A 115,000-nucleotide genomic window follows, 5' to 3' on the forward strand; every position below is an offset into this window, starting at 1 on the left:
CTCCAGGCTCTGACGGCCTGCTGCCTTATTCCTCTGGAAAAGAAACCAGGATGTAGACCTATAGGGGTGGGGGAAGTGCTGAGGCGGATCATCGGAAAGTGTATAATGGAGGTGGTAAAGGATGATGTCAGGGCAGCAGCAGGGAACCTACAAGTGTGTGCTGGCCACCAGGCTGGTGGGGAGGCGGCCATTCACGCCATGAGATTGATATTTGAGCAGCGTGATTGTGAGGCCGTTCTCCTGGTGGATGCTTCAAACGCATTCAACATACTTAACCGCAAGGCGGCACTGCACAACATCAAGATCAAGTGTCCTAGCTTTGCGATGTATGTTGAAAATTCGTATAGGAATCCTTCAGACCTCTACGTAGTAAACAACAAGGCTCTACGAGGTGATACCATCCTACAGTCGACCGAGGGAACAACACAGGGGGACCCCGTTGCAATGGCAATGTATGCAATAGGCCTATCAGTGCTCCAACAAGAAATAAAGTATGAAACAACTGGGGTCAAACAAGTGGCATATGCTGATGACCTTACAGGAGCAGGAAAAGTGGAGGACATCAAAAAGTGGTGGGACCTGGTAACATCGCGAGGTCCACAAATAGGGTACCACCCAAACGCCAGCAAATCCTTCCTCATCGTGAAGCCAGATCATTATGATCGGGCTTGGAGGTTTTCGGCGAAAGTGAGGTCAAAATAACTAAGGACGGCCAAAGACATCTAGGCGCAGTAATTGGCACTACGGACTTCAAGACCCAGTACGTAGGGGGAAAGGTGAACGAGTGGGTTAGCGAAATCCATGCTCTATCGGAGATTGCTAACACAGAGCCACATGCGGCCTTTGCAGCATTCACACATGGAGTCAAGCATCGTTGGAACTACCTGATGCGTACCATCCCTGAGATCCGGCCCCTCCTCCACCCTTTGGAAGAAGCAATCAGTGTCAAGCTCATTCCCAAACTAGTGAAACACCACGACTTAACCCCAGTAGAAAGAACACTTCTTGCACTTCCACCAAGACTGGGAGGGATGGGACTAACTAATCCAGAGGAGATTGCTGACTCTGAACATCAAAATTCACTTAAGCTCACGGCAGCCCTCACTGACCACATAATAGCCCAGAATGCAACAGGGGAAGTGGACACCAGCGAAGTTAATAAGATCCGTAGATCCATTACAACAGATCGGCAGCACTGCCAAAATGACATGTTGCAGCATCTATTGCTGCAGGTTCCAGAAAATTTGACAAAAAAAGTAGCTATAGCGCAGGAGGTGGGCGCCTCGAACTGGTTAACAACGTTACCGATAAGGGCAAATGGTTTCAGCCTTAACAAACAAGAATTTACAGATGCCATTGCTCTAAGGTACGGTTGGCCAGTAGATGGTTTGCCCTCCCAATGCGTGTGTGGCTATTCCTATGATGGCGATCACGCCATGGTTTGCAAGAAGGGGGCTTCATATGCATGAGGCATGACGAGGTAAGGGATCTCACAGCAAATATGTTGAAGGAAACCTGCCGGGACGTCATGGTAGAACCGACCCTCCTTCCACTGGATGGCGAGATCCTCCAACACAGGACTTCAAACATATCTAACGAAGCCCGTGTGGACGTCAGTGCTCGAGGATTCTGGACGCGGGGACAGCGAGCCTTCTTCGACATCAGGATTTTTGATCCCATGGCCGTTTGTCACCGTAACCTAGCTCTCGATGCTGCACATAGGAGGAACGAGAACGACAAGAGAAGGGCATATGGGGAGAGAATTCAAAATGTCGATCAAGGCAGCTTCACTCCGCTAGTGTTCACAACCTCTGGTGGGATGGGCCCAAGCGCAAGATGTTTCTACGCCAGACTCGCGGAGCTGATCTCCGAACAGAAGCAGCAACCCAGAAGTTATGTCACAGCCTGGATGAGATGTCGACTGTCCTTCTCTCTCCTTCGGTCGGCTTTGCTCTGCCTCAGGGGAACGAGAGCTTCTGCCCCTACTCCGTCAACTGCTGCAGATATCGACTATGAGGCTACAGTCACCGAATGCCGCATCGATCTGCGGCTCAACTAATTTAACACAGATAGGATAGTTGCTTATGTATTAGGATATTTAATATTAAGGTAAATAAATGGTGGCGAAGGTGTGGCTATTGGGGGAGGCTGGAGGCCACGGTAAAAAAAGTAGTAGTGGTAGTAGTGGGTAGTAGTGGTGGTAGTGGTGGTGGTGGTAGTAGTAGTATTAGTGGTAGTAGTAGTATTAGTAGTGGTGGTAGTAGTGGTGGTAGTAGTGGTGGTGGTGGTGGTGGGTGGGAGGTGTGTAGTGGTGGTAGTAGTGGTGGTGATGGTGGTGGTGGTGGTGGTGGTAGTAGTAGTGTTAGTACAGTCCTTCACCATCCGACCACTTACTCTCTGCACACAGTCACTACCGTCACACCAGACAGCCACTACCGTCACAACACAGCCACTACCGTCACAACAGACAGCCACTACCGTCACAACAGAGAGACAGACAGACACTCTTCATTTAGCCAGCTCGAGAACACAACAAAGGAGGATGATGGGAGTAAGTCACACCCATTGATGGGACACCCGCGGCCCTTCAACACCCATTCATGGGCACTTCACGGTGTTACGTCATGATTAAGAGGAGCTCCGGTGAGATGGGGTGAGGGGAGGGGGTGGGGGCGGGACTGGTGGTGAGGGGGGCGGGGCTGGTGGGGGGGGTGGGGCTGGTGGGGAGGAGGGAGGAGGAGTTGGTGGAGAGGGAGGGACAGTGTGGAGGGGAGGGAAGGGAAGGGAGGGGAAATGGAGGAGATGAGAGTGAAGATAAAAGGAACCAGCGCCTACCATTCCCCCACTCTACCTATCATTCCCTCACCTCTACCAATCATTCCCTCACCTCTACCTATCATTCTCACCTCTACCTATCATTCCCCCACTCTACCTATCATTCCCCACTCCACCTATCATTCCTCACCTCTACCAATCATTCTCTCACCCCACTCAATATTCTCACACTCCACCTACCATCTCACACCCTACCCATCTCCCCACTCACCATTCCACTCTACCTATCATTCCCTCACCCCTACCTACCATTCCCCCACTCTACCTATCATTCCCTCACCCCTACCTACCATTCCCCCACTCTACCTATCATTCCCGCCCTTCACACCTTCCTAAGTTTAATCACATCTATAACTCTCTAAGGCAATAATCCAAACTGTAATAATCAACTAAGTCTTCCAGTCACACATTAAACTTACACAAGGATTAAAAAAAATAAACCGATTAAATAAAAAGTTCTCAAGCGTTGGGTAGTTGAAGCTTTATACTGAGAATCCCACTTGGGGAGAGATTCTTTAACTGGTGGCACCTTTGAGTGAGGATTAACTCATTAAATACACCTCATGTGCTATAGGGTGAGTGAGGATTAACTCATTAAATACACCTCATGTGCTATAGGGTGAGTGAGGATTAACTCATTAAATACACCTCATGTGCTATAGGGTGAGTGAGGATTAACTCATTAAATACACCTCATGTGCTATAGGGTGAGTGAGGATTAACTCATTAAATACACCTCATGTGCTATAGGGTGAGTGAGGATTAACTCATTAAATACACCTCATGTGCTAAAGGGTGAGCGAGGATTAACTCATTAAATACACCTCATGTGCTATAGGGTGAGTGAGGATTAACTCATTAAATACACCTCATGTGGTATAGGGTGAGTGAGGATTAACTCATTAAATACACCTCATGTGCTATAGGGTGAGTGAGGATTAACTCATTAAATACACCTCATGTGCTATAGGGTGAGTGAGGATTAACTCATTAAATACACCTCATGTGCTCCAAGGTGTGTGAAAACCACCTGACAATAATACACCTCATGAGCTTATTACACCTGGTTAAGTGAGAATCATTTAAGCTACAAAACTTACCTGGATGCCACGTGGTCTGCCTCGTACACCTGTCCTGCGAGAGAAGAATGACTGTGTTAGAAAAGGTTTTGGTTGTATTTCTGAGATCACCTGTAGATTATAGCCCCACCCAGCTTATTTCACCTGAAGATTAACTACCCTAATGATACCTAGGGTGGTTAGGTTAGGTTAGGTTGAGTTAGCGTTAGGATAGGTTAGGTTAGGTTAGGGTGGTTAATCTTTAATTGAAATAAGCTAGAGGTTTAAATCATTCTCTCTCTCTCTCTCTCTCTCTCTCTCTCTCTCTCTCAGAACATCACTAATGATTTGGAGTTTAAAGGGAGGGGGGCTACCTGTAATAAGACCTTAAGACAAGATGGTTGAGTCATTAACGCGTGGTAGTTAAGAGACGGCAACAGTAGTAATAGGTTTTATTGATGTCAGAGGTGATGACTACGGTGGTGTGGGAGTAGTGGGTCACTCTATCAAATTGTGTGTTTGGGTGGCGACTGAGTCTCCTCCTCCTCCTAATGAACAGCCTCACGCGAGAATCCCTCCCTCTCTACATCTCATGCCCTCTCCACCTTGATACTCATCTACCCGTACTTGTTCCTACTCCACCACTCTGCCACTAATGCCATCACCATTACTACCACCACCAGTACCACCACCAGTACCACCACCACCAGTACCAACACCACCAGTACCACCACCACCACCACCAGTACCACCACCACCACCACTACTACTACTACTAACGACCAATCTATGTTCTGTAATGCGATACCAAGGATGGTATTTCGTCACTGCTGCCGTTACTACCTGCACCGTAATACCACAACACCTCCCCCAGGACACACACACGTACAACATCCTCTGACTTTCTTAAAGGTCTTCACTGGCCTAAATCCATTATTTATATCGAGTCGTGTTGAGGAAACTTGAGATATTACTTACGGGTGACTTCAAGGAACCTTAGTATCGCCTCCCCAAGTTATTTTAAGATCGCGTATAATAAGTTAACATCCCGTATAATGAATTTAGATCGCATATAATGATTTAAAATTGCGTATAACGAGTTAAGATCGCTCATAACGAGTAGTTTAACGTTCATGCACAACGAACTGGTTAACGAAGTACAATTGGATGAGAGAGATTTTTTGGGGGATAGTGTGTGTACTTTTTTTTTACTGATTTCTTTGCATAAGTGAAGAGGAAGAGAGAGGAATGAGGCACTTTCTCGAGTGATGGACAATATTGCTTACATTTTGCTTTCTAACGAGAAGCGAAAGGAAGGTGAGGGAAGATGAGGTACTTTCTTGAGTGGTTTAGAGAAAGTGACGACCACAACGATGCGTCACTGTTAAGAAACCCTCAGAGGAAGTGTCAGTACTTACCTATATATTTGTTTTTACGACGCCAGTGACAATATGGCTGGGCTGACCGCGTGACCAGATTGCATCATCAAGTATATTACCACAACACGCTACCAACACCCAACCAGGTCCTGACACCATTCCTTCTACCACTACCACCATTCAGACGCTGACACCACAACACGCTACCAACACCCAACCAGGTCCTGACATCATTTCTTCTACCACTACCACCATTCAGACACTGACACCACAACACGCTACCAACACCCAACCAGGTCCTGACACCATTCCTTCTACCACTACCACCATTCAGACGCTGACACCACAACACGCTACCAACACCCAACAGGTCCTGACACCATTCCTTCTACCACTACCACCATTTCAGACGCTGACACCACAACACGCTACCAACACCCAATCCATGTTCTGACACCATTCCTTCTACCACTACCACCATTCAGACGCTGACACACCACGCTACCAACACCCAACCAGGTCTGACACCATTTCTTCTACCACTACCACCATTCAGACGCTGACACCACAACACGCTACTACTCTCAATCCATGTTCTGACACCATTCCTTCTACCACCATTCAGACGCTAATACACAACACGCTACCAACATCCAACCAGGTCCTGACACCATTCCTTCTACCACTACCACCATTCAGACGCTGACACCACAACACGCTACCAACTCAATCCATGTTCTGACACCATTTCTTGTCTACCACTACCACTCTTTTACCATCCAGGAGCTGACACCATCCCTACCACCACTGAGATCGTCGCGTCGTGGTGGCAGTAAACTCTCATTGCCACCACCACTATCCCAGCATACACCAGTTGTCAATACCATGTTGTACAGTGTGGCATTACAGAGAGGTAATTAGTATACATATTCAAATACCACACCTGTCTAATGGTATTTAGCATAATATACTGTCTCTCTTACGTCAACGCTTTAGTTATACATGCGCCGATAGTTAATGACATCGGCAGGTGGTCTTAACGACTTCGCTAAGGCCTTTTGACCGAGACACAAGGCAAGAGGTTGTTTACATGTGTCTACCTATAAAGAGATGCTACGACTAGGAACATATAATTAGTTATAGGAGTTATAGTTAGTGTTGTGGTTATGGAAATGAGTATAATCGTTCTGTAGTTTGATTATATAATGTCTTTCTTGTCCTGGGGGTATATTAATTACTTAGTTTATGGTAGTAACTGTGTTTTATTATATATTATTTATAAGATATATAAATAAATACCTAAACATTTATAAGCGTCATGAATTATATATCATGATTATATATGACGACAGTTAATATAGGTAATTATATATCGGACTACAGTATATCAAGTGGCTACAGTATATCAAGTGGCTACAGTATATCAAGTGGCTAAGTCATGGATTAGATAATATAAAGATATGATTTCCTTATGTAAACTCCTATAAGAAAGTGAGCTATATTATATCATCTATTGGTGAAGTGGGCTATATTATATCATCTATTGGTGAAAGTGAGTCATATTATATCATCTATTGAGTGAAAGTGAGTCATATTATATCATCTATTGAGTGAAAGTGAGTCATATTATATCATCTATTGAGTGAAAGTGATGAGCTCAATTATATCATCTATTGAGTGAAAGTGAGTCATATTATATCATCTATTGATTGAAAGTGGGCTATATTATATCATCTATTGAGTGAAAGTGAGTCATATTATATCATCTATTGAGTGAAAGTGAGCTATATTATATCATCTATTGAGTGAAAGTGAGCTCCATTATATCATCTATTGAGTGAAAGTAGGCTATATTATATCGTCTATTTAATCCAACTGTTTGTTTAGGTTAAGTTAGTGTTATATTAGTCTTAGGTTGAGTTAGTGTTATGATAATGTTAGATTAGTTTAGGTTAGATTAGGTTAGATTAGGTTAGCACAAGGTTTAATTATCAGGTGAAATTAAACAAAAAGGTGTGTTAATCGTCAGGTCAGGTCAGGTTAGGTTAGGTTAGGTTAGGTTAGCACAAGGTTTAATCATCAGGTGAAATAAACCAAAAAGGTGTGTTAATCGTCAGGTGATCTTAAACAATTTCCTGAGTGTTGTGTACGGGTGTTGTTCTGGCCCCCACACTGGTCCGTCCCTGTGTGTGTGTAAGCAGCGGTCCTCAGGCAGTAGTGATTAATATGCGAAGGGAGACACCAACGGGGGCAGTAATCTCCTCTGAGCGGCCTTTGTCCTCATGTCGCAACAATTATTACCCACACCGTCTAAACCCACCCAAAACGCTTCGGTCCTTAAAGCCGATCCTCTCAACCTTATTCCCTACTAATGACGACCGTGTGTCTCTAAGTGGTGTAAATCTGTCTTGCCCCGGGATCAATCAGTTTAGAGAGATAGGTCGAGCTGCCCACCAGGCGTTGGGTGATACCGGCCGCGTTAGGGGGGAGGAGCTAAGACACGCCCCCCCCCCCCTACCTCCCCTACCTGCCTCCTTCCCCTACTCTTTCCTCCACATCTTACCTCCTACCTCTCCCCCTAGCTCCTCCTCTCTCTCTCTCTCCTTCAGGTTTATGAGGTAAGATGAGATTTGCTGACAACGAGAAGCTGAGGAGAATTGTATGATGAGGTGGTGGTAGTAATGGTGGTGGTGACAGTGTTTAAGATCACCTGAAGATTAGACACCCTAGATTATTTCACCTGATGATAGGCTAGGGGTGGCAGGCTATGGGTGGCAGGCTATGGGTGGCAGGCTAGGGGTGGCAGACAAGGGGTGGCAGAGATAAGCAGGTAATAATGCCTGGTAGTAATAGGGATGTCCACGGGCGTCGCTTTAAACCGCAGGAAATGCCGATAATGTCAAGCGTTAAGAGATCTGTTTTTGTCATGTGGCGTGGATGTGTGTTGAGGAGGTGGTTGTGATCTGAGGGATGTGCTAAGGAATCTAAGGACTGATAAGGAAGATTTAGGAAGGCTTACCTGATTTCTGGTTACTTAGAGAAGGAGAAGTTACGGGGGGAGGAGAAGGATGTGTTATAGGATATGCTAAAGGTCTACACTGTTAAGGATCTGCTGGATGGTCGTGTTAGGTGGGAGTGATGGTGATGTGCTGGTAGGGTGGTGGAGGATGGTGATAGGGTGGTGGAGGATGGTGTAGGGTGATGGAGGATGGTGATAGGGTGGTGTAGGATGGTGTAGGGTGATGGAGGATGGTGATAGGGTGGTGTAGGATGGTGTAGGGTGGTGGAGGATGGTGATAGGGTGGTGTAGGATGGTGGAGGATGGTGGAGGATGGTGATAGGGTGGTGTAGGATGGTGGAGGATGTAAGATAAGGAGTATTTATTGTATCCTTAGGAATCTGCAGGATGTTTCGAATCTCAGGATGCTTGAGGATTTACAGATAATTGGAGTCTGTAGGATGCTTGGGATGTACGCAGGATACCGGGAATGATTATAGGATACTGGAGATGTACATAGGATGATGCAGGATGTACACCTCGAGGTCCGTAGGAGGCTGAAGGATGTACACTCTGCTCTTTAACTTGCAGAACGCGTTGGTACACGACTTGTATAAATAAATCCTTAAACAGGTAAGCGATCCACTCTTCCTGAGCTTTTAAAGTCAACTAATTTAATAAACACAAACAATTACCTCAAGTCTCTAGTTTGTTTGTATGTATGTATGTATGTATGTATGTATATATGTATGTATGTATGTATGTACTCGTATGCACGTGTATGTGTACAATATGTTTGGTCTGTACCGTATGTATGTATATATTTGAATGTGTGTGTATGTATTTATGTTAAAAGCAACTCCTGTAGTGGTTAGAGGAGATAGTCTATGATGGGTATAGCCCGGTCGGCAACCTTTTGAACACAGTGTACCAGTTTAACCTTTTTACTACCCTGCTGCAGCCAACTATAATCCCCAATATGCAAATTATCGTCATGTGTATATTTATAAATAATGCTTTCATACATATTTGAAATACACACAATTACATATGAATGGTAAGATATATAATAAAATACTATACAATGTTCTCACCATTTTAGTGTGACCCCCTGTCCCTGGTTCACCTTGATCAGTATTGCTATATCGGGACTATAATCTGGACACCTTAAGTTGCACACACACACACCCCTCGGAGTGATCAGTTTAAGTCGGCTGTGGTGAGGATTGAGGATATTCTTCATGTGTGAAAATATCTGCTCACACAGGTATGTCGATCTAAAGGTTGAAAGCAGTGTGAAGAGAACCTTGTTTATGCCCAGCAGCTTAGGATGGAGGCCTCAGGATCACTCACAGTTGTTTCAAGTGATTTACGTAGTTCCAACACTTCCTCACCTCCTCCAATACTCCCTCACCTCCACCATCACTCCCTCACCTCCTCCAATACTCCCTCACCTCCACCAACACTCCCTCACCTCACCTCCTCCAACACTCCCTCACCTCCTCCAATACTCCCTCACCTCCTCCAACACTCCCCCATCTGTAATGTTATTTATTCTGTGGTTTTAAAGACTTAATGAGACATTTTTGTAATGGAGGTCGATTATTATTATTATTATTATTATTATTATTATTATTATTATTATTGTTGTTATTATTGCTGTAGTTATTTTTGTTTGTGCTGTTGTTGGTGTCGTCTTTGTTGTTATTGTTGTTTGTGTTGTTGTTGTTGTTGTTGTTGCTGTATGTCTCTATGACCATACAGCCAGACTCCTTCCCTTCAGTGTTAGGAGGCGAAGCTATACGTCAGGGCGCGTCAGGTCCTGAAACACTTACTATATCAACAACAACAACAACACCAGACCCAAGACCATCTGTAGTAATTGTGAGACACTGTAACACTCTACCATAAGACTATACCATCCTACATGAGACTACACCATCCCACCAAGACTACCATCCTACTATAACCATCTTACCATAATAATAAATAATGGTTGCCCCTCGTGTAAACAAGGATGGCCGGCCCAAGGGCCACCTAGGCGTGAATTTGTTTAAGGTGTAGAAGCTGTCGCCAACACAACAACCACACCCTAAGTTGACGAGCTGCATGACCCAGTGTCAAGGAATAGTCCGAGAAGACCGGACAACTCGCCAACTGCACTGGCTAACCATTAACCCGGAACACGATCCGCAAATCGATTAACATCCAGATTCCCAATTACTGCTGGGTAGACAGAGGCAAATGGCGTAAAGCAACTTGCCCATAGTTTCACCCTGCCCGGGGATCGAACCCGGTTCAACTGGCTTGCGAGGCGAGCATGCTGACTATTACACCACAGGTCGCCATCTTACCATAAAACTACACCATCCCACCAAGACTACCATCATACCATAACCATCGTACCAAAAAAGAACCTACCATAACTCATTGTTTAACTGTGGCGGTTCAAAACAGAGTCATAAACAACGCTTGGAAGTCATCATGGAAGTGAACGTGGATCACATCAAGTGGTTACCTTGTGGGTCCTCTACGTAACTCTCCGCTCCCCATCCTAATGTTACCAAATGACTACTCACTATTCCTGCCTGCTCACTGCTGCCACATGGTCCCGTCAGCGTGGGCAGCATCACCAAGAAGGTATAGTGTGTGGGGTGGGGTGTGGGTAAGGTGGGGTGTGGGTAAGGTGGGTGTGGGTAAGGTGGGGTTGGGTGTGGTGGCAGGGGTGGAGGTGGGCAAGGTGGGGTGATCAGGGTAAGGTGGGGTGGAGGTGGGGTAAGGTGGGGTGGAGGGGTGGGTGAGGGGGCGGGTGTGTGTGGGTGTGTGCTCTTGGCTTACAGTGTTATTCTCCGTAAAGGAGTTGCAGACGGCTATTTCATAAAGCACTGTCACTAATTTCCTCCCCCCACACAGAGGTATGCTGCTGCCTTTGGTGACGTGTACTGATAAAGACAGAATTGTACACATTCCCACACATCGTCTTAACAGTTGGGAGCGTCACTACCGACTCCCTCAGGACACACCAGCGGCGCCCACAACACGTTAAGCATCTCCATATTGACGCTGCTGTACACTGTGTTGGCCCGCGTCTATAACTGCCAAGATATAACTACACAGATAAAAATCAAACAGCCATTGTATTAGAAGATCTGAAACTACAATTTGTTGAGCAGAGGGTGAGTGACTGCTAGACAACGCTGGGAGAGGCGGCGTTGCATCTTAACTAAACCCTTCGACTTGATTAAAATGGATGCCAGCTAGACAATAATTACATCTACACTCAGGATGGAGGCAAGACTTACTCTAGGTATTGTTGTTGTGTATTTTGTAACATCCATGGCGGGTCTACTCCTCTGTCTTTTAAGGGAATAGCCTCGACCCGGATAACCACCACACCACCATGTTCATCTTTTCTCACACATTACTTTTACCTGTTAACGATGCTACCTGCACTCTCACCTGCCATTTTCCCTAACCTAACCTAACCTGTCCAAACTTAACTTAATCCTATACCTGACTTAACTTAATTCTTACCTAAACTTAAAAAAAAAAAACTTAACCTCACCGAATCAAACTTAACTTTATCTAACTTTGCGTGAATTAACCATAAGACAACCTTACTTAACTTAAAGTTAACCTACCCCAACTCAACTCCGTGTATCATCAAAAACAACAACACAAAGTCAACGGCCGAATAATTGTGTTGTACTCTTAATAAAAACAAAAACAAGAAAACAGTTTAAACTCACAGGAGCAAATACTTTACATCGTGACGACCCGCACATACTATCATCATCACCCCCAATCTTCGCCTCCGTCGTCATGTTGTGTGGCGGCTATACGGGGCCTCCTGCAGGTGGTGCCAGCGAGTCAGTACTGTACTAACGCCTTGGTTTATGATGACAGCAGCCCGTACAGGTAGCCATGACTCTGACGGCTATGGTGATTGACATTCTTCTAAAGGTAATCAGGGAAGGAACTTGGAGTCAGTCAGTCTGTCTGTCTGTCTGCTTCAACCAGGTTACTTGTGGATGTTCAGAGGAGGAGGTAAAGGAGGATTGAGGTATTGTTTGGGGAGGTGAGGGAATGTTGGAGGAAGGTAGGAGGGGAAGGGGTGGTGAGGAAGGGACGGAAAGGTGTTGAGGGAGGGTTGGAGTGAGGGAGAGAGAGAGACGTATCCTTATTTTTCTTTTGTTTATTTTCTTATTTCGTTAAAGTGTGTTCTATCTATCTCATTATCTTCACGTGTTTCTACATTTTTATCTTCTTTTCCGGTTTCCACTTTTTTCATTATTCTTATCTATACAGTTTACCGACTTTCCGGGTTTTTTCTATCCTTTTTTTTTAAGATTAATTTTAGTTCTCTTATCTGTGTCTTTCCTTTAATTAATCCTTACGTTATCATCTCCTACCGTTTACACCGTTCTTCTTCTTCTCCTCCTTAGTTTATTCATTATCTTCACATTTCCTCTACGTTGCCTTTTTCTCAGTTAATGGCGACATATGACGTCAGTAACACTTTTCCGGCGACGCTACATAATACTTGGAAATTTGGTTTGAAGGAAAAGCCTTTATTATTTCGAAAGGTAAGTTTATCTTGGTGCCCATTAGAACTGTGATCCATTAGAAGTGGGACCCATTAGAAGTGGGGACCATTAGCGCCATACAGTACCTGACCTAACCTAACTCCCACAGGTAACGTTAGGGTGTCTAATTTTCAGGTGATCTCTTTCTTCATGTTTAGGCTACCAATATGCAGTTAGCTTACGTTAGGTCAGGTTAGGATAGGTCAGGTCAGGTTATGTTAGGTTTACAGTACAGTGTAACTATAATGGAATAAAATCATCGAGTAAGTTGGCAACGAAATGGGTGCTGCATGTCAGCGGCGTCAGCAGGAGGTATGCTGACTTCAGTAGAAACAATCTCACTACTGCATGTGTCAAAATAACATTTGGTTGTTTGTGTGTCTCTCTCTCTCTCTTTGCCTCTGTGTGTGTCTGCATCTGTTTCTCTGTCTGTCTGTCTGTCTCTCTTTCACTGTCTGTCTGTCTGTCGGTCTGCCTCGGCCTCAGAGCTTGGACGGTAGACCTGACCCTGGAATTTTTGACCTGGTTGTGGGTGGGATGACCCAAGTTAGTGACGGGCAGCTGGAAGGGAAGGTGGGAGGGGGGGGGTAGGGAGAGGTGGATAGGTTGAAAGGGAGGCCTGTGGCTGTTAGGGGCTCATTCCATTGGCCCAGATGTGCTTGACCTCCCTCCCTCTGGTCAACCCACCACAGCTTACGTTCTTGCTGACCTCTCGTGGGGTTATTTTGACAGAACGGGCACAAGCGCCGGAGTTTAATATCCGCTAACTGCTAGATGAAGTGGACGTGGGGGATGGAGGAGGAGGCGGGTGGGTGGGTTATCTGCGGTCATAAGCTAACCATTCTTGCGGTTAACCTGACGAAACACCAAACACGAGGTATTTAAAACCGCAAGTTGTGACATGAGACACCCTTGAGTTTACGTGAGTGTGTGAATGACCCTCCGAGGCTGACATACTATCTTCTTCACCTCTCATGAACGTGTGCTTTGAGAGGAGGAGGAGGAGGAGGACCTGAGAGGGAGTGGTGAGAGAACCCGAAGCGACGTGACCTTCTTTTGCATCACTTTAGAAGACGATGGGGGTTGAGGACCTTACTGACGAAGACCTGATCGATGAGGAGTATATACCCCCTTGACGTGTGACTACAACACCACTACGATCATCACTCCTCCGTCACCGACCCCTCCACTGTCAAGAGGGTGTTGGGGGGGGGGGAGGGGGTTGAGAGAGTGTCGGAGGGTGTAGGGGGTGGCTGACGGACAGGAGGAGGAGGAGGAGGGGGGTGTTGGCTGACGTTGACTGACATCCACTTCCTGATGTCCTCTCCTCGTCCATCGACTCACCTGCTGCGCTGCGGGTCACTGCTACTGTAAACCCGAGAGCTGGTGAGAGGGAAGGAGGAGGAGAGTGAGTGGCAGTGAAAGGGAGGGGAGGAGGAGGATGAGAGGGAAAGAGGAAGAGAGGCAGTGAAAGGAAGGAGAGAAAAGAAAGGGAAAAGGAAAGAAAGTAAAAGGGAGAGGAGATGAAATGAGAGAACCTTCTAACAGAATCTGAGTTAAGGGATGAATGATGATGATGAAACACACACACACACACACACACACACACACACACACACACACACACACACACACACACACACTCATCACCTACACCAAGAAACTGACAGCAGCTTTGTAGCACAGTACTCTCAAGTTTACAACACCTCAGATCAAGCAGCATGCAGGCCAGTAAAAATAAACGGAGTCATGATGTTGTTACCTGAGAAAGTTGTGTGGTAAGGGTGGGGTGGAGGGGGGGGGATGCTTGAGGGTGGTAATGCGAGGCGTGTAAGAGCAAAACAACAAACATGGAAGCAGTTAAGAGGATGACTTACTGGCTGACAGACAACTTGACATGAATGGTAAAAAGCCTGAACTCACGGTGGGGGGAATTGATGATCTGGTTGTCGGAGATGGCTAGCAAGTGGAGTTTAAGTGGATATAACGAGAGTGTTTACTACCACCTTCTCCTTCAAGTACCACCTCCACAACCACTACCTAAACCTTCAAGTCTCAGCTTAAAAGATGTGGCCATGTATAGACTCTCTCTCTCTCTCTCTCTCACTCACTCGACCTGTATACTCCAACACACACACACACACACACACACACACACACACACACACACACACACACACACACACACACACACGAGTGGTTTATTGAAGAAGTATTGAGAGCTGATAAGGGTGTAGTTTATTTTGGCCACAAAGACGAGGCCATATATGGACTGGCCATCACCGCACTATAACACGGGTTTATTGTTGTTTAGTTACTGTATACGTTTCGAGGTTTAGTGAGTTTGTATATTATACCCACACTGTCTAGGTATACATTTTTGAGTATACCTGTGTTATCTATACGAATGCTGAACTAATTGTAAACTTATATGATGATTTTAACTCAATATCTTATCTATCTATTGATCTAATAACGAGACCTGTCATCACCATCATTACTATAATCCTGTTTTAAAAAATACACTGAAGACCACTTGATCCAGGTGATGATCCGTGTGTGTGTGTGTGTGTGTGTGTGTGTTGTTTCATGCTGGGATACAGTTAGAGAGAGAGAGAGAGAGAGAGAGAGAGAGAGAGAGAGAGAGAGAGAGAGAGAGAGAGAGAGAGAGGGGGGACTCAGGAGTATGATACACTGCAAAATCTGACGAGGTGAAGCCCCAGAGTGTCCAGGAAGCATGGTATACCCCTGGGCAGAGCCCCGGGGTGGCATGTTCCTCTCACTCCCATCCATTCTGACCTACTCCAGCTCATCCTCCCTCAACTCACACCTGGCGGGCGAGGCAGGAGCACAGCTGGGAGGGAAGCCGGGCATGCAAGGGAGGTGGGGAGAAAGAGGGAAGGGAGGGGACAATAGGGCAGCTGGGAGGCAGGGCAGGAGGTTAGGGAAGGTGAGGGAATGGGAAGAGATAGAGATTGATGGGGGGGAAGGAGGGATTGATGGGGACAGTTGAGGGAGATTGATGGGGGGATGGAAGGAGGGAGATTGATGGAGTGGGGGGAGGAAGGAGGGAGATTGATGAGGGGGATGGAAGGAGGGGAGATTGATGAGGGGGATGGAAGGAGGGAGATTGATGGAGGGGGGGGATGGAAGGAGGGATTGATGAGGGGGATGGAAGGAGTAAGAGAAGGTAGAGTTAACGAAGGAAAATGTAGCTGGGTTTGTCACTCTTTATTTTTTTTTTCATGATAAAGAGGCTACCTGTACACACACACACACACACACATACACACACATACACACACACACACACACACACACAGAGGAAGCCTGGGGTATAATATTTGCTGAATTTATTTGGTGATGTTGATAGTGATGAGGATGGTGGTAGTGGTGTTGATGGTGACAGGTGTGGTGGTGGGCAAGTGATGAAGATGGTGTTGATGGTGACGATGATGATGATAGTGACAGTGATGGTGGCAGTGGTGGTGGTAAGGGTGAAGGTGATGAAGATGGTGGTAGTGGTGGTGTTGATGGTGACGATGATGGTGGCGATGGTGATAGTGATGGTGGCAGTGGTGGTGGGTTGGGAGAGGAGACAGCTGACCCGAGATGTGGTCACTGATAATCTGCGACACGTGACGTAGGCAAGAGGGGTGTGAGGGGTGGGGGGGGTGCTAGGAGGGTGGGGGAGAGATGGGGGGGAGGTGTGAGAGAGGGGAGGAGAGGGAAGTAAGCCAGATAGGGGAGTATAGGGAGGTGGTGGTGAGAGAGAGAGAGAGAGAGAGAGAGAGAGAGAGAGAGAGAGAGAGAGAGAGAGAGGTAATTGGATCTTATTTCACGATCAATCTCATCCACGACTTAAATTTTGACAACTCACAAAAACACAAGAAAGTATTAATAAGTGTTAATTAAGTCAGCTTTGTGGACGGTATTGCAGACACTCAGGACATAACTACGACCACGAAACACTCTCAGGTAAACAGCTGCTTGGTACATTTACCTTCTGTAGTGTACACCTTGTTTACACATGTTGAAGTTTTAGCTTTTAACCGAGGAAACAAAAGAGTGAGGATAGCTTTAGAGTGTTTCAGCTAAAGTTATGTTTCCAGATTAGTTTTATTTTTAATGACGCAGGAATGGTTTTAAAGTGTTAACTGGTTTTTTTTAGTGAGGTGCGGTGGACGAGTGGAAAATATACTCATCTCACCTTTATGGCAGTTGGTCCGAGTCTTCTGCTCTGATAGCGAGAGCCTAGCCCCACTCTCCTCCCCTTCTTCCCTCTTCTTTTCCTTCCCTCCTCTTCCTCCCCCCTCCTCTTTGCCTCACCTTCCTCCCCTTTCTACCTTACCCTCCTCCTCCTCCTCTCCCCCCCCCTCTCCCAGGCTCCATACACGGTCATAAATATTCCCAATTACCAGGAACTCTTGACGTGGTTGAGGTCCCTCGAGACCCCAGGACCCGCCTGCTGGGGGAGTCCTGGCGCCCACACTCCTAGGAACAGTGCCCAGGAGCAGTGCCTCAACCCACAATAACTACATTGACAGTGACGGTATACGGCAGGGTGTCTCAGTCACCACTAGTTATATATATATATACTACGTGTACTTATTATGGCGTTGACAGCGCTTCATACACTGCCTCCAATCACTAACAGTAACTAGGGCAGTGCCAATCATAGTGCCTCCCACCCTACAACATATACACCAACAGTGGCTCTACCAGCAGTGCCTCTCATCTTCAAGTCACATTAATGAGAGAGGTTTTTCTTAAGCTTCCATTCATAATATATATTCAGGTTTATTTTATTATAGGAGAATTCTCTGTATTTCACCCCCTCGCATTGTTGCTGTCTTCTCTTCTCACACCTCAGATGAATATAAATTTTCTCTCAAAAGTAAGAAAACTTATAACTTGGCAGGAAGGAAGAGAGAGAGGAGGAGGAGGAGTCTGGGAGGGAAGTAGGAGAGGGGGGGAGAACGAAGGAGGAGGAGGAGGATGGGAGGGATGAAGGAGAGCGAGACAACGAGAGAGGGAAGGAAAGGAGTGACGGGAGTGAGTGACAGTACCTCAGTGTTAGAGAACAATACTTGAGTGACACGCGGAACAAGATCATTCAAAAATAATATTATAAGGTGATCGAAAAGTTCCTGTGCACCTGTAATAATAAAACACTAATAGGTGTTCCTTGTTATTCCTTCATTGTTATACACCTTGTTATTCCTTCATTGTTATACACCTTGTTATACCTTCATTGTTATACACCTTGTTATACCTTCATTGTTGTACACCTTGTTATACCTTCATTGTTATACACCTTGTTATACCTTCATTGTTATACACCTTGTTATACCTTCATTGTTATACACCTTGTTATACCTTCATTGTTATACACCTTGTTATCCTTCATTGTTATACACCTTGTTATACCTTCATTGTTATACACCTTGTTATACCTTCATTGTTATACACCTTGTTATACCTTCATTGTTATACACCTTGTTATACCTTCATTGTTATACACCTTGTTATTCCTTCATTGTTATACACCTTGTTATACCTTCATTGTTATACACCTTGTTATACCTTCATTGTTATACACCTTGTTATACCTTCATTGTTATACACCTTGTTATACCTTCATTGTTATACACCTTGTTATTCCTTCATTGTTATACACCTTGTTATTCCTTCATTGTTATACACCTTGTTATACCTTCATTGTTATACACCTTGTTATTCCTTCATTGTTATACACCTTGTTATACCTTCATTGTTATACCTTCATTGTTATACACCTTGTTATTCCTTCATTGTTATACACCTTGTTATACCTTCATTGTTATACACCTTGTTATTCCTTCATTGTTATACACCTTGTTATACCTTCATTGTTATACACCTTGTTATACCTTCATTGTTATACACCTTGTTATACCTTCATTGTTATACACCTTGTTATACCTTCATTGTTATACACCTTGTTATACCTTCATTGTTATACACCTTGTTATACCTTCATTGTTATACACCTTGTTATACCTTCATTGTTATACACCTTGTTATACCTTCATTGTTATACACCTTGTTATACCTTCATTGTTATACACCTTGTTATACCTTCATTGTTATACACCTTGTTATACCTTCATTGTCATACACCTTGTTATACCTTCATTGTTATAAACCTTGTTATTCCTTCATTGTTATACACCTTGTTATACCTACAGTAACAATGAAGGTATAACAAGGAACATCTATTCGTGTTTTATTACTACAGGTGCAGAGGAACTTTTCGATCACCTTGTATCATAACTCGTTTCAGGACTACAGGTATATACTGGTACCTTGTTGATGAACTTCAGGGTCAAAACTAGGGTGAGAGTGGTGGTGGTGGGGTGGTGTGGTGGTAGTAGTGGTGGGGTGGTGGTAGTAGTGGTGGTGGGGTGTGGTAGCGGTGGGGTGGGGTGTGGTAGCGGTGGGGTGGGGTGTAGTAATGTGAGGGGTAGTGGTGGTGGGGTGTGGTAGTGGGGGTGGAGTAGTAGCAGTGGGGGTGTGGTGTGGTGTGGTGGGGGTGACCTCGAGGCGACAAAGGGACCCTGTTAGTGGTGGTGGTGGTAGAGGATGGTGGGTGGTAGTGGTGGTATTTGGAGAGGATGGTGGGTGGCAGCGAGTGGGTGGTAGTGGGCGGGATTGGTGGTAGTGGGTGGTAGTGGGCGGCGGGTGGGTGGTAGTGGGCTGTGGGTGGGTGGTATTGTTGTGGGCGGCAGGTGGGTGGTAGTGAGGCAGGGGTGGGTGGTAGTGAGCTGGGTGGGTAGTACTGGGCGGTGATTGGGTGGTAGTGGGTGGTGGGTGGGTGGTGGGTGGCAGTGGGCGGGTCATCATAAACACCCTCACACAACCACCACAGCATAAGGCATCGCTTCACAAGGCTTAAGGACTTGGTTGACCGTTCTCTTACTGGTGTTCCTCCGCCTGGCGCAAGGGGAGGGGGGAGGAGTTGGTTTAAGAACACCTCTATCAAATATTTTCCTGTTTGTTTGTTTGTTTGTTTGTTCTTGTTTATGCCTGAAATCTTTGGTGTTTATATTATTGGGTAAAATATATTTATACGTGTTGACAGTAACCTCCACACACACACACACACACACACACACACACACACACACTGCAGGAAGGCCAGCCACAAGCTGCAGAGGTTGTAACGTGTGACAAGGGTGGCCAATAACTCAGGCTAGTTACTCGCCTTCTCGCCCTGTTTGTATACCATGTGACGAATGCGCCAACTTGGTCGTGTGACAAGCATCCCGACCCGTGAGCCGCCTTTATAAATTATCTCCCAGTTCACCAAGCAGGCAGCCGTGAAATCTCTCTCTCGTCACGTCACTAAGCGTCTGTTGAGCGCCTGGTGACGGGAGATTAAATCAATTACCCGTGAGTACAGTCCAAGAGCTGTGAGGACCCATAATGCTCCGAGTTAGGTGGAGGAAGTCATCGTGGAGGCAATCGGACGAAGGAAGGTTGGCGCGAAACTCAAACTAGCGCGCCATTCCCGGGTAATTTGGGAAAACAGTTGACATACGATATGCGTCCCTCAAGTAGATGCTCAGATTTCGTCCCATTGAAGCTAAGACTATCGTTCACTCCCATAAATTCTCACTCTATGCCCTCTCGTACCAAGTCCTTGTGGGAGACGACGAAGAAAACTGAGACGGGAGGAGATGAAGGTAGGGCGATGATGGCTGAGGGGCGCGTATGAGGAAGAGGGGCGACACAGTGTATTTGGTGATGCTACATGCCACTTACGCCAGGATCAATGTAAACACACTTCACTCTCAGTGGCTCCACCGCACAACACTAACACGCACTCGGCCGCCAACCACCACCACCACCACCACACCTACAACAACAACCCCAACATACACAGGGTATTTTTACACCCATACGAAAGAAGACGATTTGGATCACCTGAAGATTACCCCCCCCTCCGCCCCCTCACATTTAGTTTACTCACCTGACGATTAAACACCTTAACGCTACCTGATGGAGGTTGGGTTAAGTTAGATTAGGTTTATGATACATTATATTAGGTAAGATTCGTAAGTTAAATTAAGTTAGATTGTTAGGTTAAATTAGGTTAGCTTAGATTAAGTTAGGTCATGTTTGAATGGATTAGGTTAGGTTAGGACATGATTTCTGGCGGGGTTGAGAGAAAACTCGTGAAGTATTTTGAGAGAGAGAGAGAGAGAGAGAGAGAGAGAGAGAGAGAGAGAGAGAGAGAGAGAACACCTGGACATCCTGACTACAGAGAGAAAAAAAAAAGTCTTGTGACAAATTGTGAAGCGACGAAAACACTTTTGATGTTTGAACAAAAAACAAAACAAAATAATAAACAAAGTAAATAAATAATAATAAACAAAGTGATATTAGACGTTGAAGCAGGAGGAGAGGGAGGAGTTTATGACACTTTACACACAAGAGTTAAGGATATAATGTTTGTGTAGCTCATAAAGATATATGTTACGACTAAAAGAGGCCTCTCTCCACCAGCAGTACAGGGGAGCAATGGCCGCCACACACACACAACCACAGTAAATCATTTCGTCTGTTTATGAGCAGTTTTGAAATGGCATTGAGGCTGAGTTGCCGTGTGGGTGGTTGACCTCACGTCTCTCCCTCACCTGGAGGCCAGTGAGAGATCCTTACCTCACTCACCTGGAGGGTAGAATAAGAGGTCCTAACTGGAAATAAGGATTGTTCATTCATCTTACTGTTCACCATTGTATGTACAGGTGTATTATTATCTGTATACCTGCATCGTCTATATGCAACCTGACTCAATTTATCTATCTGTCTATCCTTCTATCGGGACACATTACCATAATTTTGCGGAATAATACCGAGACGTAAAAATTGCTACTATGCATCACCTGAAGATCAGCACCCCAGCTTATTTTTAACCGTAAGATTAACCTCCTTAACGCTAACCTAACCTAACCACATGAACACCTAACCGCCGCTCGTCCCTGTCAGTGTGTGTGTAAGTCTTCAACATCTCTCAACCTCAGTCATTATCCTGGTCTTGAAGTCAGCAGGAGATAAAAAAAAATAATACAGGATATCTAAGAAAAAAAATATATATATACCTCCCAACTCTACTGATTGTCGCTGAGATTAACCTGAATATTTACATAACCCGCAGCAACATTGTATATGGACTTGTTGACATGTGAGGTATCCTACACGTGTGAGGTATCCTACACGTGTGAGGTATCCTACACGTGTGAGGTATCCTACAGGTAAGGACACTGGTGCCATCTTTAACTACTGTACGTACGCAAATCAGTAAAGTTGTGTGTATTTAATTGTTTCCTTCTGTGACAGCCTGTATATATATAGTGTGTACCTGTTATCACCTGTAATCATCTCTTGATAACACAGACACGCACCTGATGATAAAGGTTAATCTACCGTGATGTTGAGTTATGGTCGATCAACTCAAGATTTTCCACACCTGAGGAGGTTAGCTTGGTTAGGTTAGGTTAGTTCAAGAAGTTAGGTTAAGTTAGGGTTAGGTTTTATCACTATACAAAACAACAGCAACTCTTCCTCCTCCTCCTCCCCCCTTTCTGCCCCCCATCCTCGCCTCTCTGCCTCCCTATTCCTCCGCCCCTCATCCTCTTCCTTCTTCATCCTCGTCCTCCTCTCTTTCCTCCTCTTCCCTCATCCCTCCCCCTCATCCTCATCCTCCCCCACCCTCTTCCCGGACTCTACGTATATAAAAACCAAAAACACAACTTATCTCAATAATGAAATTCGTCAAAAAACGGTTTCGTTATTTCCGGGTTCTTTCTCGTTTTTAGTATCTATTTTTATGCTGCTATTGTTGGAAGACACAAAAGGTGGACCGCTAGAACGCATCCTTCTTCGTGGCGCTAGAACGCATATCCCTCCTACTGCTGCTAGAATGCACTCCCCTTCCCCCTATGGGTTTTAGAGCAGTGATAAGTACGGGTCGCAGGGTTGTAGTAAATATGGGTTATGAAGTAGTGATGGATGTCTGAATAAATGAGTAAAAAAACATCTTATTTTCTTATTTGAATTTATTATTATGAAAAAAGTCAAAATACACACAAACACACACAAAACTTTCAACACACACACACACACACACACACACACCACCTGATGTGTGTGTTCCGACCGCACACGACAACCAAGTTAAAAAAAAAAATACCTAGAAAAATAATTTGGACGACCCTAACAACCTCCATATGGCTTTTTGATTCGCTTCATTTACTGCACCACGATTACCACTGTATATATAGACCTTCGTGCAGGCCTATATAAGGTTAAAACTCCCCTACCAACACACAAGTACACTTTCCGTTTATGCACACGTTTCACCAATTCTACCGTGAAAGACAACTTGGAGGACGGTAATATTAACTTTTACGAGAGGTATTATTTACACGTCAATATTTTATGGTTTCCTTCGTAGTTTTTTGGTTCAGCTCTTAAAAAAAATATATATATTTATAAATATTCCCCGCATCGTTTTCCTTATGCATATTATTATCGGTGGTGGTGAGTGGGTGGTGGTGGTGTGTGACGTGGTGGTGGTGATGGTGGTGGTGGTGGTGTGTGACGTGATGGTGGTGGTGGTGAGTGTGGTGGTGGTGGTGTGATGGTGGTGTGTGTGACGTGGTGGGGTGGTGTGTGATGATGGTGGTGGTGGTGAGTGTGGTGGTGGTGGTGGTGTGTGACGTGGTGGTGGTGGTGTGTGACGTGGTGGTGGTGGTGTGTGAGTGGTGGTGGTGGAGTGTGGTGGTGGAGTGTGGTGGTGGTGTGTGACGGTGATGGTGTGTGACGTGGTGATGGTGGTGGTGTGTGACGTGGTGGTGGTGGTGTGACGTGGTGGTGGTGGTGTGTGACGTGATGGTGGGTGGTGGTGAGGGGGTGTGTGACGTGGTGGTGGTGGTGACGATGGTGGTGGTGGGTGTGGTGGTGGGTGTGGGGTGGTGTGTGACGTGGTGGTGGTGGTGTGTGACGGATGGTGGTGGTGGTGTGTGGTGAGTGTGGTGGTGGTGTGACGTGGTGATGGTGGTGGTGGTGTGTGGACGTGATGGTGGTGGTGGTGAGTGTGGTGGTGGTGTGTGGTGGTGGTGTGTGACGTGGTGATGGTGGTGTGTGACGTGTGATGGTGGTGGTGGGGGTGTGGTGGTGGTGGGTGGGTGGGGTGTGATGGGTTGTGGTGGTGGTGGTGTGTGTGACGTGGTGATGGTGGTGGTGGGGTGGTGGTGGTGAGTGTGGTGGTGGTGGTGGGTGTGGTGGTGATGGTGGTGGTGGTGGGTGGTGGTGGTGGTGTGGTGGTGGTGGGTGTGGTGGTGATGGTGGTGGTGGGAGTGTGGTGGTGGTGAGTGTGGTGGTGGTGGTGACGTGTGATGGTGGTGGTGGTGATGCCATATTGGTTAGTGTGACATTTTTTTTTTTACTGTTTCGTTGTTGTCATTGTTACGGGGGAGTTTAACGAGGATCTCATCATTATAATCTTCTTCTCTATGGTAACTGTTCATGTTTATTTTAATGTTATTTGTTGTTGTTGTTGTTGTTATTGTTCATGTTATTAGTGGCATTCTTTTTCTTCTCCTGTACCAGTAAACTGAACAACGACTTTAGTATTCAGAACAAAATTTTTTCTTCTTCCTTCTGTTGTTACGTCGCCAAAACTTTATGTATAATAATTGATTGTTTGTGTATACGTTGTGTGTGTGTGTGTGTGTGTGTGGGTAAGTAACAACACCACCTGGACGTATCTTCTCCAGGACCTTTGGAGATGTCTTGGTGTCTTAAAACTCTCATCTGGAGACTTCAATTCTCCCCATCTTTAGGGTGAGATTACAATACTCTTTCACACCTACAAACAATAAATTCCTCTTCTACACCTACAAGCAATAAATTCCTTCTACACCTACAAGCAATAAATTCCTTCCTTCTACACTTCAACACAATAAATTCCTTCCTCCTACACCTACCAAGCAATAAATTCCTTCCTTCTCTAACTACAAGCAATAAATTCCTTCCTTCTACACCCAACAAGCAATAAATTCCTTCCTCCTACACCTACAAGCACAAATTCCTTCCTTTCTACACCAACAAGCAATAAATTCCTTCCTCACACCTACAAGCAATAAATTCTTCCTCCTACACCTACAAGCAATAAATTCTTCCTCCTTCTACAAGCAATGCTTCCCTTCCCCACACCCACAATAAATTCCTTCTCCCACACCCAACAAATTTTCCTCCTACACCCAAGCAATAAATTCTTCCTTCTACACCTACAAGCAATAAATTCCTTCCTTCTACACACTAACAAGCAATAAATTCTTCCTACACTCCCAAAGCAATAAATTCTTCCTCCCACACCACAAGCAAAATTCTCTTCACACCCACAAGCAATAATTTTCCTTCTACACCCACAAGCAATAATTCCTTCCTTCTACACCTACAAGCAATAACTTCCTTCCTTCTACACCTACAAGCAATAAATTCCTTCCTTCTACACCTACAAGCAATAAATTCCTTCCTGCTACACCTACAAGCAATAACTTCCTTCCTTCTACACCTACAAGCAATAACTTCCTTCCTTCTACACCTACAAGCAATAACTTCCTTCTACACCTACAAGCAATAAATTCCTTCCTCCTACACCTACAAGCAATAAATTCCTTCCTCCTACACCTACAAGCAATAAATTCCTTCCTCCTACACCTACAAGCAATAAATTCCTTCCTTCTACACCTACAAGCAATAAATTCCTTCCTTCTACACCTACAAGTAATAAATTCCTTCCTTCTACACCTACAAGCAATAAATTCCTTCCTTCTACACCTACAAGCAATAAATTCAGTTGCTTTGACCATAAAAGTTTGGTGTGATGACGGAAGACAGAGGTGGGTGGTTAGTGTGCGGTATTATAGCGGCGTGTAATAAAACTTGTGGAAATGATGTCGGAACACGCGAGTCAAACCCACATGCGAATAGGAATGACCATTATCTTAAAGTGTGTGTGTGCGTGTGTGTGTGTGTGTGTGTGTGTGTTGGTATGCAAATTGACGTGATTGTAATGAGATGAATTTGGTTTATAAACTTATATTATGTCAATCTCCTTCAGGTAGAGTTAGTTAGTTGTTGTGTTTACCTGAAAGAGAAAATAATATTGTTGTGACTTTTATTTACATTTGATTATATTCATTTGACTTTTTTTTGGGGTGTGTGTGTGAATTACCTGAATATTAGCCCCCCCCCGCCCGCCGCCCACACAAATTATAGTTCACACACACACACACACACACACACACACACACACACAGTCTGGCTCCTGTCACGGTATCTTTTATGTGTGTTTTGATTTGTTTTAAAGAGAGATTCGAACCCTGTTTAGTTAGCTCATAGACACAGTGACCATAACTCCTCAAGGCATAAAGGAAAGGATGTGTATTTACTCTTAAGTTGATTTTTTTATGAATATTTCAGCTATTGTCTCTCTCTCCACCCCATCCGGAAGTTTGCCGGATAAATAGCTTTTGGTGAATTGAGGTTGATCGTCCCCTGAAGCCAGAGGTCAGAGGTGTAGTGAGTAACCAGACACTCCTCCGTCCCTCACTGCCGCCCCTCACCAGCCCTTCCTACCCCCTCCCCCCCTTCCCTAACCCCTCTCTCTCCTCCCCCACCCACCCTCTACCTCTCCCGGGCCCTGTTCTAACCTTTGGGTACTGTCCCTCTCCTGGGTACTGTCCCTCTCCTGGGTACTGTCCCTCTCCTGGGTACTGTCCCTCTCCTGGGTACTGTCCCTCTACTGTCCCTCTGCTCCTTCTAGGTACTATTCTATCCTAATCTTACACTCACAGCGTTACTCCTCTTCTCCTCCTCCGCCCTCCTTCACCCTTCCTCCAACCCCTCCTTCCCCATCCTCTCCTTCCTTCGCCCTCCTCCGCCCTTCCTCCATCCGTCCTCCGCCCTCCTTCCATCCATCCTTCGCCCTCCTTCCACCCCTCCTTCGCCCTCTGCCTCTGGCCCATTATGCAGAGAGTGACGTGAAATAAAATCATGTTTATTGGTCGTGAAAAAAGATTTCCGTATTTCCCGTTGCCTCTCTCTCTCTCTCTCTCTCTCTCTCTCTCTCTCTCTCTCTCTCTCGTGTTCCTCACCTCACTATCTCTCACATCTATAAACACTGCGATTATTACTCACGTTGACGGATCGCGTGAGAAGGGCGTCGGTGCTGTCTGTGTGTCTGTTTATGTGTTGTGTTTGTATCAGTGTCGTGTGTGTGTGTGTGTGTGTGTGTGTGTGTGTGTTTGTATCAGTGTCGTGTGTGTGTGTGTGTTTGTATCAGTGTCGTGTGTGTGTGTTTATGAATGAATGTATGTATGTATGTATGTATGTATGTAAGTGTCAGTATTATATCTGTATTGTGTGTGTGTGTGTGTGTGTGTGTGTGTGTGTGTGTGTGTGTGTGTGTGTGTGTGTGTGTGTGTGTGATGGTAGGAAGATATAACCCAGCTGATAAATTATGTGTGTTGTGGCGGTCCGGGTTGCCCCCCCACCTCCCCTTCCTGATTATCTCTCTGATAATGTTCTCTCGCTGTCTCTTCCTGTCATGTGTTGCCTCTCGCTGTCTCTTCATAAACTAACCTAACCTAATTTCACTTATTCTCATCTTATCTAACTTGAACATAACGTAACCAAACCAAACCTAACCTAACTAAACAAAGCTAAACCTACCTTGAAACAAACCAAACCTAACCTAACTTATAACTAACCAAAATCTAACCTAACCAAAATCTAACCTAACCTAACCTAACCTAACCTAAACCTAACCTAAACACAATACGGTGATTCAAGTACAGATGTCTGAATGAACCTTTGACTGAGGAGTCGAGTTTCTCAACCACATGAGGATCCGAAATTCTTTCCGGACTGGACGAATTATGTAGAGGGGGAGGAGAAGGGGGGAGAGAAGGGAGGGAGGAGAAGGAAGAGGAGGGAGTATGGAGAGAGAGAGAGAGAGAGAGAGAGAGAGAGAGAGAGAGAGAGAGAGAGAGAGAGAGAGAGAGAGAGGGAGAGAGAGAGAGAGAGAGAGAGAGAGAGAAATGAAGGAAGAAGAGGACGGAAGGAAAAGGGGGGTGAAGTGCATTCTGGGCACCTCAACATAACCAGGGTGTGTGTAGTTCACTCGTTAATGCTTCGATAATTGGCCAGACCAAACCCCTGCATAAAGCTGGAGTAGGTCGTTAGGAGAACCACTCAATGGTTGTCTTGGTACGCGGCCCAGGGGGGGAGAGGCAGGAGAGGTCATTCAAGGGAGAGAGGAAGGGAGGGAGGGGAAGCAGAGGAGGGGGGAAGGAGGAGGAGGGGGGGGAAGGAGAGGAGGGGGAAGAGGGAGGGAAGGTGCAAGAGGTTGGTCTAGGGGAGCTGAGGGGAAAGAGGGGGAAGGAAGAGAAAGGAAGATAAGATGAGGAAGAAGAGAGAGAAAGGGAAGGGCAGGGAAGGATAAAGAGGGGAAGGAACAGGAGAAGAGTAGTGAACCAAAGTGATAGAATAGTGAAAGAGGGGAAATGGTTGAGAGGAGGGGAGGAGGAGGGCAGAAGGAGGGGGGGTAGGGGGGAGGAGGGGGAGGAGGGCAGGATAGTAAGCAGGTTGGTGGGTGCAAAGGAGGGAAGTGTTGCTGTGGGCGTGAAGGAGGTGATTGCTGTGGGCGTGACAGGTCGGGCGGCTGGGTGGTGGGGTGGCTACTGCCCTTTCTGTCGTAATAAAAACATTCTTGGTGGGTAAGGCGGTGAGGTGGTGGTGGAGGGGTGCTGGGCGGTGAAGGGGTGGGTGGGTGGGTATGGGTGGGTGGTGAGGTGGGTAGGGGATGGGGGTGTTGAAGGGTAGGGGAGAGGGGGAAAGTATAGTGAGGGGTGTTGGGAGGGGTTGGAGATTGGTACCAATTGATGGTGAGAAAGTATAATGAAATAGGATATAGTGAGAGGTAATGGTGAGGAAGGATGGTGAGGTGATGGTGAGGTGACACTGTCTTTCTTCCCCACTAAAGGTAATAACGTCAACAGGTGTAACATCGGTACAGGTGTGATTTACATACACAGGTGTCAGGTACATTATATAAACAGGTGTTTTATATATATATATATATATATATATATATATATATATATATATATATATATATATATATATATATATATATATATATATATATATATATATATATGTATATATATATATATAGGCGTAATATACATATACATACACAGGTATTAAATGTAGGCGTAATATACATATACAGGTATGATATTCATGCTCAGGTGTAATATACATATACAGTACAGGTGTTATATATAGGCGTATTATACATATCCATATACAGGTGTAATATCCATATACAGGTGTAATATCCATATACAGGTGTGGTATACATCGATACATCTCTCATATAAAGAATCGTTATGCATCACTGTCGTTATTCATTATTTATTTGTAATTAAAAGTTGATGGTTGAGTTCATTATGCATGAAGTTATTATTTTGACAGAGTTGCGTCATTAACATAAATTAATTACTGTTAATTGTTATCAGTCTGGTGTATTATTATTTGTCAGTAATGTTGTATAGGGTATGGCGGTGGTGCTGAGAGAGAGAGAGAGAGAGAGAGAGAGAGAGAGAGAGAGAGAGAGAGAGAGAGAGAGAGAGAGAGAGAGAGCAGCCACCCAGGTAACAGACACAGGTGCGTGACTTATCACCATAATTACACAGGTTCACCTTGATGTCAGTGCTTGTACCTGTGATAGTAAATGTACTACGCCCGTGTACACGCACTCACCTCCGCATGTGCGTGTCGCGTTGTGAGGGGATGGGTGTACCGCAGGTGGCCACGACACCGCCTGCGGTCAGCGTGCGTGAGTTATGCCACAGCCGCTAGCAATAACTGATAGCGGAGTTTAAGACCCGCAACCGCACCGGAGCTTCAACTTTCTGAACACGGGTGCTGGGGGAGGGGTGCTGGGGGAGGGGTGCTGGGAAGGGGTGCTGGGGAGGGGTGCTGGAGAAAGGGCGCTAGAGAAAGGGCGCTAGGATAAGGGGTGCTGGGGGAAAGGGCGCTAGGGTAAGGGGTGCTGGGGGAAAGGGCGCTAGGGTAAGGGGTGCTGGGGGAAGAGGCCTGAAACCTCATCTCTAACAAAACTAAATTGGACTTTTATCCCATAAAAAAATAAAAAATCCAATCAATAAACCTTAACTGTTAGACTCCACCATACTGCCCTATTTAAATGTTTAGGTTAGCTTAGTGTTAGGTTAGGTTAGGTTAGGTTAGGTTAGCTTAGTGTTAGTGTTAGGTTAGGTTAGATTAGATAAGCTTAGGTCAAAGTGGTTTAATCAACAAGTGAAATCAACCCAGGTGCCTCTAATAATCTCCAGGTGATCCACTCTCTCGAAGACAAACAGAAGGCACTAAATTTTACCAGGTTCTCAGCAGCGGACCACCCAGGCAGACACGGCGGGGAGTCATCACACACAACTAAACACTGCCAAACACAACACCGGCCTTAATTTGATTTTTACGGACGTTTGGTCTCGTTTGTTTTAATTAGACCGTCAACGCTATACTTGCACCTGATTTATACCTGCACTTTTCTCTGATTTATTAACTGTTCAAAATTCATCGCTGGAGATACAGTAGCGAGGATATTAATGTTCCTCCAGTGAAGAGAGAGAGAGAGAGAGAGAGAGAGAGAGAGAGAGAGAGAGAGAGAGAGAGGAGAGAGAGATATGCAATACAAACAGAGAGAGAGAGAGAGAGAGAGAGGAGAGAGAGAGAGAGAGAGAGAGAGAGAGAGAGAGATATGCAATACAAAACAGAGAGAGAGAGAGAGAGAGAGAGAGAGAGAGAGTCGACAAAAAGAGATTACCACACACACACACACCCCCTAAAAAATTATTTAATACACCCATGTGGAGGAGTAAACACTGGGGCGTAAAATGGACCTTAAAAACAGACGCGACAGTAAAAGAGAATTAAAACCCTCGTGAAAATCGACTAAATTATAGTGTTTATCGGTTATTATTTTCGGCTATAAATTTTGTCCTTTTATATTCCTTCACCTCCTACCTTGTGTATCTTCCACCTGGCTATTGTGTGTGGTGTGGGTGAGGATGGCTGGGTGGTTGATAGAATAACACTGACCTATTTTCTCACCCTCTCTACTGCTACTCCTTTCCTCTCCTTCTGCCCTCCTTCCCTGGCTGCCCTCTCCTCCCCTCCTTCTCTGCTCCCTTCTTCCCTTCTCTCCTTCCCTCTCTGTCCTCCCACTCCCCTCCTCTCTCTGCCCCCTCCCTCCCTCCCCCTGCCCCCCTCCCCCTCCCCTCCTCTCTGCCCTCCTCCCTCCTCTGCCCTCCCCCCTCCCTCCCTCTGCCCTCTCTCCCTCCCTCCCTCCCCCTCCCTCTCTGCACACCCTCCCTCCCTCTCCACCTCCTTCTGCCCTCTCCTCCTCCTTCGTTCTCCTCTCTGTCCTCTCCCTCCCTCCAGCAATATACATTGTTCGCATTATTCACAAGTGTTCAAATTTGTCCGATGTTTTATGTATGCCTCAAAGTGTCGACACCCTGGCTACCACGTATATGGAGGCTAATCATCTCCAGGTTGCCACCTGCCTGCAGCCGCACCCGCCGCCATTTCTTGCCCAGAGAGAAAAGTTGAAGTTGTGAAAAATTGCGGTTGAGTTGGTAAGGGGTTATGACGAGGGGGGAGGAATGGTGGGGGTGGAAGGATGGGGGGTGGAGGAAGGGGAGATGAGGGTGAGAGGGAGAATGATGAGGAGGGGAGGGAGAGGGAGTGAGGGAGGAAGAATGGGTGGGTGAGGAAGGAAGAATGAGTGAGGGAGGAAGGGAAGGAGGGAGGCGTGACCACAGGTAGCCCACAATGGCGACAGGTAACATAAACTCGGCCAACGCGGTAATAAACACGCCCATAACCTTCTGCAAGCCGCCCGCCCACACCACGCCCGCCCCACATAACGACTGCTTCACGCCCACACAACGACCGCCTCACGCCCACACAACGACTGCTTCACGGCCACACAACGACCGCTTCACGCCCATTTAACGACCGCTTCACGCCCACACAACGATCGACTCACGCCCACACAACGACCGCTTCACGCCCACATAACGACCACTTCACGCCCACACAACGACCGCCTCACTCCCATGTAATGACCGCTTCACACACACATAACGACCGCTTCATGCCGATATAACAACTGCTTCACGCCCACACAACGACCGCCTCACGCCCACATAATGACCACCTCACACACGCCCACACACTAATGCTCACTCATACACACTAAAGGCGGCGGCAGACTGGGCATTTTTCCTCCTAACATGTCTGGCAAACACGGTCCGGCCAGCGAAACGAGAGACGTTTGGCATCACACTGAGATGTTTTGTTGACGCGTCTGCCCAACTCAACGAAAACAACAACTAAGTGTCAAGACGAGGTTCACCATGGATCCCGTTACTACAGTTGAGGTCTTTTGTAGGATTGTGCTATAGTTCTTCAATTGCTGAAGGAAAGAGCCCAGTGTGCCGCCACCCCAAAATAATAACTTTCTGCCACACACATTCACCTACTCACTCACATTCATTCCTCATACACTCAAACATTCATACTCATTTTCACATATTCACTCCCATTACTCCACACTCACACATTACTCATTGTCACAACATACTCATTCATACAGACCAGTTATACTCATACATACCCATCACCCCTACTCACCCATCAATCACTCTAACACCCATTCACGTTATATTACCCATTAGTTCCCCCATTCACGTAGCCTTGTGGTAATGGGTGATGGAACAATGATGCTGTTTTGTGTTACTCAGGCGTACTGATGAGCGACAGGTGAGGGCCGTCTACCTGGGCAAGTAAATTACTGGAATGTAAATTGTTATGGTGACAACAACACGTAGAGCAACAACAATGACAATAATAAAAACAATAGCAACAATAATAATAATAATAATAATAATAATAATAATAATAATAATAATAATAATAATAATAATAATAATAATAATAATAATAATAAAATAATAATAATAATAATAATAATAATAATAATAATAAAATAATAATAATAATAATAATAATAATAATAATAATAATAATAATAATAAAAATAAAAGACGTAATAAAAGAAAATTATAAAATCGTAAGAAAAAAAATCGTAAAAAAAAAAATGAATAATTCACAGCGAGATACAAGTGTGCAAATGAGAAGAGGAGGAGGAGGGAGAGAAAGGGAAGACTCGAGAAATTTATAATTAAATTTAAAATTATAATACCTACCAAAACCCCAGGTGTCACTTCCTCAACACAACTCGGTAAAAACTGGTACTAAGAGACTTACATAAACTTACAGTAGTTAAAAACCTGTATTAATTTTACGATAATATCAGAAAGAAAAAAGAAACCGGATCTCAGTGCACTTAAAAGCTTTAATGTAGTGGTGATAACAAGTTCTTAAGTCGGGGCTCGGTTTCGTTTTCTATAAAGTCTTTGTTTTGGTCGATCAGCTGATTACGGGACGCCGCGCTGCTGATGAGAACTGAGAGAGGGAATGTTTTTATGTCGCATTGTAAAGGAAATTTATGTAATTTGATTATTTAAGTGGTATTTTAAGTATAATGTACTTATGAGTGTGAAGTATTACGCGTACACACACACACACACACACACTTTTCCCTCACCTCCTGTCTCCCTTCTTCTCAAACCTTTACCCCTCATCCTTTCCCCTCATCCTCTCCTCCCTCTCACCCTCTCCTCCCCTCACTCTTTCCCTCTCCTTTCTTCCCCTCTCCATTTCCTCCCCTCTCCCCTCACCCTTGTTACTAGTGGCGGGGGTGTAAGAGGGCGGAACCTGTTAGTTTACCCTCACATTCCTGTGTGTGACCCCGTGACCTTGCCTTGCCCCGCCCCACCCCGTCCCGCCCTCCCCCGCCCCGTCCCGCCCCACCTTCCCCCGCCCTGCCTGGCTCCACCCCGGCCCAGGTCACAGGAGGTGGTAAAGTGTGGTGGCCAGAGACTATTTTAAGAACCTGTGATGTGTTGTACTGATTACTAGTAAAAAATAATAAAAAATAATTACAAGAAAATGAAGAGGAAAAATTATTATTATTATTATCAACAAGAACAACAACAACAACAATAATAACATTAATAACAATAACGATAATAACAATAACAATAATAACAATAACGATAATAACAATAACAATAATAACAATATCAATAACGATAATAATAATAACAACAATAACGATAATAACAATAACAACAATAACGATAATAATAATAACAACAATAACGATAATAACAATAACAACAATAACGATAATAATAATAACAATACTAATAGCAACAATAACGATAATAACAATAACAATAATAACAATAACGATAATAATAATAACGATAATAACAATACTAATAACAATAATAACGATAATAACAATAACAATAACGATAATAGTAATAACAATAATAACAATAATAATAACAATAAACGTGGACTAATCACCCAACAACTGGTGATGTTCGCAGATGAAAAAAAAAACCACTTATAACATATAACATTAAAAAATTACTTCATTATAACTTTTTGTTTATCAGACTTCGGCAAATAATTAACGTTTCTGAGTGAAGAGTTAAGGGTTGAGGCGGATCTCGTGTGGGTATGTGTGGATATGGTCACGCTTAGGGCTGATACTCTCTCTCTCTCTCTCTCTCTCTCTCTCTCTCTCTCTCACACACACATGAAGCATGGCCAGACGAAAGTGGTGAGGCCATGGTTAAGCCCAGCACACGGCCCACAGGTACGCCCCTTGCATGGAAATTACTCACTTCAGGACCTTGGACGGGATAACCAGAGAGGAGCTTCCATAAATAATCCCCCCGTGTCTCTTCTTGTTTTATGACGCAGCAACAAACTTAATTGATTACACTGGGAGCTGCTTCTCTCCTTCATATTGTTTTATATACGATGGTGACGACAGTTTGGTTTATTGGTGGAACTCCTGCTGTCTAAGGGGAGGGGTGTCTGGGGGAGGGAGAGGGGTGTGTCTGGGGGAGGTGTGGTTGGGGGGAGGGAGAGGGGGAAGTCTGGGGGAGGGAGAGGGGTGTGTCTGGGGAGGGAGAGGGTGTGTTTGGGGGAGGAGAGGGGTGTGTCCTGGGAGGGAGAGGGGTGTCTGGGGAGGGAGAGGGGGTGTCTGGGGGGGAGAGGGTGTCTGGGGAGAGAGAGGGTGTGTCTGGGGAGAGGGTGTATCTGGGGAGGGAGAGGGATGTGTCTGGGGAGAAGGAGGGGGTTATATCTGGGGAGAGATGGGGATATCAGTATCAGGAGAAGGGGTGTCTGGGGGAGGAAGGGAGAGAGGGTGTCTGAGCCCTCTTCCTCCCCCACTCCTCCCCCTGCCCTCCGTCACGAGCTTATGATGAAGGGTGACTGTCTTGGTCTTGCACCACCCTTATGCATATTTCACTCTATTCTTCCTCACCAAAGATAAATCGAGTTCCCACTATCAACCTCACCCCCCTTCACTCACCCCCCAAAAAAAAAAAACATGGTGGTGTGTGTTTGAGAGCTAGGGTCAAGGAGGAGGAGGAGGAGGAGGGGAGATGAAAGAAGGAGGAGTGAAAGGTGATGTTGCATGGTGAAGTAGCAAAGAGAAAGAGAGAGAGAGAGAGAGAGAGAGAGAGAGAGAGAGAGGAGAGAGAGAGAGAGAGAGAGAGAGAGAGAGAGAGAGAGAGAGAGAGAGAGAGAGAGAGAGAGAGAGAGAGAGGTGGTGGGTATATCTGGATGGACTCGGATTTAACCTCAAGGAAGCTGCGTCTAGAGATGAATCAAAAGGACGGAGTGCTGGTGACAATGGGCGGATGGGCGGTGACATGGGCGTCGGGAGGGGGGCGAGGGCGTGAAGGTGGTGTGAGAAGAGGGATGCTAGGCGCGATATTACTGCGTGGGCGAGTGTATGTGTAGGCGAGTGTGTGTGTGGGCGAGCGAATGTGTAAAAACGAGTGAGTGTGTGGGCGAGCGAGTGTGTGGGGGCGAGGAAGTGTGTGGGTACGTGGAGAGGAGCTTGAGAGAGAGAGAGAGAGAGAGAGAGAGAGAGAGAGAGAGGAGAGAGAGAGAGAGAGAGAGAGAGAGAGAGAGAGAGAGAGAGAGAGAGAGAGAGAGAGAGAGAGAGAGACTAATCACAGGTATCTCTGCAACAGGTGAAAGGTATAAACTAATTAAAATCACTCAGGTAATAAGACTAGTTCAGGTGAATCATGGTATCTGACGATGGTGACGAGTGATAGTGAAGCCGAAAATGGTGATTAATCCTTCACCATGTTAAGAGAGTGATGGTGATGTTATGGTGAAGAGAGATAGTGAAGGAGGGGTGTTTACATTGAATCGTGTTGATATAGTGACTAGTAAGACGTATAGTGATAATGATGGTAGGTGTGGATGGTGAAAAGGACGGAATTGTGGTTAGATATATAGTGGTTATACACACATTGATAGTGAGCTCATGAAAATGGTGATGGTGAGATGAAGACTAAGCAGTGATGGTGAAGCAATGATGGTGAGGTAATAATGGTGAGGCAATGATGGTGAGGTAGTGATGGTGAGGCAATAATGGTGAGGTGGTGATGGTGAGGTGGTGATGGTGAGGTGGTGATGGTGAGGTGGTGATGGTGAGGCAATAATGGTGAGGCAATGATGGTGAGGTGGTGATGGTGAGGCAATGATGGTGAGGCAATGATGGTGAGGTGGTGATGGTGAGGTGATGATATGCAAGAGGTGTAGCGTGGGAAAGAGAGAGAGAGAGACCCCTGACTTCGACAAAAACATCCAATATGGCATCGAAATCATATTGAGACTCTAGACGCCACGATATAGATAGATAGATAGATAGATAGATAGACAAAGCAGGTATACAGCAGGCATACATACACACTGCTGTCACAAAAAAATAAAACATCAGCAGTAGCAGCAGGAACAGCAGTCATCGAATTAGCGGCAACAGTAGTAACACCAACAATAGTAAAACCAGTCACAAAAGTAGCAGTAGGAACAGCAACAGCAGTCATATATCAGTAATAGGAGCAGCAGACAAATCCGTCCTAGAAGTAGCAGTAGCAGAAGCAGTAGCAGCAGCAGCACTACCACCACCACCACCACCAGCGGGACAGCGTCAGTCAGCGCCCCCGGACGGAACATAAACAAACTAGCGAGCGGTAAACAAGCTGAAGAATAACAGCACGTCCTGCACCTCTGGTTTTTTTACCCCGCCTACATTAATCTTTTGCCCAGCCACTTAGTGCGGGTCCTCTGGGGTCCTTTAGGGGTGTTGGTGGGTTCTCTAGGGGTGTTGGTGGGTTCTCTAGGGGTGTTGGTGGGTTCTCTAGGGGGTGTTGGTGGGTTCTCTAGGGGTGTTGGTGGGTTCTCTAGGGGTGCTGGTGGGTCTCCTGGGGGTGCTGGGTGGGTTCTCTAGGGGGTATTGGTGGGTTCTCTAGGGGTGTTGGTGGGTTCCTCTGGGTGTGTTGTGGCTCCCTTCTGGGGGTGTTGGTGCATTCTCTGAGGAGCTGGTGGGTTCTCTTGGGGGTGTTGGGTGGCTCTAGGGTGAGCCAGGGTTTTCTAGGGGTGTTGGTGGGTTTTCTAGGGGTCCTTTGGGGAAACTAGAGGTACTTATGGGTTCTTCTGGGGTCTTCTGAGTTGTTATGGGGTTCACTGGAATGTTGGGGGTCCTCCGGGGTACTTTGGGGTGTTGGGAGATCCTCTGGGGTGCTGTGGGGTTCCTCTGGGGGGGGTGTGGGTGTTGGTGGTCCTCAAAAAATCGGTTCATAAATAACACTTATATTAGCAGCACTCCGGGACGACCAAGGAGTGAATCACCCTGTTATAATGATGATGTTCTGTGGAGATGGTGGTGTAAGGTCTCAGGTCGTGCTGTGGATGTCGTACTGTGGGTGTGTGTGTGTGTGTGTCGTGCTGTGGTGGTCGTGTTGTGGGTGTCGTTCTGTGATGGTCGTGCTGTGGGTGTGTCGTGCTGTAGGTAGCGTATGTTGTAGTGAGTGTAGTCGTTCTGTGGGCGCCGTGTTGTGATGGTCGTGCTGTGATGGTCGTGTTTGTGTGTGTCGTCTGGGTGATGGTGTTCTTGTGACGGTCGTGCTGTGGTGGTCGTGTTAGGGGTGTCGTGCTGTGGTGGTCGTGTTGTGGGTGTCGTTCTGTGATGGTCGTGCTGTGGGTGTGTCGTGCTGTAGGTAGCGTATGTTGTAGTGAGTGTAGTCGTTCTGTGGGCGCCGTGTTGTGATGGTCGTGCTGTGATGGTCGTGTTGTGTGTGTCGTTCTGTGATGGTCGTGCTGTGGTCGCATTATGTATCACTACTGAGCCCTCCTGGACACAGTGGTTGGCCCTGGTTAGGTTGTATACAGCTGTGGAGTGGAGCTGTATACTTGACGTGAAACAACTTGCCTGACAATATAAATAACGAAGATGTTGCCTGCAGCTGTTGCCTCCTGTCTTGCTGCCTGTTAGTCTGCTTATTATACACCCCGGTTTATTTCACGTGAAGAATAGACACCCCAGTTTATTTCACCTGTAGATTAGTCATCCCAGTTTATTTTACCTGAAGATTAGACGAAAATTAGGCACCCCTCCTCATTTCACTTTAAGATTAACCTAACCTAACCTAACCATTATATATTATAAGGCAGTTATATATATATTAAAACAAATGTATAACCGTATAATAAAAAAAAAAACGTATATTATAGCTATATTTCCATGATTAAAAGAAGTATATTCCAGCAATACTCATAAGCATAAAAGAGGTATATTTCAGCTATACTCATCAGGTTAAAACAGGGATACTATATAGCTTGAGTGTGTGGGTATATCAGGGTATTTGTGTTATACCGTAAGGGAGAGTGGTCATGATTGCTCTGTGTGATCTCACGTCTGTTTGGGTGTGAGTTAGGAGGAGCCAATCTGTTGTAGCATCATCTTTATGCTGTGGTATACCTTGAGCTGTTCCCGCCTGCCTGCCTCCCTGCCTTTTTCGTCTTCGTCTTCTTCGTCTTGTTGTTTTTCTTCGTCTTTTTGTTGTTATTTGCTTTCTTCATCATCATCTTCTCACTCCCCCAACCCTCCGACTCCCCATCGTCTTCTCAACCCCAGCTTTAGCCTCCCCACCCCACCTAACCCTCTCCACCCCACCTATACCCCCTCCCCACCCCACCTATACCCCTACCCCACCCATACCCCACCCCACCTATACCCCCTCCCCACCCCACCTATCCCCACCCCACCTACCCCCTCTCCACCACCTCCCTGACCACCGACAGTGTTATCGGCCGTCATACAGAGTCGGGAATGCACAACAACGTGTAGATATGTTGACAAAACTTCTGTATGTGGCGTCGTTCTTATTGTCGTTCCCCCCGTGTCTGATTCTTCCTCCTCCGTCGTGGCCTACGTCAGGAGAGGGCCCAGGGTGCGACAGGCGGCACTTAGCACACATGTGTTGTGGTGAGGATAACATCTTGTGGACATGCAGGCCCGTCATACCTTCTCGTTGCGGACACATGTTCCTGCGCTCCTGCCCGACATTTGCATATCCTTCCTCGGTCGGCGGTACACGAGGCTCTCCTTCTATCTCTCTCTCTCTTGGCGGAGTCCTGGTGTGTGATGGTGGTGGTAGTGGTGGAGGTGGTGGTAGTAAGGTAGTGGTAGCGGTGGTAATAGTGATGCAGGTAGTGGTAGTAGTGGTGGCTCCTGGTAGTGTTAGTACTGATGCTCCGCCAGACTAACACACACACACACACACACACACACATACACACACACACACAGTTTTATTATGACAAACTATTATGATGTAATAAACTTGCCGCTGGCCCGCCCCCCCCTAACCTTGTTGTTGTTGTTACAGCAGTACGGGTCCTCCGAGGGAGCCTATGAGCCCGGCTGTGACCCCTCACCCACAATGCCTCAGCTCCACGACCACGCCCACGCCCATGAACACGCCGGCGCCCATGAACAAGCACCTTTGACACCATCATCATCGTCCTCGTCATCTAACTCGTCAGCTTCATCAGGAGGACCTGCTTCCTTCGTCAGTCCGTGTAGCGACCGTGTCAACAATTACGTGTCCCCGGGGTCAGACGCGGGGTCTACTGGTGAGTTCTCTCTCTCTCTCTCTCTCTCTCTCTCTCTCTCTCTCTCTCTCTCTCTCTGTAAAAATCACACCGTGGCAGACCGTAGGCATTATTACGTCACTGTGGCAGACCGTAGGCATTATTACGTCACTGTGGCAGACCGTAGGCATTATTACGTCACTGGCAGACCGTAGGCATTATTACGTCACTGTGGCAGACCGTAGGCATTATTACGTCACTGTGTCAGATCGTAGGCATTATTACGTCACCGTGGCAGACCGTAGGCATTATTACGTCACTGTGGCAGACCGTAGGCATTATTACGTCACTGTGGCAGACCGTAGGCATTATTACGTCACCGTGGCAGACCGTAGGCATTATTACGTCACCGTGGCAGACCGTAGGCATTATTACGTCACCGTGGCAGACCGTAGGCATTATTACGTCACTGTGGTCAGGTGAGCGGCGGCCCTCAGGTGTCCATGGTCGTGTTGAACCTTATAAAGTGTGACGTCACCGGTTGAAGCCCATCACCTGAACATTAGACACCCCCAACATATCCATCCCGATTAATTATTACTCTCTCTAACCTAACCTAACCTAACCTAACCTAACCTAACGTAACGTAACGTAACCTAACCTAACCTAGACTAACTTAACTCAAATCTGAACCCATTCTAACCTAACCAAATCTAATTACCGCCCCAGTAAGATGTTCGATTCTAATTCTCGGGGGATCGGGTAAAACTATATATTCCTCGAGCGAGTGTTGCAAGTGTATGGGGCTATAGAGAATGTAATGGTTCTCGCTTCTCCTAGTGTAAGATTGGTTTAATTATGGTGGTAGTGGTCGTAATAGTGGTGGTGGTGATGGTAGTAGTGGTGGTGGCCGTGGTGATGGTAGTAGTGGTGGTGGTTGTGGTGGTGGTAGTGGTTGTGGTAGTGGTAGTGGTGATGATGGCCGTGGTAGTGGTGATGATGGCCGTGGTGATGATGGCCGTGGTGGTGGTGTTATAGGATAGATACTTAACACACGTAGGAGGTCGGCGCCGAAAGTGAAGTATCCTGCCGTGAGGTCCTGTGTTGACACCCTGGACACGCCCACCTCCTCCCGCACCTTCATATTAACATTCAGACCACGCCCACCTACCCATACACCATCCTGACCATGTCATTTCCTGGACCATTATATTACCATTCAGGCCACGCCCCTCCCGGACCACCCTGGACACGCCCACCTCCCCCTGGATTACCCTGGCCACGCCCACGTCTTCCTGGACTTGGGGCGGGTATTGCATGGCCGACTGGGGTTAACTTGGCATCTTTCTTATTAACATATACCTAAGTTTACGTTTATATAAAGCACACACACACACACACACAGAGAGAGAGAGAGAGAGAGCAGTTGATCTTCTCTCTCCTTTCCATCCTCTCACCTACTCTCTATACTCTAGTTCCTCTCTCATCCAGCTTCACTCCTCCTCCCCCTCCCTCCTCCTCCTCCCTCCTCCTCCTCCCACCTCCTCACCCCCCCTCCTCCTCCCCCTCCTCCGCCATCAGTAGTAGTAGCAGCAGCATCACACAGGAGGCCTCAGGGCAGCGCCTAATGACCATCTCGTCCAAGCTCTGGGAGAAAGGGCTGGTGAGGAGGGGGCTGATGGTGGATGATGGAAGGTGAGGGCTGAAGGGAGAGCTGATGAGGGCAGGTGAGGGAGAATGGTGGTGGTGGATGGTGGAGAGTGAGGGCTGGTGAGGGACGGTGGAGGGTGAGGGCTGGATGGAGGGCTGGTGAGGGAAGGCGGTGGCGGGAGGGAGGGAGGGCTGGTAAGAGCTAGTAAGGACTATTAAAGGCGAGTGAAAGCTATTAAGGGCTGGTGGGGGCAGGTCCTAAGCGGCCATCAAAATGTTCGAATTGGTGTGCACGATTCATAAACATGGTGTCTTCTGTGGCTGTTGAGGGCTGGCGTAAGGGTCGGTAAGGGCTAGTGAGGGCTGTTAAGGGCTACTAAAGAAAGGCAGACTAGTAAGAGCTCTTAAGGACTACTAAAGAAAGACTAGTGAGGGTTGGTAAAGGCTAGTAAGGGCTGGTAAGGGCTGGTAAAGGCTAGTGAGAGTTGCTAAGGGCTAACAAAGACAAGCTAGTAAGGGCTAGTGAGGGCTAGTTAGTATTCAGGATTCATAAAACCAGTGGCTCCCGTGCCGGCTACAATATTCCCCATAAACCAATTTTATGCACCTGGCCTTCATGCAATTACCTGGCTCCTGATCCTCGCTTTTAAAACTACAATGTCGCTTTTTGGACGGTTTTTGTGTGCGAGTTTTGTGTTGAAGTCCATCCATTGTGATCCAGTAGTCAATCTCTTATGGTCTCTCTCTATCTCTCTCTATCAGGTCTCTCGGGGAATTTTGGGGGAAGATTTTTTTTTACGGGTGAATTCGTCTTTTTTTAATATATTTTTAAGAACTTTTTTTTTATTATCTCTCATGAACTATTTTTTTTAATCTCTGGAATCGTCTCTTCTTAATATCTCTATAATCTTTTTCTTTTTCTTCTTATCTCTCAAAACCTTTTTATCTCTCTACTCTCATCTCTCAAAACCTTCTTATCTCTACTCTCATCTCTCAAAACCTTCTTATCTCTCTACTCTCATCTCTCAAAACCTTCTTATCTCTCTACTCTCATCTCTCAAAACCTTTTTATCTCTCTACTCTCATCTCTCAAAACCTTCTTATCTCTACTCTCATCTCTCAAAAACCTTCTTATCTCTCTACTCTCATCTTCAAAACCTTCTTATCTCTACTCATCTCTCAAACCTTCTTTATCTCTCTACTCTCATCTCTCAAAACCTTCTTCTTATCTTCTCTACTCTCATCTCTCCATTTTTGTAAGAGATGAACGACTCGAGGGTAGAAATAAATCTCCCATCTCACAGTCACACAACATTGGGAGGGGGGGGTAGAGGAGGGGGGGTAGAGGGAGGGGGGAGGGGGGTAATTTGTCGAGGGAGACGTGAGCCAGTTCTTTAAGGTTCTCGACCTGACCTGACCTGTTGATAGCCTGGGGTGTCGAGAACCGAACACACACAATTCCTGTCAGGAATTTTAAAGAGTTTTACTGATTAATACCATTATAGTGTGTGTGTGTGTGTGTGTGTGTGTGTGTGTGTGTGTGTGTGTGTGTGTGGCGGGTCTGAGAGAGAGAGAGAGAGAGAGAGAGAGAGAGAGAGAGAGAGAGAGAGAGAGAGAGAGATATCGTTACACCAGACAAAACCAACACACACACACACACACACACACACACACCACACACACACACACACACACACACACACACACACACACACACACACACACACACACACACACACACACACACACACATCCCTCACTTGACAAGGACATCCATTAGCCGCAGGGAGAAAAATACACACTAAGCTGTGGGGTAAAAACACTCGAAAAATTTCGCCGTTAAGAACATTTTGGCGGGATTTTAAAAGCTTTGTTGGTTACCTGTGTTACGATCTGGCGAGACAGGTGAGTTACTAATGAAGTGAAACCATTGTCTTCTGCAGGTATTTAATTAATGTCTTTACCTGTGCTGTGTCTTCTACAGGTTGTTAATCGATGTCGGTGTCTCCTTCCCCACAGGTATCGGTTCCCCTGCGACGGGTTTGTCCTCCGGCGGGGTGTCCAACGTATCTGGAGGGGAGACTAGTGAGGTCTCCTTCTGCGCCGGGTGTTCCGGACGCATCATCGACAGGTTCTATCTCCGGGCGGTGGAGCTCAAGTGGCACGCGGGGTGTCTGAGGTGCGTCGCCTGTCACACCCCCCTCGACGACGCTGTTACCTGCTTCGCCAGAGACGGACACATCTTCTGCCGCGACGACTACCACAGGTGAGTCGTCTGGTGGTGGTGGTGATGTCTCTAACGCTGAGTCTCCCTCCTCCTCCACCACGTCCCCCACCTCCTCCACCACCAGCTCCACCTCCTCCTCCACCACCAGCTCCACCTCTTCCTCCACCACCAGCTCCACCCTTCCTCCACCCCCTCCTCCACCACCAGCTCCACCACCAGCTCCACCTCCTCCTCCACCACCACCTCCACCACCAGCTCCACCTCCTCCTCCACCACCAGCCCCACCACCAGCTCCACCACCAGCTCCACCTCCTCCTCCACCACCAGCTCCACCTCCTCCTCCACCACCAGCTCCACCTCCTGCTTATATAGTGTTTTGACAAATCTACCTCTACCTGTTGCTACTCTCTCTATATATCATCAGGTAGATACACACCTTTCCCTTGCCCCATCTACCGGACTGTAGATGTATTTACCATTCATATGTACGCTAATTTGTCTTCGTATCAACATAAACTTTCACCCGATAAGATACAGCGATTTGGATGTGATATTCAACCATACATCTATTGCATCTTTCTACCTTATTATCTACCACCTATCTACGTCTTGTATTACGTCATCTGGTAGACTCTTGGTCCGTCGCTGGTCGTTTACTCAGGCGACATACGTAATGACGTCACAACAGAGACGTCCAGCTGGGAGGGTCGTAAAGTTGTGATCCTCGGCAGATGTGAACGACGGCCGCCAAGGTGTAAACGAAGCCCTTAACGCTTATGTAAATATTCCTTTATTACAAAATATATAAAAAATTTCTTTCTTTTACTTACGAGAATTACTTTTATTAGACTGATAAATAATAAAATAAAACCCCTTTTATCTTATTCGTTTAAGAGAAAATTTTTATTGTTGTTACATTTACAAATAATTAATGAAAATATTCCCCCAAAAAATATTTATTGGAGTCGAAGAAAAAATATTGGTCGCATTACATTTAAAACATAATTAGAATAATGTTATGTAATTTTATAAGTAGGTATAACACACACACACACACACACACACACACACACACACACACACACACACACACACACGGTTTAGTACGTTATTCACTTACACACAACAATGTTTTATTAAAAGTGATAAAGACGCTTAATTACAGCCCAAATCAACTCACCTGTGTACCTGAACATCAATTAACTTCTTTATTTTTTTTTTTACACTGAAGGAGGAGACAACCCGACAATATAATGAACTAACAACAAAAACCCAAAGTTCCTGCAGCCAAAGTTTCTCGATTTACCTGCACCATCCATTACTCACAGACCACCCACCTTCATCCCCTCCCTCACCTACAGTATACCTGTCGTCACCTACCACCTGCCTTACCAACCTACCGTCTCCCACCTACCTACAACCTCCACCTACCTACCTACCTACCATCACCACCACATCTAAACAACAGAACTACACCTACCATCTACTGTTACTACTACTACTACTACAAGTACAATCTCACCCTTCTCTCAGAATCTCAAGTACATCTCTCTCTCTCTCTCTCTCTCTCTCTCTCTCTCTCTCTCTCTCTCACACGCCATTTTAAGAGAAGCCAGGGAAGGAGGGAGGGATGGAGGCAGGGAGGGAGGAACGGAGGGACGGACGGAGGGAGGGAGGGAGGGAGGGAAGGTGGGAGGGAGGGAGGGAAGGTGGGAGGTACACTTACAGGCCCTCACTATAAGAGCATCGTGAGAGACGTGGCAGCATCCCCAGATATGATTAATGAAGACGGTGATGCGATAGCCAGGGTATATGTCGCCGCCACTAGCATAAGACCCTGGCAAAAACATCTCTCTTCTCCTCACACCTCCTACCCTACCCTACCCTACCCTACCCTACCCTAACAGTGAAAGGGTCGAGAGGGTGTCAAGTAGCGTGAGAATTATTACATGCGTGAGTCTTCTTGAGTCTTTGTAGTACACAGTTTGATGAGTCTTAGTGATGCTTAGTGAATGTTTGTCCTGTTGACTTTTGTTTGGTCATTATTTATTACACATGATGATAAAAGTCGAGTTTGATGGTGGTTAGCTTGGGGGCTGGGCTGGGTTGGGCTGGGCTGGGCTGGGCTGGGTTGGGTGTTCAGGCTGGCTGGAGGCTGGGCTGGGCTGAGCTGGGCTGGGTTGGGCTGGGCTGGGCTGGGCTGGCTGGGCCTGGGCTGGGCTGGGCTGGAGCTGGAGGCTGGGCTGGAGGCTGGAGCTGGAGCTGGAAGCTGGAGCTGGGTTGGGTGCTTCTGGGTTAGGTTGGGTTAAGCTAGGCTGGAAGGCTGGGCTGGGTTGGGCTGGGCTGGGCTGGGCTGGGTTGGGTTGGGTTGGGTTGGGCTGGAGTTGGGTTGGGTTGGGTTGGGTTGGGTTAGCTGGGCTGGGCTGGGCTGGGCTGGGTTGGGCTGGGCTGGGCTGGGTTGGGCTGGGCTGGAGCTGGGCTGGGCTGGGCTGGGCTGGGCTGGAGTTGGGTTGGGTTGGGTTGGGTTGGGTTGGGCTGGAAGCTGGGTTGGGTTGGGTTGGGCTGGGCTGGGCTGGGCTGGGTTGAGCTGGGCTGGGCTGGGCTTGGCTGGGCCTGGGCTGGACTGGGGTTGGGTTGGGCTGGGCTGGGTTATGACAAGTACCTGGGTTATAAATCATGTTTATGTTGTAATTTTAAAGTTGTAATGCAGGTATTGTATCGAGGGTCCGTTAGAAGTGAAATGGACTCCTCTATCCATATACAGTAAGGATAGATGGAGGGTTTCATATATAATGGACTCGATGTACGGACTTTCATATCTATAAGTTCCGTTAAATAAAGGTTTCACATCGAACACATCCTCGATATAACGGAATTTTCTCTCCACGTAGTCCGCTAAATAGAGGGTTCATGGTATTTGTATTCTCGAAGACGTGTTGTTTGCTTACATCCGTCAGCTGATGTGGTGATGAACGACGCTTGGCTCACATCCGGTACAAGCTGATAACGTATTCTCATCCGATAACAATAATAGATAATTATAATATCTAGTTAATTTACAACAAGGAAATATTAATAACAAAAATAAAACTAAAATTATATACCCCCAATAAACACCAAATTATTACTAACACACACACACACACACACACACACACACACACACACACAGGGTCTTAGTAGGATAATGGGTAGAATTAGGAAGACCAGAGAGAGAGAGTACACACAACTCCTAGGGTGAGTGGGCCGTAGTCGCCAACCCTCAGAGATGATACCTTGATTGACCGAGTGACTAATTAGTTGATACACTAATTGAGTGACTAACTAATTGATTGATTGATTGACTGATTGGCTGAACTAACTGGTTGACAGATTGACTGACTGACTGACTGATAGACTAATTTACTGACTGAGTGACTAATTAACTGACTGTATCACTGACTGACTGACTGACTGACTGACTGACTGACTGACTGACTTATAGACTAATTTACTGAGTGACTAATTAACTGACTGTATCACTGACTGACTGACTGACTAACTGACTAACTAACTAACTAACTGACTAACTAACTAACTGACTAACTAACTAACTAACTGACTAACTAACTAACTGACTAACTAACTAACTGACTGACTGACTAACTGACTGGCTGATAGACTAATTTACTGAGTGACCAATTAACTGACTGTACACTGACTGAGTGAATAAACGAGCCACTGATCATTACATTTCATTCAGTGGCCTCCAAAAAATCACAAAGTTTCGTTCAATGTTTTAGTATTTTTTTTTTTCGATACCTGACACTAACAGACAGACAGACAGATAGATAGATAGATAGACACAGATAGATAGATAGATAGATAGATAGATAGATAGACGTAGCCCACTCGCCAACACTGAGACAGACCAATGCGCTTGAGGCTGACATACGCACATTCCTAACTCTCTCTAAACTACAGAACACCCCTATTAACTAGCTCTGTCTGTGCCCTGTGTTGGTGATTAAACCCACAGATTAAATATACCTGGAGTTAATTACCCTCTAAGAGATAATTAAATGTGGTTATCAATCTTATCGTGCCATTCAATACAGTACGATAATGAGTTAGGTAGAATTAATTGTTGTTTGAATTGTAACAGTTAAATGGATTAAATATAGTTAGTTAGGGTATGGAGTAATTAGATAGTTAGTTAGTTAAAAATCATCTACAGGTAATTACAGGTTAGAATAATTAAATGCGATTATTTATACAGCTCAATCGAAATTAAATACAGTCTGATAAGAAATTAAATATAATATTATTAATCTATAAATAATAATATACGGTTAGCTACTGTATATAATTAAATAGTCCCAATGAGACAATAAATTAGATACAGTTAATTACAGTCGAACTTGAAATTAGTTACAGTTCAATAAGAAATTTATAGGTTAGGTAGGTTGGTGTTAAATTAAGTCAGGTTACGTCAGGTTTGGTTGGGTTAGCGTTAGGTTATGTTTGGTCTGGTTTGGTTTGCATTAGGTTAGGTTAAGTCAGGTTACGTCAGGTTTGGTTGGGTTAGCGTTAGGTTATGTTTGGTTTGGTTTGGTTTGCATTAGGTTAGGTTAAATCAGGTTACATCAGGTTTGGTTGGGTTAGCGTTAGGTTATGTTTGGTCTGGTTTGGTTTGCATTAGGTTAGGTTAAGTCAGGTTACATCAGGTTTGGTTGGGTTAGCGTTGGGTTATGTTTGGTTTACATTAGGTTAGGTTAGGTTAGGTTAGGTTAGGTTAAGTTAAGTCAGGGAACATTTGTCTAATAATAAAGGTGCTATAGTATAAACCTCTCACAAGACATCAACGACGCCTCTATATGCCACCTGGGCCACAACACCTTCACTTGGCCCACAATGGACACGAGACAAAGGGCGCAGTTTAAAAAATAACACTTTAAATACGTGTTAAGAGGCAGAGGAGGACTGAGAGGTTGTAAAGATGACGGATAATATGGCAGTAGGGGGTGAGGGAGTGGTTGAGGGATGGGGAGTGAGGAGATGAGAGGGATGAAATATACTCGTACACAGTTAAACACCACTCCACCCTACACACACACTCACACCCACACCCCCATACACCTCACCCTACACCCAACTACACACCTCGTCTACGTTAAGAGGGTGACCAGAAGGACACCCAAACCACCATCGCCTGGAGGAGGATCTTGCCCTCTCAGAAAAAGTGGAAGATATTCTGCACCTCCTCTCTCGGCCTCTTCACTTATCGTAAAAGTGCACTAGCTACAAGAATGTAAAGTCCGTGGCGGGCAGTTATGGAGACACACGACCTCCTGGTGAGCTCCGACCAGCATTCCGGACATACTGAGGCTTCCAGAAGTTGTGCATGTGGACATTTACACATTTTCACCCGGGTGTAGTCGAGGGGGGGGTTGGGTAGTGATGAGGAGGGGGGTGATGGGGTGGTGGAGGGGGAGGTAGGGTTGGTGGAGAGAGTGGTAGGGAGGAGAAAGAGAGGGAGGTGTTCCTCAGGGGTGATGGATTGGACCGCCCCTGTTTTATGTGGTGCGTCGGCGTGTTGTGTTGCAGGTGTCCTCTTCACCCCCCTCAAGGCTTGTTCACACACACACACACACACACACACACACACATGCCACACATTATTACCCAGCAAACTTTTGATGATGACAAAAAAGTAATTAGCGATAATACTGAACCTCGAGATTGTTTTGAAATTCCGAGTCGGGAAAAAATATGAATACTTAGTATTTGAACTGTGTGATGCTGTAGAGAGAGAGAGAGAGAGAGAGAGAGAGAGAGAGAGAGAGAGAGAGAGAGATCTGATCACTCTCTCTCTGGTGACGGCCGCAGGAGTTTAGCTTCTTGTCTGGACATTTTCCCTCTTCCAACATTCTTGGGGTGGTGGCCTCTTATCTAAACCTCTTGTCGACCTCTTACCTCCCGCCGCCCTCTCCTATCTCCCGCACCACCACTACTACCTCCCACCCACCTTAAACCTCCCACCGACCTCTACCTCCCACCTTAACTCAACAGCCGACTGATGACTCTACTCCCAGTCCATTGTTGTCCCAAGATTCTTTCACACACACACACACACACACACACACACACACACACATTAACCAGATTCCTCCAACACTTGGCATCTCGAGCATAAAATACCCCAAACAATATCTCAAATAATTTATACTATTTTCCTTCATCTACTGTTGAGTATTATCTTAAACTATAATTTAGAGTGAAAATAAATACAGACATTTTATAAAGGAGGTATATATTAGTTGTCTTTGGGGGGGTGGGGGTGGGGGGTGAAATATAGATGAATAGGAGGTGGGGTCAAATTGTCGCCTCTCCAGGTGGTCTACATGGTTTCCAATATGACGGTCGCGTTTGTCACCTTGGTTCGAGCAAAAAAAAAACCTGTTTACATGTCTCTGTTGTGTGTGTGTGTGTGTGTGTGTGTATGTGCTTGTGTGTGTGTGTGTGTGTGTGTGTGTGTGTGTGTGTGTGTGTGTGTGTGTGTGTTTATTTCGTTCATTTCTATATAATCCCTGTTGTAGGATAATTGATTGTTATAAAAGGTTGTTGTTGTTTGAGTACAGGTTGAGGTGAATTTATATTGAGATGGAGTGAATGGTGTTCATGTTAGTAGAGGCGAGAAGGTTTGTTAAGGTAAGAATTCTTTATTAGCAAGATTCAGGTGGAAATTTTACAGGTGAGAAAATAATTGTTTACTCTCTCATTCTCTTTCTTTTCTTTATTCTCTTTTTTTTCTTCCCATTCTTTTTCGTCTTCCTCTTCCTCTACCTCTTCGTCCTCCCTCACGCCCCTGACAGGTCGTGACCCCATGAGGCACCACCACCTCCTCCTCGCCCCTCACCTTCAGTAAATCTTCCGACACCTCCGCCATCTTTGTGTTGGTATTGACACTGGTGGGTAAAAACAAAAGGACAAAAAGTGGTACAGGTAGTAACTTCTCCCCCGGTACCTCTTCCCCCGGTACCTCTTTCCCCAGCACCTCCCCCAGCAGCACCTTCCCAGCACCACCTTCCCCAGCAGCACCTCCCCAGCACCTCCTCCCCAGCACCTCCTCCCCAGCACCTCCCCAGCAGCACCTCCTCCCCAGCACACCTTTCCCCAGCACCTTCCCCAACACCTCCTCCCCAGCACCTCCTCCCCACCACCACCTTCCCCAGCACCTCCCCAGCAGCACCTCCCCCAGCAGCACCTCCCCCAGCAGCACCTCCCCCAACCAGCCTCCCCAGCAGCACCTCCTCCCAGCAGCACCTCCCCCAGCAGCACCTCCCCCAGCACCACCTTCCCCAGCACCTCCTCCCCACCACCTTCCCCAGCAGCACCTCCCCAGCACCTCCTCCCCAGCACCTCCTCCCCAGCAGCACCTCCCCAGCACCTCCCCCCAGCACCTCCCCCAGCAGCACCTCCCCCAGCAGCACCTCCCCAGCAGCACCTCCTCCCCCAGCAGCACCTCCCCCAGCACAGGTAAGCCAACAAAGGGTCGTCTCCAGGTCTGCTTTTGTCACATTGGCACCTTCAGGAGGCAGTAGGGACGCAAGCCGCCGCGGGTCCTGTACACCAATTCGGGGTTTATACACAAGGTTTACAAGGGTCAGTTTATGGGTCGAGGGTGGAGGGAGGCCGAGTACTGCAGGCGTCCTCCTGTCCTGTTTATGGCCCTTGTCACAGTGATCATCTTGGACACGGCCGAGGTGGAGCTTGTTGGCCAGGCCGAGGTGTGAATGTTGGCCTGGCCGAGGTGTGAATGTTGGCCTGGCCGAGGTGTGAATGTTGGCCAGGCCGAGGTGTGAATGTTGGCCTGGCCGAGGTGTGAATGTTGGCCAGGCCGAGGTGTGAATGTTGGCCTGGCCGAGGTGTGAATGTTGGCCTGGCCGAGGTGTGAATGTTGGCCAGGCCGAGGTGTGAATGTTGGCCAGGCCGAGGTGTGAATGTTGGCCTGGCCGAGGTGTGAATGTTGGCCTGGCCGAGGTGTGAATGTTGGCCTGGCCGAGGTGTGAATGTTGGCCAGGCCGAGGTGTGAATGTTGGCCTGGCCGAGGTGTGAATGTTGGCCTGGCCGAGGTGTGAATGTTGGCCTGGCCGAGGTGGAGCTTGTTGGCCAGGCCGAGGTGTGAATGTTGGCCTGGCCGAGGTGTGAATGTTGGCCAGGCCGAGGTGTGAATGTTGGCGCGCCGGTGTGGTGTTGGCCTGGCCGAGGTGTGAATGTTGGCCTGGCCGAGGTGTGAATGTTGGCCTGGCCGAGGTGGAGCTTGTTGGTCAGGCCGAGGTGTGGTGGCCTGGCCGAGGTGTGAATGTTGGCCAGGCCGAGGTGTGTGTTGGCCTGGCCGAGGTGTGACAGTTGGCCTGGCCGAGGTGGAGCTTCTTGGTCAGGCCGAGGTGGAGCTTGTTGACCAGGCCGAGGTGTGAATGTTGGCCTGGCCGAGGTGTGAATGTTGGCCAGGCCGAGGTGTGAATGTTGGCCTGGTCGAGGTGTGAATGTTGGCCTGGCCGAGGTGTGACTGTTGGCCTGGCCGAGGTGTGACTGTTGGCCTGGCCGAGGTGGAGCTTGTTGACCAGGCCGAGGTGTGAATGTTGGCCTGGCCGAGTTGTTTAGTTAATTACTAATATAGGCAGTTAATTAGTGTTATAGGCAGTTAATTATTATTATAGGCAGTTAATTCGTATTATAGGAAGTTAATTACTACTACAGGCAATTAATTAGTATTATAGGCAGTTAATTAGTATTATAGGCAGTTAATTAGTGGCATAGGCAGTTAATTAGTGGTATAGGCAGGTATGTAAGATTACACAGGTAGCAAGAGGCCAGGTAGCCCCCACACAAGACTACCTCAGCCACCCATACCTCCGACGGTGGCCAGGTGTTAATCACCGACCTAACCTAACCTGACCTAACCTAACCTGACCTAACCTAACCTAATCTAATCTAACCTAACCTAATCTAACCTAACCTAAATTAACCCAACCTTACCTAACTTTAGTGTAGATGAGAGACAGACAGACAGACAGACAGACAGACACCACGTTATAAGATCACCTGGTTAAGGAGCTTCCCATTGGCCTTTTGAACTCTAAATACCTGACCTCTCTCTCTCTGCGGGGCATCAATGAGCACCTGAAGCTTACAAATTATAGGAGCACAGGTGTACATCTATACGAAGAGAATGTTAAGAGGACCACGCCACAGAGAGGAGGGAGGTCATCTGCATGCTGGTCAACGTGTATCTTTTAACAGCGGCAGATTAATCACTTTTCGGGGCGCTGTGGTCGGCCAGCAAACAGGTTCTGGCGAAGAGAAACGTTAAGTCTCTCTCTCTCTCTCTCTCTCTCTCTCTCTGCAACACTCAGAAATGAAATACAAACAAAAGAATCATGTCAAAAATAAACAAATAATATCACGTCGACGAAATGTAAACCAGATCTATCATGTTACTTTCAAGATTCCAAAAATTAGGGCAAAAATCCATCATCTGGTGGAGGGGGTGGGGGGGGAGAGTCTACAGGGAATATATAATTTTATTCCTCAACAAAATGAAGGAACAACCAGTTTTTACACAAAGTCTAGCCATTGAAACAAACCCTCCTGTGTGTGTGTGTTCTATTCCTGTATTTTTGACTTCGACTATAAATATAACATCCATAATTATACGACACATCCAACCCCCACACCCCACTCATCCAACCCCCCCCACTCATCCAGCCCCCCCACTCATCCAGCCCACCTTGATGTTATCCAGCCGTGGGGGGGAGGGAGGGGTAGGAAGAAGAACTGGTGTATATGCATGTGTTTAGGACAGGTGTGAATGTTTATGAAGGCAGGTGTGAATGTTTATTAACCCGTGGACAGGTGAGGTACCCTGAGACAAAGCCCTGAGACGTATAAGGAGGAGTGGACGTCAGCCTTGCCTGCACACCAACCTACCTACCTCAGTGTTTGTTTTAGCGGGCGGTAGATGGCAGCACGATAAACGTTCTTTATTAGCGCCAATAAAACATTTTATTGGTCTTCACTATGGATGGTCCGTTGTGCCTCTCGTGTGTGTGTGTTTATTTATTTTTTATTATTATTATTTTATTGTGTATTCCAGGCTTGCAAGAATTCATTGGATGTGTGAATATTAATGGGACATGTGAAAGATTAGACAGCCGGGATTATTTCACCTTTAAGATTAACTATACCTAACCCAACCCAACCCAACCCAACCCAACCCTAACCTAACCTAACCTAACCAGACCCAACCCAACCCAACCCAACCCAACCCAACCTAACCTAACCTAACCTAACCTAACCTAACCTAACCAAACCAAACCTAACCTAACCTAACCTAACCAAACCTAACCTAACCTAACCTAACCTAATCCAACCTAACCCAAACTCAAGCTACACTTTGTATCTCGCTATCTCCCGTATTTACACTGTATTATACATCAGGGTAATACACAATACAGTATATTTCTTATAAGTATACAATATTACAGCGTATCCCTACACCACACACACCTCAGATGCCCCACACACGAATTTTTGTATGACCTATTGAAGTATACCAGGGCACTACAAGTATAACCCAGAGGCTACGAGTATACCTAGAAATTGATATACCCAGACACAAGTATACGCACGCACACGCACGCACACGCACACACGCAGTAAAAAGTTGGGCACATTAAACCAACTCGACACCACAAAAAAATTACTGTGGTAATTTCTTCATGCAAATCTCTCTGTTTTCACCAACATTTACGATACAACACGACAGAGAGAGAGAGAGAGAGAGAGAGAGAGAGAGAGAGAGAGAGAGAGAGAGAGAGAGAGAGAGAGAGAGAGAGAGAGAGATTTTAGCCTCATGAGTCTCGGTGATATTTTGACGCCATTATTGAGATCTTGGGTAAGGTGACGTAGCTTAAATATGAGTCTTGTTTGATACGTGTTCTGGACAGACAGACAGACAGGTATAGATAGATATTCTCACCATCACTATTTCTCTGTCACTATCACCACGCGCATCACCAAGACACCACCAATCACCGTCCATTAGTCACTATCACACTAGTCTATCACCATCAACGGCTTCCTCTCTTCACTACACTGTACACCTCACACACACTATTAGTCTTGATAGTGACACAATATCACCACCACTATTATTGCACCATCACATCACCACCACCACTACTACCACTAACACCATCACAACTACTAAACTTTTTTTTTTTAAATAATGGCCTCCAGCCTCCCCCAATAGCCACACCTTCGCCACCATTTATTTACCTTAATATTAAATATCCTAATACATAAGAAGCTATCCTATCTGTGTTAGATTAGTTGAGCCGCAGATCTATGCGGCATTCGGTGACTGTAGCCTCATAGTCAATATCTGCAGCAGTTGTCGGCGTAGGGGCAGAAGCTCTCGTTCCCCTGAGGCAGAGCAAAGCCGACCGAAGGAGAGAGAAGGACAGTCGACATCTCATCCAGGCTGTAACATAACTTCTGGGCTGCTGCTTCTGTTCGGAGATCAACTCCGCGAGTCTGGCGTAGAAACATCTTGCGCCACACCATCAGCAGTAGTAGCAGTAGTAATATAAGTAGTGGTGGTGGTAGTAGTAGTGGTAGTAATAGTACAAGTGGTGATGGTAGTAGTAGTGGTAGACAATTAACGTACAATACCTCAGGCGCTACAAGAACAAGTATCAAGTTCCTGAGCAAGTCTTTATTGCCTAAGCATTCCCTCTACAACTATTTAGCATGGTGGTGTCTGTCTGGTAGTTGTGGTGGTGGTGTGTGGTAGTGGTAATGTGGTAGAATTGGTTTTGGTGGTTGTTAGTTGCGGTGGTGGTGGTGGTGTGGTAGAATTGGTTTTGGTGGTTGTTAGTTGCGGTGGTGGTGGTGGTAATGTGGTAGAATTGGTTTTGGTGGGTGTTAGTTGTGGTGGTGTGTGGTAGGTGTGGTGGTAGTGGTTATGGTGTGTGGTAGGTGTAGTGGTGGTGGTGTGTGGTAGTGGTGGTGGTTTGTTGGTGGCGGTGGTGGTAGGCCCTGGGATTGGTTAGGTTAAGTCAGGTAAGTTCAGGTTAGATTAGTTTAGGAGGTTAGGTCAGGTTGCGTTACGTTATGATATGTTAGGTGTGTGTGTGTGTGTGTGTGTGTGTGTGTGTGTGTGTGTGCATGTGTGTGTGTTTGTGTGTTTTGTGTACAGGTGCATCTTTCATTAACAGGTGTAACAGGTGTATACTGTATGTTGTATCGAAGGTGTATGATATAAAACATACAAGCACGATATGTGTCATGTGTCACCTGTCTATACAAGTGTCATGTGTCACCTGTCTATACAAGTGTCATGTATCACTGTCTATACAAGTGTCATGTGTCACTGTCTATACAAGTGCCAGGTGTCGCCTTTGGTACACACGGAGGCAGTTAGATCAGCACTGCACTCAACCACCTTGACTTCTCACCACCCATTTACTAGGAGTGCCCCTCGATCGAACCAGGGAACACTTGGGACAGGACATGACTCTAATATCTACTCATCCACCGCACCACTATAAAACACGTATATAATTATAGCAAATTCCATGTAAACACAGAGAGAATATCCGACTAAATCCAGTATGTAAATAATAACAGAGCCGCCATTTTGAAGAATTAAAAAAAAAAATAAATAAAATAAATAAAAACTAGAGTTACATTTCTCAACAAAAACTAAAGGCATCATAAAATCTCCACCTCGTTCGCTAATGGATCCTGATCTTTTGATTATCCCGACTAATCACGCATTCCTAGACCTCATGCAGCCAACCACTTACCTGCAACACACACACATTTAGCCACCTCACTTAGCCGCCCGCCTCACTTAACCCCGCGGCTACCCCTTCCACCCCGCCATTGTCGCCGCCCAACCTATCATCATGATAATATGCAAATGGAGAGAGATTTGGTTTTATGCTTGATGGATATAGTCTGTATTGATACGCGCCCTCGTTCTCAGCTGATGATCCGGATTCAGACTCTCGTTCTCAGCTGATGATCTAGATTCAGTCTCTAGCGGCCCGAGATGTTTACATTTGGAGAGTCTAGAGAGAGGATTATTATCTTGGCGATGATTTTGGCGAGATGGCGTTCGTTGTGTTGGTGGTTTTGGCGAGGGGGCGTTGTGTTGTTGGTGGTTATGGCGAGGTGACGTTATTGTGTGAAGGACAGTATATAGTATTTGTAGTTCCACTTGTTAGTCCACTGGAGGGGGGGAGGGGGGGGGTGAGAGAGGGAGGGAGGGTATTGAGCCAACACAACAAAGGACTGTCGTCATTAGAGTTACAATTGAACCAAAACAACATGTTATTTGTCGTGATTTTACCGCCAATAAAAAAAGATAATTTGTTACTCAATAAAAGGAGCAATAGTTACTTAATAAAAGGGGTATTTGTCACTCAATAACAGGATGTTTGCTACTCAATAAAAAGGTATTTGTCAACTAATGAACGCTTATTGATAAAACAACATTAATTTGGACGTATTGTTGTGGAAGGGAAGCTTTTACACGGCTGTTATCAGTAACGTGACCCGGCTATTATCAGTAGTGTAGGACATAAGTGTGACGTTTATTACACAGGTATATACAGGTAATGTTGCAGGTTACGTTCATATGTGTACATACAGACACAATCGAGAGAGCATCTGTATGAATGGGGTCGATGAACACTGGGACTCCTGTTGTGTCGGTAGGGTTGTCAAAATCCTTCTTTTCTTGTGTTATATTGTCTTGCATACCCCTTGTGGCATTAACCTCCTAAAACAAATGTATAATAATCCACAAGGTTAATCCGGCCTCACAGAAGGTTAATCCGGCCTCACAGAAGGTTAATCCGGTCTCACACGAGGTTAATATGGCCTCTCAGAAGGTTAATCTGGCCTCTCACACGAGGTTAATCTGGCCTCTCACTCCCTCACTTCGTCTGGTCTTCATAACTTATCAAACTCAATGAGAAATTTCGATAAAGTAGGAATTCCTGGTCACTTAGTCCAGGAGCTGAGGACCGCGGGCTGGGGGACGTAGATCAGGAGATAAGAGCCGGCAGCTTGAACTAAGAGATGATAACTCAGGGTTTAGACTAGGAGGAGAGGGGGTGTCTTTTCTTCAGGTGATCCCATTTTTTTTTTACAGAACTATCCACTACTTCCCTGCAAAACACAATGACCCCCTCTCCCCTTCCCCCTCTTATCCCCTCCCTCTGTCCCCCCTGCCCCACCTACCCTCCCTTTGTCACCCCCTTCCCCTCGCCCCCCCCCCTCTCTACCATCGTCCCCTTAGGAAAAGAAAACCGGATATAGTTTTTCTATTAATATTTAACTTTCGCGGATTTTATGTAGACGTAACAGCTGTGTGATGGTTATCTTGGGTAACTGCAGCCGGATGTAGCCACTTGTGAACGAGACTCGAGCCGGATATAACGTCTACAAAAACAATGATACTCGAGCTGGATATAACGTCTACAAAAACAATGATACTCGAGCCGGATATAACGTCTACAAAAACAATGATACTCGAGCCGGATATAATGTCTACAATAACAATTATATTCGAGCCGGATATAACCACGACGATAACAACGAAACACACAAGCCGGATGATAAGGCCAGATGGAAGACGTAATTAAGATGAGATTATAACATGATTACAATTTTCATACCTGGAATTTTTCGTTACCAGGTAAATGGAATAGAGAAATAGTACCTCATTATTTTTGTCCAGTCCCTTATTTTTTTTAGTCCCAACGTAAAAAAAAACTCACTGATTAAAGAAAAAAAATTGCATATATTACCTGGAATTTTTCGTTACCAGGTAAATGGAATAGAGAAATAGTACCTCATTATTTTTTTCCCAGTCCCTTATTTTTTTTAGTCCCAACGTAAAAAAAAAAAAAACTGATTAAAGAAAAAAAATTGCATATATTACCTGGAATTTTTCGTTGTCAGGTAAATTGAATAAAAAAAATAATTTTAAAAATATTTACTAATTAGCATCTGAACACCTGGAGTTTATTGTCTTCAGGTAAATAATTAAAGGATGGTAAAATATTGTTGGTTCCCCTGTGTTGTTTATTTCACCGTAATGTTGGACAAGTTTGGTAAACATTTAAAGGAAAGAATATAAGAGTATAAGACGATCGTGGTGTGGTTAGGTTAGGTTCAGGAGGGGCAGGCCGGAAGGACGGGCAGGCCGACAGAAGGGACAAGCCGGCAGGAGAGGCAGACCGGCAGGAGAGGCAGGCCTGCAAGAGAGGCATGCCGGCAGGAGAGGCAGACCGGCAGGAGAGGCAGGCCTGCAAGAGAGGCATGCCGGCAGGAGAGGCAAGCCGGCAGGAGAGGCAGGCCGGCTGCAGTGGTGCCGGGGTTCAGGTTCTTCTAGCACCGATGTGGCCGAGTTACTGCCAGACACAAGACACCTCTAATGCATTAGTTGTGTCGTGACCCCGCCAGGAGGAGGAGGAGGGGGGGGGTACTAGTGGAGCAAGAGGAAGAGGAGGTGGAGCTGGGTACTAGTGGAGGAGGAGGAGGAAGGGGGGGGTACTAGTGGAGCAGGAGGTGGAGCTGGGTACTAGTGGAGGAGGAGGAAGAGGAAGAGGAGGTGGAGCTGGGTACTAGTGGAGGAGGAGGAGGAGGAGGAGGGGGTACTAGTGGAGCAAGAGGAAGAGGAGGTGGAGCTGGGTACTAGTGGAGGAGGAGGAGGAAGAGGAAGAGGAAAGAAGAGGAAGAGGAAAGAAGAGGAAGAAGATACTGGTAGGTTGGGCACTAGTACTGTCCGGACACACTTAACACCTTCTGCTTGATGTGTTAGGACTCAGCACTACATTCCTACAGGACTCGTGTTATCTCTATAGGACTTGTGTTATCTCCATAGGACTCGTGTTATCTCTACAGGACTCGTGTTGTCTCTATAGGACTCGTGTTATCTCTATAGGACTCGTGTTATCTCCATAGGACTCGTGATATCTCTATAGGACTCGTGATATCTCTATAGGACTCGTGTTATTCTCATAGGACTCGTGTTATCTCTACGGGACTCGTGTTATCTCTATAGGACTCGTGTTATCTCCATAGGACTCGTGATATCTCTATAGAACTCGTGTTATCTCCATAGGACTCGTGTTATCTCTACAGGACTTGTGTTATCTCTATAGGACTCGTGTTATCTCCATAGGACTCGTGTTATCTCTACAGGACTCGTGTTATCTCTATAGGACTCGTGTTATCTCTACAGGACTCGTGTTATCTCTACAGGACTCGTGTTATCTCTATAGGACTCGTGTTATCTCTATAGGACTCGTGTTATCTCTACAGGACTCGTTATCTCTATAGGACTCGTGTTATCTCTATAGGACTCTGTTATCTCTATGGGACTCGTGTTATCTCTACGGGACTCGTGTTATCTCTATAGGACTCGTGTTATCTCCATAGGACTCGTGATATCTCTATAGGACTCGTGTTGTCTCTACAGGACTCGTGTTATCTCTACGGGACTGTTATCTCTACGGGACTCGTGTATCTCTATAGGACTCGTGTTATCTCTATAGGACTCGTGTTGTCTCTACAGGACTCGTGTTATCTCTACGGGACTCGTGTTATCTCTACGGGACTCGTGTTATCTCTACAGGACTCGTGTTATCTCTACAGGACTCGTGTTATCTCTACAGGACTCGTGTTATCTCTACAGGACTCGTGATATCTCTATAGGACTCGTATTATCTCTATAGGACTCGTGTTATCTCTATAGGACTCGTGTTATCTCCATGGGACTCGTGTTATCTCCATAGTGTGTTATCTCTATAGGACTCGTATTATCTCTATAGGACTCGTGATATCTCCATAGGACTCGTGTTATCTCTATAGGACTCGTGTTATCTCCATAGGACTCGTGTTATCTCCATAGGACTCGTGTTATCTCTATAGGACTCGTGATATCTCTATAGGGCTCATGTTATCTCCATAGGACTCGTGTTATCTCCATAGGACTCGTGTTATCTCTATAGGACTCGTGTTATCTCTATAGGACTCGTGTTATCTCCATAGGACTCGTGTTATCTCCATAGGACTCGTGTTATCTCCATAGGACTCGTGTTATCTCCATAGGACTCGTGTTATCTCCATAGGACTCGTGTTATCTCTATAGGACTCGTGTTATCTATCTCTCTCTCTCTCTCTCTCGTCAGTCTATTTACATATTTTAACAATTCTGTCCTCCACAAATTATCACCTCCTCTATCTCTCTCATCCCCCTCATTTATTCTCGTTTATGGCTGTCTCCTCCCGTTCATAATACTTCCATTAGTCCTTATTAATCTTCTTTGTCGTTTTATTTATTACTTGTTACTTTAAAACTGGTATTGTAAGATTGTTTTTTGTCGAAGTTGTTTTTGTTTCGCTATATTTTTGTCTACGTCATTATTCTCCGGTTTGTTTCTTCTTATTCTTCTTCTTCTTCTTCCCCTTTTTATCGTATCTTATCTAGGTTTTATTCCTTCTTCTGTTACGTCTTTGGTCCATCCATTATCAGTGATTTATTTTACTGTTCTTCCATTTATTACATTTTACTTCCTGGTTCTTGTCCTTTATCTCCACATCTCTCATATCTCTTATCTTCGTTATTCTCTCTTTATCTCTATTACTCCTTCACTTATCTTTATTATTCTATCGTCTCTTGTTCTTCTTCGTCCCGCCTCTTATGACGTCACGGGAGGATTCAAGATGGCGGCGGTCGCGTTCACAGTCCCATGCACCAAAACTTTCTTAAAAAATTACCCCAATTTTAGTCACGTTAAGGGATTCTGAGAGGAGTTCAATGGTTATCTCTCCTCTTGTTGCTGTCGTGGGAGATATATCTCTTTTTTATCTCTCGGCTGACTTAGTGTATCTATGAACTTTTTAATCCGCGTTGAAATGAGAACTAGTTGATGAAGCGCAGTAAAATACATCTTCATAATATCAACACTGAGGGATCGCGAATATAAATCAAAACTACAACTTATGATAAATAACGAAATATATAAATAAATAATAAAATAAATAAATAAACTACACAACATAAATGAACGAATAAATAAATAAATAAACCGCATAAAAATGAATGAAACAGAAAAGATAAAATTGACTTAAAAATTATTAATTACTTTTTTGGAAGGTTTTTAAAATGCCATATCATTATTAGTATATATTTAGGTATGTGCTCTATAATTAAGGTAAATTAAGTCAGAGATCGTAATTATACGTTGCAATATAATCTTTACTGGGGAAAAAAGTCAAGACGAATAAATTGTATCGGAAATTTATAAATATTATAGGATATATAAAAGGTTGATATTGAGTTAGACGAATTATATAAGGAATGAAGTTTGAAGGTAATTTTGTGTGTAGTTAAGGGTCATTTGAAGGTAATTTGGACTGAAACGTTTTCCTTGATGTAGTCTGGAGCAACTGAATGACTCGCCACCCCTAGTTAATTTACCTGAAAACTAACCACTTTAACATTACCTGGGCGTTAAGTTAGGTTAGGTTAGCGTTAGCGTTAGGTTAGGTTAGGTTAAGTTAGGTCAAAGTTAGGTTAGGCTATTTTACGTTAGGTTAGTGTTTTAGATTAGCGTTAGATTAGGTTGGGGTGGTTAATCACCAGGTGAAATAAATTAATGGGAGGTGTATCTGCAGGTGATCTCTGGAACCTCGTCAGTTCACCTCCTCCACACAACTGGTTTTCTGACAGCACTTTTTTGGAATTTCCTCGTGTGTAAGGAAACGTGGAGGAGGGAAGGAGGGGGAGGGAGAGTGGGGGAGGAGGGATGGTGGAGGAGGGGGAAGAAGGGGTGGTGGAGGAGGGGGGGAAGGAGGGGTGGTGGAGGAGGGGAAAGGGATGAAGGGAGGGGGAGGAGGAGGGGAGGAGGGAAAGGGGAGAGGGAGGGAGGGAGGGGGATGAAGAAGGGGAGGGGGCACCTCACAACTTCACAGATACGAAGATAAAAGAGACAATAAGACCCAAGAAACACGAAGATAAATGAAAGATGATGGAGAGATAAAATAGCATCAACATTGCATTAACATTCTCCGCCAGCTCGATGTGTTCCATGGGATCACCTGAAGATTAGCGCCTTAACCTAACCTAACCTAACCTAACCTAACCTAACCTAACCTAACCTAACCTAACCTAACCTAACCCAACCTAAAATAACCTAAAGCTAACCAATCGCCCCAGGTATAGCGTTACGGGTATTTAATCACCAGGTGAAATATAAATTAAGGGAGCCAAATTCTCCAGGTGATTCATATTTCGCGCTAATAATCACCACACACACATCAAAGCAGCTACTCATGTGTTAGATTAAAGATTCATAGAGTCTGGTGGTCAAGCAACACGATAGCCATCTTTAAGTTCATAAAATATTAAAACTTCAGTTAATACTCAACACAAGTTCAAGGTATTCAATTAGAGACTCCGGTAGCGGTTTATTTTTCTATCTTTTAAGTTGACTAAAGATTAATGCACCACCCTAATGCTAACCTAACCTAACTTAACCTGACGAATCCCTAACCTAACCTAATGTATTACTAAAGTTGATATTCAGTTACTTATTCCAGCAACACTGTTTGTCATGTCCACCAACAACAACATCACCACCACCACCAACATCACCACCACCACCGACATCACCACCACCACCATCACCATCACCACCACACTAGTCTACATATTTACACCTACCCATTGTCTCTAATAATCCTGGATGGGTTCGGTTAGGTTAGGTTAGGTTAACGCGGTTAATGTTCAGGTGAAAAGTGTCTTTCTAATCTTCAGGTAAGGTTAGGTTAGGTTTGGTTAGGCTGATGTTAAATTAGATTAGATTAGGATTGGATAGGTTAGGTTAGGCTGATGTTAAATTAGGTTAGGTTAGGATAGGTTAGGTTAGGCTGATGTTAAATTAGGTTAGGTTAGGATAGGTTAGGTTAGGCTGATGTTAAATTAGGTTAGGTTAGGATATTTAATCTCCAGGTGAAATAAGCTAAGAGCGTCTAATCTGTCTAATCTCCAAGCGATACCCCCCTCCACCCCCCCCCTCCCCCCCGAGACTCTCACCACCATCCATTTCCCGGGCTGTGTCTCGTGTTATCAGTGACCAGACGAGTAAGATGGGGTGGCGCGGTGGGTCGAGGCGATGGTGGCAGGATGAATCGTAGTGGTAGTGGCGGGGGACAGCTGGTGGCCGGACCTAACCTGTTTTATCAGAGGGAGTTGATTATCTCCTGCTACTGGGCAGACCCTCCTTCACTCCCTCACTCCATCACTCCCACACCTTCTTCATACAGACACACACACAGACACACACACCTTCCTCCATCAATCCCTCCTACACACCTTATTCCATCTTCCCATACCTTCCTCCACCACACACACACCTCTCTCCCTCCATCCTCCCTCACTCCCTCCAACACACACCCCTTCCCCGTTTTTTGTCGTCCAAGTGATTCTGTTTTTGTTTCTCTGTCTACTTTTCGGGTAAACGGACGGGCGGGCGGGCGGACGGATGGGTGGACGGACGGACGGATGGAAGGAAGTCTGTTCTCTTAGCTATTGTTTAGACGCGTCGGGTCAGCTTAATTGTTCTTCTCTCTTTAGTTAGATTAGGTTAGGTTAGGTTAGGTTAGGTTGCTGTTAGGTAAAGATAGGTTAGGTTAAGTTACGTTTGGTTAGGTTGACGTTAAGTTTGGTTAGGTTAGCTGGGTGTTAGGTTAGGTTAGGTTAGCTGGGTGTTAGGTTAGGTTAGGTTAGCTGGGTGTTAGGTTAGGTTTGGTTAGCTGGGTGTTAGGTGAGGTTAGGTTTGGTTAGCTGGGTGTTAGATTAGGTTAGGTTAGCTGGGTGTTAGATTAGGTTAGGTTAGCTGGGTGTTAGATTAGGTTAGGTTAGCTGGGTGTTAGATTCGGTAAGGTTAGCTGGGTGTTAGGTTAAGTTAGCTGGGTGTTAGGTTAGGTTAGGTTACGCTTATCTCTCTCTATTTATCTACTTTACTCACTTTATCTCTCTGTCTCACACACAAGAACCTCACCGACACGCCTGGACGCTCGGCAGCTGTTGTTGTATCGCGATAAAACACAAAAATACACAAATATTTCAATAACAAAACTTCAATTTCTTTATTACACTTCCGCGGAAATTTTAATTCAGCCCTAATCGCTACATTATTCTCGGACGATTTTTTGGTAGGTTAATTACTATTTATCGCCACATTATGACCCGGAGCGATATTTCCGACCGGTTATTATTGTTTGTGAGGGAGATAGTTTAACATAACGATACTGAGAAATAGTAGAGCTGAGAGGAGTGTTTGATAGCGCTGAGAGAGTGGTGTGTGTGTGTGTGTGTGTGTGTGTGTGTGTTGGGGTTTTGGCTCTCTCTCTCTCTCTCTCTCTCTCTCTAATCATATCTGGTGTGTGTGTGTGTTTTTTGGGGTGTTGTTTTTTTTTAATCCATACTGTTTTTTGTCTACTGTGTGTACTATACAATTTACCTCCCAAATAAAACAGAAGAAAAACGAGAGACAATATGAAACACACGAACGGTTGGAGGGGAGGGGGAGGGAGGGGGAGGGGAGGAGGGAGGGAGGGGGAGGAACTGGTTTGTCGATATCACTTCGTCTGTTTCCCGTTTGGTGAGGAAATATGTTAGATCAGGGATGTTGGTGTGTGTGTGTGGAAAACTCTCAATGCTATACTTATACAGATAGCAGCATCATGGATCATAATTTACACTTTACACTTATAAAACAGACACAATACGCAGGTAAAGTGAGACTGAGTGTACTTACAGGGAGAAAATAACACACACACACACACACACACACACACACACACACTAAAAAAAACTCAAGAAAAATACTTCTCTTATCCAGACGAGGCGACAGACAACCTTGGATACAGTGTTGGACAAATAGCTCTCGTAAGCAGCTGAATCCTGTTGACACCCGCCAGACGAAACATCAAGACGCCCCCAGCCCCCTCCCCCACACACACCCTCTCCCCCACACACACCCCCTCCCCCACACACACCCTCTTCCCCCAGATAAGGTCAAAAGATTTCCCCCCAATGATGCGTAACTGGATTTGGAAGACACCCTCAGATTCCTTCCTCCCCTCCCCCCCCACCTAATGGTCCTCCCAGGTATCCCTCTTTCCCCCTCCGAGATATCCCTCCCTCCCTCCCCCTGATGTCCCCACAGATAAATTCAGATAAGGTAATATGCAGCTGTAATTTACTTTATCCCCAGAGAAACTTGATATTACCCCTGGTGTCCCCTAGATAAGGTTAGGGAAGTTTTTTGTTGCTTTTCGTAAGGGGATGAGTCGTTGAATCTATCCCCAAGAGATATTTCAGATATGTCCCCTGAGATCCATAGATAAGGTTAGAAAATATTATATCCAGCTGAATTTCCATATAACCCCAGACATCACCCAGAGAGAAAGGTCAAAAACACCCCTTAGACATGCCCTGACATCACTCATAGTAACCCCAGCCATGCCCATATCCCAGGTCCATTCTCAGACTTCCCCACCCCCAGAGAAAAAATTCTACGTGCCTTTTGATCACCCCCAGACAAGCACAGCTCTGCCCCAGAGAGTAACAGCGACGATAGCTGATAATAGAATGGATGATGGTGTGTTCTCTCTCTCTCTCTCTCTCTCTCTCTTGTTGCCTTCAGGTGAAATAAGCTAGGGTGTCTAATCTTCAGGTGACCCATAGTGTTACAATATGTTCGGACACTTCAACAAACTAATTTTCATTCAGAAACAACCGCCCTCAAAGTAGTCAACCGACCGTACCAGCCACTATGATGTTATCAGCCAATCACGTGATGGGAGGCGGGGTCACGTGACAGCTAGCCCCGCCCTGATTGGTTAAACCTCACCCTCCTCTTTTTTTGTACACGACTTAATATATTGACGAAGGTGATACTGCTGGTGGTGGAGGGAGGGAGGAAAGTGAGGTGCTGTGGGAAGGAAGGCAGGCAAGCAGGCAGGCAGGAGGGAGGGAGGGAGGGAGTGACTTCTAATATGTGAGGGAGGGAAAGAGAGGGAGAGGGAAGGAAGGAATGGGAAGTGAGTGAGGGAAGGAGGGAGTGAGAGAGGTATAAATGGAGGGAGGGAGTGAGTGAGGGAAAGATAGAGGAAGAGAGAGAGAATGGGGTGAAGAAGAGAGTTTAACGGATAACAAATTTACCGGCAAAGCTTGGAGTACAGTTTGCCTATTCTGAGTAATTCAATAAGGTCTTGACACTGAGGGTGGTATCACTTCTCACTGCCACACAGGACACAGGTTCATACACAAAGAAATAGATCATGTTCATTAATAGTATATATAGGTCAGAGTCATGTGGGTGATATCACTGTTAACTGCCACACAGGACAGAGGTTCATATACAGTAGAAGTCTTGTTGTTATTTGAGGACCAATCAGTGTGGACCAGCAGCAAATTTGGGATAAACAGCAAGAATGTCCTCAAACACTCCTGATTCAATGTAGTAATTACACAGTTCATGATACAATATGCCAGGTGGCCTGAAGTTTTTGGCAGTGTCACATTCAATAATATAATGTTCAAGTGTACATGCGGGAGGAATTGAAGGAGGTTAGGTTAGGTTTGGTTAAGGCAAAAAAGTACTCATCATTGTAACCCCCCCCCCCCGGGACAGGTGTATACAGACTGACAGACTCCTTCCATCTCACCTGAGTACGGAGACAAACTTCCTTCCCCCTTCCCCCCACACACTTATCCAGATGTCAGACTATAAAAATTTCGTTCTTTAAATAAAAACTTAATTATTATACTTATATTATAAAAACGTTTCCTGAGTGAGAGAGAGAGCAAATGCACTCTCTTTTTTTCTTAAGTTACGGCCAATTTACCTCTTCGTTTTCTCTCTCTTCCATTTTCTTTTTGAGGATTAACTCTTTTGTTTTTCTTCAAATGTATTTTATTATTATTATTATTATTTTTTTATCATATTCGCCACTTATCAGCTTGCTAGTCGTTTGGGCGGCCTATCCAATGTTAGTACAGGAGGAAACCAAGGACTGGGAAACCTGTGGTGTTTGGTAGTGAGGGTCACATTGGATAACAATAGCCATCTCACGTGTGTCTGGGCCGAGGCTCGAACCCTTGACATATTGGTGAGAGTTATGCGCGTTACCAGTGTACCACCATTATTATATTGTTCACGTCTATTCTTCGTTGTACACAAGTTGTTTACGATGCAATTAATACTCGTTTTCTTCCTGTGTTCACATGTTCTTCAACTAACTCCCATGTTCTCTCTATTGTACAGGTTGTTCAGCATGCGGCGATGTGCACGATGTTCACAGGCCATCAGCAGCTCGGAGTTAGTGATGCGGGCCAGAGAGTTTGTGTACCACGTTCAGTGCTTCACCTGCGCTCACTGTAATGTTCAGCTGACCAAGGGTGACCAGTTCGGTATGAGTGGTCCCTTGATCTACTGCAGGGACCATTACCAGGTGAGTCTGCAGGTACAGTGTTGAGTTACACACACGCACACAGGTCTTACAGTCAGGTGCAAAATAAATTACACGTATACACTGTTTACAAATGTTAACACCTGTTCATCAATTTACAATTGTTTACCTATGAAACACGTGTTTACCATTGTTTACAGTTGTTAACTTATGCAAAACCTGTTATCAAATTACAACTGCTTACCTATGCAACACGTGTTTATCAATTTATAGCTGTTTATCTATGCAACACGTGTATATCATATGTTGCAAATTAATATCAGGTGTATGCAAATGAGCCGAGGATCCAACAATGCAAATCACCAACAGTAATCGTTATTTACACAAGATACATATCATTTGGTTTATCTCATCTGTTATAGGGTGTTCCATAAAAAATAAATAAATAAATAAATATATATATATATATATATATATATATATATATATATATATATATATATATATATATATATATATATATATATATATATATATATATATATATATATATATATATAGTACATGTTATATCATTCGTTATAATATTTGTGTCGATACCTACTAAAGGTTATAGCTAGCATCAAATGTTATTATAGTTGTCTCTCAAATATCATACTTGTCTCTTTAAGTATTATACCCCTGTCCGCTATAGTATACCCCTGTCCGCTATAGTATACCCCTGTCCGCTATAGTATACCCCTGTCCGCTATAGTATACCCCTGTCCGCTAAAGTATACCCCTGTCCGCTATAGTATACCCCTGTCCGCTATAGTATACCCCAGTTTGTTGTATTATGCCCATATCTGTTAAATATTGTACCTCTGTCTATTAAATATTATATCTCTTTTACCCCAACAGATGTCAACATTACTCGAGAGTGGGTATGTCACCCCTATGGGCATGCCTCCTGGGGCGCTGCCGGGTGCCCCACTGCCCCCTGGTCCCCTGCCCCACCCTCACCATGGTGTGCACCCCCACCTGCCCCCAGAGATCCTCCAGGGGTTCCCTCCCCCAGATCACGGGGCCAAAATCCAGTATTACAACGGGGTCGGGACACACCACAAGGGGAGACCGAGAAAGCGAAAGCCAAAAGACGAACCGATGGACACTAATATGAGTAAGTGTTCATTATGCTCCTCCTCTTCTCGTTTTCTTTATGATTATGCTCCTCCTCTTCTCGTTTTCTTTATGATTATGCTCCTCCTCTTCTCGTTTTCTTTATGATTATGCTCCTCCTCTTCTCGTTTTCTTTATGATTATGCTCCTCCTCTTCTCGTTTTCTTTGTTATGAGCCTCTTCTCGTTTTCTTTATCATGCTCCTCTTTCTCGTTTTCTTTATCATGCTCCTCTTTCTCGTTTTCTTTATCATGCTCCTCTTCTCGTTTTCTTTGTTAGTTTTAATGTTTTTTTTGCCGTCTCTTCACGTTTGCTATTCATCTAGCTATCTCCAACTTGCTAGCCTCTAACCCTCTCCTACCTGTCTTATCTCACCTATCCTAACTAGCCTCTAACCCTCTCCCGGCCGTCTTAACCCATCTACCCCAGTTAACCTCTCTCTCCTAGCCTTTAACCCGCGCCTAGCCTCTTCAAACCATCCTATCCCAGGTAGTCTCTAACCCGCTCCTAGCCGTCCTATCTCACCTATCCCGGGATCTGAGGACCATCGGCGGTTAATTACTGGCGGGAGGAAGGAGCGTCTTGGTGTTGTGGGCCGCTGTAAATATACTCAGGACTTTTACGAACCTTTAAGAGGCAGGCGTGGTGCTGGTAGTGGTGGTGATAGTGGTGGTAGTAGTGGTGGTGGTAGTAGTGGTGGTGGTGGTGGTGCTGGTAGTAGTGGTGGTGGTAGTAGTGGTGGTGGTAGTAGTGGTGGTGGTAGTCGTAGTAGTGGTGGTGGTTGATGGTGGTGGTTGATGATGATGGTGGTGAAAGTAGTGATTAAAGTCTCTTCTTCCCCTTTCTACATTGTATTCTCCCCCTCTACTACTACTCCTCCTCTTCTCCACCTCTCCTAATCCTTCTCGCTTTTCCTTTTTCTCCTGTCCTTCTACAATATATCCCCTCCACTTCCTCCTCTTCATCTTCTTCTTCTTCCCTTTTTACACCTCTCTCCTCACCCCTCTCACCCCACCCCTCCCCTCCTCACCCCACACTCTCCTCACCCCTCCCCTCCTCACCCCAACAGAGCTCCCTAACAAGACACGATTGACGCCCCCAAGTGTATAATTCGGGCAACATATGCTGGTTTTCCGGGCGCGCACAATGATAACAACCCCGTCATCCCTCACATATTGATTGTTATTGTGTGTTCAGTACAAACAGTGGGTTGGCTGGCCGCGCCCCCCACCCTCACCAGAGCCGCCATTCACACAGCTTCTCTAGGGGGGAGGGAGGGGTGTTGTTGGCTGCTGGTAGTGGTGATAGAGGTAACATTGTCTTGTATTTAGTCATATTTTTTCGTTTTTTTATTAATCTATAACTTGTTTCCTTAATGTTTCGTGATAGATGTGATTATAATTCATCGTTCAGAGTAGACTTAAGATGAAAATAAAGTTGTTGTTTTTTTTATGTGAGGATGAGGAGTAAAAATATGATATAAAATCACTCTCCAGCAACTGGTTACGGTGTGTGTGTGTGTGTGTGTGTGTGTGTGTGTGTGTGTGTGTGTGTCCATTATTATCAACATTTACCCTTCACTTGTGGTCGTGTTGTTATCGTTGTTTGTTTACATAAGACATCTCGGGTCCTGACTGTTCTCTTGTGTATCGATCTCCGGGGAGTCAGGATGAATTATTAAAGCTTGGTGTGTCCGGCGACTGCTGGGTGGCCACGGTACTCTTGTGGCCACGGTACTCTTGTGGCCACGGTACTGTTGTAGACGGCATCTAACCTAACCTAACCCACGAGACGCCACCACCGTCCAAGGATGATTGTGATAAAGAGTGACTTTTAATATTAATTCACGTCAAATGTATTTACTTTTTTACATTCTATCATGAAGCGACAATTCAAAATATTCTATACATGACTTGTTGATATGTCAGTCTTCCTTTGAGTGCCGGAGAGACTGATGAATGGGTGTGAGTGACGGTAAAGACTTGTGAGTGACGGGGAGGAGTTGTTAGTGACGGACAGGAGTTGCGAGTGACGGAGAGGAGTTGTGAGTGAAGGAGAAGAGTTGTGAGTGAAGGAGAAGAGTTGTGAGTGAAGGAGAAGAGTTGTGAGTGACGCGGAGTTGTTAGTGACGAACAGGAGTTGTGAGTGACGGAGAGGAGTTGCGAGTGACGAAGAGGAGTTGTGAGTGACGGAGAGGAGTTGCGAGTGACGGAGAGGAATTGTGAGTGACGGAGAAGAGTTGTGAGTGACGGAGAAGAGTTGTGAGTGACGGAGAGGAGTTGGTGAGGACGGAGAGGAGTTGCGAGTGACGGAGAGGAATTGTGAGTGACGGAGAGGAGTTGTGAGTGACGGAGAGGATGGAGAGTGAGGAGAGAATTGTGAGTGACGGAGAAGAGTTGTGAGTGACGGATAGGAGTTGTGAGTGACGGATAGGAGTGAGTGATGGAGAGAATTGTGAGTGACGGAGAGGAGGAGTGAGTGATGGAGAGGAGTGAGTGATGGAGAGGAGTTGTGAGTGACGGAGAGGAGGAGTGAGTGATGGAAAGGAGTTGTGAGTGACGGCATTAAAAACGTGAACTCTAAAACCTACCCAGTAAGACGCAGCTCCAACCTGGGGCACTGAGGGCTGACTGCATGACTGACTGGCTGACTGATTGTATAACTGGCTGGCTAACTGTATAACTAGTTGTCTGACTGGCTGGCTAGTGCTGCGGGGAGTCTGGCCACAGTTCAACACAGCGGGCACGGGGGCAAGGCGCAGCTATTTATCCGTGTAACCCTTTTGTCGGTGGACCATAGAGGCGCCTCCCCTCTTTGTGGCCACCGTCACTACTACTGCTTATTACTGTGGCGAGGTGTCGTGTGTGTGTCTCTCTTACCCCGCGGTGTTTGGTGGGGTCTCGACGGTGTTTGGTGGGGCCCCGACGGTGTTTGGTGGGCCCCGACGGTGTTTGGTGGGGCCCGACGGTGTTTGGTGGGGCCCCGACGGTGTTTGGTGGGCCCCGACGGTGTCTAGCGAGGTTCCGAGTGTATCTGACGAAGCCCGAGGGTGTCTAACGAAGCTTCGACGGTGTCTCACGAAGCCCGAGGGTGCCTGATGAAGCCCAAAAGTGTCTGACGTATCCCCAAGGGAACAGGCACTGGGGCAAGGTTAGTGTGAGAGGGGTGCCAAGGGCGTGACCTCCCCGGACCATCAGTCATCACCAGCAGGAGGGTTTGATGGTGTGACGTGAACACCTCCAACACAGCTGACTATCACCTCCCCTCCTGCACCCTGGCACCTCCCTGCCCCTCCTCCTCCCCTCCTGCACCCTGTTACCTCCCTCCCCCTCTTCCTCCCCTCCTGCACCCTGTCACCTCCCTGCCCTCCTCCTCCTGCACCCTGTCATCTCCTCCCTCCTATACCCTGTCATCTCCCTTTCCTCCTCCCTCCCTCCTGCACCCTGTTACCTCCCTCCCCTCCTCCTCCTCCTGCACCCTGTCACCTCCCTCCTCCTCCTCCCTCCTGTACCCTGTCATCTCCCTTTTCCTCCTCCCCCTCCTGCACCCTGTCACCTCCCTCCTCCTCCTCCCCCTCCTGCACCCTATCACCTCCCCTTTCCTCCTCCTCCCTCCCGCACCCTGTCACCTCCTCCTCCTCCTCCCTCCTGCACCCTATCACCTCCCTTTCCTCCTCCCTCCTGCACCCTGTCACCTCCCTCCCTCCTCCTCCCTCCTGCACCCTGTCACCTCCTCCCTCCTCCTCCCTCCTGTACCCTGTCATCTCCTTTTCCTCCTCCTCCTCCTGCACCCTGTCACCTCCTCCTCCTCCTCCCTCCTGCACCCTGTCACCTCCCTGTTTACTCCTCCTCCTCCTGCACCCTGTCACCTCCTCCTCCTCCTCCCCCTCCTGCACCCCTGTCACCTCCCTCCTCCTCCTCCCTCCTGCACCCTGTCACCTCCTGTTTACTCCCTCCTCCTCCCGCAATCCTGTCACCTCCCTCCCTCCTCCTCCCTCCTGCACCTGTCACCTCCCTGTTTACTCCTCCCTCCCCACCTGTCACCTCCCTCCCTCCTCCCCTCCTCACCCTGTCACCTCCCCCCCCTCCTCCTCCCCCTCCTGCACCCTATCACCTCCCCTTTTCTTCCTCCTCCCTCCTGCACCCTGTCACCTCCCTCCCTCCTCCTCCCTCCCGCACCCTGTCATCTCCCTCTCCTCCTCCTGCACCTCTCATCTCCCTCTCCCCTACTCTTCCCCTCCTGCCCTATGCCATTACCCAGTATCCCCCCATGACCCCAGAACCTCCCTAACACCCCACAACCTCCCCAACACCCCAGTACCTCCCCCAATATATCCCCAACACCTTCCCCCAGTACCCCAATAACCTACCCGACACTCCATAATTTACCCAACTCCCCAGTACATCCCCAGTACCCCCCAGAACTTCCTCAGCACCCCAGTACCTCCCCAGCACCCCAGTCCTTCCCCAGTAGCAGACCAAGACCCTCCCGGCCTGACCCAGGTGAGGCGAGCGGCTGTCACCAGGTATTAGGCCTTGTCCTACCCGACGATTTTGAGAGGATAACCGAACAGCTGCCCGACTCCTGGTGACTGAGGAGCTGTCTGTGGCTGTGAAGGACTCGGTGGCTGTCTGCGTCTGTGAAGGACTCGCTGGCTGTCTGTGTCTGTGAAGGACTCGGTGGCTGTCTGTGTCTGTGAAGGACTCGATGGGTGTCTGTGGCTGTGAACTTCTCTGGCTGTGTGAGTGTCTCTGGGAGTGTCTGTGGGTGTCTGAGAATGTCTGTGTAAGGGTGTCACTGGCTGTGTGAGAATGTCTGTGTCTATAAATGCCTGTGTCTGTATTAGTGTCTGTTTATGTGAGCAAACGCAACAGACACACTCAATATATTATAACATACGACAGTTGACCCGGCAGAGGTTTATCTTTCCTCAAGTCAAAAAATAAAGTTTATTTTCTCATTACTTTAAGTTTATTGAAACGTATTTACATAACTTGAGGTCAAATTTAATCGTAAGTGAATTTCGACTTTTGAGAATTTATCGTATATGAGGTAAAGGGAATTTTATCGTATGTTGAGTTTACGAGAATTTATTTAAAAAGTACCAGTAAATCGTCCTATTTTACAGCATTAATCGCGAATAAAAAAAATGAGTAAATTCATCATGGGGGAAAAAAAACCTTGTAAAAAAGTAAATTGGACATTATGTTCGTTAAAAAAAAAGGACTGAAAGCAAAAACTGTGGTGGTGTAGCGGCGGGCGGGCGGGGGGACACACACACACACACACACACACACACACACACACACACACACACACACACACACACACACACACACACACACACACATTCTTTACATCTACAAAGGCCATCCTCATCATTTACAAAAGCCACCGTAAATCTACAAATCCATCCAACATCCACAAAGCCACACTACACCCACAAAAGCCACACTACATCCACAAAAGCCACACTACACCCACAAAGGCCACACTACACCCACAAAGGCCACACTACACCCACAAAAGCCACACTACATCCACAAAAGCCACACTACACCCACAAAGGCCACACTACACCCACAAAAACCACACATCCACAATAGCCACACTACATCCACAATAGCCACACTACATCCACAAAACCACACTACATCCACAATAGCCACACTACATCCACAATAGCCACACCACATCTACATAAGTAAAAATTCTCAATAAAAGTACCTTGTATCTGGATTTTTCCGGGCGAATGAATGATGGAGGAGCCTCGCCTCTCTCGTGGGTGTATTTATATGAGTTTACCCTAGTGGAAACTGTGGGTGAAGGAGGAAGACCCACCCCAACCCACTACACCAAGAACCCACCACGATCTACACCACCAAGCTCACTGTAACCCACTACAGCTCACTACACCAAGAACCCACCACGATCTACACTATACCAACAGAGGAACCCACCATAACCCACCACGATCCACTACATCAAGAGAGGAACCCACCACGATCCACTACATCAAGAGAGGAACCCACCACGATCTAACCCAAGTCCCAAACCCACCTCCCCCAACAAGAGAGGAACCCACCATAACCCACCCTACCAAGAAAGGGACTTACCATAACCCACCCCAACCCACCCTACAGGGAATCCAACCACTCCAATTGACGATGGACCGAGTTATTGTTGATGTTTTTTTTTACTTGGATTATGAGATCAGTTGTGTGATGTGGCTTGGCACTGTTATGCTTGAGGCCACAATGTCGTTTGAGTGGGCCTCCTCCTCCTCCTTGCCTACCCTCTCTAACTCCTCTCGTACTTCACCATCCCCCTCTCACCCCTCTCCCACTCCTTCCCCATCTCCTCCTCACCCCTCTCTTCCTTCTCCTACCATATCCCCCCCTCGCAACCCTCCCCCATCACCCATCCCCCCCACCCGCGCCTTCAGCAGTCAGTTCCTTCTCCTTCTTCTGGTCGCTACAGAAACTTCAAGGTCTTCAAGGAGCTTCTTGGGTTCTGCCGTTGTCTTTTAAGAACCGCCGGGGTGGAGGGGGGAGGGGGAGGGAGAAGGAGGGAGTGGGTGGAGGGGGGACAGTGGGGAAGGTAAGGAAGGAGGAGGTGGATGTGTGGCGGAAGGATGGGGGAAGGGGGAGGAGGTGGTGTTGGAAGAGGGAAGAGGTGATGGGATGGAGAAGGGAGAGAGAAGGGAAGGGAAGGGGGTGGTACTCTGATGTTAAAATGACTACAAGAATATTTTTGTCGTAGGACCGTGCACGCCTCCACCATCATCACTACAACAACAAAAACTACAACATGACAGAGAAAAATAATTTAATATTTTAGGATATATTTTAGTCGTAAACAAAAGTCAAAGATTTATCTGACTTTCACTCGGCTTCTTGAGCGGTATTTTCTGCCTCTTAAAAGAACGGCTGACTTGTTTATACTGAAGAACACCTCGGGCAGTTTAGCTCCGGGCACCTGGCTGGCTGGTTGGCTGGCTAGGTTAGGCCAGGTGAGCATCAAGGTGTCTAATCATCAGGTAAAATATTCGGGGATACCTAATCATCAAGAGCTCCTTATAGACTAACCCCCTAATCTTTCTTTCAACAAGTTCTAAATTATCTCTCAAAACTTACAACTACTTTCCTCTTATCTCTACTGAATAATGCTGAAACAGACACACACACACACACACACACACACACACACACACACACACACACACACTATGTTGCCAAGATGTAGTGTCAATATTACCACCTTAAGTGTGTTGTGGTCTGGGGAGGAGGGAGGAGGGGGGGGGGCAGTAACAGGAGCTCGCCGCCACCTTCACACTCAGGCTACTCCACACAAGGGAGCCGTCAGTGAGGCTAAGCAGAAGTCTCTCTCTAATACACACAACTGTATGATTTATCTTAATACACACACACACACACGCAGCTCATACACATAACTCACTACTATATATGGATCTATTTTAATTATATACACCTCACCAATATATATATAAATTTTAATAAACACAAGTTACTATTTGAGGAAGGAATTTGTTGACAGATCGAATCCCCTCCCCCAAAAATGTGAAATAATTTACTTGAAGTTATATTTACGTTAACGACTGATGTTATCTTTTTATTTACACTAGTGACCGTAATTATTATTTTAGTGGGGGTAGTAAAGAAGAAAATCAGGATGGGGTTAGGTTACGTAAGGATATGTTAGGGTAGATAAGGTTAGGTTAAGTTAGGTTAGGGTTAGGTTAAGTTAGGTTAGGTTAAGTTAGGTTAGGTTTGGGTTAGGTTAGGTTGAGTTAGGTTAGGGTTAGGTTAAGTTAGGTTAGATAAGGTTAGGTTAGGGTTAGGTTAGATAAGGTTAGGTTAGGGTTAGGTTAGGTTAGGGTTAGGTTAGATAAGGTTAGGTTAGATAAGGTTAGGTTGAGTTAGGTTGGGTTGGGTTAGGTTAGGTGTACACTGTCAACAACACACACACACACACTCGGGTCCGTTAGCTCAGTGGCAAGTCTTACTCTAGTGATGTTGTCGGTAATAGGAAGCTCTCTCATTCACTCTCTCGATTTTCTTCGTTTTTATTCTTCTTCTTCTTCCACCGCGACGAATATTCCCCTCCAGACGACACTAACCGCCGGGGGAGATAATATCAGGGGACAAGTGTCTAACTTAGGGAGCTTTAGGGGCGATAATCTCCCTCAATCACCCTAAATGCTCACCCTTATTGACATCCCCTCAGGGTCTTTTTACTTTTTTTTTACCGTGGTCACGTACCCACACTGTGTCTTAATCCGGATTCAGCGCAGCAAATCCTCGTTTTTACTCCAAATTCAAGAGATTTTACTGTGAATGTCTCTCGTCTTGGGGTCTCTTATACGACACGTTGGGAGAGATAGTGTGAGTGTGTGTGTGTGTGTGTGTGTGTGTGTGTGTGTGTGTGTGTGTGTGTGTGTGTGTGTGTGAGACTCGAGCACAAGGGAGATCTCTCATGTTGGTGAGAGACGGTGAGAGGAAGGCGGTGGGCTGAAGGCTTTATCGTTCATCTTGAAGATTTTGTTAAAGACGTTATCTTCTTATTCATCTTCCCGCGGGCGTGAGGATCAGTGCCCTACTGCCAGAGACCTGCCCAGCCTGCCTGCCTGCCACAGACCTGCCCAGCCTGCCTGCCTACCAGAGACTTGTCCAGCCAGCCTGCCAGACCTGCCTAGTCTGCCTGCCAAAGACCTGCCAGCCTGCCTACCATAGACCTGCCCAGCCTGCCTGCCTACCAGAGACCTGTCCAGCCAGCCTGCCAGACCTGCCTAGTCTGCCTGCCAAAGACCTGCCAAGGCTGCTGCCACTACCATTATCACTTTCAGCCGTCACTACTACCACCAATAAACCGCTAAATATTATAATTTCTATAATCATCATCATCATCATTTATAGGTGTGGACTCAAGAGGTTAATACGATACCTGTTACCATTATCACCCCCCCCCCCTCACGTACTACTGCAGGACCACACACTCGGTCCCCTTCCTACCAATCAAACAATATATCAATCACCCAAGGAGCCCCAGCCACATGTCTGAGGGTAGGTGACCACGGCCCTCCACTTCAATCGTGCTGTGTTCCCACATGTTGTATCTCGCTGAGGACCACAACCCACTATCTACCCCTGCTGTCTCTACTCTCCTCTGCTTCTGTTATTTCTCAGTTTTACTCATTAATATCTTTCATTTTATTATTTTTATTCCATTGCTCACAAATATGACCAAAGTATCTAATTTTTCTTTCGTTTATACAAGGGTTTGTTTACACGGGGAGGGAGGGGGGGGGTGAAGGGTGAAGGTCGTGTACAATGCAAAGAGAATTACAATACGTTGACTGCAGTATAGGGCGGAGTAAGGGCTCTGGGGGGCTGTACACAGTAAGGGCTGGGACCATCTAAGGGCCTCCTGTGTCGCCGCCCCACAATTGTGTCACTTCCACAACACGCCGTCAGCCTCACACATCATTAGTAATACCCTCAGTTGCCACACCACACAACAATTCCTTCCCAACCAACTCACGCTATATCTATCCATCTAACTATCCATACACATAATTAATACACTAAATTATATGATCTATATACATCAATCGGGATCCCAGTTAATGTATATCGTTTAGTGAGGATTTTTATGGTGTTAGTACATTGTTAATAGCGGTGTTGATCCGTCAGTCCAGCTCCCCACGACACAACCCGCAAAATCGGTAACGAGGGAGTGGGGGTGCTGGGCGGTGGGGGTGCTGGGGTGGGGCGGGGCAGGGGGGGTGGAAGTATTGTCACCGGTCTGGAGTAACTTTTTATTCAACATCTCCCTGGGAAAAACTTGGTCACAACGAGAGTGAAAAGGCAGAAGCCGAGGCCACGGGGAGTCTGGCGCTACACTGTGTCATTCTGGCACCCCGCCGGGACACTGTCACCAAAAAATCTGTACAGGGCATTGAGGAGCTGACGAGTACCCCGGCGGTAGTGGGAAACTTTACTACTACTGCTGCTGCTACTGTTACTACTATTATTAAGACCGTTTATATTATTAGTATTATTATATTGGGAAGGTTTTATTATTATTATTATTATTATTATTATTATTATTATTATTATTATTATTATCATTATTATTTTTTATTATTATTACTATTACTATAATGAGAATGTTTTTACTTCTACTACTATTACTACTACTACTACTACTACTACTACTACTACTACTAATACTAATAATAATAATAATAACATCGTCTACGTGACTTATAATCAACATTTTCTTTGTTAATGTTTATATTAGTTGTAATTACAGGTAGACGGAAATATTTAAACCCTGTGATAAACATTGTCCTCAAGTACTGTTAACATAACCTAATAAACATCAACATTACAAAGATCGACTCGTCATAATTCATCACTTTGTGCGTGTGTGTGTGTGTGTGTGTCTGTGTGTCTGACATGGTAGATATTATCAGGCTAAGAGAGATGGTGTAATAAAAATCAACTGGTAATTTTCAACCGAACCCACAATCATAACAGCCTCACTACATGCAACCCACCATCAATCTGTCATCCCGTCCAACCACCCACCTGCCCACCCACCCGCCCACTCACCTCCGCAGACCTGATATATCATTAGTATCACTCAGGAACGTTAAACAGATGACCACAAATCCACAAAAATACACAAAAAAGAAAAAGTATGTGTGTGTGTGTGTGTGTGTGTGTGTGTGTGTGTGTGTGTGTGTGTGTGTGAGTGTGTGTGTCGTAGGTGTGTGTGTGTGTGTGTGTCGTAGGGAGTGTGGTGGTGGAGGAGAGGGGAGAGGCTAGTGGTGGTGGAGGGAGAGAGGGAGGGAGGGCATTGAGGGCTGGTCCACCCTAGCCCTCCCGCCGCGCCCACACAAGAGAAACAACCTGAAAGGAACCAGTGTATTTTGTGTGCATAGATCCCATTATTTGTGATACTATAATGGCTTTAAAGTAGGGGCCCAGGGGAGACTTTTAGATCACGGCTCAACAGGCGGGGAAAAAGAGATGTTACAATTGATGTTGAAGCCTCCGAGGGGTGAATGGTGTGTGCCCTGTGATGTGGTGGCTGGGAGAACCTTAGTGGACGCCGCCAGGGGGGAGGGAGGGAGGAGGGGGGAGGGGGCTACTATACACTCTACCACCCCGTCAGGTATAGTTCTTACTCTATACTAGTCTACATCATCTCTCTCTCTCTCTCTCTCTTTCCCCATCAGGCAGTTCCTACACGTTCTCTCCCCCACCAGGCAATTTCTACACCTTGTCTCCCCCATCAGGCAGTTCCTACACCTTCTCTCCCTCCACCAGGCAGTTCTTATACAGCCAGGAAGGAAGATATGTATGTATGTATGTATGTATGTGTGTGTGTGTGTGTGTGTGTGTGTGTGTGTGTGTGTGTGTGTGTGTGTGTGTGTGTGTTCACCAATCAACCATCACGCTCTCTATAAACACGATCATATATATCCAGACCACTGACCACCTTTGTTGACATACGAATTATAGAAAGAATTATATACCTCTATAACCCTGGAAATTTAGGTTATTTAGTTATCATGAACGAGAGGGGGTACAGGATCCTGACATTGAAGCTTTATATAGAAGTAGACATTGAACTTTTGAAATGGAACTTGATCTTTTGAAATGGAACTTGAACTTTTGAAATGGAACTTGAACTTTTGAAATGGAACTTGATCTTTTGAAATGGAACTCTACCCTTAAATATGACCTAAACTTTAAATACAACTTGAAATTGAACTTGGCATATAATCACACCATAATTCAAAGGTGTGTGACTGTCCGTGTGTGTGTTGTGTAGTGTGTTATACAAATTACTGATATATATGTATAGATGAATGTGTATTATTTAATGTATATATGGTGTGTATGGTGCAATGTGTATGTTGTATGTGTAGTCGTGGCGGTACAGTTGGACGTTGCTGTAATGCTGTACTCCAGAGCGATTTTTACAGCACTCACCACTGTATAATTACCACTGAATTATGTATTTTTTAACCCCCTCCCCCCCCCCCGCTATAATCTACATATATGAAAAGTCTGTGTGTATTGTGTAGTGTACCCATGTCTGTCTGTCTGTCTGTCTGTCTGTGAGGTAGCTATTTAATAACTAAATCATTATCTGCCAGGTTGAAAGGCAATTTGGTTTACAGATTTTTTTTGGTGTGTTTTATATAATTTTATCGTTTATTTCATTTTCACATATTTCATTATTTATCCCGTTTACAATTTTTACACCATATAAAAAATTACAACATTTACAACACGTTCGTTAGGTTAACCTACTTGGAGATTGAGCATATAAGTAAACACAGTCATAACACCTGCTTGATTTATAACCGTCACAGGTATACAGGTGTTGTAATATTGAGGACACACACACACACACACACACACACACACACACACACACACACACACACACACACACGAACTGAGTCACATATTCACAAGTGTTTCATAATATTTTCTCTCCCTCTACAGACATCCCTGGAGGATATGACTTAGAGGGTTCCTACGGGCCCTTAGGAACCCCCTGCCAATCGGTAAGGACGAAGAGGATCAGAACCTCCTTCAAGCACCATCAACTGCGTACCATGAAGGCTTATTTTGCCCTCAACCACAACCCCGATGCCAAGGACCTCAAGCAACTGTCGCAGAAGACGGGGCTGTCGAAACGGGTACTGCAGGTAAGATACGTCAGGTGTTGTGGTGGTGGTTGTTGTGACACATTCAGATGTACACCTTGATATAATAGAACACACACACACACACACACACACACACACACACACACACACACACACATTCTCAAAACAACTGCTTGAACGCCACGGGTCAAAGCAGGCAGGAAAGTGTTGTGCCACAGGATGGCTCGGTAAAATGTGGTCCCGCGCAGTTTTTCGTTGTTCAGATCATTAATTAATTGTTTGTCGAGTTCTTATCCAACCAACACGTCACAGCAGGTGTAGTTAAGTTAGTACCTTGAGCCCTTTAAATCGTCAGTCTATAATTAGTGTACCTGTGAGATCATCGGGTAATTAAGCAAACCAGGTGTAGAGATTATTGGGAACGACCCATTGACGCCTCTGTGTGTGTGTGTGTGTGGTGTGTGTCCGTGTGTGTGTGTGTGTGTGTCCGTGTGTGTGCGTGTATGCAAGTGTATAAACATGAGGTTTTCCCAATCTCTCTCCTCCCCTTCACCCTCTCGTCCCTTCCCTCCCTCACCTCCCCCCCTTCCTTCCCCCCATCACGTCTCCTCCCTCTCTCCCTCCTTTACTCTGTCACTCTACATCGTTTGTTCTCCCTCTTCACCCTTTTTTATCTCCCTTTTTTTTCACTCTTCCTTCCTCTCTTTGCCGAGTGATTTATATCGTCACAGTTATTCATTTACCCTATTACTCCTTTCTTAACTATTTTCCTTAGTATTGTTTATTGCCTATTTCTTTCCTTCTTCCCAATCTATTATATTTTATCTTCACTATCTTTATTAAGTTTCTTTTATCTGGATTATATCACTTATTTATTATTATTGTTTCTTCCTATCTTTCAGTATCCTGTTCATTTTTTTTGTAATTCTCATTTATCGTCTCTATCTCACGTACATTTTTATTCATTGTTCTTATTATCGTCTATTATGTCATTCGTGTATTTTTGTATCTAGTCTGCGTTATCTGTTCTTTCAGGTATATATTTATTCATTATTCATATTATTGTCCATTTTCCCTGTCGACTCTTTCATCTTCTCGGTGTCATTCACATATTTACTTCCATTTCTTGTTATCATCCATTATCGTGTTCTGCCTTTTTCCCCCACTTCTCGTTTATCTGTCGACGTTAATTATTCACACATTCTCTCTCTCTCTCTCTCTCTCTCTCTCTCTCTCTCTCTCTCTCTCTCTCTCTCTCTTATCTCAAGCATTAGTTCGCGTGTCATAATTTTTCGACTTTTGGCAGACAGAAAACGGCGTGAGGAGATTAATCAGTGACTCAAATATTCGTTCGGTGATAAAAGCCGCCATTATGACGTCTTCTGTTCATTAAAAGTCTTTGATGATCTGCGGTTGGTACGCCTGCCTGGTTTATGGTACTTGGTGGTGTTGGTACGACTGCGTGGTTGTCACACTTCCTGCTGTTGGCAAGTCTGGTGAAACCCTGATACTGTTGGCAGGCTTGATAATGGGGTTTTTCACTGGTGTTAAGTAGCTCCGGATGATGGCGTTCAGATGTGTTGGTAACCCTGATGACACTCGCTATTGTTGGCAGGCCTGTTAGGTGTCACTGGTGTTGGCACGCCTGTTGGGTGTCACTGGTGTTGGCAGGACGGTTCAGTTGGCATTCACTAGTGTTGGCAAGCCTGAATGGTTAGCACTCACTGGTTGGTTGGCAACAGTTAGTGCCAATGGTGGTGTTGGCAGAGATGAGGTGGTGTCAGAGAGGGAAGTGAGTGAGGGTGTGTGTGTGTGTGTGTGTGTGGCACCATTACGACTGACTGACTTACACACACACACACACACACACACAGCTCTCATATAACCCTCAGTGGGGTCTTTTCCCTCCAAACATACCAAATATAACGGGGGGAAAAAAGCGTCATTGATTTTTAATTCCCGTTTAAGTAAAAGAGAAAATACCCGATTGTAACCCGGGTTTAAAATACCTTTCCCACGGCTCCAGTATATGTAAATCATCAACTTTTTTTTTGTTATTATTTTTTTTCCGTCGCCGAAACTTTAGTACTGAATAACGTGTCACTAATTACGTAAATGTTTTTGTTGTATTTTATAACTGTGTTTTCGTTTGTAGTTCAGGTTTATATTATGGTGATTTTAGGGTAACGTTTTGAGTCTGTCTGTCTGTCTGTCTCATAATTTCTCTACTCTTCATTCCTCCTCTCTCTCTCTCTCTCTCCCTTATTCCTTCTCTCTCTCTATCTATTTCCTCCCTGCCTCTCCCCCCTCTCTCTCAATACACCAACAAAGGTCTCGATCACACAGTTTGTCCTCGCGGTCGTCCTCTGCTGCACTATCGAGACCTAACACCTTATAATCGTGGTCTCGTGTATCCGGTTACTTCATCTCTTCCTCCTCCTCCTCCTCCATCTCTCTTCCTCCTGCACCTCCCCTTCCTCCTCTCTTCCTCCTGCACCTCCCCTGCCACCTCTCTTCCACCTTCTTTAACTTGTGGACTGCCGCCGCCGCCTCTTACACAGCCATACCGCCTCTTATGGGCGCTTTATGACCGCCCTTAATGAGACCTGAAGCCGCTTAGTCCACCTCCAGGAGTGAAACAGGAGGAAGGAAGAGGAGGAGGAGGGAAAAGAAGTAGTAGAAGAGGGAGGGAGGGGAAAAGAAGAAGAGGAGAAAAAAGAAGAGCAAGAGGAGGAGGAGGAGGAGGTCGGTTGGTTGGTTGGTACTCAAGTCTTTCTTAATGATTATGCACCTTGAAGACTCTCTACCTTCCACTCCCTTTGAATCATCTCCCTGATCTTCCTCTTCCTCCTCCTCTTCTTCTTCATTTTCAACTTCCCCCTCTTCCTCTTCTCCACCACTTCTTCTTTAATGGTCTTTATTCATGGTGGTAGTTGTGGTAGTTAAGAGTCGTGTTGTTGTTAGACCTTTGGGTGATTAAGGCGTACTGTGGTTATCAGCGAAGACCTATTGGTAGACGATGTTGGGGCAGAGGTCTTTAAATCTTCACTTTATTTCTCGCTTTTTCCCGGATTTTCGTCGATCTCTCTCTTCAGAACTATTGGTTGTTAGCAGTACGTGAACTACTCCCAGAGACCATAAACTTATACAGACGAGGGTGGGACCATCACTGTTGAAAATGCCTCAGGCTGTGTGTGTGTGTGTGTGTGTGTGTGTGTGTGTGTGTGTGTCAGCTCCTTCCTCCGTCGCCAATTTGTCGTTGAGGATTTCGGCATTTGACACCACCACCACCACGTACGTCAAAACATTAACACCAAAAAAAAATACAAAAAAACAAAAATAAGGTTAAAAATATAGTAAAATCAAAGCGTATCTGACCCACATAAATTACAGGTAGATCTTGAGGGATAGTAAAGATAACGTTAGGTCGCCCTGTCAAACGTGTGTGCTGGGGGGGGGGGTGCAGGGTCTGGCCTCGTAAAGTTGCTGCGGGTCGCGGAATGCTTGGCGTTTCTCTTAGGTTTTCCCTCAACCTTTGATTTAACTTTATCTATTTTCTTCTCTCCCTTCTCTTCCTCCTCCTCCTCCTTCTTCTCCTTCCAATTTAATGATTACCCCTCCTTTCTTGTTACCACTATCACTACCACAATCACTACCACCACAACTCTTAATAGCTTAAACCATCGTCCTCACGGGGTTAAACCATCCCCAAAGGGGTTAAACCACCATCGCCCTCGAAGGTAAATTAATTTGTTAAACCATCGTCCTCAAGAGAGAGAGAGAGAGAGAGAGAGAGAGAGAGGGAGAGAGAGAGAGAGAGAGAGAGAGAGAGAGAGAGAGGCAGAGAGAGAGAGAGAGAGATCTGAACATAAGTAAGAGAACCACAAGATGGTCCTGATATCAGCTGAGGTAACAACAACGAGCGGGACATTAATTGACGTGGTTCACATTGTTTACAGGTGCTTCAGTAGTGATGGGGGGGGAACTGGTGGGAGGAAGGTGCATTGCTGTGGCTGGGTGGAGGAGGGAGAGGGTGGGAGGAGGAGAGGGTGAGGGGGAGAGGGTGCTGTGGTTGAGTGGATACACTCACTTCCCATCCCAAGTCCCACCTATCCATCACCACCTCACCCCTCCCCAGACCACCACCCCCTTCCCTCTTCCTCCCGTCAGAGATGCCAGTGAGGGACGGAGGGGGGGAGGGGAGGGAGGAGAGAGGGAGGGAGAGGGGGGAGGGAGGGAGGTAGGAGGCTGAGGGACACATCTGGAGCGAGCCATCCATTACCCCAGTAATGAGTTATTACTGACCTCAAAATGTCACCATATATCACAACGAGGGAAAAAGGTGTGCAGGTGTGGCGGGGGGGGGGGTGACGGAGGGGTGACGGAGGGGGTGACGGAGGGGTGACGGAGGGGTGACGGAGAGAGGTAGGTGTGGGGATAAAGGGAAGGGGTGAGTAAGGATGAGGAAAGGGGGTAACGAGGAGGAAGAGGCAAAAGGAGGGGAGGGTGAGGGGGAATGGAGAAAGGGAGAGGGGGGGGAGTTAAGGGAGATGGGTAAGGGAGAGTCTGTTCACTTGGGATGCCCTGTTGGTTGTCCACTTGGAGTAGTGAGTGAGTGAGTGAGTCAGATGGTGGAGCCTCTGTACTCCTTGTGTCACTCACTCACTCACTCACTCACTCACCCACTCACCCACTCACTCACCCACCCACTCACTCACTATAACTCGTAATTTACACACCTTCCCCTTGAATATGTTAAGCGCTTGTTTACAGAGAGTGGCACTAAACTGTCACTCACTGAAGGACTCTTAAGTGACGGTGAGTGACGCTCATATTGGTGTTGGCTGCGAGGTTAAGACTGATTATATACTGCGTGAGTGTGTGTGTGTGTGTGTGTGTGTGTGTGTGTGTGTGTGTGTCTCATCTTCATATCTCTGAACGAATGGAAACTTGAAAACGCATTGAAACTTACATACATACATACATACATACATACATACATACATACATACATACATACACACACACATACATACATGATAATACTCTTCAAATAACTATATAATAAAAAAAATTAAACTCACCAAGACAATTACATCAATTACCTGTGTAGTCAATATTTGTACAAGGTGAGACGACCCCCTCCTCACCATCCTCCCCCTCATAGGGCCTATGCATGAGATGCTTTAAGGGGTGGTGGCCAATTGAGCCCTCGCCCCCTCTCTCAAAGCGCAGGGAGGTGAGGGGAAAGAGGAAGGAAGGAAGGAAGGAAGGAAGGAAGGAAGGAAGGAAGGAAGGAAGGAAGGAAGGAAGGAAGGAAGGAAGGAAGGAAGGAAGGAAGGAAGAAGGAAGGAGAAGACCTATAGGGGAGAGGAGAGTAAAGAAAGGAGGAGAGACAGACAGATGGATATATAATAGACTGATATACATTTAACTCTCAATCTACACTGATATAACACAATTTTTTCTTCGTTGTAATGTATTGAAATGATTGCCTCCACCTCCCCCAACCCTCCTCTCCCACCACCCCCCACCCTCACCCCAGCCCTCCCTCACCTCCCACCACACCACAAATCCTCCCAGCCTAACAACCCCCCATCAGCTTTCTCACCCTCCCTCACCCCAGCCCTCCCTCACCCTCCTACCACAGCCCTTACAAACTCTCCCTCCCAGCCTGGGTCCCCCCCATCAGCTTCTCACCTCCTCACCCCAGCCTCTCCTCACCCCTCCCACTGCAGCCTCTACAGTCCCTCCCAGCCTAACCCCCCATCAGCTTTCACCACCTCTCTCATTCTCTTCTGTCCCCCCCACCCCCGACTACCTATTCACCTTGTTGACTTTCTTTTTCCAGTTGATTCTCGAAGGTTTTAGCATAAGTCTTCATATACAGTGCAAGAAATTAGACCACTTCTCTTATTGGTTTGGTTAGGTTAGGTTAGGTTAGGTTGGGTTTAGGTTAGCGTTGGTTAGGTTAGCGTTGGTTTGGTTAGGTTAGGGTAGCGTTAGTTAGGTTAGGTAAGGATGGATGTAGAAAGAAAGAAAGAAAAACGAAAGACGGAGGATGGAAGGAGGAAGAGAAAAGGGGGAAGGAGGAAGAGAAAGGGGGGAAGAAAGAAGTAAGGGAAGTAAAAGGAAAGGAAATAAGGAAGGGAAGAAAACGGGGAGGAAATAAGGAAGGAAGGAAGGAAGGAGGGAAGAGAGGGCTATCAGTTAATGCCGGTAGTTCTCCACACACCCACCAGGCGAGGGATCATTGACCTGCCTGTTAATACTGACTCAACCCCCACCACTCTCTCTCTCTCTCTCATGCAATTCACCAATATACCCCTCGCTTCTTTTCTCCCTCCTTCCTCACCTCTCCTCACCTCAAATCCCCTCATCCCTTCTCCTCCCTCCTATCCCTTTCTCACTACTTTTCTTTCTCACTATCTCCTCCTCGTCTCACCTCCACCCCCCCACATGAAAGACATTTAAAGATACAGTTTAAGTCTTGAGTATTTCTTTTAAGAGGATTTAAGGCAGACTTTAGGAGGTTTTAAGAGCTGTTGGTGACGTCTGCCGCAGTCCATATTCTTTCTCATAATAGATTTTTATAAGACAATTAATAGTTGACAAAAACATCATACCACTTTTTAGGTGTCTTTTAAAAATTTAGGGAGAGAGAGAGAGAGAGAGAGAGAGAGAGAGAGAGAGAGAGGAGAGAGAGAGAGAGGTTTTACCTCGCCCCCCACCCAAAAAACAAAGATGTCCGTCCAGTAGCTATATACAGTATTTAAACAAAGATGTCCGTCCAGTAGCTATATACAGTATTTAAACAACAATGGTCCACAACTCGATAATTACATAACTAATCTTTAACAATTGTCTGTTTGTCTGTCCGACCAGGCGTAAACACCTTCAGCAAACACTGTTTACGTTGTTTTGTCTGTTGATTAATGATTCAACCCCCAGGCCCCTGTGTTTATATGTATATCACGAGAGAGAGAGAGAGAGAGAGAGAGAGAGAGAGAGAGGTGCTTGTTGTGGCAAATGCATATGTATGTATGTATATATATCTCTTTTCCCATCTCCCTCCTTCCTTCCTTCCTTTCCCCTTCTCCCTTCCATCCTTACCTCCCTCTTCCTCCCTCTTTCCTTCCTACGTCCTCCTCTTCCTTTCTTCCTTACCTTTCACTCGCCTTACTCCTCCTTCTACCTTGCTTTCCCCTCCCTCCCTCCCTCTTTCTTTTCTACTCTCTCTCCTTCCTCCCCTTCCTTCCCCTCTGACCCCTCGGGAACCAGTAATGCGGCGTGACACTACATTTCCCCTCAAATGACCCCTCACCAGGTCACTAAGCGACCCGTCACTCCTGACCTTTGACACCGAGAGGAAATTTACTGTCTGTGTGGAGACTTATTGACACTAACTGGTCTAACTCTCGGCGGGTGGGTGGCAGGGTGGGTGGCAGGGTGATATAGGCTAGGTGACAGAGTGGTATGATGGGTGGGAGGGTGAATGGTAGAGTGGGTGGCAGGGAGGGAGAATGGGTGGCAGGGTGGGTGACAAAGTGGTAGGAAGGGTGACAGATTGAATGGGTGGCAGGCTGCAGGTAGATGTACAGGTAGTCACAGGAATGAGTCTCCCAAAATGACCCCTGACTGTTATTTTATCTCATTTACGGTCGAAGTTACCTGTTAGTGGCTGCACAGGTGGGAAGGTGTGGGTACGTTTGCTGTTGATAGATGAGACCAACATGCGTGTAATACCATCATGGCGGCCGGATGTTAAGAGACGCACCTGTTATCTGGCCTAATTATATTCACAACTGACCTGATGAGACAGACAGACAGAACAGGCAGGTGGCCGGACGGAAAACTAGCATGGCAGATTAGTGACAGTCTAACATCCTCCCCCCACATCACTACCCCATCTCACCCCCATCACCACCCCCTCTCTCTACCCCATCACCACCCTCATCTCCCCCCCCCCCATCACCACCCTATCATCACCACCATAAATAGATAAACGAAGAATAGGGAAAATTAGATAAATGTTTGATAACTTGATAAATGGATAATAGGAAAAAACTAAATTAATAGGATGAGTAAATAATGTAATGGTGATATAATGAAAGAAAATTAATCACGAATTTATATACGGTAGTTAATTGTGTGTGAATTTATTTGCTGTATTTAGTGTGAAGTGAGAACAAAATTATATTGTTTTTGGTTTTTTTTCCGGGTCATGAATTTATACACTCCCTCACCTCTCACACTCACCTCTCACCCCTCACCTCTCACCCTCACCTCTCACACTCACCTCATAAGTGTGATCTTAACATGAATCGTCGTTATCTATAGTTTAATAACCCGCCTCATTACACGTATGAATGACTGTAATTACGATGCTTCATTTAATTACCCTCGTTTAAGATCACTTTAGTGTTATCTTAATGTAATAATAACCGATAACTATTATACTCTGTTATCTTTGCATAATTGTGATAATAAATCGGTGTCACGTATTTTTGGTATAGCAGCGATAACAATGCCGTGTTATTTGAAGCCTAATGACAACGATAACAAGTCTAATAAGCATATATCATCCGGTCATTGTCTTTATAGCGTTATCCTCACCACTCACTAACTCACTCAAGTGTTATTTTAACCAACTTGTCTAACAGCCAACAAGCTTTTTGAAGTGTTGGTCTACCCGGGACAAGGGCAGCCGTCATATTAAACTCCCATAGAAGAGCTCACTTACCCCGCCCTTCCCTCAAGTGTCGTTTAGAGAGGGTAACAGAAGAAGGAAAAATAAACACGAAGGGGAGAGAGTGTAGGTAGGTGTTGGGATGAGGGAAGAGAAGGAGGGGAGGGAGAGAGGAAGGAAGGGGGGTGGGTAGGTGGATGGAGTTAAGGAGTTGGGTTATTTATTTATTTTTTTTAATATTCCTCTACTTCAAATTAACGTTAAATATATCTAACTTCGTTTTGGGTTTTTTATTTGTTTTGTTTTTAACGGGAATTAGATGATGTGGTTGAGATGTCGTTGTATTGGTGGGTGTTAATACGCGTAATAAAGCTGTAATAAGCGAAAACTAATGGAAAATCCTGAAATCTGACATGATTGGTTGCGCGCCAAATCCAACACTTCGCACGGTGGCCGCCAGATGACTCTCAGGTATGTGCGGCATCCCCCTCCTGCCTTGCTGCCATACAGTTTGTTAAGTTAACTGGGAGGAGGAAAATCGCTTATGTGATATTTACCAACAAACAAAACATTGCTAAGAAGTAAATATCTACTTAGCGATAATGTACTACTAATAAGAGATAAGTTACAGAGACATAAACAACAATTTCTTTCAGCTAAAATCCAATCTCCGGAAATACTGGCGTGGACATAAGTTGGCGCCAAAAACCGGAAGAAAAAACTAAACACTATCGAAACTAAACACTATCGAAACAAAATACCATCACTAAACAGCAACTTAAACCGATATATCCTGACACATAAGGAATCTGAATCTCTTTACTCAACCTATACAATCAAATATCCAGGTAAAATGTCACCGTAAAATTAATATTTTTTCCTTCCGGTCGACATGTTAGTAAGCAAGGTGACAGAGATAAGGCAGGACACTGTTACCTCCCACTTGTCACGGGAGTTTAGCCTCAAGTGCAGCCGAGCATGAGTGCTATATTCCCTTGCTACCTTCACCTGCTCTATCACGCCCCTCCCCTCCGATGGTGGTAGGTGGCGGATGATAGTGGTATATGGTGGTGGCTGGTGATGGTAGTGGTGGTGGAAGATATTAAATAGACAAAGTGGTAAAGAATTGATGATGGTAGATGGTGGTAGGTGATAGTGGTAGTCGGGTAAATGATCGTAGTACAGATACACAGTGGTAAATAATAGATGGTGGTAGATTGTGGTAGTTGGTGGTAGATGGAGGTAGACGGTGGTAGATGTAGAGGCCTCCTGCCGCCCTCCATCACAAACGTAGTGAGAAATTGGACAGAAAACATGGCGGCTTAAGTTACAACTCGGAGGGCTAATCTTTTACTTCTTCAGGTGAGGGTGGGGGCGAGGTGGTGGGTGGGGGCGAGGTGGTGGGTGGGGGCGAGGTGGTGGGTGGGGGCGAGGTGGTGGGTGTGGGGGCGAGGTGGTGGGTGGGGGCGAGGTGGTGGGGGGGCGAGGTGGTGGGTGGGGGCGAGGTGGGGGTGGGGGGCGAGGTGGTGGGTGGGGGCGAGGTGGAGGGTGACGATGGAGGGTGGATGTGGAGGATGGAAAGTTGGAGAGAAGGGTGAGGATGGAGGGTGAACGTGGAGAGTGAGGGTGGAGGGCGAGGTTGGAGGGTGAGAAAACGTACGTATGAGAGAGAGATGACATTCGCTGTGCCAGAACACAACCCGGGTTTAAAACTTTAATGGACCCTGGGAACCACAACACAACCCGGGTATAAGAGAACCCAGAGAGTCACTATGACACAGCAAGACCCGGGTTTAGTGAGAAGAGTTGGTGGAGGCGCTAGATCCCCTTCACGTTGCCGACAGCGAAGTGACAGCCACCCGCGCCAGGTCTTCTCCGGGCCCTAGTTTTTTGTATTCCTTCGCCGTGGATCAAAATATCAGGTTTCGCGCGCTTTTCCTTGCTTTTCGCGCGCTTTCTCTAGTTTTTCGCGCAATTTTCCTTGATATTCACTAGCTTTACCTACCTGTTCGCTAACCCAACCTAACCTCCCCCGGCAGTGCTGAGATGTCTAATCTTCAGGTGAAATAAATAAATAGCGAGAAATGTTAAGACTCCATCTGTTTGTCGTAACTTAAGTGAGTTTGTGTTGAGTTTCCGTCTGTGTGTGTGTGTGGTGTGTGTGTTTGTTTTCTCTGTTTGTTTGGCTATTTTTTGTGAGTCTTATTGCTGAGGGATTATGAAACACGTGTAGGTGCTGTGTTGTGGTGGTGGTGGTATGTGGTGGTGGTGGTGGTAGTGGTATGTGGTGGTGGTAATGGTGGTAGTGGTGGTGTAATAGTGGTGGTAGTAGTAGTGATTTACTAAAGTTTGTATTTACATATAATTCTGCAAGTCTCTCTCTCTCTCTCTAATCATTCTTGTTATGTTGAACTTATCCTATGTTATTTACCTATGTTATTCTCTACCATAAACATCCATTAGCACACTCAACCAATCACCCAACTCATCCAATCTTTATCATGTATCATCCATCCTCTTCCTGTTCTTATTCATTTTTCTCTCCCCTCACCTCTCTTATCAGTTATCCATTTCTCACTGACCAATTTTTCTCTCATCAGCAAATACTACTTGTCACTTCAACCCCCCCCCACCTCTAACCTTTCTCACCTTCCTCACACTTCTTTCCCTCCTCTTCTCTCCACTTCTCCTCCCTCCCCCCTTAAATCCCCACCCTTCCTCGTCCTTCTCACCCCCCTTTACCTCTCCTCTACCCCTCACGTGGCACTCGCTCTCTGACTACCAAAAATATGTCAGTAATTTAGAGCCGTGACGAGAGAATACAGGAGGTCGGCCACACAGACCTTCCCTCCACTCCTCCTTTACTACTCCCTCCCTTTACTACACTCCCTCCTCTTACTACACCCACCCCTCCCACACCATTCCCTCCACACCATTCCCTGTCCCCCTACCTCCTGCTTCGTATAGTAGTAGTCGTAGTAGTATAAAAAAAGTAGTAGTAGTAGTCAGTAGTCGTAGAATTCTGCAATTTCCAGAACGACCAACCTCATTAAATCATTTTCGGAATTCTGTAACCACCCCCTTTCCTTGTTTTTGTATCCATAAAAAAAAACATTTACATGAGGGGAAACCTGTCTGTATTTTGGCCAAACCCGAGAACGAAAAAAAAATAGTACAAAAAAAAAAATAAAAAATAAAATGAAATTGAGAAAAAAAAATTATTGTGGTCTTGTTGATACGATTTTTACATCACAAACATAAAATGCAAACAAAAATAATGGTGAAGGATGTATGCCTTAGTGTGTGTGTGTGTGTGTGGGGGGGGGGTAAGTATGTGTCGTAGAGTATAGAGAGAACCAGCTGGTGAAAGACAGACAAACAATCACACAATACAGTAAACCCTCAAAAAAAAAAAAGTGACTAGGGTCCTCTTCTCTTTCTTTGCCTGCCCCGCCTTGGTCACCGTCAGTATACACACCACACTGTCTTCACTCGCTTTGGAATTTGTCGTGGGTCGTCAGATAGGGTCGCCTGAGAGCTGCCGTACCACAAGACGCTACACGCTCACTGTTTGCTCAAGGATTATGGTACTTAATACGTGTTGTCGGCTGGGTGCTGGGGTGCTTTGAAGAGCCAGTCAAGATGGTGGTCCCTGATTTGGTTCTTGTTCTCATGTCTTTCTTTCATCTTGATCCGTCGCTTGTGTAGAGTCGTTGTGCTGTTGTGTGTGTGGGGGTCGTGGTGCTGGTGGTGTGGGGGGTCGTGGTGCTTATGAGGATCGAGTGTGATGGTGCTTGTGTGGGGTCGTTGTGCTGTTTGTGTGGGGGTCGTGGTGCTTGTGTGGGGGGTCGTGGTGCTTGTGTGTGTGGGGGTCGTGGTGCTTGTGTGAGGTCGTGGTGCTTGTGTAGGGTCGTGTGCTTGAGGGATCGTGGTGCTTGTGAGGGTCGTGGTGCTTGTGTGGGGGTCGTGTGCTTGTGTGGGGGTCGTGATGCTGTTAGTGTGTGAGGGTCGTGGTGTGTGGGGGGTCTCGTGGTGCTGTTGGTGTGTGGGGGGTCGTGGTGCTGTTGGTGTGTGGGGGTGGTGCTTGTGTGAGGGTCGTGGTGCTTGTGAGGGTCTGTTGCTACTGGCGGAGGACATTTTTGGGGGTGGGTGGGTGGGTGGGGCAGGTTGGGCGATTTTTTATATGTAGGTCATGTTAAAACCTCTTCTTCTTCTTCTTCTTCTTCTTCTTCTTACATGTTGAAGAGCTCAGTCATTTTTTTTTTCTTCTCTTCACTGGGCGGCGAGAGAGTGAATGCCGTGTACCAGATGAATGAATGGTCTGGGTGGGGTGGGGTGGGAGACACTCGTTCCTTCACCCCGTCTTTGATAACTCGAGAGACAAGATTCTTCCTTGATTGTTTTCCGACGTCTCGATCACAATATAAACACAGAAGTAAACAGAGAGAAAAAGTATTTGTGTGGTAAGAAGCGGTGGGCAAACATAGGTTCTGAGGACTCTGGGCGGTACATGTGGCTCGAGGAGTTTTTATAAAGAATTGAATCCGTAACTAACTGTCCTCAAGCCGTCAGCGTGAGCGTCTTTCACTTGTTTTTCTGCCGCAATATATTGGTCTAATTGAGTTTACTTCGTCTATATTTTTCAGCTGTGTTGTATAACTAGGGTCTGCCTACATACGAGAGCTGGTAACCTCCATCATTTGCATATTGTAAAGGGGACAAAGTTTGTGCCGTAATAAGCAAGAAATATGTAAGGTATTGCCAACAAGTGTAACACAGAGGGACCCGAGTCTTCTTGTCCGAACACAGAATAATCATATTGCCTCCGCCACGCCCTTAGGGATGCGCCCTTATTTACAGCCACTGAGTCGGAAGGTTCTCGCTTTGGTGGTCCGGGGCGATCCACCGAGAACTGACCCGTGAGACGGGGCTGCGCAGAGGTGAAACTAGTGCACCGGGGCAGCGACGGGTAGAGGCTCGCTGAAGTATTGTTGTTTTTGAGAGGACGCCTCGTGGAATGAAAACAACTCATTTATTTTGACGTGGAAGAGAGCATGTGAGTGGCTACTTGTGCTGAAGGAGGGGAAGGTCTCTCCTACCTAAAGGAATATTCACTCGAGCGATTCTCTGATTGTTGAACTAACGTGTGACTTTGTGTTGAGGTTCTGGCGGGTGTGTGGCGGCTGGGCTGGTCCAGTGGCGGCTGGGCTGGTCTGTGGCGGGTGTGTGGCAGCTGGTCTGTGGCAGGTGTGTGGCAGCTGGGCTGGTCCGGTGGCAGCTGGGGCTGGTCTGTGGCAGGTGTGTGGCAGTGTTGCTACAGTCTGTGGCGGCTGGGCTGGTCTGTGTGTGATCTTTGGCTCTTTCGCTGATCCCTGGCTATTCCTCGGCTGTTCTGGCTGGTGAAGGGCTGGTGGTGGCCATTATCGTGTCTGCACTCATCACCACTAAACGCATCTGCCTCAACCATTGTTCTGCTCCACACAACACAACACTTTACCTCCACACTTTGTTTTGGACACACTCGAGTCATCCTTAAGAGCGTTGTTCTGTTTCCTCTGTATTATAATATTGTAGTTTAGTGATGTGTCCACAATAATCACTTATAACTGTGTGAAACAGAATATTGATTTATGTTAACAGTTGTACAGATTTATTCTTATGGTGATGTTTATTTTTAAGGGGAAATAAATTAATGCTGTTATGTATTTTGTTAGGTATTAATTGATAATAATTGTGACGTCATCTTCCAGGTGTGGTTTCAAAACGCTCGAGCGAAATGGCGACGACAAATGGTTTCCAAAGACCCGAAGGCGTTGTCTGTAGGCGGAGGCGAGGGGGAGGGGCAACAGGGCGAGGGGTCAGTGGGGGACTACCCTGATACGCCCACAGTCCCGCCCTCAGCCATGAGTCCTGAGGAAGGCAACAGCTCCCAGATCTCCTACCAGCAGATGTTCTGACACCTGTCTTTCTCGGAGGGTGAAGCAACACACCTGCAACACCCGACCCCCTCACATATGCTCCTGCCGCCCTCACTCCTCTCCCTCCAGCAATCTCTCTCCCCACGCCCACACGCCCTGGGGGACCACGCCTCGTCATCTACGCCTCCAGGGCACCTCTCACACGCCATGATGGCCTCCAGTTCTTTCTCCTTCGGCGAGGGACACCAGCACTCAGGCATGAAGGAACACTCGTCGTCCTCCTTCTCCGTGATGAGTGACGAAGGTGAGGACGACCAACACATGTTCTTCGACGCCCACTCCTCACCCCCCTCCCCCGACGGCTCCTACAAGGTAAAGCAGGAGGAGGAAGACGAGTTTGAGGGAGAGGGAGGAGAGGGGGAGGGAGCGGGCTGTAAGAGTGCAAGAAGCCACACGTACCAGGAACTGTTCTAGCTGTACCACGCTCACACATGGTCACTCAAGGTGTCAGCACTGAGCGTATTACTGTGGAAGATAAACAATGCTTGTGTATTCTGAACACTGATTATTGTGATTAATGGAGTTCAAATGATCTTAATGATTTAACTGTGAAACCATAAATAACATGGAGTGATTATGACGTTAGGTGGGCAGGTGTGCGTAATTAACCTTCATGTTCCCAACACTGACTTGCGTCATGCATTATATATATATAAATTTCTTTATATTGCCAGTCTATTTATTGCTATGATAATGACACATGAGTGTAGCACTTTATTGTCACGCCCGCCCGACCTGGCGGGGATTCCAGCGTTTCCATACCTTAGTATTTAATACGACCAGCGTCAACACGCTCCGTCACGCTAAACACTTGTGTCTCTCCTAAGTTCTTCAAAGAAGATCTTCTCAAGCCAAAACTATGACGAAATTAGTGAATCTTTCTACAGTGAGGATGTGAGTTTAGCAGCTGTGAGTGATACCTGCTGGAGAGGTCTGTTGGGGAGCCCATCCTTTCCAACATCATCTTTTAAGGCGGGTCGCCCTAACTTACAGCCGACTGCTAGGTGTGTTCACCAAGCAGGCTGCCTCTGCTCTGTTAGGTGCACTGTCCTAGTTTTTAAAGGACCACTGCTGCTGTGTTCGCTGTTCAGAGAACCAGTGGCTGTGGAGGACAGAGTTCTTTACAGCAGAGTGAGAGAGAGACTTCGTCATGGACGGGGCCTCGGAATGTCTAATGGAGGCGGATGATGACAGCGTTCTGCCAGGTGTTGCCAAGACAGACAGACACACCGACCCGCAGTGACTCGTAGCGCTAAACTGTCTCTGTGTGTGTGTGTGTGTGTCGCCCAGTTGATTGCTGGCTGGTGTTATTCATCACTTGAGTGGTGAGACAGTCACTCAATCCAGTAGTGAGTAACACATTCGTCACTCACCTGGGCGAGGTACACTGCTCAATCCTCATTCATGTTGGATGTGTATCTGATGATTGAATGTGTAGGTGTACAGTATATTATATATATATATGAACATATATATTTGTGACCATATAAGTCGCCTTTTTGTGGCACTGACAACTGGTTTATATCATCACAAATTACTATTATTATTATTATTATTATTACTACAGTGTCTCAAAAAATGTATCCACACTACCTTACTTATCTCACGTGATCGCTCCCCCCAAAATACGTGACTAGAATGCTTTTGTCCGTTGAGGTAAATTACTACAATAAGCTAATTACAGGTGAACAATAGCGACGCTTAAAGCTGTAATCTTTAAGCCTGTGTGTATACAAATTTTTGAGACACCCTGTAGTATTAATAATAATAATAATAATAATAATAATAATAATAATAATAATAATAATTAACGTAGTATTATATTCAACGCCCAGCATGATCAATACCTCTACAGTGCTTTTGTTCCTTGAAGTCAATTAATTCAATCAAATTAATTAACACCTGAATAATAACGGTAATTAAGGTGATAAAAATTTTATCCAAATAATGTGTTTAATTAGATATTGAAATTAAGTGTTTTAGCTGATGTGGGTTATGTTAAAAGAGTGATGTGGTGTGAACCGGTTTTAAGCGTCACAAAAACACGACCTTGATTTTCTCGGCTTGTATGTTGATCTTGTGTACTGTTAGTGACCTTGGTTATCCGGACGCAAGAGCTCTGGTGTCCAAACTCAAGAGCTCGGTTATCTGGACTCGTGACCTCGGTTATCCGGACTCAAGAAATCTGGTGTCTGGACTCAAGAGCTCAGTTACCCGGACTCATCATCATCATCCATGGCAGAGTACTTCATCTATGTAAACATTTGGTTGGTGGCCCCCTGATTCCCATGATCTTTAATACAAATTGATTTTTTCAATATATATGAACTAAGTTTTCTCTAAGTATCTAATAAAAAAATAAATATTCCTATTTTTCTAATCTTACAACTTTAACCATAATTTTATATTGTTCTATTTATTGATTTTTGGTTTATGATCAAATTTTTTTATGATGATTTTTGGGTTAATTATTTCGAGTGGAGATATATATATATATATATATATATATATATATATATATATATATATATATATATATATATATATATATATATATATATATATATATATATATATATATATATATATATATATATATATATAATATAATGTTGATTGAATTATATAACATTCTTTCACTTTTTTGTTTTGTTTATTAATTACCCCATCTACCTGTAGTATGGTACAGGTAACACACACTTAACACCTGTAATATGACGACAACACACACACACACACACACACACACACACACACACACACACACACACACACACACTTAACATACCAATGGCCACCTGTAATTAAGCGTCTCTGGGCTACCAACCAAACGTATAATAATAAAAATGTAATGCCGAAATTTGGTGTAGAAAAAAAATAAATAAATGAAAGCACAAGTTATTGTCTGCATTATTTTTGTTTCTGGAATACTGTACAGGGTGGCGCATAAGTGTTGTTTTTACCTGGAGCCAATAATTAATACAGGGTGGTGGGGGCGCATAAATTGTTCTCTGCGACTTGTGCACCACCCTGTATAAATTGTTCTGAGGGAGGGAAAATAACTTCTGCAACACCCTGTACATTTAAAAAAAGAGTAGGGATCACCTGAAGATTAGACACCCCAGTTTATAGCACCTGGGGATTAAAACACCCTAAAGCTATCCCTGGGGAAGGTTTGGTTAGGTTAGGTTAAGTTGGGTTAGATTAGGGATGGATTAGGTTAAATTAGGCTGGGTTATGTTAGATTACACTAAGTTAGATTAGAACAGGTTAGTTTAGCTTGATTTAAATTAGATTAGGTCAGGTTAGTATATGTTACCGGTAGGTTAGATTAGGTCATGGTAGGTCAGGTTAGGATACGTCACTATTAGGTCAGATTAGGTTACCTATAGTTAGGTTAGGTTACTGTTAAGTTAGGTTAATGTTAAGTTAGGTTACGTTAGATTAGGATGTGTCTGTAAGGTTAGGATAGATCAGGTCAGGTTAAGTTAGCTTTGGTTAGGTTAGCTTTGGTTGGGATAGGTTAGCTTTGGTTAGGTTATGTTAGCTTTGGTTAGGTTATGTTAGCTTTGGTAAGATTAGGTTAGTTTTGGTTTGTTTAGGTTAGCTTTGGTTAGTTTACGTTAGCTTTGGTTAGGTTAGCTTAGCTCAAGTTAGGATAGATTACATTTGATTAACTTAGCTCACGTTAGGTCAGGTCAGGTCAGGTCAAGGTAACATCATCAAGGTGTTGTAATCCTCAGGTGCAACAAACTATAAGGTGGCCTAAACTCGCGGTGTACCAGAGCAAGTTTAGACCAGCAGCCAGCAGGAGTATTGTAACTGTCTAGTAATAAGAACCGGTCTGTAATAATATACCTTTCTTATGATTCACTCTAAGTGTTCGCTCCTTCATCTGTACAAATGATTCTTTAATCTTTCAAAGTCAATAAATCGTCTAATTTTAACCCGTGTTTTTTAATCTTTCCTTCTTGTTGATTTATTGTCGATTTTAACCTTACCTGGTGAGTTAGTCTAATTTAACCTTCCATGTTCATTTTATGTCTAATTTAATCTAACCTGTTGATTTAATGCCAAATTTAACCTTACATGTACAGGTATATCAATGTTTAATTAACTTTGCCAGGACTTAAAACTTAACTTAACTTAACCTAAACTAACATAACCTAACCTAAGAATCAATCAATAAAAAAATAATATAAATAACACCAATAATATAACCAATAACAACAATAATAACAAGAACAATAACAAACAAAAAATAACCAAATATATTCACACCACTTCCGAGTTTTGTCTAAAAAAAAGATTAATTCAAATAAATTAACATATTAAAATAAATTCAGATAATTTTTTTCTACTTGCGATTAATGATTGATTTTTTATGGTGTGTGTGTGTGTGTGTGTGTGTGTGTGTGTGTGTGTGTGTGTGTGTGTGTGTCCTACATAACACACAGTCATAACTAGTGTACAATCTAACATACAGACAATACAGGCGCTTACGTTACTGAGAGAGAGAGTTATGTACCGCACAATCCTAAAGACAATAATTCTGTTTCCTTCGTAATCTTTGTATAGATCTCCCGGCAGCCGTAGGGAGGGAGGGAGAGAGGGAGGATGTGAGGGAAGGAAGGAGAGAGGGAGAGTTTAAATCAGGGAGGGAGGGAGGGAGGTGAACTCGACTCCCTCCCTCCATCACTCACAAGTATACATGAAGGCTTGGACGACCCCGGCACCCCCGCCTGGCACTCCAGAGATTACCAGCTTCCGGCACTCCGTCCACCAGGGAGGTCTTGTGGGGGGGGGGGCTTTATTTGTCCATGTGTAAGTTTCTCACGTTATTTGTCTGTCTGTATCTATCTATCTATCTATCTATCTATCGCAGTGCAGTGGGGTCATGGCTCTATATCAAGACTGGCGCGCGCGTGTGTGTGTGTGTGTGTGTGTGTGTGTGTGTGTGTGTGTGTGTGTGTGTGTGTGTAGTAAAGTAGAGGCGAGAAAGTGAAGAAGATTGTGTTGACGTTTCTGATGTGTGTGTGTGTGTGTGTGTGTGTGTGTGTGTGTGTGTGTGCGTGCGTGCGAGAAAGTCTATGTATGTATGTATGTATGCATGACCTGTGGTGTAATGCTCGCCTCGCAAGCAAGCGGACCTGGGTTCGATCCCCGGGCAGAGTGAGACTATGGGCAAGTTTCTTTACGCCATTTGCCTCTGTCTACCCAGCAGTAATTGATTTGCAGATCGTGTTCCGGGGTAAAGGTTAGCCAGTGCAGTTGGCGAGTTGTCCGGTCTTCTCGGACTATTCCTTGACACTGGGTCATGCAGCTCGTTAACTCAGGGTGTGGTTGTTGTGTTGGCGACAGCTTCTACACCTTAAACAGATTCACGCCTAGGTGGCTCTTGGGCCGGCCATCCTTGTTACACGAGGGGCAACCATTATGTATGTGTGTATGAATTATGTATGTATGTACGTATGTAACTCAATAGACCAAAGGACCTCCATAGAAGAAAGTGAGGAGAGGTGAGAGAAGGTGAGGAGAGGTGAGAGAAGGTGAGATGAGGTTATCACAGAAAGACGACGCCTCTCACTTTGTCTCCCCCCCCCTCCCTCCCTACGATGGGAATGAGGGAAGACAAGGGAGAGGGAGAGGGGGTGGTGGAGAAGGGGAGTGAAAGGAATAAGGATAAATATAAATTAGACAGACAGACAGACAGACATGACGACACACACGATTATCGAACATTCCCGGAAACTGTTAAGAAATATGACAATTATTACACATATAAAAACATACATATATCCATCTATCACCTAATATTTTATTCTGCACAGGTGTGTCCCCGTCATCACCTGCCCATAATTACTTACTCTTCTCCAGGTAAACCTTATGATACAACACACCTCTCACGATGACTCCACAGATCTGTTTATTTTGAGGTGGGTGTGGATGAATGTTAGTCCTCTATCTATCTATCTATCTATCTAGTCTTAATCTCTCTCTCTCTCTCTCTCTCTCTCTCTCTCTCTCTCTCTCTCTCCATTGATCATTCCCTCCTCCCTCCCACACCTCTCCCAGCACCAAAACACACTCATCACCTGCTTCCCTTCCCTACCTCCCTCCTCTCCGACCCTCTCATCCATCAACCCACTCATGAGAGGGGCGGGGCGAGAGTTTAATAAAGTAGAGAGAGAGAGAGAGAGGAAAGTTGGCAACCTCTCCCTAGGCACTAACCACTCTCTCACCTGTCTGTTGTTAAGACCGATCTGTTTACCTGTTGCCTTCCGTTTACCTGTCTAGCTGCCCATAACGGGGTGGAGCGGGTGGGGGGGAAGCAGCGAAGACTTTAATGTTTTAGTATAATTATAGACATTAATAACTGCAACAGATGTGACGATGAGATTAATGGTGAGATTGATGGTTTCTGTACCCAAGAGAGAGAGAGAGAGAGTGAAGGAGGAGGTAGGGAAACTGGGGAAGGAGAGGGAGGGGAGAGATGGTCAAGTGATGCAGGCTGGGGGGGTCAGGAAAGGGGGGGCTGGGGGGGTCAGGAAAGGGCTGGGGGGGTCAGGAAAGGGGGGCTAAGGGGGAAGTAGTGTGATGGCGTGATTGATTAGTTCTAATTTTGCCACGTACAGAGGCTAGTTTACTGTGCACCCTATACTCCTCCTGTGAACGGTAGCGCGAAAGGATTACAGAGTAGAGGTCCCCGAAGGGTGTGTATAGCAGTCCCCAGTGGTCAGGATATTATGACTTTGAATGTTACAGAGTATTTCAACTTCATTCTTTGTTTAGTTCTATACATAAAGGGTAACTCATTCACAACTGCGTGAGTACAGGCGTGTGAGGCAGTGTGTCTGGCCGCACACTTTGTTATTCACATTTGCGTGAGAAGTATTCAAGCTCATTGTGTGTTTGGTTCTATGCATGGGAACTGATATAGCTACTTAGTGCAAAAAAGTTGATGCAATCTTAATATGTCGGCTATCATGCCATTAGTGATGATATGTGTCATGATAGGGTGTATCCTACAACTCATTCATATGTATGTATGTATGTATGTATGTATGTATGTATGTATGTATGTATGTATGTATGTATGCATGTATGTATGTATGTATGCATGTATGTGTACGCATGTGGTGTGTGTGCTTAAAGATTACCAAACACGTCCAAAGATTAGTAAATAAAGAAAGTTTCAAGATAAGTAAAAAAAAAAAATCGTTCCAAAGGTAAAAAAAAATAAGGTATCATACAGCTGTGAATGACCACCCCCCCCAAACTTTATTACAGATTGTGTTAAGGATCTCGAGGCGATCATTAGCATCCAGTAAAGACATCTCTAATTAGCTCTCTCTCTCTCTCTCTCTCACATAGAGATTCATGTAAGCTGATGAATATTTAGGAATTTATAGGCAGAAAAAAATAGTGTGTGTGTGTGTGTGTGTGTGTGTGTGTGTGTGTGTGTGTCAGCTGATGCCGTCCCTCAACTATCATACGCCTGTCAGCCCAAATGTTCCTCTCCCCGGCTCTTCCCCGCCATCCACCACCCCACCCCGCCCCACCCTGCCCTGCCCTGCCCTAGGATGATGCAACTTGACCCAACTGATGATACCCGCCATTATTACTCACTAACTATTCTTAACCACGTCAGACCCATTTTATAATAGGTTAGGTTAGGTGAGGTGAGGTTAGGTTAGGTTTAAGTGTACTAGGACTGACTCACATATCATGACCAACAACTAACAAGAGTCGTGTGTGTATACCACCCCTCTCCCCCCCCCCCTGCTTCACCCACGTGCGTTTGTTTACTAACATAAGACAGAGACACTGATACTAAACAACACCTGACTCACCTCACTGGAAGGTTCATTACATTTTAATTGGACTTTACGGATTAATTCAGTTAATTAGACGTTCATAGTAACGAAGTATGTATGTATGTATGTATGTATCATACCGGTGGAAATAAATGGTAACGTGAAGCAATGAAAGGAAAAAAATATATTAATATTTAGGAGAAAAATTTGATACGTTTAAGGGGAAAAAAGATATTATTACAATATCTAAAAGGCATAAAAATAAAACAGCGCTACATAACGAAAAAATGCGTTGTAACTGTATATATCTAGAACAAAAAAATCCCTCCGATATATTCAGAAGCAATAAAAAAAAAAACGAGGACTCTTAAGATTCTCGAAAAAAAATATTAATTTCTCTAATAATGTTCTAAGAGAGAGAGAGAGAGAGAGAGAGTATAGCTCTACTCATCTACAGGAGACGCGGCCCACTGTCCTCCACCGCACCGTATAAACACGGAACACCCCCTGACAAAAACACCCCACACATCTTGACGGCAATCTTACGCTGTCTGGCCGATGAGGTCATGGTTGTCACACACTTCCGCAGCCACACGTCGCTTGCCCAACACCCCTCCTCCCCGTACGCCCTATTTCCCCTCTCCCCTTCCCCTCGCTCCAAAGGGGGGGGGGGATTCTCAGAAGGGGGTAAGATGAGGGGAAAAGTCCTCAGATGAACGGATTTCCTCAACCACACGTCGCCTCCCCAATACCCTTCCTTTCCCCTTATTTCCCCCCTTTTCCTCCTCAGTCTAAAGGGGGAAAGGGATTTCACATAGAGGGTAGAAAGGGTGTGGGGGGGAGGAGGAAAGGGAAGAATCCTCAGATGAAAGAAAGTTGTTGTTTTTTGGTGTGGGAAACAAACACCCACACACACACACACACACACACACACACACACACACACACACACACACACACACACTAACCATACCTAACCTCAAATAATGCCTTATGTGGTTGGCCCTTAAGCCTAAACGACCTATAAAGAACAGTGAGGATTTAGTATACCGAATATTTAAAAGCCCAAGGAAACAGTATGGTCGGCACTGCACTCTACCTCCTGCCATTTCCCAAACGGTAAAGTAAGGTTACTGGTAACTATTTTACGGCTGGGGTCAACTGCATATGGGAGGGGGGGTCTCTCTCTCTCTCTATATTTATACCCACAACAACACCATCACCACTATATCAATATTATTTATTTTTGTTTATTTTTATTACCTACAAATTTTTTCTGGCTAAATAAACTGTTTCAAAATTAACTCCATCCATCACGTCCCCATTACATACCTCGGAGACCTGACACATAACCTACCCCCCTCCACGCCCCTCCAGAACGGGTATCAGTGTAGGTCCTCCCCCGTCAGCGCCTTCTATGAATGACACCGAAAACCAACCACAAAAAACGGGATGCGGGAGACCTCTACTCCTCCTGGTTCCCATTTTCTGAGTGAGAGTATTGTACACGGGCTCAGACGGGTGCAAAGACGGTGTTTACCTTCCATTAAAATGTAATTAGGCGAGAAATAGGAGAGGAGAGGCGGTGGTGGTGGTATAGGGGGGGGGGAGAGGAGGAGGAAAGAGTGAGATATGGTAGGAAGGGAAGGAGATATGGAAGGGAAGGAGGGAGGAAGGAAGGAAGGAAGGTAAAGAGGGAGGGAGAATAGGAGAGAGGATAGAATAGACGAAAGGGAGAGAGGGAAGGGGCAAGACAATATACATTCCACTATCAGGGAAGGAAGGAAGGATGGAGGGATGGAGGGAGAAAAGGAGGGAGGGAAGGAGGGAGGGAGGGAAGGATGGAGGGAGGGAGGGAGGGGCAGTAGACCATCACTATAAAGACACAGCTCTACACATGTTGGGTCATGATGGCGAGATATTGTTTAAGTGTTTTTTCTTCTCCGTCTAGATCAATGGCGACTTGTTGACTGCGCGACCACCATGTTGAGTGTGTGTGTTGACGGCGAGGTGAGTGTGTGGAGGAGGAGGAGGAGTGTGTATTTGGTGATATTCGGGATCACCTGAAGAAAAGGCCACAAACTTATTCCACCTGATGATAAAACACCCTAACCTAACCTAACCTAACCATAAATCGCATCTATAAACCGCGTGAGGGTCTCCATGACAACCTCACCCTGCAGGACGCCATGACGCCCAGGTTTGTTTACTTTCTAAATGAGTGAGTCAATTACCATAACTATAAAGAAACTGAGAAAAAGAGAAGAGAGAAAGAGAGAGACAATGTTCTCCTCCTCAGCAGCAGCCGGAACGCCATAAAACTGCTCCTTTATAGTGGTGGTCGCCAGGGCACCATAAACATTATAATGCTTGTAAACCCATAAACTCCCGCTCCACTACCAGGAGTTTGTGTACAGAGTGTGTATTACCAGGGTCCAGGGTCTAGGGTCCATGGTTCAGGGTCCACTACCAGATGAGTTTGTGTACAGAGTGTGTATTACCAGGGTCCAGGGTCTAGGGTCCATGGTTCAGGGTCCACTACCAGATGAGTTTGTGTACAGTGTGTGTATTACCAGGGTCTAGGGTCCATGGTTCAGGGTCCACTACCAGATGAGTTTGTGTACAGAGTGTATATTACCAGGGTCCAGGGTCCATGGTTCAGGGTCCACTACCAGATGAGTTTGTGTACAGAGTGTGTATTATCCAGGTCTAGGGTCCATGGTTCAGGGTCCACTACCAGATGAGTTTGTGTACAGATTATATTACCAGGGTCCAGGGTCCATGGTCCAGATGAGTTTGTGTACAGTAGGGTCCAGGGTCCATGGTCCAGGTCCACTACCAGATGAGTTTGTGTATGTATATTATAGGTCCATGGTCCAGGGTCCACTACCAGATGAGTTTGTACAGTGTATATATCAGGGTCCATGGTTCCAGATGTCCATGGGATGAGTTTGTGTACAGTGATATATCACCAGGTCCAGGGTCCATGGTCCACTACCAGATGAGTTTGTGTACCAGGGTCCAGGTCCAGGTCCACTACCAGATGAGTTTGTGTACAGTGTATATATTACCAGGTCCAGGGTCCATGGTTCCACTACCAGATGAGTTTGTACAGTGTACAGGTCCATAGGTCCACTACAGATGAGTTTGTGTACAGAGTGTGTATTACCAGGGTCCAGGGTCTAGGGTCCATGGTTCAGGGTCCACTACCAGATGAGTTTGTGTGCAGAGTGTACATTATCAGGGTCCAGGGTCCATGGTTCAGGGTCCACTACCAGATGAGTTTGTGTACAGAGTGTATATTACCAGGGTCTAGGGTCCATGGTTCAGGGTCCACTACCAGATGAGTTTGTGTACAGTGTGTGTATTACCAGGGTCCAGGGTCCATGGTCCAGGGTCCACTACCAGATGAGTTTGTGTGCAGAGTGTACATTACCAGGGTCCATGGTCCTACCTCACCAGTAGCCACAAGTTGGCTCGATTGTCTGTGGTTGTGTTGTCCAGCGTCTGTGTGCTTGTCCAAGACTCCCTCCCTCCCTCCCCTGCCTCCTTTCCTTCCTCTGTCCATTCTTCCCTTTCCTCCGTCCCTCTATCCTTCCCTTCCCTTCCCCTCCCTCCCCTCGTCCAGCAGTACTCACCACCCATCAGTATTGCGTTTTCTCCCCACCATCTTCACTAAGTCATTTAATCTTCAGATAAAATAAACTGGTAGGGGTCTAGGGATGGGGGTCTGGGGGTGGGGGTCTGGGGGTGGGGGTCTGGGGCTTAAAAACACCCTCATCTAACACCCCCCCCTTCTCCTCCTCCTCCTCCAACACTCCACAAAACCACCCCTTAACCAAACCTAACCAAACTAACCTAACCACCCAACCAAAACTCAACCAAAACTCAACCAAAACTAACCAAAACTAACCAAAACTCAACCAAAACTCAACCAAAACTAACCTAACTAAACTAAACCAAAACTAACCTAACTAAACCAAACCTAACCTAACCTAACCACAGCACATGACAAGTTCCCCGTTACACTTGTTTGTGGTTCTAAACAACATGTGATTTAGTGAGTTTCCAAGAGGCCCCTGATTGTTTTTGTACTGTCAAGTGTTGAGTCATGAGCGGCCCCGTCAGTGTGTGTACGGTCATAACCAAACGTTCTTTCAAACTCATGATTATTAAGGACACCTGAATATGAGGAATGGGTGCCCGCTGGTGTGCTGTAGGAGGGGTGGGGGGGGGTGGGTGGTAGTGTTAGGGTAGGGTTGGTATGGAGGTGAGTGGTGGTTAAGTGGGGTTAGGTTAGGTTAGGTTAGGTTAGACTATTTAATTAATCATCAGGGTGAAATATGCTTGGGTGTCTATTCTTCAGGTGATCCAACTTAATCACTTTTTTTCTGGTGTTAGTTTTTGCGTGTAGGAACAGGTTGAATTGAAGTGTTTGTGACCGGGGCCTGAGTGTACTGTACCTCGCGCTGAGTCAGGTCACTGCCAGATAAGGGTCAGTCACGCGACCCCTACCAGGTGACGCATTGAGTTGACCTGGGCCACGAGGAGAAGAAGAAGAAGGAGGAGAAGAAGAACAAGAACAACAATATAGAACAAAAACAACAATAAAAACAATATAAAAACATGAACAAGAACAAGAACAACAAAGAACAACAACCATAATAATAATAAAAATAAGATAAACACAGACCAAGAAGAACATGGCAGGAAGGTTAAAAAAAATAACAAGAGTTCTTCTTGGTGAACATCTGGGTTGACACGGCCTTAAAAGGTGATCTATAATAGTGAAAGCAGAACATAGTGTGTGTACCCGGTCCAAGTGTGTGGTGGATACTAGCCATCTACACCCCAGGCCACCCAACGGAAGCTGGTGTGAAGTTTTGGGGGGACGGAGACTTTGTGCGTGTGTGTGTGTGTGTGTGTGTGTGTGTGTGTGTGCGTGTGTCCCTGATATACATACAAATTAAACCATATAAAAAATAAACAACCTCCACAACCTCTCTCTCTCTCTCTCTCTGGTTTAATGTCTTTATTAAACCAAACCCCAAACACGAGCGCGTTCCTGTTATACCTGTGTTAATTATCAGCTGACTCACCACCACACCTGAGTACACCAGCTTCATACACACCTATGGCGGGTTTTTGATAAAGTGTTTAATTTACGTCTAATATGGAAGACAGAGACTTGTATTATAAAACATATGACTTTTATGGTTACCTGAGGATTAGTCCCCCCCCCCAGCTTGTTTTACCTGATGATTAATTAACGAGTTTAATTCTAATGGTAACGTAACGTAACTCCCAGCTTGTTTCATCGGAATTAACCAGCTTAAAACTAATGATAACATAACCTAACCTGACCTGACCTGACCTAACCTAACCTGACCTGACCTGACCTAACCTAACCTGACCTGACCTAACCTAACCTAACCTAACCCCTCCAGGTAAAGGTAAGGTGTTTTAATCAGCAGGTGACCTGAGCTCATATTAACAAGAAGATTAATCATATTTTATTACAGTGATTTGCATACTGGAAACCGTAATTAGTGATGAAGTAAAATATTTCTTCATATAATCCGTTAAATGAGGGTTTTATACCTCCATGTATAACGGACGCTCGATATAACGAACTCTCCTCTCCACATTGTCCGTTAAATAGAGGTTTCACAGTACTTCAACTAACACCTAGAAGACATATCGACATCTCTACACAGCACAGTACTCTTAATATGTACTCTGTAATAATGTACACAGGAAGAGTACATAAGGTCATAAATACTACCATTAACATATTTGACCTCTGACCTTCCTCCCCGTGCGTGACCTGAACATCTAAATCAGTCACCTCGGAACCTGGTACACCCTGATCTGTGTTGATGATATACACTTATAATATACACTTTTGACATACACTTGTGGTTAATACTTATACTGTACACTAGAACATACACTTGTACTATATACTTTTAATATACACTTGTATACACCTGTGATATATACTAATACACTGTTATATACACTTGAAATATACACTTATACTAAACATTGTAACATACACTTGTAATATCTGGAGTGTGTTGAGAGATATAGGAATTTTATTAACTCTTTAAAACAAAATACAGTATTATTCTTAAATGAGTTTTTCTTGTGTTGCGAAAACTATAAAGCAACACAAACACTGATTTAGAGCTTGAGTGTCTTGTACAGCAACACTATGAAGCAACACAAACACTCACTTAACGCTTGAGTGTCTTGTACCGCAACACTATAAAGCAACACAAACACTCACTTAACGCTTGAGTGTCTTGTACAGCAACACTATGAAGCAACACAAACACACACTTAACGCTTGAGTGTCTTGTACCGCAACACTATGAAGCAACACAAACACTCACTTAACGCTTGAGTGTCTTGTACCGCAACACTATGAAGCAACACACACTTACGACAGGAGCAGTATAAGAATTTGAAGTGATCCTCGAGTGAGTTGTACCTCAAGACTCGGGCATCACACACGAGAGGTTAAGAAAAGGAATATAAAAACCTCGAGTCTAGAGGTCATGGCGAGAGGTCATGATGGAGGTAGGAGGCAGGAGGTCCCCCTTGGGTACTCACACAATCACAAGGTTAGGTTAGGTTTAGGCAAGGATTGGTTAGGTTAGGTTTAGGCAAGGATTGGTTAGGTTAGGTTTAAGCAAGGTTAGGTTAGGTTTAGGCAAGGATTGGTTAGGTTAGGTTAAGTTGTTAATCTTAAGGTTAAAATAACCTGGAGGCTAATCTTCAGGTGATCCAAAAAATTCCCTGAACAATAAAATCAACATAACAAAACAAACAAGAAAGTAAACACATAAAACATCTACTACTACTACTACTTACTACTGTCGTAAAGTGTTAAGTAAGTCAACTCATTTTCTAAAGTAAGTGATACTCTTAAACTAACACTACAGTTCATTGATGAGTTATGTCTTGTTGATGTTTTATGTTAGTTGTGTGTATCTAAGTCTCAACACACACACACACACACACACACACACACACACACACACACACACACACACACACACACACATCACATGGAGCTACACAGGTGTGGGTGTGTGTGTGTCGTGTGTCAATAAACACACACACACACACACACACACACACACACACACACACACACACACACACCTCTTGTATTTTTTGAGTCACACCTTTTTTTTTTATATACCATCTTGTGATGAGGAACTGACTTAATATCTTTTAATACACGTCCAGGAGAAATACATCACACGCTTGGATCGGTGTTTATGGCCGAAGCTCTCGTGTTTATGTTGACGAGATTTTTTGTTGTTGTTTTTTTAAGAGCGTCGGATAATAAGCGTTCTTTTATGTTAAGACCGTAAGCGACCACCCGGGGGTATTGACACTTGATATTTATTAAGTCTTTCCTTTCATCTGGGGGTTTGTAGTTATGATGGCGATTTTACTGTGGTTTGCAGAATATGTCGAGAGTGTGTGTGTGTGTGTGTGTGTGTGTGTGTGTGTGTGAATCTAGACGGGCAGTGAGTGATATTCATCTTTCCTCAACACTTGGGTTTCATTAATAATTAGTAAAAGTTTAAGAGTGACAGCTTTATTCAGAACAAACTGATCTTTGATGCACACACACACACACACACACACACACACACACACACATATTAAAACATAAAAAGTTAACGTGGCGGTAAAAATGACCCGACTTATTATACTTACTGTAAATTATGAACCACAAATTATAATAAAACAGTAGATAACAATTGAGTGTTTTAAAATAATAACCTGTGGAGATAATTAAAGGTAATTTCTACCTATCGTCTATAATTCCAACTTAAAGCCCTAAAGGTAAGACAACATAAGGACTTAATTAGCTCAATGAAAGGAAAATTATCATCATTTCACAACACCACTGTATAATAATTCCTTTTTAACATTTCTACGATTGTCTCCCCCCCCCCCTCAACTACACAAACTGGTTATATGCTAGTAAAGTGTTATACATAAACTGGATTTAGTGACTCAGGTGTTATGCAGTATGTCGTTCATGTAGAGTACTGTACTTTGACGGTATGAAGAGATTAGCATTTCCACCTTCGATCAAATTTATAACATCCGGTGATTCTTGCTCGTGTTCCTGTAATGACTACGACTATTAACGACCTGCACTCTCATTAAATAACTCGTAACGTAATGTACACTTGTGAGAGGAGAGGAAAGTGGTGGATGGAAGAATGGGTTAGGTTAGGCTGGGTTGGGTTAGGTTGGGTTAGGTTAGGTTAGGTTGGGTTAGTTAATCTTGGGGTGAAATAAACTGGAGATTCAAAAACGGTACAGAAAACATTAGTTATTGGGTTGTGAGTAGCCTACTATCACACACACACACACACACACACACACACACACACACACACACACACACACACACACACACACACACACACACCAGTAAGTTCTTCAGGCATTGTTCACCACAAGACTGCAGAATACTTCACAAACTACATATGGAATTTCTTAAACATGCCTGTTCTTCAAGCCGTGTCGAATATAACACATTGTAACAGAGAGAACAAATTACACGCGAGTTATAACAGTTCACGCTCGTCATAAATAACACTTCATAACTCAGAACAAATACTAAGTGCTTATATGTGTTCTCCAAGCAACAGTTCATAAACAATAGAACAAAGTACAAACGAACATTCTTGAAGATCATATAATGTTCTTCAGGCAGTTATGAGGAGCAATAAACTTCGCCTCAGAGGGAGAGAGTGACCAGAAGGAGTGCCCCTGGCCCTCAGAGTGACCAGAGAGAATGCCCTGGGCCCTCAGAGTAACCAGACGAGTGCTCCTGGCCCTCCGAGTGACCAGTGCAGTGCTCCGGGCCCTCAAGAGTAACCAGACGAGTGCTCCTGGCCCTCCGAGTGACCAGTGCAGTGCTCCGGGCCCTCAAGAGTAACCAGACGAGTGCTCCTGGCCCTCCGAGTGACCAGTGCAGTGCTACGGGCCCTCAGAGTGACACACGGCGCGAAATATGAGACCGCCGTCACTTTTGCTTACCTTATCATGCTGGGCTGGCGGCAAAAACGTCTTATCTTCATCAGGTCGCGGCCCTCTGGTCATGTGGGGTGATGAGGGCACTGGCGGAGGGGGAGATGGAGAATTGAATTAGAAGGTGGTGAGAGTGTGGTTGAGGAGTGGATGAGAGGGGTGGTTGAGGAGGTGGTTTAAGGAGGGTGGTTGAGAGGGGGAATTGTGTTCGAGGAGTGGTTGAGAGGGGTGAGGGGGTAGTCGAGAGGAGGTGGTTAGGAGGGGTGGTTGAGAGGGGTGGTCAAGGAGGGGGGTGGTTGAGAGGTGATGGCTCAGGAGAGTTTGAGGGGGTGGTGGTAAGAGGAAGGGAAGGAGATGGGGAGGGAAAGGATGAGAATGGGGAGGAAGAGAGGAGGAAGAAGATTAGAAGTGAGTGGTGTCGGCAAGGAGGAGAGGGAGAAGAAGAAGAGGCTGTGAAAGGAAGAGGATAGTGGCAAAGGGAGGAGGGAAAGAGGAGGGGTCAAGGGGAGGAGATGCAGGAGAAATTGGAAGAGAAAGAGGAGGGAGAGAAGAAAGAGGAAGAAGACGTTATGAGAGGGGGAGAAAGTAGCAGGGGGAGAAGGAGAGGAGATGGAGGAAGAGGAGGAGGAAGAGGGGAAGGAAAATGAGGGGAGGAGGAAGTGAAAGAAGAGGAGAGGAAGAGTATAGGGCGTCACATCATCAAACCAAACTGCTACACTACTCTACACGTCTCAGGGTACTTACACGTCTCCAGCACTGACGAGGAATACCCAGCACACGTCACAGGGCACGTCTGGGGAGGGGGGGGGGAAGGAGAAGAAAAGGTAATATATTAATAATGACGTTTTTTACAATAATATAACTTGGTATAACGCAAAATATAATTACTATAAATTACACACAAAAAAACTCGTAACTAAAACTGATAAAAATAAAAATATCATCATTATATTTACTGATATAAGACAAAGTATAATTATACTAACATATTAAACACAATTATAATGCTATACCAATTATTATTATAACTTTATATC

The 115,000-nt window shown here is 45.5% G+C and overlaps 1 protein-coding gene across 1 annotated transcript; it reads left to right on the forward strand.

Moving 5' to 3' along the window:
- The first annotated feature begins 39,905 nt into the window (after nt 1–39,905).
- Nucleotides 39,906–99,551, forward strand: LOC121854004 (LIM/homeobox protein Lhx9-like). Its single transcript, XM_042348392.1, has 6 exons — nt 39,906–40,150; nt 43,778–44,024; nt 68,390–68,576; nt 69,435–69,693; nt 82,241–82,446; nt 96,847–99,551. The coding sequence occupies exons 1-6, from the start codon at nt 39,958–39,960 to the stop codon at nt 97,051–97,053; spliced, it is 1,299 nt and encodes a 432-aa protein (XP_042204326.1). The 5' UTR covers nt 39,906–39,957; the 3' UTR covers nt 97,054–99,551.
- Nucleotides 99,552–115,000: the final 15,449 nt, after the last annotated feature.

This window comes from Homarus americanus, unplaced genomic scaffold (assembly GCF_018991925.1).
Source record: "Homarus americanus isolate GMGI-L3 unplaced genomic scaffold, GMGI_Hamer_2.0 scaffold41887, whole genome shotgun sequence".
NCBI lineage: Eukaryota > Metazoa > Arthropoda > Malacostraca > Decapoda > Nephropidae > Homarus > Homarus americanus.

What these genes read in the sequence shown, in the direction of transcription:
- LOC121854004 (XM_042348392.1), top strand. Translation starts at nt 39,958, where the DNA reads ATGCCTCAGCTCCACGACCACGCCCACGCCCATGAACACGCCGGCGCC. An exon ending in GTCAGACGCGGGGTCTACTG is followed by an intron (nt 40,151 to 43,777) that starts GTGAGTTCTCTC and finishes CCTTCCCCACAG; the next exon opens with GTATCGGTTCCCCTGCGACG. An exon ending in ACTGCAGGGACCATTACCAG is followed by an intron (nt 68,577 to 69,434) that starts GTGAGTCTGCAG and finishes TTACCCCAACAG; the next exon opens with ATGTCAACATTACTCGAGAG.